Here is a 137702-nt window from a genome sequence, read left to right on the forward strand (position 1 = left end):
TTGAATCGATACTCATCCGCCGGCGGCGCGTCCCCTCTGAGTCATCCTCCCACGCGACACACCACACACGTCTGATCGCGTCTGTGTGGCTCGCAAGCGCAAAAGCCTCCCACGCTCGTCACCAGCGACGGAGCGTGGAAATTCGTACTTGGCGCGCTGAAGTGTCGCCCCACCGTCGCTGCGCGCGCACTCGCGGCAGCTCCACGCCCGAGAGAGCGCACAAGCGGCAAAAGGTGAATAACGGTGAGTCGGGCGCGGGCAGAGCCGCGCTATAGTTCCGTAGCCTCGCGAGAACAGAGCGAGTCCTGCGACTCGACAAGTGTGTGGTGTGTGTGTGCGCGAGTGTTGTGGAAAAAAAATTTGTTCAAAGGCGCGACCAGGATGGCTTGGTGACGGCTCATCCTCCTTATCCGGCAGGATTTACGAATCCACGAACGGTAAGTCCACGACTCACGAGTGCGCGCGATTTCACTAGTGTGCACTTTTGGGTTCAATGAGCGTCTCTCTCTCTCTCTCTCACTCTCTCTCTCTCTTTCTCTCTCTCTCTCTCTCTCTCTTTCGCCAGCGATCGATGGGTGGCACAGGTAAAGCGTGATACGTACGAGAGGTGATACGTTTACGGGTGTTGGCCGCGCAGCGCGCACACGCTTGCTGGCTACTCTCATTCTCTCCCCCCCCCCCCCCCCTCTCCTCTCTTTTTTTCTGATCATTGTTTGTGAGAGAGACGCTCTTCTTGGTACACCTAGAGGGCTCGTAGGTAATGATAAAAATTAAGGGTTTCCTACGTGTGCAATTCCCATTTATGACCGCAGTCTCTATTTTCGTGCGTAATAATGTCGTCGCAAATTCTCTTTTTTTTTATATTCGTCGTCGTGAAGGCCGCCCGCTTAACGATGAGGTCATCCAAACTAGTTTGGTCGATACTGAAAATTAGGTAAATAAAAAAAAAACAAGATTCCATTCCGTACCGGCTTCGATCAACGAGTGTCGTTCTGCCTTGACGTGATATTGTTTACCTGTTTCAAGTAGGGTTATTGGTTCCAGATGTATAATTGTGCATGCAAGTCTTGTGCAATTGCCGTACGCACTGGTATTTTGTGTCACCCCATACGTACATTGCGCAACGCTGAAAATTATCTTTTATTTCAATACACAAATGGTCAGTCAATGTTTTTATTCTGGAAATACTTTATCTCTTCGCGCTCTCTTGCTTTCTCTCCCTGTGACGGCCACTATATATGTCAGATTGATCGGGAGCTGCGATGCCATTTGAAAACAGTATTTTAGAAGATGACAAGTGTACTTCAATTATTAAAGAGCTTTCGAGAGAAAATGGTCTCGGACTTGGTAGAGAAAATGAGTAATAATTGAAAACTAAGGCAATGGCTTTTCTTAGAATTTTCTTTATTAATTGTTAAAAAATGATTAGTTCAATTTTTTTATCTTCTTTTTACAAGGGTAATTTTACACGAGATTAATTGAGTGGAATGTGTTTTTTGAGAATATAAAACAACATAAACTATACAATGAGACACCCCAATTAATAACTGTACAATAAGATGATTGTTTTGGAATTCATTAATCATGAATGATGACATAGGTCTAGCTCTCAAATACCTGTTAGAGTTTGGGAGATAAATTTCGTTGACCTTGATAAGTCAATTGATAAGTCTTGCGATGTGCTATAGTATCTAGCAGAGCTACACATAGTCACATATAGCAGCGATCAAAGCCCCTTTGAGTAGTGACTACAGCTGCAGTAATCAAGCTTGATAAATATAGGAGTCAAGCTTTTACAGTGGATACACTCCAAGGCAAGTTTCAATTGTTTGCTTAATTTGAATTTTTTAGGTAGAGAGTGAAACAGAACCAGCAAAAGCAGTACAAGATTAGCCAGCAAATATGAGGCTCACAATATGTATCGTGGCAACGCTTGTGCTGCACGTCGCAGCCTTAAGTGAGTATCACTGTTATTGAAATATTATTCCATCTTGATTGATTCCAAATTGGCTTCTTTCAATCTGCAAATTTTGACATGATTTTTTATTGTGCACACTTGAGAAAGAGGAATGAAGATTGATTGCCTGGTGATTGCTAGAAGCCTACGACAATCTAAAGTTCACTATACCTTTGCCTTACTTCCTCTCTCTACAATGCTACAACTTTTCCATCCGCTAGAATTTCAAATTACTCTAGAATGCTGCTTTTAGGGGGCTATTAATTTGAAAAAAATTTACTTGTAGCACAATCTCCGCCGAGGATTTCAAAGCAACCACCTACAGACGAACTTTTGTTTCAAGTGGCTCAGGTCTTTATTAATGAAAATGAGAAGCCGTTTCTCATTGAGTGTGAGGCAGAAGGCGAGCCGGCACCTACGTAAGTGTTATACATCGTTATCTCTCTCGCTCTCGTTCTTTTTTTATGAGCTCTCGTAAACGAACGGATAATCTCATTTGTAAGAAAAAAGCTGCCACGCGGTATTTGTAATTGAATAATACAGTAGCCCGTCATACAAGATATTGCAGCAATGGTTTGGGATTGAAATTGCGTGCATCGATCCATCTTAGCCAAAAGTCATTCATCCGTGCGAGAGGGACTCGGCTTTACTTCTGTACTCTCTCACTCTCCCACTGGGTTGTGTCCGGCGTGTGCATTACAAGCGAAGCCCAGAGTTGCTGCTCTTAATTACTCGGATGACCTCATAGCCGCTCGCTCGCGCTACCGCCGGCAGTTTAAACTGACTATACGACGACATGCGCGCGCGCTCGCATACGTGTACCGCGTGCGCTGCACTTGCTCAATGGGAGTGGTCATTTCTCGCCGCTCGCTCGTAACGTCTCTTTAGCTGACTTCTCCTCACTCGCTGCTGGACGCTCTGGTGAAATTGAAACCTTTGCATCGTTCCGATTGTCGGCCGGAGCGCACGCCGTCGATCGCTCATCCGAATCATCGTTCGTCGATCGGCCAGCTGTTTGGATACTCAATTAAATATACGTTCCAATGGCAAATGCAAATGCTTTCGCGCTCTTTCCGAATCGATCTCGGTAATTGTCGTTCGTAGAACACCGGCCGCGCCGCCCCATTATTCAAATGAGGCGCACAGGCACTACGCTTCTCTCCGTGCCTCGGCCGTGACAAAGCAACGTCGCAACGTAAATGTATCCCTGTACGTTTGATTCCCACATAAAATTTACATGCATTCCTGCAAACTAGAGCGCTAGCCGTAGCGTGCTTCTGTTTTCGTAGTACGTTTCCCGGGAACGGCAAAGATTTCCACTTTGAACTCGCGACAGGCGCAATTTCCCCGCAGCGGAAACGATTAACGCGCTCTCTACTCGCACGTTGCAGATACGACTGGATAAAGAACGGCAAAGAGTTCAAATGGCAGGCCTACGACGATCGCATATCGCAGCAGCCGGGCCGAGGCACGCTGGTGATCTCGAAGCCACGAGACGAGGATCTTGGACAATATCAGTGCTTCGCGAAGAACGAGTGGGGCGTCGCAACCTCCAACTCGGTCTTCGTGCGCAAAGCCGAGCTGAACTCGTTCAAGGACCAGCCACCGGAAACGATGAGAGTGAACGAGGGCGACCCCTACAAGCTCACCTGCCAGCCGCCCGACGGCTGGCCGAAACCCAATGTCTACTGGCTGATCCAGGACATGAACGGCGGAATCAAGTCCATCAACAACTCGCGCATGACCCTGGATCCCGAGGGCAACTTGTGGTTCAGCAACGTCACCAAGTGGGACGCGTCCGACAATTACTATTACGCCTGTGCCGCCACGTCGCTGTTCAGAAACGAGTACAAAGTCGGCAACCGCGTGATCCTCGAGGTGGCCACGACCGGCGCGATCGCCAGTTCTAACAAGCGCGAGCCCGTCAAGCAATACGTCAGCAGGAAGAACGAGGTCGCCTTGCGCGGCAAGAAGATCGAGCTGTTTTGCATCTACGGTGGCACTCCGCTGCCGCTCACCGTTTGGAGTAAAAACGGACAGCGGATACGGCCTAGCGACCGGGTGACCGAGGGCAACTACGGCAAGTCTCTGGTCATCAAACACGTCAATTTCGATGACAAGGGCGTCTACACGTGCGACGTGTCCAACGGCGTTGGATCTGCCCAATCGTACTCGATCAATCTAGAAGTTTTGTCCGTGCCGTATTTCACGGTCGAGCCAGAGATCGTCAACGCCGCCGAAGGCGAGACTGCCGAGTTTAGATGCGAGGCCAGTGGTGTGCCGGAACCCGAAATCAAGTGGATCCACAACGGCAAACCGATATCCGAGAGTCCACCCAATGAGAACAGATACACGAAAGCTGGCAGAATTATACTCAAGAATTTGAGGAAGCAAGATACCGGCAATTATGGTTGCAACGCCACCAATTCCCTCGGCTATGTCTACAAAGACGTGTACGTGAACGTGCTGGCTCTGCCGCCGGAAATTCTTCAACCGCCAATGGACGAGTCGACTGTCGATGGTAAAACGATTAAGATGACCTGCCGGGTATTTGGTGCACCAAAGCCAGCCGTCAAGTGGATAAGGAATGGCCAGGAATTGACCGGTGGACGTTACAGAACATTGGAGACTGGTGATCTGCAGATTCAAGACGTAACGTTCTCCGATGCTGGCGAGTACAGCTGTTACGCGACAAATAACCTCGGTAATGCAAATGCAACCGGTCATTTAGCGGTTAAAGAACACACGAAAATCACCGATGTGCCCGAAGATTATGAGGTGGCTGCTGGCGATACCGCAACGTTCAGGTGAGTTGTAGCTTTATTTGGCTGATTCAAACTTTGACGTATGAATTTTTACTAATCTTAACTGGCGTCATTTAGATGTAACGCTGTAACGGACTCAACATTGCCACTGCGAATTGACTGGTTGAGTAAAGGCGAGCCAATAGATTTCGAATCTGAACCGCGTTTCATTCTGAGTACCGACAACTCGCTAATGATAACCAAGACCACTGAGTTGGATTCCGGTACGTACACCTGTGTCGCCAGTACGGACCTGGATGAAGCTAGAGCTCAAGCCACCCTGATAGTACAAGACGTGCCGAATCCACCGACACTCCTCGGCGTGACGTGTGGTTCCAACGATGCTCACGTTACCTGGATTCCTACAAGCGACAGTCGTTCGGCCATCCTACGTTTCTCCATCCAATATAACACATCTTTTACGCCAGATACCTGGGAAATAGCCAAAGATCACGTTCCTGCCACCGATCAAAGTTACACTATTGGATTGACTCCGTGGGCTAACTACACATTCCGTGTAATTGCCTGGAATAAGATTGGACCGTCCCAACCGTCATCACACAGTACCGTATGTACAACCCTACCTGACGTGCCTTACAAGAATCCTGACAACGTCGAGGGCAAGGGTGACGATCCGCAAAATCTCGTCATTAAATGGACTGTTATGCCGCAAATCGAGCACAACGCGCCTAAGTTTATGTACCGAGTTTACTACAAGCGCGATATTCCCGGAGAAAAGTGGACTATCGAGGATATACACAATTGGAGAACGAATTACCTTAAAGTTAACAACCAACCCACCTACCAACGATACAAAATCAAGGTTGGCGCGATCAACGAAAGAGGAGAGTGTAGAGAACCGCCGCAAGAGATTATTGGCTACTCTGGGGAAGATGGTAACATGAATTTATTTTACTGAAGCAAATCGAATATATTTCGAAGTACTGTGTTATGAGTATTGCATGGCTTTTCTCCATTTCAGTGCCAAAGCAAGCTCCAGGTAACTTTACTCTTGTCGAGGTGAGATCTAGTACGACAGCTTTGTTATCGTGGACAAAGGTTCCCGACGAAACAGTGAAAGGTGAATTACGTGGCTATAAAATTGAAACTTGGACCGACAGAGATGGCGAGGAAGCTTTGCGGGAATATAATGTGGAAGGAGCCGTCAAGACTTACGCTTTGGTCAATAAATTTGTTCCTTACAGCAAAAATTACGTCAGAATTAAGGCTTACAATGGACGGTAAATGGAATTAGCATTCATTTACGTGAAAATATTTACATGTATAATTGCAACTTACTAATAGAATTGTTAATTTCAGATTCAATGGGCCACCTTCGGAAGTAATTAGTTTCGATACGCCGGAAGGAGTGCCAGGAACTGTAATGGGTATGGAAGCATACCCAGTCGGCTCCACAGCAATGATGTTACATTGGAACAAACCTGTCGAGATCAATGGTATTTTGACAGGTTACAAAATTACTTTTCAAAAGGTGAACGGATCAAAAATCGAACCAGAAATGGAAAGACATCCGCAAATCCGTGATCCAGAAGCTACTTCTGCCAAACTACCAGGTCTCAATCCGCAAACAAAGTATCGCATCATCATTCGTGCTACCACGGGCGCTGGAGAAGGACAAGCGTAAGCTGAGATATATACACGTTTAGATTGCGTGTATTGAATCGAAAGAGAAATAACTAATTATAATGAAATACGAAACAGTTATTTTGTGGAGAAAATGACGCCAGCATCGAGACCTCCAGACAAGCCAACCTTCACCTATTATGCCATTCCTAAAGAGAGTGGACTAACGAATTTGAGAATCGTCTGGCAAGTTAAATCGGATGGTTTTCCAGGAAGTCACTTTTTCGCCAAGTATCGATTGGTAGGTGAAACGATCAACACGGAGACGGACCGCGAGAAAGAGACAAACGAAATTGAAATTCGCGCGCTCGACAGCGGGCGCACCTATATTGTTTCTCTCGTCGCGGAGGATGGAGAATACTACACTGAAAGTGATCCGCAGACCGTTGACTTAGTTTACAACGAGGGACCCATCATACAAGCACAAGAGAACGTTGCTAGTACTGGCTGGTTCATCGGTGAGTCATGCGAATCTTCATTTTTTTCGCCATACACGATAACTTGAACAACGTCCAATTGCGTGCAGGAATGATGCTGGCGATTGCGTTCTTGCTGTTTATTCTTGTTATTGTGTGCGTCATCAAACGCAATCGAGGCGGCAAGTATGCCGTACACGAAAGAGAATTAGCTGCTGGCCGCGCTGACTATCCCGAGGAAGGTTTCCACGAGTATTCGCAACCGTTGGACGGCAAATCCGCAGGTGGCAGAACATCGATGGCCTCTTCGTCTCATCAGGACGGCAAACACCCCGAGTCTGACACCGACTCGATGGTCGAATTTGTCGAGGGCGACACGGGTATGAGGCAGTTTGCATTTTTTTTGCGTGCCAATTTAGTCAGCCCCATTTAGTCAGTTTTACAGCCATTATAAACGTGTTATGTTTGCCATTCACGATACATGAGCTTGATGTGAGAATGCCACGAGTCACTCGCTCGATTTATTTACATATTTATTTTGATCTTGACTAGTTTTGTAATAATTCCTTGACTTGAAAATGCCCTAATTTCATCAGTCCTGCCCATTTGGTTTTGTTTTTCTTTTTTTTTTTGTTGCTTGATTTATCACCTGAAAGGTATGAACGAGGATGGCTCGTTCATTGGCCAGTACGGACGACATAGGAAGCATCCTCCGAAATCTCAAGCGTTTGCCACGCTTGTCTAAGGTAAGTCTCACTTCACACCATACATCGCTCACTGTTACTCGCAAACTCAATATTTTTGTTGACTATTGTTAAGTGTCTACTTACTTCTAATTTCGCACACTTTTTCACCAAAGTTCACATCTAATGATCATTCCGGTTTTTAAAGAAAAAACAGAATTCTTTCATAAAACATACAATTTTGCGAATGTTCGAGTCCTTCGAGCTACTTCAACGATCATAAGTATATTTCAAGAATTTTTGAGCTGTTTTTAGTGTTTTTGTTTTAGTTGGAAAGAAAAACCGTCTTCTTTTTATTTTTTTTTAACTTTTGAATGAATGACTTGTTCCGATTTTTTCTTCTATTGGAAATTTTATTACCCATCCGAAGTACGCAAGCAATATCTGAATGTTAAAATTTATCTTAGGACGTTTCACGGAAGACGGATCATTCATTGGTCAATACGGGCCGAAGGGCAGACCGATGGGAGAGATTCCACCGCCTCTTCTAATGGGCACTTCGGCTACTTACGTGTAATCAACCGACCTCCAGAGAAACAAGAACAGCCCTCGCGAGTGCCCACATCCAAATGGCGCAGACTATGCAGCTTTCGCTGGGCGCAACATACATACATACACATACACACACACGCACACACACACACAGACACACACGCGCACGTCTAATCTTTAATTACTGACTGAGAAAAACAAAATTATCTATTATTGATGCACTGTAGTAATTAATCGTGATCACAGGGCCTCTAAACGTTGCTTTTTGTACGTGAAATGCGCTTTAGATGGAAGAAATCAAAAGAGGAGAACGATCTTTTTGTTCTTAAGCGTTAAACTTCCTTCTTAATATTTTTTACTACGATTATTTTTACAGAATGTTTTGTAACAAAAGCCTTCTCCCCGCCTCACTTTCATTTACTTTTCAAACGACAATGATAGTTGAAACATAGTGCTCAGCGATTACTTGATATATCAAAGAGCAAATCCAGAATATATAGACAAAATATATTATAGAAATTTATATATTCCATTTCTTTTTTTCGAGAGGCGAGATGAATCCTTGCGGTCATGAAAGTCATTATCGTACCGGGGCAGCTATATGTAAATTGTAATTTATGATAATTCTACGTAGCAATGTTGTTATTTGCTAAGCATTGCGTTCCGCGTGAATAACGACCGCTCTCTTATATTTCTATTTAACAGAACTACGCGCATCTGCGTTCGATATCGCAATCTGCGTAGGAAAAAAAACACGACAGTTTTCTAACGTTTTTAATCATTGTTTATAGTACTTTGTCGATTTTGACAATTGATAACTTGGATTTTGATTTTTATTCGTTTGCCTTTTAGTTTCACTTGTTTGTTTCCGTCGTGCTCCTCAATTTTGAATCTGTTTTTAATAATAAAAGAAAGAAATATCTTGTTATATATATTATATAAATATATATGTAAGCTAACTTCCCTTCGTTGGAAACTTCCAGTATTTTTCATACAAGTGATTAGAGATGGATTTTTAATCATTATTTTTAAATGAGACGCGTTTTTTAATCTCTTGCTCTTATTTTAATTATTTCGAACGTCCGTTTGGTTACTGTTTTCTTCTCGATAACGAGTCTTACTTCTTTTCACGCGGAATATCCTTCTACATTTCACAGTACAAAAACAAATAGAGATGAAAAGAATAATGTTAAATAGCAAAGATATCAATTATCTCCCACATTGAGATAATAGTATGAAACATATGTATAGAGAAAGTATATGAAGCTGAAAAAAGAAGGAACGAGATCAATATAAAGCCATCGACTTAGCAAAGACGCTTGAAAAATCAGAAAACTAACATGCCGAGCAAACCCTTTCCTATTTACACTGTTAAATCAAAGGTGACAAGCGAATCGATCGCCGAATGTGTCGGAACAGCTATTTTTCTCTCTAGGTTTAGTTTACGAATCTCTAAAATGGAACTTTTTGATATTATTTACAAATGAAAAAGAAAATGTTTAGTTTGTAGGTTTGATTGATCATGTGATTTATCAAGTAGCGAAATCTTGCAAACATAACAAATTAATTTTAGTGTGCTCTAGATTAAGTGTAAGGTACAAAATTATTTATTATTCGAAAGTTGACGTAAGAATCATGAAATTGATTTTTTACAAGCTTCGGCGATCGACTCTCAGCGCATCCTCGACGAATCTACGATGTGTATTGCAATTATACATAATCATTTGCCGACGTAATTGTAAGATCGTAATCATCGCGCGCATTTTCTCAAATGTACATTGTACTCCCTTGTTAGTATTAAGAAACGAATACATTGTTTCACGCTCGAGGCTCGATTACTTCGACTTTTTGTTTACATTATTGGAGAAGGAGCGATGTAGTCGAGTGCACTCGTGCGTAAGACGATAATTTTTTTACGATGTAATAACAGAAACTACAGAAACATAAAACTATTTCAAAAGGCGGACTCGATTTTTTTTTGTTATCGTGGCCGCTGTCGCTGTCCGTTGGAAGTCATTCACCGACAACTCACCCACGTACATGTATGACTGTATTGTAATTATCTTCGAGTTTAACATGCAAATGCACATGAAGAAAACGAGCCAAGCGATGAATAATCTATCAAGTTTTTTTATTGCGACGTTTGTACCTACCACCCAAATGCGTTCTAACGATTTTATTGTTAGTTTTAACTGCGAACGCGTATTAAGTTTTTTGTAATACCTCTCTCTTTAGTTCCCCGATTTTTGTAAGATTTACTCGTCGTTTTAAGTTGTGCGAATATTGTAATGGCCATCCCTTTTCACTGCCCCGCTAAAAAGAAAAAAATCGGATGGAAGTTTTTTTGTATATTAGAAGGTTCAAAGACCGGTAGATACAGCCAGTCGATTGAGAGCGTGTTCATTGAAAAAATTTTAACTGGCATAAAGCTACCCTCTGTTCATAATTAGCTTGAGATGTATAAATATAAGTATTTGAGCCTGGATCTACTGTGGCCTTTGAACATCTATCAGATTTCTTTTCTTTCATTGGAGATTGAGATAATGATAAAAGAAAATCTTTTGTTCTTAAATCACATTGTCGTATTGTTGTGTAACATCTGCATTCACTCTCACGTCAATAAAGAGGAGTTGGAAATATCTGGTATTTTCTTTTGTTACTCAACAATTTAAGTAGTCAAATATGTATTATGTCAGCCCTCAATGCAATTTTTACAATCGACATGCACTGCAACGATAGTAGACAATATAGCTTTGCCGACTGCCGAATTTTCAGATATTATGCAATTCACTCTTTATGATTTGCAAGATTACGACTTGCTCGCAAAAACAATTGAGGGACGAAAAATATTTATTCAGATTTAGTCAGTGCATGAGAGTTTGGGGGGAGTGGTAGAAAAAAATGAAATCAATAGAAGACGAAAAGACCCCCCGTGGTTTGGAGGATCAGTAGCAGCACTCGAAGCGGGTCCCATGAAAAAGAGAAGAAGCACGCACAGGGATCGGAGGTCGCGATAACGTAATTAAGCACGCGGGGTACAGGTTTTCTGCCAGCGGCACTTGTTGATATCCGCCGCGTCCGCGGGCGCACGTGAACAAGCAGAAAGGGAAGCGACGACACGCGAGCTGCTGCGACGCGTTCGAAAAGGGGCTTACGTAAAGAGCTTTGGCTCTCGAATGACGCCGCTACGGCGCCCGACTAGTCAAAGGGATATTCTCGATTGTTTGATGTTAGTTAACGTCGGTATTTTCGCAGCCCCTCTCCCCATCCTCCCGACTCGCGTATCCGCCGAAGTGCCGTTTGATTTCGTGTTTTTCATTCGCCGGGCTATTACGCAAAGTTCGATGAAGATAAGAGCGCTTCGATTCTCATAGTTAAGTATTCGTCGTCTCGCAAAAGCCGTGAGAATAAAGAAGAAAAAACCAACAACGCGTTCTTGGCTTGAGAGAGAGAGAGAGAAAGAGAGAGAGAGAGAGAGAGAGAGAGAGAGAGAGAGAGAATGAGCTGCGTCTCCTCTACAAAACGAATCAATCAAGCCATTCCCTCGCCAGACTTCACGCGTGCTGCGGGACGCGCGCGGATACTCGAGCACGCACCAGAGTTTTACGCCAGAGAACGGATAGCCATGCGAAAGAGGAGGTGGCGGTAACAAGCGCCGGATAAAGCACTCTCGTCCTCTCTCTTTCTCTCACACGCGCTCGCAGCCGTGTCTAATAATACGTGCGAGAAAAGGGACGTTTTATGGCCACCAGTCCAATTAGCGAAAGATTCTTTTCCCCTTCTCCGAGTTCCACCTTTTTCTGCTTCTCCTTCTCTGTTTTTTATTTGTTTATTTATTTATTTATTCATTATTTGGCAGTGCGAAGCCTTTTTAACTAGTTGGCCGGAAGAGAGAGGAAAGGACTTGCGCGTGATCCATTCGCGAATTAGATGTCGTCGAAGCCGAAATTGGCGTGGCCCGAATTGGCCGACAAGCCAAACGTTGAACGTATTCATCGCGCGCTTCATAAGACGAAGTCGCGCGTAAAAGCCTCTCCTTTGGTGCTCGAGAAAGTTTGCACTCAAAAGGTGGGCATGTCAACACGGGGCGTGCGATCCTCATCGAAAGAAGTCGGAGATCGTCTTTTCTCGTGTACCTGCCGTCGCGGCGCGCTGCTGAGCTATCCCACGGAAATCCGCTGGCCAGCGCGCGCAAAGCCGGCAGCTACAACGCGCACGACAATGGGTTCGTTTGTTGGGGCCCGGCGCGACGCACAATGGACGCCACTATCGGCCGCTCATCGCTGCTCCTTCGAGCCAAAAAACCTGTTGGCTCGTGCGCGCACGTACACACGCGCGCGCTCTTTCTCGCTCGGGCAACTGCGCCCGCGGACACGGCGATTGAGATATCGCGTTCGACCGCGTGCGACTTGATCCGCGCGCGTGCGGACCTATCACCGGGCGGACTAGCTCTGCCTCGAGTTCGGAGCGCGTCTGCGATTTGGCGCTGGTTGTCGGGACGCGCCGCGACGTCGACGATCTGCGAAATCGAGCGAATCGCCCGGCCTCGTTATGACACTTGTGCTTTTTCGAGTGCCGGCGTGCAGCGCGTCTGCCACGAGAGAAAAGCAACGATCGAACGCGCGAGAAGCAAGACAAAAGAAAAACAAAGATTTTCGCTGGTTCAGCAGCAGCCCGCCCTGCGACTGATGGCGAGCATACCTCGACGTGGATTATCTCGCGCGCATTGTTGTAGCCATTGCTCACGTACGCGCCTGGCCTGGCCTCGCCTCGCCTCGCCTCGCCTCGCCTCGCCTCGTCTCGCCGCGCGCGCGAGCGTTCTCCCAGCATGGCATTCCTCCTGCGATTTTTCAGCCGACGCTGCGCGAATTTCCGTGCGAGCGGTTCTTCCTGATCGCATCGACGAGGAAAGGGGCGCGCGTGTCGATTGCAGGCGAGACGCCAGGAGAGAAAAGAGACAACTCCCTACGTCTCTCGACTTTCCTAGGCGCGCTGATCTCGGCGATCGGCTCTCGCCGCAGAGATTTACGATTCGCCTCTCCTCTCTGCGCTCGACCGCGGGGAAACTTGATTTTGAGAATTCGAGCGAGATGAAAAAAGATGAGCCGCGCGAAACGACGCGTCCGCGATAATTGGCTATTACTTAAAGCCCATTACTTTGAAGCGGAGCGCTGGCGGCGCAGGTGTCCTTTATTTGCTTGCTCTCGCGCACTCGATCAGCGTTTTTGCCGGCCGCGGGCAAGATATTTTCTATTACTTAGCGTGGCGAGGCTCCTTTCTCGTGTTTTTTTCTTGTTCTTTCTTTTCCGGGCCCGCCAGCGAGATGATGAGTGACGTTAACGAGGGCACGACGCGCGCTCGCGCCTTGGACCCACATAGGATTTCGCCCCGAGCAAAAAACATTGACGGCCGTTAATTGGGAGGATGATGGCCGCGGCCGCTTCTTTGGCCGATCGCGAGGAAAACTCCGACGCGCGATCCGAATCGAATCGCGCGCGAGCTGAGCCGCCTCGGTGGCAGCCCGCGCGGCCGCCAATTACCCGGGGCGAAAAAAAGGGAACGCCGGCCAAAGTCAACAACCTCGGCCGTCGGTGGACACGGCCTGGCCGGGTTTTCGTATCTTCCAGTCGACTTCAGCGGAGAAACACTTCGCAATTAACTTCAGTGGAAAATCGCCGCGTAATTAGGGCTCCGCGCCGCCGCCCGACAGCGCCGAATGATATACGAGCGCGCCTCGTCGCGATAACACTCCTTGTACGGGTCCCTCGGCCGCTCTCCTCCCTTCGGCCGCATCTTCGCGGCTTTTGCGAGCCTTCTTCGATGATTTCGCTAAACTTCGCCAATCTTGCCCTCGTTCGCTATTCCACATTTTACAGTGTGCGTCTTACTCCAGACTGCAGACGACAAGGCTTCTTACGTAAGCTTCAATTTTGCCCGCGAATCGTTACGGTTTTTACGGCATTTTGTGAATAACATAACGCTCTATAATGAAGAATGCTCGTCGATCTGCTCGTTTATTTTGTGCTTGTCTCGGGAGGATTGAGGATTTTATGCAAATTCGCCGCGGCTCACCAACGTCAATTTTACTTCTCTTACGTTATTTGGATCGAGCCATGTAGCGTCCACTCGTAGTTCCCGATTAATCAGATTTACCATTCGTTTTCTTCGATATGAGTATCGAACTACCGTCGGCTATGAAAATTCAGCTGGTATCGTAATTGGATATCAACGAGGTACGTCGTAAACAGGCGTATTTAATTAACCGTTTTCCAAGGCAAAGGAATTGTGCCTTGGTACGGATGAGCTACATATACGATTTTAAGGCTTCGAAGCATCGCTCAATTCAAAATAATACATTATTGAAAAATTAAGTTTTTTTTTGCAAAATTACATCCAAGTACATATTCTTATTAATAAATTATTAAATAACTAATTTTGTGATATAAATAAATCCTTTAACGACCATCAAAATATTTTAAAGCTCATTTTTTTTGCAAAGTAAATGCTAGAATTGGATTCTACGGGAAAAATACGTTTGTAATAGTAGTTTTACTCGTTCAAATATATCTTGTTGTTAACAAATTATTATCTGTAAAAAATCAATTCTATAGAGTTCTAGAATAGTTAAGATACAAAACAGCAAGTTTTACTTTAGATGAAATTTTTGGTATATAAATATCTCAGGTGACTGAATTCCAACTATATTTTATTAGTAAAATGTGCTGATTTATATCATAATAGAACTATAAATTACGGACGTTTTATGATTTTTTGGAAACTATCGTTTCAATATGGCAACAAGAAATCATTTATAGTATTACAGTGACATTCATTAAAATAATCAATTGAGCTTGTGAATAAGCATCTTATCCAAAATATTCTGATAAAAATGTGATTCAAATAATGGTAATTCAAATGAATACATTTTGAATATTGAACATGACTTTATACGTTTTTTAATTGTATAAATGTACATTCTGTTGATAAAAATAAAGTTGAAATGTCCTTTTTCTTTAAAATGTTTGCAAAAGAATTAAAAAGCTGGAAATTGTTAACTAAGAATATTGTGGATGGCGTAGGCCGATTTGATCAGTTAAGAGAAAAATGTGATTGGGTTATAAAATAGTGGGATCCAATGTACTATTACATGGATATGGCTGTCGTTAATTCTTATATTATAAATGCTACGAAAATATCAACTATCAAGATCAGTTTGCTGTTGAATTATAATTAACTAAATAATTAATTAATAATTTCAACGGAAGAAAGGGATCTATAGTGATATCGCTAACGGATATCTTGGTAACCTGCTATAGAAAAATTAATACTAATTAGAAGGAAAGGTACAAAAATAAGAATAAAATAAATAAAGAAAAAAAGAGCACTTCAAAGTCCAAACTTCAACCATCAGGTGGTGTAGCGTGTAAGTAAGCAAATATATTGTTGAAACTAATGAATATTAAGGCTCCTTTATTTAGTATCTGTTCTCTATATTAAGAATTTGATACAACAAAATAAAATTTAAGCAGAACAGGTAAGGTTACTATTCTAGACGTATTTTTTTCCATAGAATCCGATTCCGGCATTTATTTTGCAAAAATCTCAGTTTTAACCGATTATTTAAAGAAATTAATCGTGCCAAACCAATGGAAAATTTGAATTCTGGTAAATTGATTATTTAATAATTTATTAAGAAGAGTATGTGTTTCGACAATAAAAAATACTATGTGAGACGTATTTTGTTCTGTAAAATCCGATTCTGGCAGTAAGTTTCCAAAAAAGCTTGATGCTGCGAGAAATGTGTTTGAACAAATGTATGTTACAAAACTAATGGCAAATTTGAATTGAGCGATGCCTCGAAGCTCTCAAATCATTCAGAATTGATATACACCGTGGGCCAATTGTTTCGGCCTAGAAAAGGGTGAAAAACAAATGTGAACGCAACCGACGCAAGTTTGCGTGTAAAAAGGCTTTTGTAACACGAGCTTTCGTCCGTGCGTGTTTCATCGCTGCACCAATTTTAGAAATCGGGAATTTCGGCATAATCATCGCGAGAGCATCGCCACTGGCGGGGCACCGAATAAATAATCGAACGCAGATCGCCGGAGGGGAGAGAAGGAAGAAGAAAGAGAGATCTTTGGGCGTGCTCGGCCGATCCCAAAAAAGTGCGCGCGCGGACCAAAGAAAAAGACAATCAGCTCCCACGATCCAATTTATAAATCACGTTTGCAGCGCGTGAAAGACGACGGGAGAGAGAGAGAGAGAGAGAGAGAGAGAGAGAGAAAAAGTGGCAAGGCAAGGAAGAGGGACAATGCGCTAACGAGGTGTAAAAAGGGCCTCGTCCGCGTCGACTCGCAATAACCGGTTACCGAAAAACCGATTGCGCGCGGAGCGGTGAGCGAAGGAGAGAACAGCAGCGCGCGCTCGAGAGATGCATCGCACGGGAGCCGGGAAGAGAGCGAGCGACAGAGAGAGGGGTAGTAAGCTAGGCTGCGGCCTTCCTTTGCCTTCAGTCTCGCTCCGTTCGCCGCCGAGTCGCCTGCTCTCCCGCGCGCTGCCAGGATCGCGGCCGATTATGTGCGCCCGTGGCCGATCGCTAACGACGACGGTCGCGCGCGGCTGACTCCTCTCGGTCGTTGCTGCGTTGCTCTGCTCGGCGAGGACAATAGCGAGCCGCGCGACATGAAGCGCCGCTCTGGCTCCGCGACGCTCATCTTCCTGCTGCTGCTGCTACTGCTCCTGATCGAGGCGCGCCATCATCATCGTCGCGGCGGCGGCGGTGGCCACAAGCCCGACGGCGACATGACTCTCTGGATTGATCGCCAGCAAATCAAGATGTTTAGCGGTGAGTGCGCCTCGTGCTGTCGGTGGCGGATTCGCGCGCGCAAGGAGGAGCGTCGACGCGACGAGGCGCTTCACAGCGCGTCGGACTTGCGATCGGCGGCTGGGGCCCGCGCTGCTCGCTCGACCGATCCGCGCGTTGCCGTGGCAGCATTAGCGGAACTGCGCAGCGAGCGTCTGATCGCACGATCGTCTCTGTTGGCCAGGTGTCGAGATGGAAATCTACGCGATCGACGAGGGTCGTGTGGTGCCATACCTGCTGGATCCCGACTTCGAGACCAAGCTGCCGATCATACCCAACGAGGTGTCGTACGTGAATTTTACCTGGAAGTCCGGCGCCAAGAGGTACTTCTACAACTTCTTCCTGCTCAAGTCCTTCAACGAGTCCATATTGAAAACGCCCTCGATCACCATCAAGAAGAAGGGCCGTGTGCCCAAACGACAGAAAGGTAATTTTCGGCAAGTAGGCGTGCACTTGTGTGTGTGTGTGTGTGTCTGTTCGGTGGAAAGGCGCGCAAAAGCACCGAGCGCGACTCACCAAGCGCTCGCGAGATAAGCGCGGAAGTTTACCACGCGCGACGTCGATTTACCAACTTGAGTTTTAGCGGCTCGTTGGACATTCCTCGCGATTGATCGTCGCTTACGCCTACCTCTCGCAGACACGTGAATCGCGGCAACTCGTTAAATCACAGTTGGCCTCAAATTCAATGCGAGAGCTTTCCGAAAGGAACTGCATGTCGACGCTTTGATGGTTATGCTAAATGTCTAATCGATTAGTACACTTTAAAAAACTAATGATCATGGATGTGTTGCAGAGTTCAGCGTGCTACTACCGTGCTCGGGTAACAATTCGGGAGTGGCGTCGTTCGGGATCGGTCTGATGATCGAGACGCGCAAGAACAAGCCACTGAACGGGACACCCCTGCGGCTGAGCCTGAGAAAAGAATGCGCCGTGCGCGGTGAGTGCGTCAATCGCGCCCACGATCACCACCACCTGTCCACCACTCGCACATACAGTTCTGTATCACCAGTGTATCGATCAATCCCCCCCTCTCCCCGCCACACCCTCATCACTTCTTGCTGCCCTCGCCAGTTCGAGTGTCTCTCTGCTTTATTACTCGTGAAGCCACGCAGGACTTCCGCCGCGTTAATTGCGCTCGTGGAGAGAACCGCAATTGGTCGAAATGAGGATTAATCGAGCGAATTATGAAAAACGTCGACGGCGTAGATGAACGCCTTTTCATTCGAATCTAAAGTGAAGGGAGCTTTGACCCTCGCGCTGAAACGAAAATCTTCGAGTTGCATTTTCGTCTTCCCGCGCACAATTTCCGGGGAAATGTGCGCAAATCTCGGTGGAAATCATTGCGGAGTCTGATTTACCTTTTGCGGCTCTGCTCCGCGAACAGCGAGGGATGATCGCCGCTCGGCTTGCGTTTCCAATCACGGTCCGCTAATACTTGCGTCTTTCGGTCGAGAAATTTTCTTTGCCTTTTCTGTCCTATTAAATTTAATAAATCTATGCCCCCTTAACATCCATCTACGAAATGCCGAAAGGAAGTATTTCGTTTGATATGCAAACGCTCTACATCGTTCGAAAAAAGATTGCGAACGTCATTTTATCTCTGTAATTTTTAGAACCTAATCCGGGGCCCTGTCCTTACGGATACATGGGACCACCTCACTGCAAAAAAGCTCTGTGTTATCCGAACTGTATGAACGGGGGTAACTGCACAGCTCCAGGAGTTTGTTCTTGTCCACCGGGATTTCAAGGACCTTACTGCGAAGGAGGTTTGTATAATATCTCATAAATTGTTTTTATCGAAAACGTTCTTTTATTTATTTATCTTTATATAACAAGATGTAATTTAACCCGCCAATTCTTTATAACATAACATATTTGTAAAATCTTAGAAAATCAATATCTAATTGCTAACACTACTAGATAACCTTGGATATTGCTATAGCTGTCTTACATCCAACCTCGATAACATTTGTTATTGCCTGATAAAAAGGCGCCTGTTTTGCTCCATGCTCCAATCCCGTATCGTGATGATCCTGTTCTTCATCTCTGAACTGTTTTATCGCATCCATTATCTCTTTGTCGCTCTCGTCGCTGATATCCATGAGCGATCTCAATTGGTCATTGTAATGCTCAACAATGACTTTTTCCACGGCTACCGTACATGCCATCGCCGCTTTTTGACCTAACAATGCGGTGCCAGCACCTAACAGAAATCCTGCTACATTCCAAACTGGTAAGAAGATGGTTGGTCTAACCCCGTGCTTTTTGATAAGCTCCTCAAATTTTTGTCTGTGAATCTTCTCTTGATCCCACATGTGTTGAATCGTTGGACCAGATGCTGTGTTCCCTGCAGATGAAGATTTAATAGATTAATATTTAATACAAACTTGACAAATAGATATTGAAATAATACATTATACGTCTAGGGAGGTAACGTATTAGTAAGCCTTTAGTTACTGTAAATTGACACCAGAGACGAAACCGAAGGTGATTAACATGAGCTGTGAGCTTGCATTTTACGTCACGTAGCGTGTGTACTATTTTGTCTACCCGTTCACGCGGGCGGCAGTTCGGCTTCCCGGCCTTCTTGGTACAAAAACTATTTTATTTACCTAATACAGCCATCTGCCCGGCATAAATTCTGTCTGCTCCCAATTCACCAGCATGGTCAACTCTTATTATTGACTCCATTAGTCTTCCTTTTTTTGTCCTCAGTGGAGCCGCAGAGTTTGTGGAAATCAAACGAGCTGCTTGACTTCTTACACCCAACATTTTTTTTGTTAATTCTATAACAAGATGTGATTAATGATATTATAATTTTAGGTATTTGCGCAGAAAAATGTTTAAATGGTGGTAAGTGTGTTCAAAAAGACACATGTGAATGTCCTAAAGGCTTTTTTGGACTGAGATGTGAATTTTGTAAGTATCCTGATTGAATGATAGTTGAGAAATATGATTTGCAAAGTTATAATTACTTTTATTAATTTATTGCAGCAAAATGTGTGATTCCTTGCGTAAATGGTGGAAAGTGCAAAGGCAATAACATATGTCGTTGCCCAACTGGCTTCAAAGGCAATCATTGTGAAATTGGCAGAAGGTCACCTCAACGCTCAGCTTGTACAAAGCCCTGTAGGAATGGTACATGCCAACCAGACAACAAGTGTCTTTGTGAACCAGGATGGTTTGGGAAATTGTGCAATAAGAATAAACCTTGGGCTTGAAAGGCTAATCAATGCCATGTTGCGGTATATTACTTATCTCTCAGTGATAAATGCTTCTTATATCAAAGAATGATCCATTGAGTTGTAGTAAACAAAAGATGAATTCAGTATTATTTTTGAAAAAAAACTGTTTTTTTAACTAATGTGATATGTACATTTCTATGTTTGAATGGAAGAAATTAACGTTAGATGTAGTTTTGAATGCAAATTATACATTGTTTTTGATACCGCAACAAGGAAATGACAAACTCGTATGGTTAACTGTGGAACGTACCCCACCAGAGATGTGATATGTAAAGCTGCTTTACACCATTTTTTAATTTTAATTATATTATTTTTTTATTTTAAATATCATTTAATTTTGTTAGATGTATTGTAATGATTGTTTAGAAACAATACAACTATTTTTATTACACATAGTAATGTTTATTTTACTTCAGCTTTTCTTATATATAAAATATATCAATGTTTATATGCAAAAGTGATAGATGTAAAAGATATTACAATTTTTATAAGACAAATAAATATTCAATGTTTATTGTGAATTTTCAGTGATATTTCAATTTTTGAATTAGAGTAAAATTGTGAAATAATATATACATATATAGACTTGGGAGTGTAGTATGTACATACCTATATAGTAAAACAATGAAAAAAAGCTATTGCTTCAAATTACGCTACATTAAAGACTTACTTGAATGAAAGATAGTAAAAATACCACGATATTAAATTGTACAAATCAGAAATTAATGAAAATTTTAACGAAAATTCCTAAACATAAAAGTAAATATAAACACAATCCCGAAATAAATTGAAGCCGGGCGAGGTTAGGTAATTCTAACCATTTAAATGTTATTTCTTTTTGGCAAGTTGACTCTGCCATGAAAACAACATATCGCCGTTAATTATAAAAACAATTCTAATTTCTTAGAATATTAATTAACGAACCTTCAGATCATCGATTCCACTGTCAATAACATCAAGCACATCGCGCAAATGGCCAAACACACGCGTTTAGGCTACACTCACGGGATGTATATAATAAACATTAATTAACATCGCCAAACCAACTTTCATCTTTCTTGTCTGTTTTTATAAGCAGTCAACTGTTACCCACCTGTAGATAAGATCAGTAAATCAGTTAAAATAATTTGAGAAACCAACTAAAGGAAAAGAATCGCATCGGAGTTTCGATATAAAAATATTTTTTCGGAAAAAAAAGTTGACGACTCGAATGATATTGCGTTATCCGTAAAAACTAAAACAGCAAAATGAGCAAGATAATTTTAAAGAATGAATGGTGCTACACTGAAATTTAAATGTTAGAGCGTCCGATTGTTACTGTATCACGTGATGCTAGTGTCGGCCAATAAGGTATCGCGTCTCGGCATCGCGGCGCCTTGAGGCTCGACCAATGAGCACACGCGTTATCGCTGGTGTGGAGTTCTTGTTAGTTCTCTACCGCCGCGTGTCGCACGTATAATGCCCTAAAAATCGCAGTGTATATAGTCCGTTGCGTAGCCGCGAGGTCGGATCACGCTTCATACTAACACTAAAATCCAGAGAGAGTGAGACAGAGAAAGCAATAGACTGTTCAGAGCAGCGAGCTAAAGGCAGCAGTTCCGCTCGGCAGCGCTCGTGCAGGCGAAGGCATAGAGCTCTCTGGCAGCAGCTCTGCTACTCGCGGTACTATACGATCAGTGCGCAACGTCGGCGGCGGCGAGACACTTGGTGCGCGCGGACCTAGTGCGCAGATACGGACGGAGAAAGGAGGAGGTAAGTGGCGACCGCATATACCTGACGCTGCAGCATCGTCTGCTGGGCCTGAACGCCAAAGCGCAGGCTTCAACATGGCTGTGCGCGGCGCGCGCCCACACCGTCCATCGCGACACAGCTTCGCGCCCTCACGCCTCTACGAGTCCAACTGTCCGAGATCGCGAACGGGTCCAGCGAGTAGCGCAGCCCACGAGCGAGTCGGCCCGAGGTCCAACATCGCGCGGCTAGGTTAGCTTAGCACGCCTCGGCGATGGGGCCCTTTCAAAAGGCGCGCATCCAAGATGGCCGGCCCACGATGTTTCTCTCTCTCTCACTCGCGGGGGCCGCGAGAGAAGTCTCAGCCTGCGCAATGGGCCGCATCAGCCTGCACGCGTGCGTCGCGCGTAAGAGCCGCGATTATGAATGTCGTGAGTAGCCGGCTGCGCGCGAGAATCGGCGCCAAAACAACAGGAGCGCGTGCCGTGCCTCGACGATGGTCGTTACCGTCGCGACGCATTCTCGCTCTTTCCCCGTGGTTCGCTGCGCGTGTACACGCAAGGGCCTTCGACGTGTGTGTACGAGCGGAGGGTCAATCGATAATTCACACAGCCACATAACGGGGGGCAGAGAAAGACGGAGCGAGTCGGGTCTTCGGCTGGCTGCTGGCGCGGCCTAGCCTGCTGGTGCCGCTGCTGGACGATCGATAAACACGACGCTCGTGCATAGCGGGCAGATACGGCGTGTAGTGGCGGTGCCGCAGACTAGTCGCAGACCGAGTAGAGTAGTCGCGGAGGCAAGGCAGGCAGGCAGCAGCGAGGGGCGCCGCTGAGTGCGCGCGACGACGACGACGAGCCATGACGGCGGCCTTCGTCATCGACAACCTCGACTCGGTGGTCGAGGTCGAGGAGCAGGCCCGTCCGATTCGACAGCAGCAGGCTGGACGCTGCTGGCGGTGAGTGTCTCGCGAGGACGTTCGTCGGACGCGCGCGCGCGCGCTCCCTAACCTCGAGCGCGCGCAGAAGAGTGAGTGCCGCGCGCGCGAGAGTGTGCAAGAGAGAGACAGAGCGAGAGTGCCACAGTGAGTGACACACGCGCGCGCGTACGCACGGCCGGTCGGCGCGGGCGGGAAAAAGGGCTTAGCACGAGGTGCGCACACGGCCAAGAGGAAGACGCGCCTGTGCGGACTGCGCGCGCGGATTGGGGCGTGTCGAGCCGGTTCTCCGAGCACGCCGCACCTGGGGCTTCGCGGATTCGCGGCCGCGCGCGCGTGTTTACGCTTTCGCGCGATCCGCCGAAAAACGCGAAAATCGGGCGATATTATCGATTGCCACAGGCGCGTAGTGGCGGAGCGAGTGCACGCTTGCCCCCTCGCCGCCCCGCGCGCGCCGATGTTTTATTCAGCTCAGCTATAGACACTCGAGTTTATCTGGCTCGCTGCGAAGCGAAAGCCAGATCGATATTTCGGAGCAATGATAATGAGCGAAGGGGGTTGATGCTGCCGTCGGAGTCTCGCGTGCAGCATTACGGGCAATTAGCTTGATTTGTCTGCGGCGTGCGTGCGGCCGTTTGGTTCTTGCGGGGGGGCCCGATTGATTTCCGATCGCGGCTTCCTATACGTCTGCGCGCGCGGGCAAGGGGGCTGCGCCGTTCGCGCCTCACAGACATTGTGGCTTTTAGAAATTGATTGCGTGCCCGCTGTTGGGATGAACGACTCGTGCTTTCGACGGCTTCGCGAGTCAGCAACAGAATTCGGTCACTTGGTATTCGAGCTTTCGCGCAGTTTCGCCCGCGCGGCCCAAACGCGTTGCGTCCTGTTGCACTTTCCGAGCGCTCTTGTGTTTTGTCGATCTTCACACGTGATCTATTATTATTTTCGAACCACACGTTCTCGAAGCCTGTAAATGATTTTCTCAGACGCCGAAACTCTTCCCCTTTACTGACTTACCGATGACTCTGGAAGCTTCAATGTATAATCAACGTTGACAAGAAAATAATGATTCAGCCCGAAATCCTTGTGAAAATTCGATTCGGCGAGTTCCCATTGCCACCATTCCCCTTGCAGTCGAGCAAGAAGAAGCGCTCGGATGAAAATCTAAAACGAGAGCCTATAAATCGATCGCTACCTCTTTCCGTTTCCAGCATGCGTCGCGCAGCCCCTCGCGAATTTCCCGTGTGTTCAATTTGAATAGTAGCATCGAGCGCTCGATCCCCCTTCCCTACTCGGGTGCGAACGGACAGCTGAGCAGCCGCTGCACACGAGGAGAGGGAGAGTTGACAGGACGCGGCGAGCATGCACGCGACAAAGGGGTGTTGGTGGTGGCGGCGACGGCAACGGCGGCGGAGAGGGGGGGGTACTTTCGCTTCCGTGAGTGGTGAGTCACGGGACCTACCGACGGCGTTTAAAGGGTCTAAGCTCGCGATCGCAGGGGTCATGCTCACTTCCTTCTTCTCGCCCTTGTTGCACGCGCGGACCGACAATCAATATTTCGGCCGTCGATCTGCCTCTCTCTCCGTCTCGCGTGCGCGAGCGCCACTTTTTCCACCCTCTCGGCGCGTTCCAGCCACCGAGCTTTCGCTTTCGGGGGAAGCGAAGGGACGCGGGCGTTTATTTTCATTTTTTTTCTCTTCCTCCCTCGAGCGCGGCAGCTTGCCTTGGGAATTTGTTGCCGTGGATGCTCGAACGACGCAGCGAGGCTCGCTGCAGGGACTCCACGCGGACGAATGGATGAGATTAAATGACGCGAGTCCGTTGCTTGCGCTTTGCAGCTCGAGGTGATGTAAGATCGCGGAGATCGGAGAGGTCGTCGAGCGAAAAACCCCGAGGGAGGACGTGGAGGGAAGGATCCACGGCTTGCTGAGTGGGAGCCGTGGTGGAGGAAGAGAGCAGCTGCGCGATTAGCGGGCGGGCGGCAGACTGAAGAAGCTACGCTTGGAGACCGGCCCGAAGCTGTCTCAGACGGAGGCGGACTCGGCGGAACCTCCTCCGCCCGTCAAAGAGGAGGATCACGCCGAGGACCAGGTGACGGTGACGGAGGCGCAGCTCGTCGGCGTGACGGTCGCTGGCGCCGACGGCGACGACGTCGACGACGAAGCTGGAGTGACGGTCGCCGTCTACGAGGACACTATGACCTCGTTAAACGCCGAGTCGGATCGCACCGATCGCATGAGCGACGACGACGACGACGAGCCGTCGAGCGGCTCGGAGACCTACGAGGATGGCGACCTGCTCGCCTCCGCGATGGACGACGACGTCACGGCCCAGCTCGCCGCTGCAGGTTGGCAATACAAACACGCTAATGGTGATTTCCTGTTTTTTTGCGTCTCACCAACCATCACGCTCCTCGCCAACTTAAACTCTCGCGACTCTGCTCTTCCTTTACCTACCGTCCCTAGTCCCAGTTCCATTCCTCTTCCGTTCGAGAATCGTACCGCAGGACTTGCCGGTTACATTCTTCCACATGGTGAATTTGGGAACTACTTGATTGTGTTTTTGATTTTCTCTGTGTGTGCATCTAGCAGTGTTGCTCTGATTTTTTTTTCCTTTCTCTGTAGCGTCTTTTTTTCTCATACGTTGTCGAGCAGCTTTTCTTTCGACGAGTTTTCGCATTCAACTTGCTCGACGATCCAATTTTTCCTCTCTCTTTTCTCGAGTAATAATCTGCTTATACGCTTAATACACTTGTAGACCTAATCACGTTAACTTTGTTCTGCTTTCCTCAAGCTATCGCTTCCTGTAGCTATGTGTTTATCTTTCAAAACTTCCTTTTTCGCGCAACGCTATTTCTGACGGATTCGCAAATTCTTTGTTAAAAAAAGGCTGCGCTCTCCGTGATAATTTTGGCGATAATGGTAGCACTTAACTTGTAAAAAGAAGATTTGTTCGATCTTTTTATTTTTTCAAATAAAGTGTTGCACGTATCAATCGCCTTTGACCACTTGTTACATAAAGTTTGGTCAGTTGCGCCGATTTTTACATTGAACTTTTGCGCGTCGTATTGAGTGCACAAACAGTAAATTTTTACGCGATGGTTGTAATTTTACACCCACGCATATACATAGATACACGAACACACACACACATACACACGCGTAAGTGCACATAACTTGAAAGTATTTTGCATGTAAGTGTGAGCTCTGGGACGAATAGCTTCACTGAAACACGAATGTATTATGCATAGGACCTGTTGGCGTTGCTGCGGCCGCTGCCATCGTTTCGGCGAAAAAACGAAAACGACCGCACAGTTTCGAAACTAATCCCAGTATTCGTAAGCGACAACAAAACAGGCTCCTGAGAAAGTTAAGGGTAAGTACTGATGTTTTAGCATCGCTTATTAATCGACCACTTTTCATGTACTGCATCGATGATCCCGTTGTTTTTCACAGCAAACGATAGATGAATTTGCGACGCGAGTAGGTCAGCAGGCTGTGGTATTGGTGGCAACGCCGGGAAAACCGAACAGCAGCTACAAGGTGTTCGGTGCAAAGCCACTGGAGGATGTGGTGAAGAATCTCAAGTCGGCGATAATGGAGGACCTCGAGAATGCACTGGCACAGCAAGCGCCGCCACCGGTGCAAGACGATCCGTCGCTGTACGAATTACCGCCCCTTGTGATCGACGGCATTCCTACGCCGGTGGAGAAAATGACACAAGCGCAATTGCGCGCTTTCATACCTCTTATGCTCAAGTACTCGACCGGGAGGGGTAAACCTGGCTGGGGTAGAGAAAGTACGAGGCCGCCGTGGTGGCCCAAAGAATTACCCTGGGCTAACGTCAGAATGGATGCTAGATCCGAGGATGAAAAACAGAAGGTACGCATCGTAGTACAATTGTCCCTTTCCTGTGTTTCGTTCTTCTTTCAACCAGGGTGTCTCTTGATCATGTCGTATTATGAATATTTTTTCTTTATCGCAAGAAAAAATATCAAATGATAATGTTGATAAATGCTTGATATTTTATTGAACGTAAGTATGAATTAAAACAAGCTCAGATTCGTCATGCGTAAAAACCGGCCAATTCATTTTTTCAATGTTATATCTTCAATGGATATACGTCACTATCAAGCGAAAATTTGAACAGCCCGTCTCTCTTACGATGTACTATTTGTATACATACCCTTATCCGTAACTTTTTACACGAATACCGATTTTATTTATTTACTATACCTGCTCGTAACATTTGACCGCCCCGATCTGCATGCAAGACGAGTTTCTTTTTATTAAATGTTTACATTTGTATATTTTATTTGAACGTTCGGTAGACACCCACCGTAGTTTACTTTCCCGATTCCACGAAAAAACGTACGTTCGTCCGCATGATAAACGTACAGGCCCAAAGTAATGGAATCGAGTCCCTGGTTTTAATTTAAGTTGACCAACTGGATGTTAGATAAACCAAGCTAACTAATCTATTATCTGCGGAACTTTTAAAATTAAGCAGATCTCGTGGACGCACGCTCTGCGGCAGATAGTCATCAACTGTTACAAGTTCCATGGACGAGAAGATTTATTGCCGGCATTCAGCGAGGAGGACGACAAATCGAATATAATCGTGCATCAGCCGTCGGCGTCGTCGCAGCAGTCGACTGCGAGTCAAGGGAGCCAGTCTCAACAGACGGTGGGGGTCGTGCGCATCAGCAGCACTGGTTCTTCATCTAAGGGAAACTCCTCACCAACGCAAATCATTGCCGCGTCACCCACGGCCCTTACCACTGCCACCGCCCAGGTGACAGTGGAGGGCGCCGAAAGAGGCACATGGGCAAGTCGACCCAACAACGATCAATTGTCTTGATGCCCGATTATTGTGTCTTATCCCTAGACTGCCTCTACTTATATTTTCTTTGTTTCTTTCTCTCTCTCTCTCTCTCTCTCTCTCTCTCTCTCTCTCTCTCTCTCCTCTCTCTCTCTCTCTCTCTCTCTCTTTTCTCTCTCTCTCCTTCTCTTTCTCTCTTTCCCTCTCTTTTATTATTTTGGAATGAACTTTACTTCATATCTTGTTTCTACCAGACTTCGTCTCGATGGTGTTGCTCTTGAGCAGAAATTAATCGACTTGACCATGTTATCATTCATCGATGTCATTTCATGTCATATATATAATTTCTGTTAAGAGTTGTATCGTTATGTTAGTTATCATTATTTATTTTCAGGCGTAAGGTGTTTAGTTTCCCTTATTTGAACCTTTATTTTCTTTTTAATTTTTGGCTTATTTTCGTTTACACATTTTCATGCTTATTTCATTGAATCATGCCATATTAGAAACATGTGTAAACAGTGCCACCTATAAATCTCATATAATTCTAATAAAATTTCACTTTTTATTATCTAGCAGATATCCCAATATCCGACCGTGTTGCAAACAATAACGAATCCGGACGGAACAGTTTCCCTGATTCAAGTGGATCCAAGTAATCCAATCATCACGTTACCAGACGGCACCACTGCACAGGTACAAGGCGTTGCTACCGTAAGTTAGCAATACATTCATCGACTTTGCGATGTGATAATAACAAAAATGTTTGTTTGTAATTTCAACAGATCCACACGAGTCAAGGAGAAGTGCAAACATTAGCTGAAGTGAGTGGCGCTGACGGCAGTGTATCGGTGGATTTGAACAGTGTAACTGAAGCAACCCTTGGCCAAGATGGTCAAATCATTCTCACCGGCGAAGACGGACATGGTAAAACTGTTTTCTATAGGCTCTGCACCGTCGCCGGTCAGGAACTTCTTGAACAGTGAAAATCTCGCTTGATCTATACAATTAGTGCCTCCTGGATCACACCTCTGTTTTTTTTCTCTTATTTTGTTGCATGTCATAAGTTGTCGTTGCTAATTTTATTCAGCGACCACAGTGACCACTTGTTGTTCCATTATTTTTATTCTATACCTAGTAGAGTTTTAATTTTTTTTTAATTAGTCAACTATGAACTATCTTCAACTTTATTTTGTCGGTTCTTTTCTAATATTTTCGACACATGTACATAATCAAAGTAACTTAAGTCAAAATGATAATATAGAGAAAAAAACGATTTTTTGTAGAAAAAAAGTGAATAATGCAGGCGGACTTCTCAAAATTTTATTATGAAGGATTTAAGAATCCATGTACGGTTATTCGGTATTGTGATTGTTGAAAGCGGGCCTTCAAAAGCCCATGACGTGGCTCTAGCGTTCACTTAAAAAATATAAACAACAGAAAGAGAATAAAAATTTCTTGTGAATGTCAATAAAACGACACTGCTAAGAATCAAGCATTTATTTATATGTATATGTGTGTACATACTATTTAGAGAATAATAATAATAATGTATTGTAATCTATGTTTACACGTTATATCACGCGCATAGTACAAAATGAGCCGATCGGTCAGTATACTTCAATGATACTATTTTTTTGCCCCTCTCACGCTTTGACAAAGCAGACCTTAATTACCAACATTATTGGTAAATTGAGCGAATCATGGATTCTTAAAACTTAAATCATATTGCAGAACGTGTGAATAAAAACAGTAAAAGTACTTTGTTTTATGATTTCATACCACCATTATTATAATCTATTTTTAATAATAGCACAGTGAAATAAATTTTTGTGTAAATAGAGTATAATGTTGATGTTTTATTATCGCGTCTCATATGTATCTGTAGCGTTCAATTGTACTATTATTTCATCCTTTACAAGTAAAAACCTTGAGTAAAGTCGTGATTTGATAAAGTTGTTTTGTGACGTGTGCATTCTGCTTCATTTTTTTTCGTTTTATTTCGATACTGGTAATTTCGAGATGTGCAAGGAAAAATCAGAATAAATCGCAAGCAGTGAAAAAATATTGTATTGTGTAAAAGCAGCCATTAAAAAACTAGTAAGTATAGTCGTGATTTTCATTGCACTCTCGTCATTTGCACATTCTTGTCGTTTTATTTTCAGTTGCCACCTCTAAATCTCCTCACGTATATAAATTTGTAATAATTATCCTGATTAAACGTGCACACAGATGGAAAAAAAATTGCATGCCAACATATATATTATAATCGAAATTGTGAATTGGTAATTTAGCTGAATGTCGTCCAAGTCTCCAAATCGGAAAAAGGTAGTTGAAATTTGTTGATGTTGATAGAAGAGCATATTGCCATAGATTTGTTGCGTGCGTAAGAAGTGTGTCGCTCATTGTATAACTGGAGAAGATCGATTGAAAAAAATTTCATATACATATTAGACGGAAGATAAGGAGAGCTAGACAGAGAGAGGACGGTGTTGGCATGTTGCAGGATACCCGGTGTCGGTGTCGGGGGTGATAACAGTGCCAGTGCCGGCGAGCATGTACCAGACGATGGTGGCGAATATCCAAAATGATGGCACAATGCAGGTGGTGACGCCGACAATGGTGCAGGTGCCGAAAGTGGAGCCAGGCAACGGCGAAACCAGCATCGAAGCTGTCACCATTCAAGGACATCCAACCATGACAATGATCAACGCTGCTGGAGAGCATCAAGTGCTTCAAGTCATATCGCTCAAAGACGCCAATGTCCTTACCAAGGCCATGCAGGCTGAGATTGTCAAAGACGAAGATGCCGAACAACAGACACAGACGCAGCAAACCGTCGAATCTAGTTCCGAGTAAACTATCAGGCAGACTGTCGTAGTTTTACGCTCGAAAACCATTCCAAACTTAACGTTGTTGTTGTTCTCCAAGTGCATTTTCCAATTTTTACGTAGACAAATTTTTAGGATAACCATATCGGCGAGTAAATGCATTTACTCATAGAGGTATGCATTTAAAAAACAAAATTTAGCAATCTTCGTGCTTCAAAAGCGTCAATAATCAAGGACTTTCTTCTCTTGAATCGATCGATTTTGAAACGCAGTAGACAATGGTGGCTATGATTATTTGTTTATTAACAATGTAAGATTTAGTTGTTTTCTATGATTCTAGTACATTGATGTTTTTCAACATTAGGGTAATTTAAAGAGTTGATACTTTTTTCAAAGTCAACTTGCATTTTAAATGGTACTGTTGAGTGTACTTTAAGCCAAAGTAAGCATACTTGAAAAAATGACTTGAAATCTGCACTTTCCAAATAATGTACATAGATATGATCTTTATCTTGTAATGCAGGTGTTTATATTGCGAATTTGCAAGAAGAAAAACACAGAACTGATCAGTTTTTTCAAACTGAAGCCGAATACTTTTGTTTCCTTCGATTTTGAATAAATCTTGATACTAAGAATGATCATAAAATATTTCATCATTTTAATAAAGTAAGATTATCTAATCAAGGGAATCGTTAGTAAATAACTAGATTTGATTTTTTATAAGTTACATGAACTATTTAACTTCCACTGGAATTACATTAAATTTAATGTAATACAAAGGATAGAGGTATTGTAAGAAAAGAAAAATTTTCAACATAGTATTGTGCAAACTAATCTTTTAACTTTTTCATCTGAAAACTTTAAAGAAGAACAACTCTTCCATGGAGATGTAATATTATAAATTAATGTAGAGTGTGATAGAAGAAACGTGAATCCAAAAAAATTTTTTACAAATATAAGTAAGTTAATAAAAAATTGTAGTTAACAAAATGTACTCGTAAAAAGATATTTTTGTTTGATGGAAAGTATCAACAATTGTATATTTCAAATTTCCATTCCATTGATAGAAATCTGAAGTATTTAGGAAAGTACAAATTTGACATTTAAGGAATCAAAATTGAAATAGATACACGTTATTTGTAAGTTGTGATTTAATATAATGTTTTAAATATTTCTTTCATTGGAGTTTATTTGATATGAGGAATCAGCAGTTCTATTAATTTTAATTTAAAATCATTAAAATTAATTTTCCTATTCGTCCATCAATAGTTGTTGTAAATAAAGTGCAACAACATAAACTGTGCAATTTTTACAAATAGTTTATCATTTAGATTTCTTAGTACCACATAATTAATTAAAATTTAGATATAATTCAATTCAAATAATGTTGATATCTGGACTTGAAAGTTACTTTATCATTGATAAGTTTGTACAATTTATTGGAAAAATCCTTAAACTATTCTTAAATTTCTTGTTGGCATAACAATTTTCAAATTAATAGTTCTTTCTACTTATTAATAAGCTCAAAAAGTTGTAAATGACACATTTGTATTTAAACAGAACATTCAGAGCTGCACTAAAAAAATAAATGTATAATAATTTATTGCTGTGTACTATGTAATGTAACTTGTAAATATGTCGTCTATATATATACATATGTGTCACACTAAGCTTTGGTTATTTTTGGTGTAAAAAAAGATTTTTCTAGTTGTTCTGAATGAAAGCAAAAAAAAGAGCAAACTTAAAAGAAAAATAATTAAAGTATAGTATTATAAATTAAAACTCTGTCTATTTTAATTCCACACCTTTCGTATATTAATATAATCAATAACACAATATATTTTAAAGAAATTTTTATTCAACGATTTAATATGACAGTGTAGCTGATTTCAATAATGTACATTTTAATGTTATAGCATTTACTTGTAAAAACTAAATTGAATGCAAGGTTTGTTTCTATGAATTTAGACTAGTTTCAGAAACTGACCTTTTTCTTTTATTTTTAAATTTATCCATGAATGTCGTCTGGATTCTCTAACCATAATTCTGGTTTGTCATAGCCAAGCTCCTCGGGTGTGCTAATGCCCAGTTCTTTCAAAGTGGGATTGATTTCTTGCAAGATATAAGGATATATCTTATCAACTTGGTCACCACATTTGTCCTTAACTGATTCCAAAAATCTAGTTGTGAGGGCGTAGTCATTCAATCTTCTGCAAGCTCGCAGAGCAGCACAGATGATTTTTGGTTCAGGTACAAGATCCATACCTAGCAGAAAAAACATAGTTATGTACATATAATAGATACACTATGACTTGGATCTTCAATATATTATAATAATTATAAATTTTTAGTCAGAGAAACAAGATTGAATTTTCACAGACAAAATACCACTTGTCTGAATGAAGTTTTTATTTACTGTTTATACAGTTTGATTTTATATGCAGTGCAACAGTTATGCTTATTGCATTTACGTCATTTTTCAATTACATAAAAGTTGCATCAAAAGTTATCTTTATAATAATAACGTATAAATGTCCGTAGAAAATTGAAAACGTACTAAATAATATCGCTTAATTGCAAACACCTACTATGTGAAACGCCGGTTTTCGTGAAAAACGAAGGCCAACCACGTTGAAAAATATGAATTTTATCTTTGCAAGTACGAAAACTAACCAACGAAAACAAAAGTTGACAAATCGGGGCAGATAAAGCGTAACTCCGAAAATAATGGAGGAAGAAAAGCGGAAACTTACCAGCAAGGTCGTTCATGGCTTTACGGATCTCCCAGTGATCAATGTCGGGTCGGTTGAAGAATTTCTCGTACCTGGCGTCGAACTCCTCGTCAGTCTCGGTGTTACCATGGCTAGCTCTCGTCTGCTGAACAGCAGTAGTCGCTCTTGGCACGCAAGCCTGACGCAGGCTCGAGGTAGCACGACCCGCAACGATGCGTAACATCTTCTCAACACTCTACCTCCTGGTGAATAATGTACGTTGAGGAGCGATTTCCTTCGGGACTCGACTACGGGTGTGCTTAGTTTTGTTGCGTAAATGCCAAATTCCAAAGAAGCAAGTACGAAGAGTGGGCCTGTGAAAATTAATGATAATCAGCGCCTCTGTCGCTCGTTTCGCGGATAGATAGGTCGATAACGTAGAAATTCTGTTGGAAACGCTGAAACGGCGGGAATTCGATTCAAACACGTATAATCGCGTTCTAAACAGATATTATCAAATGTGTTTTGGTATTGTCGAAAATAGTGTATTGTGTTCTGATGATTGTTGCTTCGTATCAATTCACGATAACAATGGCACTTGAATAGCTTTGCTGAAGCTATTGAAAAACGTAGTATTTGAGAATCGGATATTAACCGAAACATAAGAAACTAACATTTGACCTATGAGTGTACCCAAGAGCGCGCTTGAACAAACATCGGATGATAAGCTGTATCAGTGTTTGTTGGAAATTATCTCACTAGACAAACGAAATGTATCCGTCTAAATTCGAATCGAAAATTGACGCCTGGCTGGGCTTGAAGCGACAAAGAAAGCATAGGAGGCGCTGTGCGTTAAATAGGAAGTGTCGCCGTTCGTCAAGCTTAAGTGCGAGCAGTCTCGTTTAATCTCCGCGGCGCGCGGAAGAAGCCGGTGAGGCCCTGTGTTTGCGCATTATTTTCCGACTGGGAAGCGAAACGATCGTCGTCGGTCAGTGTCGCTAACATGTGTATCAAGTGGCTGGTGGTCGTCTGCGCGATCGTAGTGTCGGTCGAGTGCAGACAGTCGTACGTGATTAACGGGACAGTTTGGAAGAACGAGCTGGAGAAGTGCGGCAGCGGAGGCTACGAGACCCGTAAGATCAACTTCAACATCGGTACTCTTGGATCAATGCCGGGACTCCAATACGACGACGTGTCCACCTCTACGGTCGTCGACGCTCGCGGCTACTTCGAGCTGCTCACCTCGACTGGCAGCGAAGTCGATTCGCATTTGCGCCTCGAAAACGCCGACGACGCCACCGACCACAAGAGCTTCTCGCAGAATTGGAGCCGCGCGACCAGCTCGGGCTTCGCCTCGCAGACCGCTGCGATCAGTCTCACTCTCAAGATACACAAGGAGGGCGCGATCGAATTGGTTAGCGAAATGTATGCCTACTCGATGCTGGCTGTTACATGTGCTCACGCCAATGCGTCTGTCGAAACCATCGAAATTATCGTTTAAAATATAAGTTCTGATCTCCGTTCGAAATGCTCTTGTAATTGTATCATTTTATTGTTCTTATGTAACATTCGCTTTTGTTCACATTCATTCTGAGAGAGCGTTTGAAATGAGTTTTACTTACTTTACAAAGCGTTTATGTTATGAATAAAAGACGCTCATGAACAAACAAAAAGCTCTTATTTATGCCTTGTGCGTAGCCTAACTTATACAGTTTTCATCTACCAATGTTAAAATTAATTGATTGCTGATCGCATTCAAACTCCAATGAGAACCGCTAAATAAATGCGTTTTGCTGCATGTCTTATTCATCTTGCAAATTATTCTTTCCTTTTTTATCACGTTTGTTTTGCTTCCCGAGAAAGTTCTGTTCGTATATGAATTATGCGACGATAACCGATTGAGCTCAGGGCTATTGGCATCTCTCCGCGCAGAAATTAGTTGCGAGTCAAACCTACACCCGAGGTTCGCATCGTGAACATCGTCTAACGGGTAAGCTTTCCCCCACTGTGCGTCAAAGGGGTGGCACTGCGCCCTTCTAGCAGGCGATACCACGGCCGATACAGACTTCAGAGTAAAGAACTTGGCAATATCGCATACCTATATACGCAGTAAAACAGCACGTGGCGTGTACACGGGGCACTATTCACTTTTGGACTTACTGCTGAAAGTGCAGCGTCATTTTACGGGGGTGTACTGAAAAGTGTAATATGCCGATAGTACGCTTCACTTTGCTCGGTCGGCAACATCACGCAGTGTATCCATTGTTCACTGTACTCCCTTGGTGCATAACATACGAAATTTGCCCTTTTTCAATCACTTTTCTCATTGTCCTGTTTTGTTTGTTTTAACGAAGCTTTTAACCAGTCCAAAATTGGGATTTTGAAACGACAGTTGAGACCGCTGCTAACACATCATAGCCGCGGTTTAGGTTCAAATAATACACGTGTATCAAAAGCTACTTTTATAAATTTATCGAATAAATACTTCACGCTGTATGTCCACGATGAAAATGGTTTACGAAGTGGTCATTATCATCTCTATAATAATAACGATCGAAGACAACTAAACGTATGTGATGATGAACGGGCCAAACTGGAAAAAACCCGAGGACGGACACACCTAAGATGTCAACATTGGCACTTTGCAATCGATAGAATTGAAATATGAAGACATGAGCGCATCCACGTTAGTCAATGCTCACGGCCATTTGAAGTTGCATACCAAGTAGATAGCAGAATAAAGGTTTCTTCAGTTTTGTTGGTAGTAATTATATGTCTATTTACTGCTTCAGCTAGACGTAAGTAAACAGATTTATTGATTTAATAAAAACAGCTGCAGAATCTAACTTTTCCTAGTTTTCGTCTTAACATATTTTCTTTTCCTCGTAATATAGTTATTGTGTTGATCGCACATCAACGATTAATGGTAGTCGATGAAGTTACAATAATTACGAAGGTCCTTCAACGGCTAAATAGCTTGAACGACGTACATACAACTAAAATTGCTTGGCAACTTTCTGTTCTTCATTTCTAGACGATTGACAGTCCAATATATTGAATATTGAATCTGATGAATTTAATACAAAGTTAACCTATTCAAATATATGCAAGATCGTCGAATTTAATAAGTTTGCATGTAAATAACTGATAAAACTGATGAAATATGGTCGGTTTAAGGCTCTGTTGGCGTTACCGACTAAGCAAAAGAATTTTTTACAGATTTTTTCTTAATCAAATGAACTGGTCAATTTGAAACTTTTTCAGAACATCCAGCGTATATAAATAAACAGCCGTAAAGATCTGTTTTTTTTTTATTTCTTTGAAATCGAGAAAAAAAATAAAAACTGCGAGTAGAGATACATTGTTTTTTTTAATTTCTAATGTAATAAACGAAAAGCTCTTTACGGCTGTTTGTTTATGTACGATGGATTTTCTGAAAAAGTTTTAAATTGACTAGTTCATTTTTTTATAAGAAATAACCTGTAGAAACTTTTTTTGCTCCGTCGATAATGTCAACAGAGCGTTACTACATGCATATTGTATTCAAATCTACTAAATATTATACAATTTTAATAACATGCAATCACATTTTATCGCGTTGATTTGGATAATTTTTTATCGTTTGTTTCAGACTATCATTTTATTACATGTTATGTGGGCGTAATAGATTTATCCAAAGTAATCTTTATTTTCTTTTAAAAAAAGCCTCATTTTTTCTCCCGAATTCAGAAAGAGTGCAAAAATTTACACCTAGATATGCAAAACAACCGAGGTTCAGACGACCTTTAGATGACCTAGAAAATAAACTTCAAACAAATTAAACGTCAAAGTTGAAATTACCACAAAATGTTCTCTTCAGAATTCAGGAACTTTCGTTTAAAATGTTTTTCACTAAATCATATTATTGTAGGATCGTTTGGATAGACTAAAAAAAATCATTGAAATTTGCATAACCTTGGCAATTGTTTAAACGTAAAATTTGTCGCTAATTCCAAATGTAGGATCAAAAGTATAGGGTTTTCTATTAAAAAGTTGACTTTGAAATGATCTTAAAAAATAACTGAGGTCAAAAGCAGAATCATCACTAGGTTCGTCAATAACTAAACAATAAACTTTATCTGGAACGTTTTTCCCAATAAAGCGTTCTGTTCGAGTTTTCTTAGACGGTTCCAGGATTTTTGGAACACTTTGTTTAACAGAACTATATCTTTTATATATCGTCGCTGGTATTCTGTTTAATCACGGAACATCTAGTTGTTAAATAAAAAATTGGTTATTTGACCTCGATAATACGCATGCACCTTTTTCCGATTTGCTTTTGAATATGATTATAATTTTAAGAATTTTATGTCAACGTTCAGTCGTTTAATTTCATATTTTTAATGATCACATACGTAGTCAGAGAGTAAAAATATTAATAAACGATTCTAAAAATGATCAGTTTTAGTGTTAAAAAATTTCATTTATTTTTAAATAAAATATTAAGCAAATGAAGAAGTTCATATAAAAAGTAATCAAATCGTCACATTTTAAGGCGCCTTTCCTTTCTTACTACTCTTTGTTCTTTGTCGTCGCGTTATTAGCGCATGCGCACACGAAAACAGAGTCCGAAACCTCTCTTCTGATTAAAGTATCCATTTTGATCACATGTGAGTATCCCGAGCTACTACTCGAAATTGCGGAAAATCAAACTAAAACGAGTTGCCCCGTGAAGCTGCAACTGAGCACCGAAAAAAACACAGGCTTCTGGTTTGTATAGCTATCGCGCGCGAACCCCTTCAACTCGAGGAAACTTATTGGAATCATCCTCTTTGCGTCGTCGGCACCAAATAGTCTCTTGCCGCGCGCGATAACGGATTCTCTCTCTCTGTCTCTCGTTCGCTCTTGCTCTGTCTCTTTCTCTCTCTCTCTCTCTCTCTCTCTCACTCACTCACTCACTCTCTCTCTCTCTCTCTCTCTCGCTCTTTCACTCGCTTACGGCGGCTCTCCATAAACGGATTGACTCCTGGTGCTCCGGCCCTTCTTTTCTTTTTTCCTCTCTGACTGCGCCTCTTCGACACCAGAGTAAGTGTATTTGCAACAATTATTTACTTGCCCGAGAAATTCGAAGCGTGTATCCAACACGTTGAGCCACGCGTGAATCGCTGAAAGTTCTGACCCACGGAGAGAACACGCCGCCTTGTATCCGCCGTGAATTGTTTGGTTAGTTCGTACATGCTCTGATTTTTTTCTCGTCTATTTCCTCGCTCCGCTTATTTTTCACTCTACTTAAATTTTTCGTAGTTACTTTTATATTTCTTCCTAAATATTTTTTTTCCTCGCTGCTTTTCAAAATGGTTATTGCCAGGGTGAAAATTGCAAGTTGTACAGAGGCGTGTTTCTCAAGCGTGCCACATGGTCACTTGTACACCTTCGTGTTGTTCGCGTTTTTTGCACTGTACCGACAAATTCCAATTTTGTTAATCAGTCTTGCGCTTATTTAGTCCAGTTGACTTATATGCTAAGCTTTCCAAAATTTGTTTTGAAGTTTTTCAATTTTCTGCATGAATATTAGATTCACAGACATCAATTGTATTCATATATAGATATATATTTTTCTCATTTTCAATGTTGAGAATATAATGTGATATAGTTTTCAAGCATCAAAGCTAGTAATTGTCTGTGTTTTGATTTTTATCTAGTGCAAATATACATAATATCAGTTGATTTATACATTTATGTATTCAGAACTAATGTATTGCCTTTTTTGTTTTAATAGAAATCCAAAAATTAAACATGGGTGACATTGAAGATACTCATTTCGAGACTGGTGATTCTGGTGCTTCTGTCACATACCCTATGCAATGCTCAGCCCTCCGCAAGAACGGTTTTGTCATGTTAAAATCTCGACCGTGCAAGATTGTGGAAATGTCCACTTCTAAAACTGGAAAGCATGGTCATGCCAAGGTTCATCTTGTGGGCATTGATATCTTCAACTCTAAGAAGTATGAAGATATCTGCCCATCAACACACAATATGGACGTGCCCTTTGTGAAGCGAGAGGACTACCAGGTACATTTTTTTTTTCCAAACTTTTTTTTATCATATATCTTGAAATTCAGTATAAATTGAAGAATAATTGTTTCTATTTGTGTATAGTTGACAGACATATCTGATGATGGATACTTATGTTTGATGGCTGATAATGGAGACTTACGTGAGGATCTCAAAATACCTGATGGCGACTTAGGCCAGCAACTTCGTGCAGACTATGATGCTGGAAAGGAATTACTTGTAAGTTAATTGAATTAACATTGTTATTAATCTAGCTATGCATGCATTTTCAGATATTATAAATTTACTTTTTATAATTTTAGTGCACAGTGCTAAAAGCCTGCAATGAGGAGGTAGTAATTGCTATCAAAAACAATACTGCCCTTGAAAAATAATTGTGTTCAGTTTGAACATTACACCAGCCTCAATACCTACTTAGCCAATCAACACCTTATAATTGGTAAATAAAAAAAAGGAAATAAGAGTCAACAGTTTCAGCCAGCAGTAACTCGACTATGGAGTGAAAGCATCTTTTTATCAAAGTAACAATTACTTACTTTCTTAATATTATTTAAAAAAAAAACCTGCGTTGGAAGTTTCTAAGCATTGTAAGCGGAAGCTGGGTTGCAAATAACAAATGTGCAGCCCAGTTCTAGAAACTAAACATACACACACACACACACACAAACAAACCACACACATACGTTGTTTGTTATACATAAGATATAGCGACGACTTTTCATTGAAGGGTTGAATGCAAATAAAATTGGAGAAAGTCTTTACATAACCATCTTTTTTTTCTTTTTGTTGATTCATCATGTTATGAAATAAAAACAAACTGTTGTTGGCTTTACAGTGGCAAAATTATAATTATAAAAGATTTTCAAAAGACAGATGCTTATGACGAAATAAGACCAAATAGAATAGTGTTGACTGCCAAGCGGAACAATTTTTTCATAAGTTATTGAGCAAAATGTCTTTCACACAAAGGCATGAGGCTTTTATTGTCCAGCTTATAACTTGAATACAAATCAAAGTAACTGGGCAACAAAATCTTACTTCATGCTAATTAATAACCATATTTTTTCATAACATTTTGTTTAACAATTGTATTGAACTATAAAGATTTTGTTTGGATAAATTATTTAATTTTTTTATAATGTCAAACTACCAACTAATCTTAAGAAAAATAGTGGCGCATTGGTATTGTAAACAATTGAAAATATGCCAGAGCATTCAGTTATAGAATTATTATAGAAAAATATTTTGAGTTTTATATCTTTTTATAGTCGAGTACAAGTATATAATATCTATATCTGATACTTTGGCCTATGTTTTGTAATTATTGCAATATAGCAAAGTTAAATTTCAAGGAATTCTTATTTGTTTAATATCAACGCATATATTTGTAAAAAGTGAAAAAATAAATAAAAATCGACTTGCTAGAAAAAAAAGATTGTAAGTACTTGTCTGCAAAAGAAAATGCCTTTATCATATTTGCAATTAAATAAACATTTTAATACTGTGCATAATAAGATGTGAATTAAAAAACATGATCATTCTTTACAATATTTAAAAAAATTTTGTATTATGCATTAAATAAAAGATTTTTTTATTGGTCCAAAACTTATTTTAGGCATAGTTTAAGCTAAAATATAATATTTAATTTATAATGCGTAGAGTTGGAACAAAATAAGAAGGCATTATTTTAATAGTAACAATATTACATCAATTGATTTCATTTATTATTTTTTTAAATGTTTTTAAAAGAAAAAATTGTTCCGAAAGGTAAAGTCTTTGGTGAAAAAGAAACTGTAAATGTTCTGAATAAAACAAAGATATTAAACTGAAAACCGAAGAACGGGACGAATACAACTTTTTTACAGTAGTAAATGTAGTTCAAGCTTCTATAAATCGACTAAGATTCCTTATTTTCTAACCAATGCCAAAAAGTGTATATAGATGTTTTGTTTTTAATTAAAAGTTTCAAATTTAATTTCTGTTCATAAGAAAAAAGCTCTTATTGAAAATTTTCAATATAAACTATATACAATACGAACTGGTGTCTCAAACATAATATAAACTAAATATGTAACATAAAACTACCAAATATGATTATAAAAACAACAGCGTTTATATCACGCATGTGCTATATCGAACCAAAATCTTATATTTCTTACATGCTAGTACTAGGTTTGTGACTGCATTTTGAACAAAAAGAGAAACCAATTGTGTGAGATACCATTAGAGTTGCACAACATCGTCGTGCTAACGCTTTGTTACGAGAGAGGGAGAGAAAGAGAGCATGTGTTTCTTCAAGAGAGAGAGAGAAATAAGGGAAAAAGGGAACATAAAATAATTGCAATGCTCAGTTTTGATTAAGTCAAGTTACTAAAAGAACACCGCAATTCTCATTATTTTTCCTTTTTGTAATGAATAATAAAAAGAATGAAACGTTTTACAAAAATGATTTTGGTGCTACCTCGTTTTGTCGAACAAACAATCTTAATATCTTTTTTATTTCGAGCTTCAGTGATATTTTCAACGCGCTTCGATAGAACAATTTTGTATCAGGTATATGGAAAAGTGTGATGACGTAAACGAATGACTCATATTTAAATAAAATGTACAATTTGAAAATCTGACATGTATTATTATGAATTGATTTTCATTAATTGATTTATTTTTATGTTTTGAGTAATGAAGCAAGTAAATTGTAATGTCAATTGTGATACTGGCAGGGTAAAAAGATGAGGGCCGACTTAATTTTTTATCTCACATTTTAGTTTTATGTAATCTAAAATTATTAAATAACAATGGATTATTATAAAAAAATAGTAATACTGCAGAATATTAGGAAAGTTTATTCCAATTGTAGTAGGTTCTCTAAGTTTTACAACCGTATTTCGGAAACGACTATCACTTTCAAATATAATTAAGACTGATTGCATTAAAAATTACATATTTTTTTAAATATAAGAAATTATATTGTTTGAAGATTAATGAGTTCCGATGGTATAAAGTAACTAAATTTGAAAATTGCTTGCTGTTGAAGAAAAAATTCACAACATTTTTACCTGTTTTTTTGTATCAAACATAATTTAAAATAACATGATAATATAACGACAAGAAGGTGAAGTAACGGAAAATAAAATTCACAAATTCATGAAAAATCGAATGAAAAATTATTTATTGATGAATATAAATAAAACCTAAACCTCTGATATATTCTTGAAAAAAATTACTTTTTTTATAAATCAATAATTATGATTGTAATGTTCGTATTCCTTTTTTTAAATTTACGATTATTTTTGTTATATCAAAATGAACCTCACATTGAAGTATAGTTTTACAAAATTTTATGAAAAACTGAAATCATAAATTAGTAAACATTACCATTTTACAGCCTAGGAAAAACAAGAAAATATAATAATTTATATTTAAATCATACGTCATCTTTTTTCCTAGGTAATACCTCTTGCTTCTTTAATACAATTGTGTTCAATATTTATCAAATACTTTTAAAATATTACAAAATTCAAAAACTAACAGATATTATTTTTGCATAAATATAGCTAAATGCTTTTTTACATATGTACTTCTTAATTTTACTTAAATCAAAATAAAAGCATGATTAAGTTTGTGAATAGATCAAACTCTCAAAGTATTCATTTGGATACGCATCAAATTAATACTTTGATAATTTTCTTAATTTAATATTAATTAAAAAAGAATTAAAATAAAACGAGGGGTTTTCTGGAAAGAAGCATTATTTGTTTACTTGATTAAAAAACATGATTCAACATGTTTACCATTTGCAAAAACAGAGCAAAACTCCATTGCGGAATTTTGTAACAAAATGCGTTTTATTAGTAGAAATACATCGGCTAACTACTTGACGTAACGTCGAGTTCGGTAGTTACACTTGAAGTTTTTTCAAGAAATGACCGATGTTAGAGCACCTTCAATGGCTCAATAATATACTCCATGATCTCTTTTTATCTCTACATGTAATAACAAAGTTTAGCGATTTAATGTGCAAGACGTAAGTCGTACTTTTTTTCTTATCTTTTTCTAATCACAATCGTAATCAAAGTTCTCGAGTTGATCGGGAAATCAATTATTGGCATTTCGCCTTTGTAATGCCGCGGCTAAGTCTTGTCTCAATGCTGCTTGCTGCTTCTGATCAGCAAGTGGTTGAACCGACCTTAGACCATTGACAATGTCTTTTGTTTTGCCAAAATAGATTTCATTCAAGGTATTTCGTATTTTATTTTCCATGTCCTCTACCATTCTACCAATATTTGCAATGTGAGGTGATGTATCACTAACAGGAGCATCTTGCTCAACCTAATAAATAAGAAATAAATTATATTTTATGCCAATCAAAAGTTATTTGACTCTGTTGATAAGAAGAATTACTTGTCTTGTGAGACTACCACCAAGATTCATTGTGCCAGATCCTGATTTATTGGTTTGTAACCACAACATTGCAGTGGAAGTAAGCTTATAATGTGCATGTCTGCTCATTGACTTGTGTTGCACCTCAACAACATGTATAGAATCCCAGCAACCTTTGATAAATATAAGTTATTGTATTATTGTTTTTATTATTATTGGTTTTAATATTATTATTATTCTATTATTGTTTCTATTATTACATAGCAACCTTTGATTTTTTTAGAACCATCACCAGCTTTCTTTATCAAAATAACTCCGGCAAAGCCATGGTCCAAATCCCACAAATATACAGAAGACACACCACCTTCAAAATAAAGTTCTCGATACTGATCAAATGCATGATTGGCATCAATCTCCAGCTTTCTCAACCTTTCAGAAGGCATTGAGCCATCTTCCAAAGGAGGATCGTATGTATTGCTCCATGGAGACCTAGAATGCATGATTCATTCAACTTGTTATCAATGAGTCATCAGAGACCAATAAACAAATCAATTGCTTTTTTAGTTTACCTGTAAGAGTCTCCATCTCGATTGTAGTCACATAACAGGTAATCCTTGCCAGATTCTTTGTCCTTTGCTATTTTCAGTGGCTGATCAACAGATGAGAGTAAGTCTTCGCACAGCGAGGGAACTAAATCTATGAGATCACTTAGATTTTTCTCAATCTGCTGAGGTGGCAATCTTCGCATCAAGTCCAAAGCACAGTCCATTTGTTGTTCCGTCTGGAAGATAATATAACTAGATTGTGATCGACTGAATACATGAGTTTTTTTCTAATTAACATCACAGTCCCCCTCTCGAAATTTATCATTCAGGATATACGCCATTTTGACAGATAACCGTAAACAGGTTAAGTATATAGTTTGTTGTTTTTCTTTTCCCTGACATGAAAACTAGTCAAATCTCAGAAATCAAGAAGCGAACTCTTGCAAAATACTCTAATCATCCATTAAAATCGTCCACCGACAATCTCAATTAAAACTCATCCAAATGGGAAAGGTAGCTTACCATGACACCGATAACACCGACGTCGAGACAGCGACGAAGCACAGGTTAATGAAGAGATCTGCAACTGAACGAGCTCCAATATGAATGTAATAAAATAAAGAAAATTATAATCACTCGTTGTTAGGTTGACGTGCACAGCCCGTCTGCGATCCCGCAACAATAAAATATGAACATTTAAAGGGTGTGTCGGAGAAAAACGGCAATTAGCCACCAGAACCGCTCAGGCCAGTCACCACACTACTGTGCCAGCAGAGATGCGTTGCCTTACACTTCACTGCACAGTTAAGACTATATGTTATAATCGTATAGTAGTGTGTGTCTCGTATATGTAACTTGAGTTTGACTGGTTAGTGCGCGCGCCACATATGCAGTCTCTCAGCGGTTGACTTATTTGAGATCGTGATATTTTCGGAAAGATGTTTCAGCCTCCTCGGTTTCTATTATTACAAGCAGGATATTTTCTGTTTCTTCATTTCTACATCTATCGTTGGTGTTCCATAGATATAAAAATGAAGTTGCGAAAAGTAAATTGGATATCTATTGCGGTATACTGAGTTTAATGATTCTTTTAATTATTTTTCAATAATATATGATGAATTTGTCACTAAAATAATAAGAATGCAATGAAGTATGTCGAACAACAAATTAAATTTTGCCACTTATCGTACGATTAGCGTCAACTTACTACGCATGTGCTCATCTGATTAAAAAAAATAAACAAAAAGCTTCTGCTGAATAAACGAACGAATAATAAAGAAGTTCTAGACCAATGAAAACTCAAAGTGAACACTTCAGTTAAATAACTAAAAAAGTCCGATCGTCTTATAATCCCTCGAGTTCTTTATGAACGTTAAAAACTGCTTATAAAGCTGAATCATAATAAAAATGGAAGTTATTTAATATTAATGTATTTATTAATGCGGGTTCGATGGTTATAGGTAATATCGATGGACCGTTGTACATAGATCCACATTTCTGGTGAAAGCATGCTCCATATATAATTAGGAGGACGCAGGGACGCAAGTAATTAAGTGCCCTTTTCCCCTTGAACAAGTGAAAGTGGGTACAGCGGTAATATTTGGATGTTGCAGCTTATCATTTGAGTATACGCTTAAACATGCCTAACTTTTCAATAAAGATTATACATATTTATGAAATATAAATTGTATAAAAATGTACAGCTTCATTCTTCCTCATAATAAATTTGATTGCTATCGCTATTATTTCGTTCATATAGCATTATATATTATTTATGTTCTAGAAGATTAATGATGTATTTGATCGTCGATTAATATACAAGATAATCTGAGTGAGATTTGTTTAAGATTAGGAACAAGTCGCATGTACGACGGCATTGACTCGCGAACGAGCGTTGGTATTGCCGCCGTATGAGAGCACTGTCAGTCTATATACTATATATGTACAAGTGATCTTAATTGTCAACAATGAATAACATTGTCATTTTTATTTATCATCCAAAAAAGTACGAGCAGTGGCACCGACAAGTTTTCAGTTGAAGGTGAATACAGCACTACAGCCGACGCAACTCAAACATTCAGAAATCTAGTGCCGAAATTTCATGGTCCCTGAGAGCAATTTTTCCAGTAGCAGTGCTGAAATTGGTTATTTCCACATAGCCTACTTGATATTTTTTTTATCGAGATTTCAACTCGACGATTTCTGCGCGCATGCAATCGCAATTCGGGTGCTTTTTCAATGCAGACGTAAATTGCACGCAGCAAGCGTAAAACCAAGAAATTCTGAGTGCGGCCAACTTTGAAATTCAAAATGAATTGAAAAGACAATTCCTATTGTACGTAGCCTCAAAAAATTGTAAATGTAAACATGAAGCCGATTGACGCATTGTTATAACAAAAGGGTTATATGGGATTATATGGGATGTCTCTTATGTTATAACAATTCGTCCATCCCATATTCATACAACATATCCCATATCCATATAACAATTCGTCAATCGACTTCATGTTTACATTTACAATTTTTTGAAGCTACGTATGTATGTACACCCAACGTGGATTGAATCGCGACCCCCCCAGTTAGGTTGGTATGAGACTATGAGTGCTACTTTCAGTCCGTAACGGTGGTTTTCAGATCGACCATAGTATAACGCTCGTTCTTAAATTATATAATTAAAACCTAAAATCAAATAATCATGCATCTAAATTCATTGTTCGGCAAACAATTAATTTTAAACCTAAAAACAAATTAGTAACGTTTTAGCTTTTTATCGTATCTTAAAACGAATTTTCATTTTTGAATTTTCCCGCGGTTTCTTCGTTCAATGCAACGACGGAATTCTCATACCAACCTAACTGGGGGGGCTAACTGGGGGGGGTCGCGATTCAATCCACGTTGGATGTACTACATACATACAATAGAAATTATGTCTTCATTTCATTTTGAATTTCGAAGTTGGCAGCACTCAGAATTTCTTGGTTTTACGTCTGTATTCGAGAGGCACCCTTCGTTATCGCGACATTTATGGTCTTTATTTACAACGAAATTAAAGCAAGATGACTTGTGAGATTTTATGTGGGGGGGGGGGGGGGGGGGGTTGCTGAAAAAAGCAACGACGAAGAGGCTCGCGACATGTCTTCAAACTAATTCCCATCATCCAAAAATTAAATGTTCGCTGTCATTCAATACAGAAAAGGGGTTAAAAACGGTCCCAACAAATAATTGAGTACCATAAGTTGAACGAAATTTAATAGCACGTAATATAAAAAAAGTGCTTTGAGAGATTTTTTTTTATAGGACTGCGAACGATATACTACTAAGTGATTCATTGCATCTCCAATTTCCACAGTCTACGATGTATAGTTTCCCGGTTTCAACCTGCGCCGCATTGCTACCATTATACCTATAGTTATTTCCTTGCCGAGTTAGAAGCAGGCACAAACGATGACGTGGACTTACTCTACTCATGTGTACGGTTTGATCAAAATAAATAAAGTAAATAATTGTGATTCATTTGTTTGTTCAAAACAATATTTGATCGTTGTATATAAATAATAAACGAAACAGTGCGACGTATATCGGTTTAAGATATAAAACTTCACCAATCACGGAGATTAATTACATCAATTTAATAAATGTAAGTATATTTCTTTGAGAATTGAATGTTTACAAATGTTTATAAGAAAATAATGATATATCTATTGCACATCAGAAAAATGGACAAACATCCTATATCACTTTTACAAGAGTGTATGATAAAAAGACATATAATACCAAAATATTCGCTTATTGAAAGTACTACTGGGTCTCATAGTAATTGGTTCAAAATAAGAGTGGAATGTGGTCAAAACTTTGCTGAGGGGGAAGGAAGTACCAAAAAGTGTGCAAAAGGAAATGCTGCCAAAGAAATGATAAGGTTATTGAATTTAAGTACTTCCAATGGATTTCTCTCCCCAAATAGAATAATTGACAATGCAATAGATACAAAAATAATTTCTTCAAACAACAATCCAATCAGTAAACCACAGAACTCAACAACTTTTTATACAACTGATACAAGTATCAATTACATTGGTAAACTACAGGTATTAAACTACATTCATTTATTTTTATTTAGAAATATTTATTGTCAATTTTTAAATAATTTTACAGGAAATAGCCCAAAAAACATCAATTATGCTACCTGAATATATAGATAAATTATCAGTAGGTCCCATGCACCAGCTTAAATTTACAATATCATGCAAATTCAACAACATGGAAGAAGAAGCAGTTGCATCTACAAAAAAGGAAGCAAAAATATTAGCAGCAAAACAAATGCTTGAACGCATCACTAATGATAATCTGAAAGAATGTAAACCTGAACAAGAACTAAATAGTTATTTGGAAAGCATTGATCAAAATATATCAAGTTTAAAAATATCTGAAAATAATGAATCTTCTATGGCTCAATTATCTGAAAAAGCTCTCAAATTATTTTTACCTATGAGTAAAAATAATTTTGTAAAAAAAGTAAATTTACAAAACACACGTTCATACAATAGTTATCATACATTTTTGAGAGATGCATTTTGTGACACAGTACGAGAACTTGTGATAGATAAATTGGAAGATACAATAAGAGCATGCCAAGCTTATAAAAATGCCATTGGTGCAACTGATCCAATGATATTATTGAGATTAGCCTTGAAGGAATTGAATATTGATGTTACAGAAGTAGTGCTAGCTAGTAAAGAAGAAACAGTAATTTTGGTCTTACAATTGAATACAGTTCCTATTATTAGTGAAATTGGACATGGACCTACCAAATCAATTGCTATAGTACAATGTGTTATGCAAATGGCTACGACTGTTGCAATATTGATTGCATAAACACGTTTCTTGACTACTATCACAATGGATCTGTGATATTTGTTTATGTATTTATATCCACTTGTATAATCAACAATGTTAATAAGAGATTGCAGATATCGAGTCAATAATAATTTATTGACTCTAAACTACAATCTTTTACTTTTATAATTCTCTTAACAATATTTATATTACACTGAAATAGGAAAAATGTTGACAGGTCTTCCTTCCAATGATTTGCTGATTTGCTTAATTGGAAAACAATGGAAGTTGAACTAAAATATATGTTAATCTTTAGATTTCAAATCATTAAAGCTTCCGACATAAGTATTCCCCATTTGTCTTTAACTAGAACATAATTTACTGTTTGAAAAATATTATTCTATCAAAAAAATTGTATTGTTCAACAATTGAAAAAATGAATGAATAATATCTAATTACAATTATATTGTAATAATTGACTCAAAGTAAAAGCATTACAAAATAATTTTATTAGTTGTTCAGAAAATATGAAATATTTTTCATAATAACAAAACTAATCATTAAAATATGATTTATAGTATGCTATATATTATATTGAATTTTTTAATAACTGTGTAATACATATTTTTATTTATATTTCAACGGTTAGTTGAATAAAACATATTTAATTCACTCCGTTAAAGATGTATCATTATTCCCTGCGGGACTAACCGAAACCGTCACATTAATCCGCTTCTGCGGTACACTGTTCTGATGTGCTATTGCGCACACGTTTCGTACGGAAGCCCACGGTCATGACATGAGCGAGACAGAATTACCGTGCACAAAACGAGTTGGCGTGCAAGTTGTGCACACGTCGCGTTGGTTATTGGTGCGTTTGCGAAGACTAAACCTATAACCAAAGACCATTTTGAATTTTAAATGGTACTTATCGCTAGACTCTAAGAGTAATGTCAAAAACGATTAACAATGTTAATAAAGTAATTTAATGATTTCGATTATATTTGACGACATCTTTATTTAAATTTTTTATAATAAGTATGATTAAAATTGATATTTACTTTATAGGATATTTTCCTAATAGACAGCTTTTAGTTAATCAGATTTGTACAATGGAATTAATTTCAAAAGATGTTATAAAAAAGTATTTTAATAAAGGTTATAGTTACTTAGAGATTCAACAAATTTTAGAAACGTATATGGAGTATTTATGCGTTATAGACAATTACAAAGAATTTAAAAAATTTGGAGTTAAGTAGAAAAAACAAGGAATTAATCTCAGCCACAAGGATTTGTATTTAAGACAGCTTTCACTACTTTCCAGTTTGTTTAAAAGGAATAAAGTTATATTATCTAAATTCTCTTTCTTGTTTTTTCTACTTGACTCAAAATTTTTTGAAATTCTTTGTAATTGTCTATAACATATAAATACTCCATACGTTTCTAGAATTTGTTGAATCTCTAAATAACTATAACCTTCATTAAAATACTTTTTTATAACATCTTCTTTTGAAATGAATTCCATTACTGTGATTAACTAAAAGCTTTCGATTAGAGAACATCCTGTAAAGTAAATATCAATTGTAATCATACTTAATATAAAAAATTTAAATAAAGGTGTCGTCAAATATAATCGAAATCATTAAATTACTTTCTTAATATTATTACTTTATTAACGTTGTTAATCGTTTTTCACATCACTCTTAGAGTCTAGCGATGAGTACCATTTAAAATTCAAAATGGTTTTTAGTTAGGTTTAGTCTTCACAAACGCACAATGACCAACGCGACGTGTGCAAAACTTTCACACCAACGTCGCCAACTCGTTTTGTGCATGGTAACTCTATATGTCTCACTCATGTCGTGACCGGGCCCAGGCTTCCACCCCCCTTACCCCAGCCGGCAAAGCGTAATGGACAGTGAAAATAAAAAATACTATTCAAAATATCTCTAATTGAACCCTCCAAAAATGTTCATTATTTTAATTAAACCCCTTCAGTTATTCTAAAAAAAATTAAAAACTATGATAATTTTTTCGTTTTTTGCAACTGCGATATCTTTAGTAATAGTTAATATTTTTGCAAAGAAACAAGGCAAAAAAATTGAACCCTTGCTCGTTTTAATTGCACCCCTTTTTACTTTTTCAAAATTATTAATATATATGTAAAAAACAACAATCTAATTTTATTGTATGTTCTTTCCAAATAGACTATTGGATTATTGTAAGAGGGATGCAATTAAAACGAGCAAGGGTTCAATTTTTTTGCCTTGTTTGTTTGCAAAAATATTAAGTATTACTAAAGATATCGCAGTAAAAAAAAACGAAAAAATTATCGTAGGTTTTAATTTTTTTTGGGATAACTGAAGGGGTTCAGTTAGAGATATTTCAAATGGTATTTTTTATTTTCACTGTTCATTACACTTTGCCGGCTGGGGTAAGGGGGCGGGCTTCTGTACGTTCGGTTTGAGGCTCAGCGGCTGCTGCCATCTTCGGGTCATGACCGACGACGTAAATAGCGCGCAATATTTAAACAGACTTGGGGATGAGGGCTTTGGGAAAATAATCCTTTCCCCTCTGATCGCACAAGTCCGCCTAAGACTCTTAGTCAGTAGGAGGAAACCAACGGTCCAGAACGAAGTATATATAAATACGGGTCCACTGCGCACACGACACCGTTTTGCTGCCCTTTTGAAAGGATTTCCACATGAAGCATCGTTTACGAACATCATTCTCGCGTCGACATCCGCTCTTCTCCAAACCAGGTCGCTCCTGCTTGTGACGCGCCTGGACCCGACTACCTGCTGACGCAACATCTGCTTCTGTAGGCCGGCAGCGACTGTTGTGTTAATACGCCACAATAAATTTGAAAGCATTGCTATATTAATCAAAACTGCTGCATTCTTTCTTTTATCCATTCCCTGCAATAATTTTTTCAAAAATCAAAAAACCTATCATTATTTTTTCCATATTCAATATTAGTGCACTGGCATGCAAAGAAGATCATTTTTAATTAAAAATCAGCTAGGAAACGATTAATTAAACGTAATTTGCTAAACTACCTAACGTACGCCACAATGATACGACCCCTCCCCCCGAACCTATCATTAGAGAACATCCTTAACATGATTTTAACGAGGTTGCACACTAATTTTGAAAGTTAATCAAAAGCAATCAATACTTTCATTTCATTCCTGATAGTCACAATATATACATCAAACCTTTGAAGATCTCGATTTTCAGCTTACATAATTACAGTCAAGTATGCATGTATGTATACAAACATACGTACACAGACATATCTCTTATTTAGATGATGAAATTTTTGTTATTTCAAAAGGTCGAGATTAAATAAATTTTATAACAATTACGTTAGATCATTTTGGAAAAGATAACACGGTTTAGAAATTTGTTATAATACACATATATATATACAACATATACGTCGCATAAGAGTTGCGAATTTAGACCGTTAGATGTTGCTGACATCGGGGATGGGAAGATTGGAGTAGTGTTCGATATCGATATGTAGTACTATATTGTTTATAGAGTTACGGGATTAGATCGTCTTGTGTGCCTACTACCTCGAAGTTTTCTACAACTTTGGGGTTTCATTGTCGCCTGTTCGATCATTTGAAGTGTTAAATATTAACTTACTTTCAAAATGTTCAACAAGATCTTGCAACCTATTGCACGACGTGCGGCCCTAAACCTACGAGGTAATGTTTTATCGGATTTACTTTGCAAGTTATGTAATGGAATAAAACTTGCGGCACCACTTGCTTATATGTCTATCTCGTTACTAGAAAACGATTTACGAAGCTTGTAAGATAAATGTGTACTTAACAATCTTTTCTTTTGGTTTCTTTATTACTACAAATGTACTTTTCATAAACTACTATGTTCATAAATGAAAATATAAATTGTTTTATAACTTTTAACATTAGAACTGAAATTGTCTAGTACAATAGATAAAAATAAAATAGAAGTTTGAAAAGAAAGAGAACTTATGATAATGATTAATTTACTCTCACGTTAGTGAACTAAATAAGTATTTTTGACTTTTAAACAATTTAGGTAATCAACATCGTCTCTGTCATCACGAGAACCACTTCAAATATGTGACTTTTGAAGAGGCAACTGTTCCACAAGGCTCATGGAAAGAAAACTACGAAAAAATGCAAAAGAAATATACCATGCAACTTGTTGGTGGTATAGGATCATTAGTCGCAACAATTGCTATTGTAAGATATTTATATTTGTATTTTAAAGTTTAAAATCAACTTTATTTCATTTTTCAATAAAATTATTATTTACAGGTGCTGCAGTTTGAATTAATATACTTTAACTATGGTCCACCTAAACCAAAAAATGTGTAAATAGTAATAATGCAATTAGTCATAATTTCATAGATAATGTGAAGATGCAATGTTAAAATCATAATTTTCCTATTACTACAATGTATAAATGAGCCAATGATACCAACTTCATGTATATTGTTTAATAAAATTCATTATTTGTAAAATAAACAAAGAAAGTACATTCTTTTAGTTTTATTACCATATTGTTTTTAATTTTAATTGTGATGTTTTGAAGTTAGTGTACATTCATTTAACTTATGATTTTGTTGTTTTTGTTGAAATACATGGTAATACAACTATAAGCTTGCGTATATTTTACAAAATTTTTGGTATATAGTTGTAACTAATTTCATTTGTATTTCAATTGTTAAAAAATGATTATCATTACATCAATATCGCAAATTAATTGTTTCTCAAGATATTACCTACAGTTGCTCAGAACGACATTGCTGGCATTTAAGCAAATATGTCATGCAAATGTAGCGTGTGCGCGGCTGCTAGCTGCTCCATTTTCGAAGCGATACTGTACAATTTTCTAAGCTTTACATCATACTACTTTTGATGAAAATCGTATATTTATTATACTATATAATAGGATATCAATAATAATTGGCCAAAGTAAGTTTAAATCGTATTTGTTAATATGAATCTGATGTGAATTTATTAGGGTTAGAGTATCTCAATTTTGTAAACAAATCCAACCGTGTTAGCAATTTTAAAAACAAATTTGAAATTTGTCATGCTAAAAAAATCATTCAGAAGTAAATTTATATTAGTTAGTAATATTAGTATTAATATTAAGATTTAGATTTAATTAATCTAAAGATAAGTTTGAGTTATCAAATAAATTTCTCATGTTATCTAAGGATATATTTGTTTTACCAGTTTTCACTTGGCAATTTTTATTTGACTTATAATTCGGTATTCTCGAAGTTTTATTTTTTATTACAAATTACTTTTATTACAAACGAAAATTTTCATTCCTAAATATTATGTGTAGAACACTGGAAATTTCAAGGTGTACTATTAAATTTCTTTTAGATGTCAGCTACTAAATGCAGATCGTGTGGTACAACCGAAACTGAAACAGATCCATCTCGAGGAGATACAGTCTGTGTTGGATGTGGTCTTGTAATTGCTGAAAATGCTATTGTTGGTGAAACAATATTCGAAGAGGGTGCAGGTGGAAGTATGACAGTAGCTGGACATTTTGTTTCTAATGAAAGTTCAGGTGGTGCATCAGGCTTTGGACAAAGTAAGAAAAATAGTACTGGTAACAGAATAATAAACAGATAGTTAATATTATTTTGTGTGCAGGATTCCTTAATAGTGGTAGAGAATCCAAGGAAATAACAATACAAAATGCAAGGAGAGGTATTGCACATTTGTGCAGACAACTAGAGTGAGTATGAGATTCAAATTTGAGGTATTCATAATCATACAATAAATTAACATTTTTTCTATAATTTTCAGATTAAAACCACAATTTATTGAAACCTCAGTAGGGTTCTATAAGATGGCTTTGAACCTACACTTAACTCGAGGACGTAAACAAGCTCACAATCATGCTGCTTGTGTATACATGACATGTAGGACCGAACAAACGCCTCGTAAGTACATTTTACCAATAGTTGTTGAAAGTAATTCTTCAATAATGTGTGATAATAAATATTTTCGTACTATGAATAGATATGCTCATTGACATCAGCGATGTACTACAAATCTGTGTTCATGAATTGGGAAGAACATACTTGAAGTTTATTGAGGCATTGAACATAAAAATTCCTTCCATGGGTAAGTTAATTGACCCAATAGGTGAGTTAATAATCATTCAATGTATTACTTACAGTATATTTATTTTGCTTATAAGTAATTGTAGTGTTGGGTGAAAAAAATGAAGACATTATTGAGCATTTTCAAATAATATAATTGCTCTTGATATACTTTTCGCACTTGCAGATAACTTTTATACATCTAAAAGCACTTTTTGTATAATATACATTTTAAACGTGTATATAGATCTCTACTCCAACTTTTCATTTCAAAATTTTCGGAAAAAATATTCTTTTCTAAAAAATATCGAAAGTTTTTCAAAAGTAGGCAGTTTTCAAAGTAATAAACGATTACAATATTATCAATATTAATAAATTTTACGCTTGTGAATAAAATCTAAAAAATAATACTATTACAAATAAAAGGTTAAATATATTCAAATTTATATAATAAAAAATACATAATAACGTAAAAAATCGTCGATCTATTAGTTTTCACATTTACATTTTTGGCACAAAACTTTTAAGTAGTAAAGTCATGTCCAAGTTAAACAAAAGAAAATTTGTAACTTATAAACAGCTTAACTCATTATAAAACCTGAATTTGATAATGTTTATAATACTTATTTAACGCATTAATGATGACTCACCCTACTTACTGATTGGCCAGTAAAATTTGATAAAGTTAAAAATTATTTTTTTTATGATTTTTCGTTAAGTACAGAGTAATATGATAGTAATACAAGTAATACTAATAATAAATTTTAAAGTACAATTCTAACGTGAACCTATGAAAATTTAACTTCATGCCTTACATAGTGTTGGAACTGCTATTAGAATATTATATACATGTAAAAAAGCACAGCAAGTTGTATATATAACAGTTAAATGTTACATTTCTAAGAAAAAAATAATATAAAAATTGAAAAGTAAGTCGTACTCTCAGAAATATCTTATAAAATTAAACGTATAAAATTGATTTTCTGAGTAATATATTTTTAACGTTTTTTAATATCTAAATCAGTAATTTTTATTTTATTGATTGCATTGCGTACGTTATAACTTTGTTATAAAGTAATTTATATACGAGAAAAAAATACAAATAAACATAACATCTGAATGCGTATCGTCATAAACTCATAAGATCATCGCGTAGGTTGAAATTACAGCTAGTAGAATAACAACTGTTATTATAGGCTAAATGGCCTTGTAATATTCAGTGAAATTCAAGTAATTATTGCATTAGTATATGTGTCGCTTACAACGTCGTGAAATTTTCGAAAGATCTAAAAAATTATTGAAATTCTTAAGTAACATGTAAAATCCCTGCTCTATAAGATTGCTGAGGAAATGTCACTCGAGTTCGATCAAAGTGCAGATGTTGATTTGGGCAATGACACAATAATCTGAACTTGAACCTGTCTCACCTGCCCAGGATATAATTCGATGTGGTATCTTCAACGCGCATAAATCACTTGAAAAATAGAATTTAAAAATTTCTGATCGACGCGCGTGGAAAAAAGAAGAGACTATTATCGAACTCAAGCCACGAGTTCGCTGACGAAGCTGCGTCATTCATCAGAAGGCGGCCCGTAAAATATGAGCTCGGGTATCTGTCCACCTTGAACTCCGGTGCCGTTGGTACTTTCAGAGCTGCATTGAAATTGAAAGGTGACGCTGCCGACAGTGGCCTCGGACATGCCTTCTTGACCAAAATAGCTCAATTCACCTCCATCGAGAATCGCGCTTGCGGTATAAAAGTTTTCCGGTTCGATCTGTATGGGATTTTCAAAGTAGACGTGAAACGTATTACTTGAGCCGTCGGAGAAGAATTTAGTATTATTCTCAGACAATACTCGTCCGAGTCTCTTCAGCTCGATTCGCACGTTATAATCAGCCGCGCCGGACGAACTGCCATAAAGACCAAATCCTACAACGAAGATTCGCTTATCCACACTGAACTGGATGGAGTCGCAGCGACCACGGTAGCGCCATTGATTTGACCGATAGGCGCACGATTGAAATCTATGACATACCTGCAAAGCATTAAATTTTCAAATTAAAACATGACTTTAAGTTCTACTCGGGATTGTCTATTAGATCTTACCTGAGTCTTTAACCCTTGTCGAGATTTGACAGGGAAACAGAGCTGAGGCTTTGTGCTGGCAACAAAGTAAAGAAAAATATCGATAGTTTCTGGCTGCGTAAGAATTCCGGTTTGAGCCACACTGTTGGCAAACTCTTCTAAGCTCATAGCAGGAAGACGAATCAAATTCAAAGCAGATCCTGCAATTGTAACGCAGAGCAACGTGTAAATTAAAGTTCACGCGACGCCTACTTTAAAAACGTTTCTTTGTACCGCGAAATTTTTACCTAGTAATCTCCTTTGATTACAAGGACTTGGCTCCAGATCTTGCCGGAGACATTCCGCTTGCGCCCACCGCAGAGCAGCGTTCCACAAATGAATCTCTTTGCAATTGAGAGTCTCGCGAGATAGCACCGATTCAAGTGTATGGATGTCGATTTCGACGAAGCCTTCCGATCGTAGAGCCATTTCCGCCTGTACAAGATTTATTACTTTTTAGTTGATTTACATGATTGTTTTGATTGAATTTTAAATTATCATATGAGAGATTAATTTATAACAAAGAAGATATAGAATTCGAATTAGCAATTTTATTAAAAATTAAAATTATATTCAATTAAAAATAAAATAATAACTTCACGGTTGAATTTTGCAAAAAAAATGAACATAATGTGTTATTGAACGCATTTTATAAAATAAATGATGCTTGTCCGTTCATTGATAAAGTTTCCTAGGTTTAAGAATGATACAAAAAGACGTTTCTTTAGAAAAAGTTACTGTATTTTAATATCTTTTACTTTGTAACATCTTAACAATATTTCACGTTATAATTGTATTTGCAGCATTTTGAGTAAATGAACACAGCCTTATAAATATAAATCACAAATACTTCAACTTATTTTTCAAACCAAATTGTAGTTCGACGAAATATACGTTATATACATTTCTTGGACAATGCACAATATGAAGATGTGGAATAATAAACTTATAGAATACTTAGAGCCCCTTAAATTTAACAAAGTGTTTTGTTCAGTCACAGACTTTTTGACGGGCGACCTACACGTTAAGTTTTTTTATAAAAATATTCTACGTAGATGTGTGTCAGTTGAACGATAATGTTTAGCTCTATAAATTGTGAAATCATCGTGAATTAGCTTGTGGGAACACGATTTTTCAAATTTTTATAAATCATCAATTTCAACGCTACAGCAATCATACTGATCAAAGATTTTAACGTTTACATACAATTCTCAAATGGAATATGAAGAGCGAATTGAAATAGTGCCACGAGAGTACAATTATCACTGTAGAGTTGAAAATGTCGCGAGTAAATTCTTAGTGATTGTGGTAACCGTTGAGAATTCGTGACGATCGGCAAAGCTCCTCGCAGTTGCTATCGCAGTAAGCCTCAAGATCGAAATTGTTCTCACTGTCTTTGCAATCATCCGTGAAACTATCTTTGTAAGTGATATTCTGAATGACCTCAACGTCGAGACGTCCGTCAAAAAAGTGAGGCTCGCTTCGGGTGCGACTGAGCGCGAGATGTCTTGGCGGGTTGTTAAGCTTAATGTCAAACAAGAAGCAATTGCTCTCGGACAGGCTTAGTGGATAAGAGGCGAATAGGAGCCTGCCGGAGCTGCGCAGAGTCTGAAGGTCGCTGCAGCTCGAGCCGAGCACCTCGTCGTCGATCTGCTGGCCCTGCCACCTTTGCAACTGGTTCTCGGACAACGAGTCCTCTTCAGAGTTCCAGCTCAGAGCGCGATATATACATTGATTCTCGAAGCATGCCTGACTTTGACGCTTTCCAAACGATAGTGATTTTAGAGTCGGACTTACTTGGGCGTCAATAACTTCCCAGCAGCGTTGCATCAGGTCGGGTTCTTCGAACAGTCTCGATTGACTCAACAGTAGACATGCATTTTTGGCATTCAGGCTTGTCTCTAAAAAAGTAACGCAGGCACGAGCTAAGTGCGGCACGATGTATTTCTTCGCTACGTAAAGAGTCGCCAGCACCGTGTCAGCTTCGAGCTTCACGTCATCGCAGTACATGTACCTGCACATTCCAATCAATATACCTCATTCACTTTGACATTCTTTTACATTCTCTTTGATAAATATTCATCACTAGTACAGTCTACCTTAACAAGGCCAAAAATGCAGCTGGTTCTACATCTGGTACCTCTATTTCTTTCTTATTTTCTGCTAAACCTCCATAAAACATGGCATAAAACACAGAACTGCCTGTAGCTAGGACATACTTGTGAGCAGGTATAGTTTGTGTATGTCCTGGAATCATTAAATAAGCCAATAAGTAAATTGATAGATCACTGTAGCTATGTCTCATTTTTAACTTATTGATATTCACCTGGACTTCCAACAATAAACTGAATATCAGCCATGAGAGGATTATTAAACATTGCTGCATTACGTTCCCTAATTGTGGGCTTTGTAGCCTGCCAGTTAGGATCTTGAGTACAGTCTTCCAGAGACAGTAAATTAAATGTTTGAGTTATGGGTGAGGACACCGATGATAATGGTGAGGCTGGTGTGCTAAGTGGTTGACTTATCACCCCCTCTCGTTGTAAAACAATTGAAGATATTGGACTGATAGATGGTGGGGATCCAGATATAGCACTAGGTGATTCCGCTAAAAATGTTAATAACTACTATGTTACATACATTGGTGGTCAATTTTTAGTGGCAAGTGTTGATTTTCAGATACCTCTTCAAACTATCACAGTACCATATAGTTTAGAAAAATATAAGATTTATATTTAGGATTACTCTTTTGTGTACAATTATCAATTTTGCCTTCTCCATAGTCAGTATTTTAATACTGCTCATTCGTCAGAAAAAAAGTATTCAAAAAAAAGAAAAACAATTTTGAAAGAGTCTCCTATAAAGACTGAATCAGATAAAAGGGAGAAAAAAGTCGCGACATTGCGTTAAAAAACACTTCTGTCGCTATCTCTTTCTCATTATAGGGGGTATAAGAGCAGTTTTCTTTCTTCCCCCTCCCCTTCTCTCGAGGAGGGCTGTGAACGAGAACGTGCGACGGAATAAAAAGAGAGACAAAGTAAATAGAAAGAGAGAGATGGAAAGGAGGCGCAAAGTGATTGAGCTCTGGGCGAGCAGTGAATTGCACACAAGTGGGGCCAATTACGGCAATGTAGGTTAATTCAAACGTTTATACCATCGTTGTGCGAGCGACGAGCAAGTTGGTTGCTCGTGCATTTGTCTCGTTTTCTCTCCTGCTTATCGCTCTTCTTCGTGGCCGAAGACGAGGTCGAGGGCAAATGATGGTGATACGAATCGAGGATGGGCGAGGGCGGTGGTGACGAGGAGTTACTCCTCGACATCCTCGAGTGCCTTTTCTTGCCCGTCGTGATGTAGTTGTGTCGTGATTACCCTTGGTTATTGCGCTTTATATGCTTGACTACTTGTTTCGAGCGTTCTACATTATCGCGCCAACGTTTTATTTGACGTTTTTTTAGAGCGTGACTTTTGCGTTCCTTTCTCTTGTAAATCGCGCGCGTGCTACGAGGCTGTCGTGTGTACACTGTCACTGTCGCCACTGCTGACTATCCTCACGTGCGTGTGTGCGTATGCGATGTTTCATGGACAGCGACATACATACATATACACGTAGTCATGCGCACATGTGTGCGCTTCATGAGTTCCTGGTATCTGCGCGCGCCCCCCGAGGAAAGCCAACGCTACGGAATATCGTTGTGTTTGTTTGTCTCTCCGAACTACGATGATGCAGTTTGTGCGCGCGTGCGCGATGCATTTATATACGCCCGTACCATCACTACACTCGTTGCGTATGTGTTCGTAGCGCAGCAGCACACCGATGCTCTGCGCGCCTAAAGATTTCTTTCTCGCCCCTTGCACGACGACGCGATTCCACGGTTATTCCTTCGACAATGCCTTGGTATTTCGTCGAGCTTTTTTTACAACTTTCTCAGAATAAGAGTCGTCAGCTTCGTCAACGAATTATAATGCTTCGATGCGACAGAACTAATAATCAATAAAAGCGGCTATTAATATTTAACGAAACGAAATAGACAATTAACGGTTCGGTATTGAAAAGAAGCACAAATAAGCCTTGCGGGCTTTATTGGCCAGACGTTCATGTATATTGCAGTGACTGCGTGAGCTGTTTGGGATGAACGAACTTCGCCCAGCGCGCCACCCCACTAGTGCAAGAACCCTTGACCCCGTCGCAGTTTTGCACTTGCAGCATAACGGCAAAATGCAAGATAAAGAATAGCAAAACTGGTTCTATTGTTCATCTCTCCGTAACCTCTCGAGAGCCAAAAAAAAAAGTAGTCATCCGAGCCGTCGTAGTGGAGTGAAATCTTACCGTTGACCCAGGCATTGGTTTGAGTGACGGCAATGTTGTCCTGAAAGCGCTTGACCGGCTTGGTGGCGATTTTGGAGTATAGATTTGACATGGCCATCGCCTTGGAGCCGCCGGCGTTTCCGGCAACAACAGGCGTACAGTAAGTCCTTACCGTTGCCGTCTCCGTGATTTTAGCAAAACTGACGAAAATGAATGGACAACTTTCTGTGGAAGCTCCGCCTCTGTCGCCGACTAGGCTCGTCTCGCCATTTTCAGCGTCTGTCTATGTAGCCCGCTGCTGTTGCTGCTGCTGCGGCTGCTGCTGGGTAGCCAGCCGCCGCAGAGTGCGCGCGCTGCACGGACCACCCACCGCCCCTCGCTCTCTCTCTCTCACTCTCTCCCTCTCTCTCTCTCTCTCTCTCTTACTTTGTCTAGTTCGCTCTTTCTCGTTCTTACACACGACTGTTAGCCGCTTGTCTCGCTTTGATTTTAGACATTGCTGCGTCCTTTTTGCTCGTATCTTTGGCTGTCTATTTCTAGAATCATTTATTTTTGCGAGTTAAGGCAAAGAAAGCTCAGTTGCAGAGCGTTCACCCCTTTTTCAATTTTCGCATTGAATTGATTTATCCGTATGACCGCCTTCGTCCCGAATGTTTCTTGTGAGAAAACATTGATTGGCTTTACTAGTATAAGATTGTTAGGCATGCATTCCTTTTAGATGCTTAAAAGCTCCTCTCAGTAGTTTTCTACTTTACCTAGTTACTGTTATTAGTACCAATTAACAGATTTGTATTCTTGATTGAAATATCGATTAGTGCTAAATCAATGATATAAGTATCTCCACCACTGTTTAGGTTTTACGTTCGAATTTCTTTGCTGATCTACTTTGAGCGTAATTGTGATGTTCTACCGCGTTGATGCATTGTTGTTGCTTAAATTCTTTTAATCTTTGAACACAGTTTCATAAATGTTAAAAAATATCTAAGCAATGATGAAACCATGTTTAAGTGTTAATTTTTGGTTAAATTTGAGCTCTTAAATGTTAAAAGCTCATTAAGTTTGGTTTACTCTGGAGGGCCGCACGTCCCTCTTGGTTTCTCGCACTTTTCCCTCTCATTGATGATGTGAAAGAGCCTCTCATGTGTATTTATACGCCGTCGGTCGATAGGAGACGACGGCGCGGCTTTCGCACATCGTTCGTCTAGTGTGGTATTCAGCGACAGGCATTTTGCCGAATACGTTCTATAGCGATTATTGATTAATAATCGTGAATTAATATTCAGGGAGAAAAGCACAAACGCGAGTATTTGGCTTAGATTGATAGAGAAATTAATCGAAATGTCATACCCATGTCGAATGTGAAATGGTATAGGCAAAAGCAATGGACAATTGATTGAAATACAGCCTAAGCTGATGCAAACGGAGCTTATTCATATATATACCAAGTGCCTAAGCTACGGCCATGTTCTCAGCTTAAAGTACTTTTTTAGATCTTAATCCAATTTGTGCTTTCAATGGTTTTTCCGTAACTTATTGGGTTCAACATGACACCTTCAGAGCAAATCGGCATTGATATTATTTTAACAATTTTTAATTCGACAGTTCTGACGGACGGATAAGATGTTTGTGTTAATATATTAATCGCAAAAAAAAGTATAAGTACATTTAGAAATGCAAATGACTTTGAAAAAAAAGTGTTTATGCCATTCACATGTATGAAAATCACACTGTCTAATGCATCTAGACGAACAGAAGTTTTTCCTACTTCAGTCCATTTCCAGACGCAAATCAGTTAGTAGGCGTTACAATGAATTGTAAGAAGGCTTATTATGAAAATGTCGCATTTTGCTTTCAGATCCATGTTTATATGTAATGCGTTTTGCAAGCCAACTTGAGTTTGGAGCCCAAACCAATGCCGTATCAACCACGGCTTCCCGCATCGTTCAAAGAATGAAAAAAGACAGCATACACAGCGGTCGCAGACCATCTGGCTTGTGTGGCGCAGGTATTTATTTTGCTAATATTCCTACAGCAAACGAAATATTCATATTATTCGTCACGTCGCTTGGAAAGCTTGATTTTGATAACGTTTTCGTATAGAAGCTTGCGCTAAATTAAGCTTCGCGCTCTGTGAAAAATACAGTTTAATGCCTATACGAGGGAAAGCAATTTCTTTTTCGTTCCAAGATGAATTCACGTTCACACCAAGTGGATATCACTTGTTCGCAATTTTAATATGTTAATATGTATTATTTAGCAATTCTAATGGCTGCTAGGCTGCACGAATTTAACAGATCCCCAAGCGACATCATCAAAATAGTCAAAGTCCATGAGTCGACGTTACGAAAAAGGTAGATTTTTATTTTCGAATGAAAATGTCACTAGCTTTTTAATTTTTTTTATCTTAATTTTACACATCATTTCATCAATAGGTTGATCGAGTTCGGTGACACGCCGTCGAGTCAACTAACTCTAGACGAATTCATGGCGGTCGATCTTGAGGAGGAGCAGGATCCACCAGCATTCAAAGCTGCGAGAAAAAAAGACAGAGAAAGGTTACAAAAGGTCAGTTGAAAATCTGTCGAATCAGTTGAACTTTTTAATAATGTTTTGTATGTTTAGTTGGAAAGTATGACGAACGAATTCAGTGAATTGCAGTCGGAAATCGATCGACAACTTGAAGAGCAGAAATCAATTAAAGGAAGAATACGTCATTGTAATTAGCTCTTATTTTCGAAATAAATGCAAGCTTTTTTACGACGTTAACAAATGTTTACCATTTTATAGCTAGTGCTCTTGAAGAATCAGAAGCTGAAAAATTCATTAGAGAATCCAATTTAAGCGTCATAGAGGAGTGCGTTGGCAGAGATCCTGATGATCCTGATGAATTACAAGTTCCTTCTGTGAAAGGACACGATAGTCATCTTGTCACTGGTCTAGGTAATTAATGCTTACTAAATCTATTTCGGTCAAATTTATTATTATTTTTATTTATTGAGTTCATGATAAATTCTTCGACATTGTCTTTCTTGGTCACTTCAGGGCCAGACATCAGATCTATGGGCCTCAATGCGCATTTACATAACAGAAGTAATTCTAGTATTAATGACAATGAAACTTTGTCTTTTGAAAATGTAAGTTTTTATTTGTATACAATTACCCATTAGAACTAAATGTACTCGATAGTGAAGTGGAGTATGATATTCATATCGCGCGTTTTATCTTTTAAATAAATTTATATTTTTAATTTTTCTCACCGTAAGAAAAAAATAATTGAATTTTAGAAAAATCTACATTTTGCTAGTAGTCGGCCATATGCTCAAATAGTCATTCGGGAAAAATATTTGTTGAGAATGACAAATATCCTTTTTCTGTTAATTAATCATGCATCGTCTTTATTTTTATTTATTAAATATAAAAGACATACTTTTACCCTGGTACACCAGCTTTCGGTCAGGTATATCTTCTCCTATTCCTTATGCTAATCCCTTGGTATCGTTAGTTCCATTCGCCTATACGTTATTTAGAACATCAGTCCTAATAATCATGCGGTTTCCTCAGTCTCCTCTTCCACTCGGCCTTTGTAACTATTAGCATGTTCTTCTGTAGGACTTACGCGTCTTACATTTTTCTTTAATCTCTCACACCTACGTTGATTTCGTCACTAATATGTTGTAATATGGTCAAAGTGGTAGATGTATCTGAGAAATATATTTTATAATTTTCTAATACTACAGTTGACAGGCGAAATCGATATCACTGATTTGGATGACGAAGAACTCGACAGTTATATTATGTCGGAAAAAGAAGCGAATATCAAAAGCAATCTATGGAATAAAGTCAATGAAAAATATTTGCAGGAACAAAAAGGTATGCACCAAGATAATATCTTCAAAATCTGTAAAGCGGTCAGTAAATATTTTATTTTTTACAGAAAAAGAAGAAAAGCGTCAAAAAGATATAGAAGAGGGTAAGCCCGAAAAGAAAAGGAGACGAACTACTAAGAAAAACAAAAATCAATGTCCAGCTAGTACCGCAGGTAAGTGGTTAACATACTTAAAGATTCTATATTACAAAATCATTAAAATCTTGGTTAAAAATACGAAACATGTCAATTTTATAGGCGAAGCAATAGAAAAAATGTTACAAGAGAAAAGGATATCGTCTAAAATTAATTACGAAGTATTAAAGAGTCTAAACGTTGGTATTGGTACCAATAATCAAACACAGCAAAAGAAAGCAGATGATGCATCGTTTGCTACACCAAAGCCTATAGAACCAATTAAAGAAACTGTTTCTACTCTTCCAGTGATCAATACATCGTAAGTGATTTTTTTTTATCTAATATAAAATTTACCTCCTCATTTTTTAAAGCTAAATCAACTTTTCAGACCTAGAAAAGTACCACCAAAGTTATTTGAATCAAATAGAAGAATTCCAAATTTGAATAATAAAAGAAAAGCATCTTCTTTGGATGATGAAGCTGAAGAAAATGTGGAACAGCTTGTTCATGTTCCTACGGCAATTCCAATTGACGACCACAACGATGATATGGGTTCGTTTTTTTATATTTAAAGTTATTTTATTAAATGTTATCTGAAAATTTTAAAGAAATATTTCTAATTTTGTAGACGATGCTGACGATTATTTAGACGATGAAGTAGAAGCAGAACCAGATCCATCTGAAATGTCTATGGGTCAATTACTTGGGCGTCAAGATGACGATGGTGATTATGGATATGGATACGACGATGAAGAGGATTATTAGAAAATGTATTATTTAACCGTAATCACTTACTGTTAACAAATTCTAACCCGAACATTTCAGTGAAATATGTTACACTGAAGAACAAAGACTGAAAATCCGCAATCAGAATTGCAACTATTTTAATTTATAATATTGCTTATAATATATTTCATTAATTAATTTATGCATGAAAGTTATGCTTTCTTTTAAATGTGAAGATTGAATGTAAAATATTTATATTCAGAAAAAGTAATGAGAACATATAATTTTTCCAACTAATGCAAGTATTTTTAAAATCATTTTATGTTGTTTCAATATTTATAATAATGTGTCTTATGATGATTGTTCTACACGTATTGAGTAGGAATGAATTAGTTATTAAGTTGATTTTTTAATGTAATAAACTTATTTTTTAAACGATATTTATTTTAATTCTTTGTTAAATACTTTTTTTATTTTTGTATACGGAACGCGATGTAGCGAAATTAGTATTTATTATTATAATACTTTATACAGAGTGAGATAATTGCTCAATGATCTTTTGCTGTTTTTTATTATTAAATTAAATTAAATCAAAATTTAATCTATAATTAGCAACATTATATGAAAAGACGACATTTCGACGTACCTTCCCAAAATCCTTAATTTTAATTAGAATTTTAGTAGTATTTTTAAATTCATTTTAGTGAACAATTTAATAAAAATTTATTGTAATAATTCATGCCGCAGATTGTTGCTACTGTTCTTGATTATTAATTTTATGGAGTTTTAGTGAAAATAAAAAAACACTTCATTCTAGTTTGCCCAATTTATTCATTCAAATAACAAGTTTTAGTAGCTGAATTTGAACCATTTATTATATTTTTTACATAAATAGAATAAAATTCTCAATGAAAAACATAAATGATTACAATCGCATTAAAAAATTAATTAATAAATATAGCATAAAAGAGGTGTGGTCCCAGAACTCATTCGCCAACTTTTAACGGGACAGGAAATATCTGCTTTGTTTGTCCAGTATGGAAAATTCCATAAATTTTGGACAACTTGCGAGATTTTCCAAATCGCTTCATGTAAATGGCTTAAGTTTGAAAATCGGAAAAGCTAGGATAACCATCGACCAGATTGGTCGTTGGATTCTTGGACAAGTTCGTGTACGAACTGAAGATTTTCCAATAATCATTCCAAACACGTGAAGCAGAAACTACTCTAAACAAGCTAGCAGAAATAATTTTTGAATTGCGATGTAAACCGTGAAATATTTATTTGAAATCAAGCGTTAAACTGTGATTATTAACAAAAGCGATTTCATTTATTTCCTTAATCATTTTTTTTGCTGGGCAAAACGAATAGAACAAAGTTGTGTGTGTCGCCATCTTGGAAAATTTTTTTTTTTTTTTAATACCCTCATATATTTCGAACTGAATGTGAAGAAGCCCACATAGTCGGACTGGCTGCAGTTGACCGCGCTTCTTATAGAAATTCGCGGGCAACAATGAAGGTTATCAAAAACCGTTGAAAATATAAACATCGTAAAATCGATATTAACGACAATTATATGGGGTTTGGACTTTGGAGAACTGTTCACGAATTAGGTGATATATAAGTATAAAATATTGTGCGCCTTTAAATGCCGCAATAAGATAACCCTTTTTGTGATTACCGGTCTGCTAAATAAATTTGCGCGAGTGCCAGTGGGAAAATAAAACGAATAGACTCACGTGAACGTGAAAAATATTTCTGTGAAAATTTTTTTCTCTGTAGAAAAAAAACGTTTTTTAAGTGTTTCACGACAAGAATCAAGCAGTAAGGAGAAAATACTATCGTCATTAATAAATATCCATTGGAAAAATGTCAGAAACTGAAGAGCTGGAGGTAATGGCTTTTAATTTTTTTCGCAATAATTTGTTAAAATTACTTAAAAAGGCTCGTTTTGTACTTATTGTTTGTAGCAACTGTCATTCTAACCAATTGTTCGTATATACCTATTATCGTTTCCGGGCACTTAACGGTGAACATTACATACGAACAAGTCTTAAGTTTATTCTTATTCTCCGTATCTTTCTTCGAAATGTAAAGTTGACAAATTAGAAAAGGGTGGGGGTGTGAGAGATCTCTTTTTCTAGTACGCTTCCGTTGATTTCCCGGCGCGGTGCAGTCGCAAACTCGCAAGTCGTCCATGTGACGCATACAGTTACAAATATCTAGAAAGGAATTTTCGCGTTTAGCAAGGCGTCGGACAAACAAAGAAAATTTAGTCGTTGCCCATTTGACTTTTTTTTTCGTTTTTAGTTCAATTTTTTGTTTGTGTTCCTACTACATTGTGCCTTCAAGTTAGAAAGAAACTAAAAGCAATATGGGCACGTGCATGGTGTTAAATTAGTCTGTTCGTTCATGCGCTAACCTAAAAAATCTAATATTTTATTGGATCATATTCTGTAAACTTTTACAGTTCGTGTTGTAGTTCCTACTTAAGAACTTAAGATTTGTTATAAATAAGAAATGTTTGCATTTATCATGTATTTAAAGCGAATTGCTAGAATATTGTTTCTTCTATTACTTTTAGGGTAGGTTTCGTCATAGTACTTGTTATAAATTGAGTAAAAAAATATTTTGTATATGTTAAATTAAATGATATAATTTAAACATGAACAGTACACACTCCATTATTGATTGTTTACATAGAAAAGAAAATCGTTATTATTATTTTATTATTTAAAATAAGTTTAGAGATAATTGAAGATTGTTATTGTTGTTTTGTAGAATATGGTGTTGAGTTTTCGAGTATCTGAACTGCAGATGCTCTTAGGATTCGCTGGTCGAAACAAATCTGGTAGGAAAAACGAACTCCAAACTCGTGCCTTGGAATTATTACGTCTTCGTTCACATCCTGTTGAATTAAAAATTCGGGAGCTATATAAAACAATACAGTAATTATAATTTATTATATATCTATTTTATTTCATTTTCAAGTGATCAAAATGCCACTATATCAAATTATGATCATAGGGCAGATCAACTTGCTGCTCATCAAATGTATGGCCAGACTGGCAGTGCAGCTGAGCCACAAATTGAACAAAACATGCATTCCAGAAACTATTACACAAGGTTAGTTCTCAGAGAGTTTAGGAGAAATAAAAATTTTTACCTAAAATCTCATTGTGTAGAATTAATGTGTATTATGATTCCAATTAATACGCATGTTGTGTATGAGCATATATTTATAGACATATTTTTATAATATAAATTATTAAGAGAAAATATTATTTATACTAATATTTTATGTATAGCTGAATACAATAAATTAGTTTAGTTTGAATTACAAATATAGTTGCTTTAACAAATAATATCTTATACTTAATAAACTATGGATTATGTAAAATATTTGGAAACCTAAAACTGGTATTATTCAACAGGCAAGGTCATGCTCAAGCCATGAGCCAACAACAATCGCAGCAATCAGTCTCAGCAGGTAAAGATTTACCACCTGCACATCAAGCATCCATTCCTCAATCACAAGTTGCACAAAGATCAGCATCGGTGTATCCAGCTCCAGGTTACACAAGTGTCACTCCTCAAGTAATTAGTTGAAAATAAAATAAGTTTTCTAAGTATTTAAATAAAAAATTAATGTTATTAAAATATATCTATTTCATCTACAGTCTCGATCAGCTGCTTGTCCATTTCCTACATATCCTGCTTACACACAACAAAAGATCATACCTCTAGCAACACCATTAACCCTTCAACCCAATCAGTACCCAGTTCATCCTGATGTTAAGTTCAAAAAGTTACCATTCTTTGATATGCTTGGAGAGTTGCTGAAGCCATCAAGTCTGATGCCACAAGGGACCATGAGAATTCAAGAAAATACTTTTATTTTCCATTTGACTCCACAACAAGCAACGGATATTTCTAGTTCTCGCGATTGTCGACAAGGTAGCAAAATGGATTATACTGTGCAGGTATAATTTTAATTGCCAGTATTAAACTTTACATTTGTCATTCTTTTGAAATCTTTGAAAAATATCATTTCAGGTTCAAATGCGATTTTGTTTACAAGAAACTTCGTGTGAACAAGAAGATTATTTTCCACCTAATATTAACCTCAAGGTTAATGGAAAAATGTGTCCACTGCCTGTAAGATATTAACAATATCACATTAATTCTGTTGAATCGATTATATCTCTTGAATTTTTGTTTTGATTGCTTTTAGAATCCGATTCCTACCAACAAACCTGGTGTTGAACCAAAGAGGCCACCAAGGCCAGTTAACATTAGCCCTTTAGTCAAATTGTCTCCTACAGTTGGTAACCAAGTCACAGTTTCATGGTCTGCAGATTATGGTAGAAGATATGCAGTCGCCGTTTATCTTGTCAGAAAATTATCTAGTTCAGAACTGCTTTCGAGAATGAAAAATAGAGGAGTCAAACATTCTGATTACACTAGGGGATTAAGTGAGTATATCTCTATATAATGAGAAAAATATTTGAAAATTGTCTTTGTATAAATAAACTTATTTAATTCCAGTCAAAGAAAAACTAAATGAAGATGCTGATAGTGAAATTGCAACTACGTCGTTGAGAGTGTCGTTGGCATGTCCACTAGGAAAAATGCGTATGAGCACACCATGTAGAGCTTCTACATGTTCTCATTTACAATGTTTTGACGCATCATTGTTTTTGCAAATGAATGAAAGAAAGCCAACATGGAACTGTCCAGTTTGTGACAAAGCAGCATTATATGATAATTTAACTATCGACGGTTACTTCCAAGAGGTTTTAAACTCCAATAAGTTATTACCAGATGTCAATGAAATACAATTATTACAAGATGGCTCGTGGGAAAATTTAGTTCTAAAGAAAGAGAAAGATAAGGACAAAAGCGACAAATTAGAAGTTAGTCCTTCACGGTCAAAACAAGATGCGGATGTTACTGTTGATCTTGGTATGAAACGATTTTCAAAGTTTTTTTTGCATAGAAAAAGTATGCTTTCAGTATATAAATATTTGATTATAATATTTTCTTTGACTATTTTAGATGAAAGTAATTCATTTCACACTTCTTCCACGCCATCTGCGCCGAAAGAGAAAAAGCGTGCCCTCGTTATTGACTTGATATCAGACAGCAGTGATGAAGATATTGAATCGCCTATTCATAGTTCTAGTAAAAAGCCAGCTCTTTCTACTTCATTAAAGCCACAAGCTAGTGCTATAAGCAGTACGAGCGATTCTCCAGAACTAATGATTATTGATTTAGATTAACTCTTGGATTAGTTTTTTTAAGTCGAATTTAATTTATATATAGTCGAATCATCTATTGTGCGCAGTGGAATATAATAAAAAAGTGCATAATACGATGCATATGTGTGTACAGTTGATGTAATGTACGTTTACGGCACAGAGCCGTTGTAGTAGTCCATTGCCAATGACACTAGTTTAAATATTTTACCCGTTCCTAAAGTGTTTTTTTTTTCTTCGATGCAGTCAATGATGAGAGATTAACAATCGTCGACTTATTTTCATACTGCTTAAAAATAAAATGACGAAATGTAAACCTTTTTATATTTATAAGTACAAAAAATCTATTATTTTAAATCGAAAAAATGACATTGGACAAAAACGAATGAATACACACGTTGGAGTAAATTCAAATAATTTATTGTTTATCAATATTTTGTTCAATAAGAAGATTGCATACACGAAATGGAACAATAAATTCGTTTTTGTGCGTCAAAATTCACGATGTTGAGTCGATTATTTTTTTAATCGTCGTTGAAAAAAGGCTGGGGTGGAAGCATGTAGTTACCCCTTCGAAAAGGGATACTTGACAATTGCCGATCTAGAGGCTCGCGGGTGTCGTAGAGACTTGGAGCTTGGCAAATAATTCCTGCAGTTCCTACAATACACGCCAGCGTGAAAACCCACAGAAAGAACCGATCCAATACCATCGCTACAAATTTCCAATCTTCGATGATCTGAAATTATAAAATAGAATTTTATTTTCATACATTATTCGGTTTTAAGACAAAATATAATTGAATCTTGTGATTCCTTCGGGTAAACAAAGCTTTTATATTTTTTTCTCTGTAAATAAAAAGTCTCTTTCAAGTAAATTATTGTTTTCTCTTTTTGAAAATGTATCCGCAAAAATTGCAGCTCTTGTAAAACTGACTGGACTTTATGGTTGATAAATCAAGATAAATATCTGAATAATTGAAAAAAAAGGAGTGAAAAAATTTGCCGTTGGAAGTAGATTGACGTGTTTACTTTGTAAGATATAAGCAGTAGTTGATGTATACATTTAATTGAGTACCTCGTTATCTTTGTCCGCATCTTTGATATGTTGAGCAATGAATCGGACTCCTTCTAGAGCTGTGATAATTTCGGGCGACAGATTTCTTGGCCACATATTCTCGCTGTCGGTCACTGCGCTCGAACATTTCATGCAATTGCAAACAAAATCGATAAATCGCGTCAGATAAGCGATGATCGAGCGTGCTTTTCTCGTCGACCATATTCAAGTTTCAACGAGTGGCACGCGGCAGTTGCAGTCAAATAGAACATAGTGAAGCTCACCGGAGGCGTACGGAGTGTGGCGGGAGTCCTCGTCGCGCATGTTTTTGTAGGCATTCGTGACGCTCTCGAAGCCATTTGGGCTCTCCTTCGACTCGGACGGGTAGTCGCTTATGCTGTCGCGGAAACTGCGGCAAGTCGAATGTGGGAGAAAACAATTCAGCCGGAGACAAGGTAGTAACGAGTAGCGCGTGCAGTGCGGCGAGAGAGTCGACTTGTCAATCGAGCGAATCGCCAGCGCCCAGTGTCGGCCCGAAGCGCACGCTCTTTTCTTACCTAAAGTCCATTTCGTTGGTGTAGCCACTGTCCAAGTAAGTGTCGTCGTATTCGGGCGTGGCGTACGGGGTTCGACGCATCATCAGCATCTTCGGCATCCAGTGCAAAAAGATGGATTTGACCCAGGGCGACATGTTGTGCGTTGACGGGGATCTGGAACACGAGCAAAGCGTTAACGGAGAGCGTGGAAGAAGCGCGAGCGAGAGATCGCGCCGCTCCTCACCGGAAGTAGACGTTGAGCACGCAGACGGTGATCCATATGGAAAGCGTGACGAGGAGCATGGTAAACAAAAGGTATTTGCCGAGGAGCGGCACGGCAAGCGAAGTCGGCGGGATGATCTCTGCCAATAGCAAGAAAAACACAGTCAGCGACAGAAGAATCGAGGAACACAGTGAGACCTGGCAACACACAGAGAGAACACGAGGAACGTTCGATTGTCCTAGCATGGATAGCACGGATCCGATGGTTCTGGGGTGGATTACCTTTTCGCCCGAGTCGCTCGGCAGGTAGAACACCAAAACCGTTAGGAAAGTAATACCAACGCAAGGTATTATCAGATTGACCGTATAAAACAGCGTCTTCCTCCTCATTTTAATATTAAACGTAATATCTGCAAGCGAAAGAAACGCAATGAGAGAGTCGATGAGGTCGGCTGGATCGATCCTCATTACCGGAATAAGGTTCCTTGCAGCAAGGATAATATTCTTCGTTCCTGGACGCAGGCACCTCCAGTATGTCCCACTCGACGGACAAGTAGAACTCGCTCAAATCAATTCCCCTGGCGACTAAATTGCTCCCCTGCTGTTGGTCCATGTGTTTCAAATCCACCTGCGAGCATCGAGGACAGCCTTGACGTTCGTCTCGCGTCGAGCTTCACCGGGGACAACTGACCTGTGCGCCGTTGTAGGTCCACGAGCCGAACTTCATGTTGCAAGACTGCTCGTCGAACGGGAAATATTCGACGTTGATCTCGCACGAGGACTTGTAGATTGCCGGCGGCGTCCAGAATACCTCGCCCGTGTACTTGAGCGTGGCCTTGGTCATCAGCGTCACCTCGTAGTTGCCGTCCCAGCTGCATCGCCGGAAACAGAAACAGCTTCGCTCATCGGGCCTCGGACGCCGCGTCGGGCAACACTCACTTGTTGTACATGACGATGTCGGGCAACCATATGTTTTCCGAGGGCACGTACAGCATCTCGACACCGCCGTACTCCTCCGGCTCCCAGCGCAGCTTGTAATCGAACCATTTCTGCGCGGCGCGCCATCGTTATTACTTGAATTTCGGCCGGGTTCTCGGCCGGGTTCTCGGCCGGGTTCTCGGCCGGCTCGAGTCCGCGGCGCGAGTCCACGGCGAATAAGCGCGCAAGTCGCCGGACGCGCGTCTCGGACGGGCAGAACCTGTTCGCGCGCGCCCTGCATCATTCAAAAACGAGGCCGAAAAAATACGCGCGCACCTGCGAACATGCAATTTTAACGACGGGAGCAGAGCGCGTCTTCGCTCGCGGCAATAACTTTCGCGCGTTTTGCGTCGAGCGTGACGTAAATATTGATTGTCCGCTGAACGATCGACGCGTCAGCGCGGCGGCTTACCTGCTCCACCCAAACGTTCGTTGTCATAACTTGGTTCTTCAGATTCTGGAAAAATGGAAAAATAACACGGCCAAGTGAGCGGTGCCTTTCCGGTTGACGCGTCGCTATCGATGTATGTACATATCTATTATATTTGTGCGCATATATATACATCGATAGCAATGAGAGAGCGAGCTTGGCCAATTACCATTTCAATTAGCTGAGATAATTTGAGATTCAGCCATACCGTGAGCGTTTCGGTATTGTTAACCACCGGCCGGATGAGCCTATTGTAATTGGACAATAAATCATCGTACAGCCGCTTCGCATCGGGATTCGCCTCGAAGCTTTTTATCTCCGGGTGAAAACCTGCCGATGGAACCAGCAGAGGGATGTCAATGTTACGCGTGCTTTTCATTACTACGCATTACGAATAATCGCTTCGCGTAAATCTTCCCGATCTGACCATTAATAAAATATTTCCAAAATAAATGTCCAACTTGAAACGTCGCGCGGACAATGAGCGCGTTCAAGTTGGCGCGTTTGACCGAGCAATTGAATCAATGAATATTACCAAATTAGCGCGTCAATTATCCGATTAATGATTTATTCGCTCGACGTGATTCTCGACTCCTGCAATTACAACGCCAAGGCAAGCGAGATTAGAGCACGCGTAATGATCGCCTTCGGGCGAATTCCGCGTGGGAATCGAAAAATACGGAGAGCGCAAGTCTGCGCAGACCCACCCAGCGCGAAAAAGGGCAAACACAGCAAACCGCTTAACCCGCTTTGCGGATATGGGCGTAGCGCAAACGCCACTGGCGCGAACGCGCACACACTTGACTTTTGCAATATTCACCGCAAAATTTGCATTTCGCGCAGCGCGAGGCATGTCCCACACGGTAAAGTACTCGCGCGTCCGCTCGAAAAACTCGTGAACACGAGCGAGCACGGGGATAGGCGTCGATCGCGAGCATCGAAGACTGGGGAAGCTGCGCGTTCGAAGCGGTTTTCGCAATATCGCGAGACTCACCGTCGACAAACGAGCCGAGAAGCGAGAGGAGGAGGAGCGCGAGGTCGCAGCGCATCCTCCTTGAAACTGCCGTTGCACTAGCAGCCGATGGATATCAGTTGGCGTCCACTCTTCTCAGCATCCCTGTACACTGATTTCTCTCTCTCTCTCTCTCTATCTCTGTCGCGCTCTCTGTGTCTATTCGTCAGCACCTCTCGGAGTCTCGGCACACGATCGATGCGCGACGCCAGCGCTACTGCCGCAAGCTCCACCCTACTGGTTAGCGTTAGCCCCACGACAGGCTGCAAGCATTGGACGTGCGAGGGCGCTCTCGCGATTGTTTCTGCGCCAAAACTGGCCTTTCGTATTCGATCTCGCTCGCAAAGCTCCACGGTTTCGTTGACTTTAAGCGTTGTGACGCGTTCTAAGTCTATGGAAAAGTTGGATTTCCTTGGCAACAATGTCAGCTACGGAAGCTCGCGGATTCCAAAGCTGTCGAAGAAGAAAAGAGACTATCTTATCATACGTTGGATTGCGAGACAGCGTTCTGGACATTGGCGTGCTGCGGAGAAAAATTGATCGGTCCGCAGCTCGACGACGAATTCGTACGGATATCCAGGCTTCCCGGTGGAGGAAAGAAGGCTTATCGACATTAATTATCAACAATCGGCCGATTTATCGTGGCTTTTAGGCGTAATTTAAGTGTAGCCGAGCAGTGGGGTATCGAGAAGAGCCCGGCGCGCGCATTACCGTAGTCGCAGTTGGCTGTGCTTTATGCTAATACGAGGAGTCGTCGGTGGCTCGCGTGCCAGCAGTCGCATTAGCGGCGCTCGCGCCGCGGCGACAAGTAATCGAAGCGCGTCCCACTGTTGGCAGTCGGAATTGCCGAGCTCCTTCCTCGCTCGGCCTTTCCCCGCGCGTTTCAAAAGAAGTCGAGGGCTGCGCCAGTCGAGTGTGCCTTTGCCCTCTCTCTCTCTCTCTCTCTCTCTCTCTCTCTCTCTCTCTCTCTCTCTCTCTCTCTCTCTCTCTCTCTCTCTCTCTCTCGTATTCCCTTTGTCCGAGCGAGAGAGCGAAGCGCCAAGCCCGATGGCACTAGACGCCAAGGGAAAGTGCGGATGGAGAGCGTCGACGCGAGCTCCAATTTGCAACGGAAGCGCGTACGCGTGGCGCGCGTGGCTCCCCGATGCCGTGCCTCGACAGCGCCTCGGCTCCGCCTGGGCCGCTCGGCCGGCCGTCGGCGAGGCGCGCGCGCAACGAGCCGAAACGGCGCCTGCTCGCGCGACGGGAGAAGGGCAGGAGAGTTAGGAGCAGTCGCAAACAAGCGCGACCCCCGTCGTTCGCTCTTCCGCTTGTTTCGCGCGGGAGGCACGGAAGAGCTTTTCATCTCCAAAGGCCGACAACGAGGACGGACCGATGCGCCGGCGTTGCGCGTACGCTTCCTCGGCCGTACGCAGCCGCTGCCGACGAATTGCTCCGGCGGTCGTAAGTAAACGAAGCCGACCGGTCTCCGCACCTGGGCAGGCCATTAATGGCGGGGCTCGCTCGACTGATCGATGTCCCTCGGCGCTGCGTTATTTACGCGCGCGCCCGGCCCCCTCTCGATCGCTTTGATTTTTCAGGCACTCCGCGCGGCGACGCGCCGTGGCCTGCGGACTTCTCGTCCGCATCGATCTCATTTCCGTGCTCCATCAAAGGGAAATTGCTACTTCATCAGCCGGTGCCCGCAGTACAAAGATTAATGTCGGAGAGCTGCGCCTCCCGCCTTCGCTCGCCAATCCCACGTCAGCTGCAAACTCCCGGCCTCGTTGGCCATTGTCAACTCGCGCGCCGATCGAGTTTTCCCGAGAATAATTAGCGCTACGCGGCTGGGCCGAGGGGCACCGGCGCGGAAGGCATTTCGAAATGGCCATCGCGAGCGGCTCCTCGCCCTCTCTCGGCCGCCGCCTTTGACGTTGGTCGCGCGCATCGAGGCTCTCCGGGCTCTGATCTTCGGAGGAGATTAGTCATTTAAAGCTGGCTCTCTCGCTCGACGCTCTTCTGCTCGCGCGCCGCGCTTGCCGGGTTAATTACTTGGGCGCGCGAGCTCGGCGCTGGCGCAGCGCGCGGGCTTTGCCCCCCTATTACCTCGACTAGCCGCGACTACATAATACAGAGCTGCGGCCGATCTTTGATAATCTGCTCGATGAATCCGCTATAAACAAGATGTCGCTTGGTTGCGCCGCCGTAGCTGCTCGCAAGCCCCGTTAATATACAACAAACGAGCCAGGGCGCAAATGGTGCATTCGAGGGGAGCGCAGGTCCATTAGCGGCTGCGCGCGAATCGTCCTCGTGCGCGTTCGCGTCTGCGTCGTCGTGCATCATCCATAATTTATCGCGAGCCATTTACGACATTGTCTTGCAATGCTTTATGACGTCATGAATAAACCTCTATACCGTAGACTCGGCGAGCGCAGCGGCGAAGGGCGCTCCGTATATAGTTACTTCGTGTAACATTGATTCGCGCTAAAACCCCATAAAACCGGCAGCGCGTTTACAGCTTTCCACTGGCAGGCGACCTCTCTCTCTCTCTCTCTCTCCTCGGCCTCGTTGGTGCGCTGCCCACTCGCCTTCTTTCAACGGGAAAGGGCCGCGACAAGGTACGGCGCGAGCACTCGATAATCCCGCGGCCCCGAATCATTGCCGACGCGGGTAACGCGCGCAGAGCGGAAAACTTTCCGCGTTGCGCGCAAGCTCGCGCGAGCGCACGCACGTGAATTGTTATTGTTGTTGGGAGGTGGTGCCACTCGAGTTATAGTGGCAGTAGTGCAGCGCGCAACATCGTAAAAGCCGATCGAATTGCCGATCGTTCTCGAGCAATAAAGAGACCCTATAAACCTATACTCTACTCATACGCACTCCCTCTCTCTCTCTCTCTCTCAAGTTATATTCTCGGCACAAGACGCCTTCAATTCAATACGCGCGCGACGCAGCTACTTCCCGCGCACACGTACTCTTCTGCCGAGGCATATGGGCACGCAGCACCTTTATGAATACCATTTCGCGCGCACGTACAAATTAACCGAAAGTTGGCTCATCGATTCCCGGACGAAGACAAAGCACGGCCAGTAAATGTCGAGATTTCCGTGGCGTGCGCGCCTGGTGTTTCTCGCGAGATGATGCTTTGCGAGCCGAAATGTTGCTTTCGGACCGAACGGCTGTAAGCTTTAGCTGCTGCCCGGCGAAAGTCGTTAAAAAGTTTACGATTAGAGCGCTACTTGCGTTTAGTTGATGACCGACGCTTAGCTGACGCGAAATAGTCCGTTGGTGGTAGTGTCACCGCCACGCGCGAGCGCGCTCTCACTCGCGCTCACAGGCAGACACAGCCGTTACGTAGGTGTCGCGAGTAATGGCCTCATTGCCAAAGAAGCGTTATAGTATATTATTTTACGTACGCTGTTCTTTTCACACAAGCTGCGCAACGTTCGGTCTCTCCGAAACAAGCTTTACAACAATAATAACGACGTGCGTTAATACTGTAAAGCAAATCAACGATATAAAACTGTGGTGCAACTTTACAATTTTTTTTCTACAATTAGCTCTGTGCTTTGAAAAATAATAATTTTAGCGAATGAACCGTCTACCACAAACGTCAACGGAGGCACCGGTCTAAAACCATTATTTTGCTCGTAAATTAAACAAAACATGACAATAATTTCGAAAACGTACGTTTCCTTATAACTAACGAGCAAACTAATGTACTTCGAGCGAGGAACAAATTTAATCTAAATATCATTACTATTCGAATCGCAGAGCTGCAAATCCAAAAATAACGCTGGCCAAGCGCGCGCGACTGTAGGCTAGCTTTCGCAAGAAAACGTTCGAGCGCATACGTTGTTCGCCGAGCATGCGGCAAAGTCGTACTTTCCGTACGACGCGATGAACAATAAAATAAAGGCAAGAAGAGAGAAAGGTTAAGACGCATTCGCTGCTGCTGTTGCTGCTACCGCTGCTGGGCACCGTTACCAAACAATTTATTTAGCCAGGGATCCCGTGGTGCAATAATGCCCCGCGCCACTATCAACTTGGCTGCCGCGCCACTGCAAACGTTCATTACGACTTTACGTATGTGTGTCTGTACAGAGGCTCGCTAATACGACTGGCGCGACAAAGGGGCGGACAGTTTAAAGGCCGAGTCCTCTCCTTTCCTCTTTCCTCTTCCGACACACCGCCACTTTATTCGTCTTTGCATTATGATTTAGTCGCGCATCTTTTCATCGCGAGTCGCGGCGTCTTCTTTTTCCCTTTACGAGGCGACGAGCACGTGTTTATTGCAGATTTATGTTGGTAGTTCGGTCGTTAGGCGGCTGCCGATGACGACCTGTTTATGCGCCAGATTTGCGCAGATACCTACCCAGGGACACACTGTGCGTCTGTGTGTGCACGCGCGTGTGCGTGTACGTGTACGGATGGACGGATATATATCCTTGGCCCTGGCACGCTCGAGATAAGAGGATTCCCCAGGCTGCTTTACGTCCAATTAGTAGCCAACGAGATGTTTTTATAAAGCCATCCTGCCACGAAAAGCAGAAAAGCATCGAGATGTTGTTTTCGTTCGGCCTCGAGTACTGCGCGGCACTTAGAAGCCTCGGATATGACCTTGCTCGTTCGCGGCTTATCCGCCAACGTTTGCTCTTTCTTTCCGCATTTCCCAGCAAAGAGCTTTCAAATTTCATATACTTACCCGAGAGCTCGCTAATTGAGAGTGCTTTCAATCGCGTCGAAACGTTTCCGTGTCAAGAGTCGCGTATCTTTTCCAAGGGAGGGGGCAGGCGCGGGCGAGCCCTCGTCGAGACGGGGACCGACGGGTGGTCGTCGCGCGGTCGCGGGCGCAAAAAGGAGGAGACGCGAACGAGAGTTCGAAAACAAGAAAATTATCCGGCTGTCCGATTTCGGTCCGGCCAGCGGGCGACATAACGAAGGGTCCGGCAACTCGTAACTGCCGGCCGATCCGCGCTCACCCTCGCGTCGTCGCCGCCGCCGCCTCCGCTCTCGGCCGCGCACTCATCAAAATTCACACTCGGCGAAATTCCCGCGAATATCATTTGTCGCGCGGATAAGCGCGCGGACAGCGACATATACGACTCGTTAGTCGTTATACGCCAGAGATTTTGCGGGCAGCCGAGTGTGCGCGCTCGTTTCACAACTGAAACTATGCGCGGATGGCTCGGCACTTTTCCGCGGGCTGAGCGCGTAATACACCGGCCCTCGTCATAGGGGATATCGGGCTTTAACGCACAACCGTGCGCGAGCTTCGTCCAGCGCCGTGGCTCGCAGCCGCGAGAAAGGCTGTTACACTCTGCAATCGCTTTCCCAGTTTCCCCGACGAGTATTCTCTCGGTTCGCGCGCGCCGCGCCGTCGAATAAAACAAGAGTGCACCAGTTGTCGGGCGTATAACGCTCGAGGGTGGAGAGGGGTAGTGGGGGGTAAATCTGCATGATAACGAGTGCTGATGTGACCATCAATTTCAATTCCAAACTCGTCATTCGAGCGGCAATTCATTAGGGTGCTGCTGGAGCGCGCTGCTCGATGGGCGACGAGGAGGGAGCGACAAACTATTGGCCAGTACCGCAGACTTTCCAACCAGTTGTCCAGGGCTTGAGAGCTCTCTCGCGCTCTCTCGCGCTCTCTCGCTCTCTCTCTCTCTCTCTCTCTCTCTCTCTCTCTCTCTCGCTCTCTCTCTCTCTCTCTCTCTCTCTCTCTCTCTCTCTCTCTCTCTCTCTCTCTCTCTCTCTCTCTGTCTGCGGCGAAATCAATCGCGCATTCCAGTGGATGTCGACCCACATCTGCGCGCTCCGCGGCCGCAATTAACTTCGTTAAACCCGCAGCTCGCTTGCGGTGATCGGAAGCTGACGAAAAATCCGAGCGCCTGCGGCTCGCTCGGAATTAATTAGCCATCGGCCGCGAGGATGGCGGCTGAAAAATAACGGCGCAACGCCGGCCGCGCAGTTGTACGCTGTCTCGTCGCGGACTCGCGCTGATACCGCCATTTGTCGTAGTCGTCGCGGATCAGCCGGCGGACTCGCTATCGTCGTGGCTAATTGCTCGTGGGGGGCCGCTCACGAGAGCGCGCCGGTTATTCATGCGCGCGCGTACCCGCCATCAACTACACGGCCAGCCACGCGCGCGCCTCCCAATGACGACTCGTTCTGCGCGCAAACATCCCTCTGGCTTACGAGCCGCCGTCTCCTTTCGTTTCGATCGCGCGCCTCCATCCGCGGCTTCCCTTAACATTGTTATAACTCGTGTAATCCGATTACCGGCTCGAGGAGGCATTAGTGACGAGGAAATTGCGAATTCATCCCTCGTCGTCCGAATGTCGTACGCCCAGAGCGAGAGGGGGAGAGGGAGAGTGTTTAGCATGCGATTGACTTTTCGCCGTGAATGTGATCCGCGAGCGCGAATTAACGCTCGCAGTCCGCGCGGGAGAGCTTTGTCATGGAAATTTTCGGGCGACGGAGCGTCAACCGGTCGGATTCAATTTGCGCGCAGCTTCACTGTCCACCGAGGCGCGATTCTTTGACTCCCCCGCGCGCGCGTTCGATGCCGCCCAAATTGATTTGATTTTTCGAGCGAGCGACGATCGTTCACACTGAGCTTTGAAAGCTGCGCGCTGCGGCTTGCGCGCCTCCGCAGCTCGTTTCGCTTGCTACATAATTGCGATCTAATTATCGCACCCGTGGCTCTCCCTCGGGAACGGCCTGTTCAGACGAGCTTTCCACTTTGATAAGTGAATGGTGCGTGCACTTGCTCGTTGACACTCAACTCGAAAGCTAGATGGGGACCGATACATTATTGATTTACGCTCGAGAAAGAGTGCGCGAGATAAGACGCGCGCCGCCAAAATGGAGACGAACGCGGGAGGGGCGACCGATAGAAATAAGGAGAGCGGCGCGGTAGCTGCCGGCGAACGCGTCGCTCACTTTCATATCTATTGCTCCACGAAGAAAATACTTTTGTAGCTGATCCTTTCGTTCAACTGGTTACGTGGGTTTTCGCCCTTTCGGTCGCGATGATTCTTTACGCAGTAGCTTCGGGGAAAATCAATCGGAAACTGCGACGAGCTGTATTATATGTTGTAGAAGGCAGAACTACCGATTGCGTCGCTGAGAAATATTTTATACGCCCGGTAAATATCAAAAAGTAGATGTTAGGCAAGCATTACATCGTGCAAGCCAGGCTCGGACGGACAAAACGAGATACAAATTGAGTTTGTGAAAGCGACAAACTCGAAAGAACAATAAGCCAAAATCAATGATAAACGTAAAAGAAAGGGGCGTGGATAATTTTGGAAAAAAATCCAATATAGCCAGTTTGACTTTGTCTCGTTAGTCAGCGTTGGTTAATTTTTAGCAAAGCGCATCAAAATGGGATTTGAATGTCGGTGAAGGGGGGTTTACGAGAAGAAAAGGCAAGGCGCGTTGTCGGCGCGCATTGTGCCGTCTAAGTGAAAATAATCCTCGAGGAAAACAAGTAGCCTTATGTCAAGCTCAATCTACTTTTTTATTTACGGAAAGTACGGTTGGAACGATCGGATATGGAGCCACTCCCGGCGCGCTCTCGTTCCTTTTTGCCCTCTTTCTCTTCTGCCTCCGACTGCATTTCTTCGCTCGCGCTGAAAGACATTGCCGTACTTTCCCTTCGATTTTTCCCTTTTGCCCGCAAAATTATTGCCTTCTCTTTAGACGTAAGCACCGCTGTAAGTTTAGGCTTTCGGCTGCCTTTTTGCCCTCTCCTTCTCCTGGTTTTTTGCCCCCTGTCCGCCCGTTGTCGGCCTTTTTTTAGCCTGTACGCGAGTGCCCTGGCTCGCGCGAAATTCTCCGGTTTTACGACGGAGCTAAAACTTTTCATCGCACGTTCCCGTCATTTTCAAGCGCAGGCGCACGTGCGTGTATAACTTGCATGAGCGCGCGCGCGCGCTCTCGTTGAAACTTGCACAGGGAAATTAAAAATTTCGCACAAGATTATTAGGGGCAGAAGAGGGCGAGAATGAGGGAGAGAGGCAGAGAGACATAGCGTTTTCTCGCAGCTACTCCAACTTTGCTGCATTTTCATCTGTTTCCTTTTTTTGCCCCAACTGCGTTCTCTAGCTCTCATTTTATTTTTTCCCCCTTTACTCTCTCTCTTTCTCCCGCGCCCTTAAACTGCGGACTTCATTCCTTGAGTTCGGAAATGAATTTCATTCTGAAAATTGCACCTAATGCTAATAGGAAACTTGCTCGAATTAGCTGTTTTGGCGACCTTGTTTTGATTTTCTATTCGCGGCAGAAGTGCGCCGCTATTTTTTTCGTTTCAGCAATAGGATATCGCGTGTTCCTTTTATTTAGTCCGGCGAAAAAAAAAAAAAAAAAAAAAAAAACAAAAAAATAGACAGAGAAGAAAAAAAATCGCTCTGCTTTTTCGCTCGTGCTCTCGCTAGGATTATTAAAAACTTTTTTTCGCCGATCTCTCTCTTTTTCCTTTCTCTCTCTCTCTCGCGAACTGCCGCTGTTGCTGCACGTAGGTATACGGCTTGTAAGCTCTCAATGTTCGAAAACCGTTCCGTGCATTTTTCGAATTCGAAATTTGACAAGCCAAAGCTCGATCGACCGAGCGCGGAGAGTGGTTCTTTTTTGCAAGCCGACTAGGCTGCGAAAAACAAGAAAATCGCCCCCCCCCCTCCCTCCTCTCCGTCGCGCAATCGGGAGAAAGTGAAAAATAAAATGCGTCGAGCGAAGTTTACTTTGGGAGGTTAGAGCATAACCGCGAACTAATTGAGGAAGCAACGCGGCGTCGAAGGAAAATGTGCAAAGGGAGCGGGATAGAAGAGGACCGGGGACGAGCTATTAAATTGGCGATACTCGCGTGGCGGGATAATCGGATTGGCCACGGCACGCTCGCGATATCGCGCCGTGTACACGCGTTCGGGCGCGCGACAGATCGAGTCCTCGACTTTGTTTGGGCAATTGCGCGTAGCTATCAGAGCCGCGCGGCGGATTGTCTCTCGCGAGCTCAGGCCAGCGCGCGCGTTTCCCTACCGATCGCCCCTCCCGCGTGGGTTCTTTTCACTTTTGGCTTCTGGACGACGACGACGGCCCGGACGCGCTACACTCGCCTCGACGTATCGGCATCCCCCGCGGCGCGATCTCTTTCACGACACGGCCATTTAGCCTTAATCACGCGCTTCTTCCTTTCATCTTCGTCCTCCAACGCATGTCAAAGATATTTTATCGTGGCTCGTAATCCGAGCTCACGGTAGTGAGGATCATTACGGCAGCAGCTTGTTCCGATTAACGTGGGCAAGCGCGACGCTGAAAAGCAAGGCAAAGGAGAACGCGATATTCTCTTACTTGTCCGTTCGTGTTGTTTCGAGCGCGGAGAAAAATCGGAGGGAATTACTCTTGCTTAGCCATCGTACGATGAGGCGCGACAAATGACAAATGTAAAACCCGACTGCCACTGGCGTGGGAGGCTTTTTCCATTTGCGCGCGCTTGCGTCGAGGCCATAAAAATCACAGAGAGCAAAAAGCCGGAGCGCGAAGAAAACAGTTTTACAGGGCGATAACATACGGAGCCCCCGGAATAGCAGCTTTCCTACTTTTGTTTTCCACCATTACGCTCCTCTCGGCTGCTAAAGCTGGCAGCCGCAAGCGCACCCTGGCGACACACTGTTCGTCGTAGCCGTCGCCGAGCGTCCTTCCTCTCCACGATATATAAAACTCCCGGACTCTTTTCCTTTTTTCTTCAGAGGGAGAGAGAGAGAGAGAGAGAGAATGGGTGTGCACGTACGGTCGCAACAACCCTGTTCGGATATTTATGCCGCAGGGCGACCCTGAAAATTGCCACATGACTTTTGAACGTTCGGTTGGCTCGCGGTCGGAATGCACGCTCGCGGTACTTCCGACGAATGAATATTTTCTGTTTGGAAGCTCTCCTCGTCGTTGAATCATTCAGCGCGGCGCTGGGCGAGAGGGGGGGGGGCAGGAGGGTGAAGAACGAGAAGAGACTTGCGGACAAAATAGCAAGAGAGCGCGATAAATCGTCGGGGCTGTCGGCACGTCTGTCCGCGGGAAAGCTCACTCTCCTCCAACGGAGCGATAGAGAGAGAGAGAGAGAGAGAGAGAGAGAGAGAGAGAGAGAGAGAGCTCGCAAACACGCGCATTAACGCGGCTAAATAATTCCGGTCGACGGGGTGGGCGCTCGCTCGCGACTGCTGTACTTACAAATTGGCCTCGCACACTGTCTTGCCGACGAAAATCCTATCCGGCACGGCTATGCTCGCGCACGCTTCTGATTATCTTAATAGAAAGCTCAAACACCGCGAGGCTGTCCAATAAATCATCGGCAACCCAAACCCAACCCTTCGTCAGCGCGTTGGCCTTTCGAGCTTACACCGGGAGCTTACGGGACTGGAAGAGGAAGACGAAGAAGCCGCGGGATCCACTTTTATTTGGCGAGCGCGCGCGCGCGGCTTTGGTCTGTCGGCCGCGCCGCTCTCGCGATGTTTATCGCTCGCTCTCGGCCTTTCGCGGGTAAAAAATTATGCGGCTTACGCGACTGAGAGCCGTTTTCACTTTCATATCGTTAGGAGCTTTTCGAGGGATATATATGCGCGCGCGCCCGTCCAGGACTTAGCTTCGCCTCCCGAAAGCGCTCGAGATGGCAATAAACGTGGGCGCGGAAATCGATGGGGCCGCGAGGCTCGATAATTATGTTGGCCGTAGCGGAAAAGCGGCAAATCGGGAAAATAAGAAGGGATAAAAGGAGAGAAGGCTGAGAGATATATCCGAGGGGGAAGGGGAGCGCGGCAGCGAGAGCTCGTTTCCTCTCTCAATTTCGTCCGATAATCGCCTTTCGCGCGAGCTCTTTTCGCGGCGCTGCCGTACAAGCGCTCCCGGCTCCGCTCTCGCGGCGCGCTCGCGACGCGCTCGCCCGTGCATGTAGGCGTGATTTAAGCCGCGTTTTTACGGCCGGCGCTCCTTTGGCGAGAGCGAGAGGCCAACTGGCAATCCCGGCTCGAATTCTCGGGCCGACACTATAAACCGCCGCTTTACATCGGACTTTGTCGTAAAGCTAAGCTCCTCGAGATATCTCTCGCTCTCGCTGCTCTCGGTCTCTGCTGTTGCGCGCGCGAGTCCCGTGAGGGCACACGCGAGCCGCGCCAATCGATCTTGGACGGTCGCGCGGGGCGCTGGCGTCGATGACGAGTGGCGCAACTGCCGTCGACGCCTCGCTCTCGGCCAATTTGCCGCGCTCGCGGTCCGTGGGCGAGCGCGCGACAATGGGCCGCGGGCGCAGCTTTTGTCCGCGGGCGAAAACAATCGCGCCTGTAATTCACGGGGCCCCCTCGTCGCGAGCCGCATTCAGCGCCGTTATTAATATTGCGCATCAAGACTTTCGACGCCGCGCTATAATGCGCCGTGAATGCCGGCTCGGGCCGCTCCGCCTTCCGCTAATATTGTCGCGTTATGCTAATGTCTCGTTCTGCGCGTTTATAATGGCCGGCGAGAGAATTCAGTAATCGTCCATTCAATTTGCACCGCCCGGCGACGACGAGGCGAGAAAAGAGAGGTGGCCGGCGACGACGACGACGACGACGACGGCGACGCGCTCGTCTTTGTCGCCGGCGGCGCACAATGTCGCTACGGAGAATTTCCATTTAGCTGCTTTCTCGGGCTCCGCTTGCCTGCGACGCGCGATCAAATCAACCGATTCGAATGGACGGTTCGCGAGGTACTTCCAAACGCGCGGCCTTTTTCAAAGTCATTACGTTCCGCGAAACAATTTGCGTTATCGCTCGCCTTCCCTCATTCGTCCGCGCCGGGCGCCAATTTTTATTCGCCGCGCGCCGTGCGGATTTCACTTGAAAATACTCCGCTCCGTTTTATCCGCGAATAAATGATTTCGCTCAACGAGATTACAAGTGCCGCGAAATCATAGGGCTTTTTGCGCGCGAATTCAGCCGGCGTGGAAACGCGAAAGAGAGGCGCGCAGCTGGGGAAGAAAACGCGCTTCTTGTTTAAAGAGGCAAAAAGTAGCTTCGCGCCAAGTTCAGGGCGCGTGATGGCTTACGCGGTTTCAATTTCAACATTTTTCCGCCTCTACGGAGATAAAGCAAAGAAATCGTTCGCTCGCTCGCTTTGACAAGCGCAAAAATTATTTTGCGGAAAAAAAAAAGTGAAAACTTTACAGCTGCCGCGAAAAATATTAACCTACCAAAGCCCACACGCGCACGAGAGAACCTTTGCCGTCCGTGGGGTAATTAATTGAAAATGCGAAAATTAAACGTCCCTTGATAAAAAAATTAACTGGCGCATTTCCGAGAAAGAAGCTAGCCGGCATACGTCATGATTAACTCGTTCGTCGAAGTGCGTTCGTTATTTTCGTTATACGTTAGAGCTTGCGAATCAACGGTGTAAACAGCAGAACCGAATCGAAAGAGAATTGCTACGAGTAAAATATGCTAAACCAGCTTTTTCAGCGGACAAGGGATATACGGAAGCGAGCGTAAAAAAGCTGTAGCCCAGATTTGCTCGTGTACAAGTTATAGAGCATATAAGCTGCGATCGAAGAGAACAGATAGCGCACGGGAGAAAGGTTCTTCGCGGAGGGCAGCAGCGCTGCATTGCCGATATTCCGAAATCCCGCGGATAACTTTTGCATAAACGAATCGCGCGCGGAGCTGCTCGGCAAATTTTTGGCAACAAGATTACTCGTCGACTCGTCGACATTGAACTATTTAGTCGCGGTATAAGATAGCGGAGCGGGATCGAGATCAGAGAGAGAGGTTTCGCTTGGTTTCGCCTGGTTTCGCTTGGTTCAGCAATTTCGCAAGAGTGCCCGAGATGCTGCCCGCTCGTCCCAGCCCGCAGCATACAATAATCGATTCTTGCGTTCGCGGAGCCACTGAGAGGATTGCGCCCGCCAGCGAGCATACTGCTGATTTTTCACTCGTAAAAGTGCTCCTTGCTCAGCGCGCAAGCCGAATCGTGCCCCGCTCGCAAGCGCTGATTTATGCCGTCGCCTCCATTCAATCGACCTAATTCATTAGCAAGAGAGAAAAAGGGGGCAGCCGGGCCAAGGGATTCTCGTCCGGCGCGCCTGTGGCTCCTCTTCGGCAATCGGCTAATTTCAATCGGATGCAAATTATTCGGTTCGCCAGCTAAATTTTCAATTATAGCGCGGCCGAGCGATCGTGGCGCCACGACGCGAGGGCCGAACGCGATAATCGGACCCGCGACCATTTAATAAATGCTCCGCGTCTTCCCTGCAACTGCGCTTTGCCGTGGAGTCGCGGCCCGCGCGGTTCGCATCTAGATTGATTTCGGCTGATCCCTTCGTTCGCCCGCGATCCTAGATGATTAAATAACGCCGCGCGAGCTTTCAGCGAATGCAAACTAGCTAACCGGCCCGGTTTTCGCTGATCCAGACCACTCTCGTCTCCGAACGTTTCGTTTGCTCGACTTTGCTCTCCCTCTCTTGATCGGATCATTTTGTTACGCGTCCGCACGAGAGAGGGAGGGAGAGGGCCGCTGATTAGCCGCGAGATCAATGGAGTGCGCGCTCAAAATCGGCCAGGCGCTGAGTAATCGAAAGCCAAGTTGGACAGCGAGTCAAAGAGCAAAGGCTAGGAAACAGAAGCGCGCGTCGGCTGCGATGTCCGCTGCTCCACCGAACGCAAGAGGAATGCAAGAGGGACAATTAATCATCGAGCGGTCCGCTGCCGCAGCCACCGTTTGCCTTTGTCGCGCTTGATTGAGCCTTGCGAATGCATTACTCGTGCGAGCTTATGGTCTGTCTGTCTGTGTGTGTGTGTGTGTGTGTGTGTGTGTGTCTGCATCGATTACCTTTTTCGCGCCAGCGAGAAAGAGCGCCGAGGTATTGTGTCGGTCGCAATTTCTTTTTTTCTTTGTTTTTCTCGTCGGCGGCATTGTGCTTGGCGCGACAATGCTCGCATTTAGGCGTCCTTTGATTTGCGGTGGACCGCTGCAGTTGTCGCGCTCGCGGCCCTCGACGAATGAGGCAGGAGAGCTTATGTTGATTCGGTCGATTGTAAATCGCGATCGGTTTTTTTTTCCTCTCCCGGCTCTACTGGCAGTTCTGCCGAGCGTCGCCGGTCACAAGGGCTTTGTTTATCGACGGCCAGCGATTGTCCGCGAGCGCGCGACAATGGGGCTCGCGGTAATCCGAATGATTGCCGGCTCGCGCGCAAGTTCATAGAGCGTGATTGTCCGTCGCGTGTGCCCTTGTTTATCGGCGGTGCCTTTTCCCGATGCCGGCCGTTTTTCTCCGCCGCTGACTGATGCCGTTTGCCAAGCGCGGGTCACTCCCACGCGCTCGCGCGAGCGGACCTCGGTACAATGCAGCCGACGAGAGACGCGAGGCATGTTATTGAATCATTAGCAAGGCGCGCGCTCGGATCGACGCGAGATACGCGCGGCGCGTCTGCACCGGAACAACTCGATCGAAGCCCCGGCCGAACGTAGGCGTGTACGACAAGACAAAAACCGTGTCCCGCTGACGAGGCGAAGCTCTGTTACAGAGCCGTGTTGGACGTATGCGCAGCACGAGCCAGCGGAAAGATTAGAAGCGCCGTGTTTCACGACTCTCTTAAAAGTAAATTGATGTATTTATAAGTGCGCCCTATAAGTAGGTTAGAGGTGTAGCGGCTCGGCCGGGCTACGGGGGGTCGTCCCCTTCCCGACAAGAATAATCGCCGGTCGTAAAACTGCAGCTCGTAAAATCGGCGCGCTCGCTCCCAGAAAAACAGCGGCTCTCTCCGTACCTCCGTACGGCGAGGCATCTCTGTTCCCCGAGACAAGTGCGTGTCGCAATGCCGGACACGAACGCTTATCGATGCTCTGGGCAGACGCCAATCAAGCTCGCTCGATAACCCGCGTATCGGCGCACAAAAGAGCGCGACTCGGGCTTTCTTTCTATTTTTCGGGCCTGCTCTCCCTTGCCCCCGCCGGGGGCGAAACTTTGCGCCGCTGTCCGCTCCTCTTTTTGCCGGACGCTCGCGCGTTCGAAGCGCTCTATACTCTCTCTCTCTCTCTCTCTCTCTCTCTCTCTCTCTCTTTCCCTTCACGCGTGAATGGGGGCTCGATTGCACGTGCAATTTATGCGCTTTCTTTTTGAATGCTTTATCCTCCGAGCTTCGGCAACCGCGCCGAACTTTCCTCTGTTCTCCGCCCACTTTGGCTTCTCTCTCTCCCTCTCCCTCTCGCCGTTTTTTGTTTTGTTTTGCTTTTTTATCGTTGGTAGTATTCGAGAGCTTTTTATTATTTTCTTTCGACCAAGCGACGACTACGCTGCCGCAGCGCGTTTGTACTTGGAGATTCGATGAATTTCGCGGTTTTCTGCATCGCGGAGCTTCAATGCATAGACTCAGTGCACGGGAGAGAGAGCTTTCGCAAGTGTCGCTGGGCTAGCACCTCTATATACCGAGAGGAGAGCGAGACTTTGTTTGCCTTTGGATGCTCTCTCGCCAGCGGAGTGTATGTCTAAAACTACTTTATTTTCGCGCTCGAACAAACTTTGGCCGCGCGGCCCGCGCGCTCGAATCAGCGGCCCGAGATGAGACTATATACCACGATATTCCACGCACAGCGGCCCTCGCGCGCGTAATTGTTGGGTGCTCGCGTGCGTCCCGAGCCGAAAGGGAAAGAGGCGCAGGGCCCGACATAAGCAAAACAAAACGACCAGAAGTTCGGGCGAGACTGCCTACTGCCTGCTGCTGCTGCCGCTGCCGCCGCCGCCGCCGCTGCTTGCCTGCAATCTCCGGCGGCGTTTAGCGCTGCGCGGACATTCCGAAGGCAGGCAGCGCAGCCAACTTTAATCCCGTCGAAAGTTCGCCGGTCCGTCGATGCTGCTGCCGCCGGTGCCGCTTGAAAAAACGCCGACAAACAAAAGGATAGCTCTTTTTCTGTAGCGAGCGACGGGCACGGCGGCCAGGCGCAGCGGCGGGAAAAAAAAGAGGCGAAAGCGAGCGGAGGAAATCCAATGAAAAACCGAAAAGCCAGAAAAAGAGAGAGAGGGGGGGGGGGATAGGGCCTAGAGAATCGACGGCGTATAAAGGTTGCTTTGTTATATCGATCGGAGACGTGCTCTCGGCGTCTCGTTTTTCTGGAATCGCGGTCGGTCTGCCGCCGCTGCTGTATCCTACTGTACGATTCACCGACTGGCGGACAGCGCCTTACCTAGGCGTCTCCTGCGTTTTCTCGCCTTCGCCTCCTTTCCTTCCTGCCAATTCTTCTCTTCCTCGGCTTTCTCGCCGCGCTCCACACCTGCGCGCCGTCTTCCGGCTCGCACTCCAGACTCCCCGTCGAAGCGAACTCGCCCGAGATCTTTCTCCGTGTCTCTCGGCAGCCCTCGAGCTGCCCCGCGCCATTATCCGCCATTATGCACACACGGAATTTCAGAAGGGCTTCGCAATCAGCGCACCTCGAACTCAGTCGCGTTTATTACATTTTTAAGGTTATATATGTGTGTGTGGGTGTGTGTGTGTTTAGCCGCTCTCTTCCGCAGTTGTTTTCGCGCTTTTATTTCTCTCTCTCTCTCTCTCTCTCTCTCTTCCTCTCTCTGTCGCGCGCGCGCTTTCTCTTCAACGGACAACAGCCGTCCTCTGGCTCTTTCGTATTTTAACCGTGAAAAGAAACGTCGAGCCGCGAAAAAAAAAATCCTGCCGCTCGCTCTCGACAACAAATTGTTATCTCGCGAGCGACCTTGTTTATTCGGCCCTAGCGTATAAATAACTGCTCTCGAGATAAGTGCGCGCCAACGATTATTGTTATGTTTTTATTAAAATGAAAAAATAGAGAGAGAGAGAGAGAGAGAGAGAGAGAGAGAGAGAAATGAAAAAGGACCAAAGCCCGTCCGCCGTTCATCGATTTTTCTGCCAATCTCCCTGAAAGCCCACTTTAGATTCCGCGCCTATAAACGAGCTTTTGTGTTGATACAGCCGCGCCGGCGAACAATAGTTACGCGCTCAAGTCGCGCTGTCGCCGGCGAAAAATTGATCGAGCAAACGTCATTCGGTTTTTCGTTCTTTCTTCGCCGCGTATTTTCTTTCGTTAGGCTGGGGCCGAGGCCATTGACGCGAGCCGCTCCGTGAGTGCACGCACCGGCGGCAACTCGAGCGTTGCACCAGTAGTGGCTGCGCATAATTGGAACGGAGGGACTCGCTGCGAGACTGCGTAACCCGCCCTCCCTCGGCCTTTATCCCCGCTCATTTTCCAGCCTAAACGCGAACGAGAGCTCAAGTCCCGGCTCCTTTAATGCGCGAACCGTGTCATAATTTTCGTCGAATGTATCTTCACTGTGCGTGCGTCGCGCGGCTGTTCGCTGCTACTGTTTGCGCGCCTGATTACGCTCGCTAATTCTCGCCCTCTTTACGCGGCTCACGTCAAGCTCGTTTAATTTTCGCTCTCTCTCTCTCTCTCCCCTCTCGGGCTAATTGTGTATGTGCGCGCACAAATTTGGCCGATATCGAGCGCTATTCGCCGTTCTCCCTCGCTTGATGAAATTTTTCCTCTGCGTTTCTCTTTTCTGCGCTTCATTTTTCGCTGCTTCGTTAACGTTTTGCCCGATGCGATTGCGTTCGAGGGAGCTAATTTTCTCTCCAATCGAATACAACAAGCTCTCCGCATGCCGTGATGCTGCATACACACAGCAGCAAGATATATTTGTATTCCTACTGAAGAGAGCGCGCAGCAGTGTAAGCGCACGAGTGATTATTAAGTGGTCAAAGTGCAGTTCAATTTATCGAGTTTTTTTTTTCTTGGGGGCAAGCGAAATTGTCAAAATCCGGGATCAATTCGTACGAAGGACTCTGATTGCCAATAATTCGCAGGTGTGTGCATGGCCATTCAATTATATGGAGGCTCTCTTAAAAAGAGAGATAGAGAGAGAGAAAAAAAGTTTTTAAGCCAACGAGTTGACTGAATGGTTGTTCGGCCGCGAGACTCGATATAATTTAGCGGCAGTGGTATTGAGTGGAAAACAGGCCGGCGCACGTATATGGTCGGCGAGGTGGCGGAATCCGCAGTTGCCGAGAGAGGAAATTTTGAATTCGCGACCCGAGTTCAAGTCTCTCTGTCTCTCTCTCTCTCTCTCTCTCTCTCTCGGTTTCGCACAGCTATAATATCGCAGAAAATGGAATTAGAAGTTTATGCTGCTGCTGCGCTTCCAAGCGTGGCATTTCATATATATGTAAAACAGAGAGAGAGAGAGAGAGAGAGAGAGAGATCATTATGTAGGGTTGAAAAGTGTGCACGCGCCTTCTCGGAGCGCAACAGAACTGAGCCTACTTATACGCACGATATTCGGTATTATAAGGACGTTTCAGCACGCGATAATAAATGTGTTGGTACGCGAGGGTGACGGCAGGTGTAAGCAGCGCAGCCTGGCGGAGGGGAGGGGTTATAATCTGCGTCAAGTGCGGAGACCCGGGCTGATCGCAGTAGCGCGCGAACCGCATAATCCGAGAGAGCGAGCGAGACAATGTATGTAGCTGCTCGGCGGCAGGGCGTCGCGCTACGTAAGCCGAGCACGTTCGTTAAGCTCGATAACCGATGAGCATGAAGCAAAGGAGCAAGAGGAGACGACTTGCATCGATCTTCCCATTTCTTTCCCTCTCTCATCTCTCTCTCTCTCTTCCCATTGCAATTTGTCGGCAGCTAAATACGCTGACCGCGCAAAGGTCGCGACGAATATATACATATATTTGTATAGATCAGCGCGCGTGTGCGTGGCCAAACAAGTAGCTTAGAGCAGCAGCGATTGGCGGATTATCAGTGCGTATCCTGCGTGGCCCATATCCGCTCTCGGCTTAAGCGAGGCCACTGTGCGCGCGCGTGTGCGGGCTGCATTAGCCCGTCCGCAAATATTCGCTCCACTCGCAATCTCGGGGGTACAATGTCTTGCTTCAATGCAGATTATAACGACCGACCGGTCCCCATTACGCGGCTTGTTATCTTAAAGTTTGATGGCCTATGCTTATGACCGGCCAGCCCGACTCTCTCGTCCGCCTCTGCGCCGCGGCAAACCTGTACCGAGGGCCGCTTGACGTTTCTCCGACGAGTACCAACGCTCGCGCCAAGCGTATACGTCTCCTTGTTTGCTTTGCTTCTCTCGCGCGGCGGCGAGAACTATGTTCGGCTAACCTTCGGTCTGCGGCTTCTTTCGTGCGCGTCGATTCAAATGGGACGCCGCAAGTCCATTCTCATTCGAGAAATCGACGATGCGACGGCGCCAACAAAAAAGAAATAATAACAATAATAATAATAGAAGAAGAGCTTTGAAAAGAAAACATTGTGTGTATCCCCGGATTCTTTGTGCGCGCGCGTACGTACGCCGCTCCGCAATAGATCGCAGGCAACTGATAAAAACCACCAGCACGCGCGCGACAATGAAGCTTTGGCATCGATATCCCGCGCTCGCGCGCCACCCTCGAGAATCATAAGCTTTTTTTCGTCGTCTTGTTTTTATTGTTGAACGTATGACAGAAAGGGAAATGCGTCAACACAGAGGGGTGCGAGAGTTGAATGGTCGGGGGGGAGAGAAAGAGAGAGAGAGAGAGAGAAGCTCGTATTGTCAATTCTCTTGGCTAGCGAGGAAAACTGTCCGCGCGCGAGGAGAACTACGCTCTGGCTGTTTTTTCACTCTCTCTCTCTCTCTCCCTCGGTTGCGATCGAAAGGGCGGATTGCGCTCGCCCGTGTGGCCGCGCGTGTGTTTGCACCTTCGATCGACTGTGGCCTGAATAAGCAAAGCGTTACGGCTCTTTCTCTCGTATCGAGACGGAAGCGGAGCCTCCCTCGTCCGCCTGTAAATGATAAGCTGAACAAGTGTGCAGACGCGTGCGCCTGTGAAAAAAAAGGCCTGGAATGCAGCCTATAAAAATAAGGGATAACGCGTGTATGCCCGAATAAAGGGGACTGGCTGCGCGCGGCTTTTCAATCGGAATTCAATTTGGGCTATCGAATACGTACGTCAACTCTTATATGTATACGCGTGTGGGATATATCATTTTGGTGCTTTGTGCTTTCCTATTTTTTTTTTTCCTCTTTGTGTGAAATTTATACCGCGTACGATGGTAGACATAACGGATACTCTGCTTCAGAGATTATTTCGTGAAATTCTAGTTGTGCAAGGAAGATAGGGCTTTCTATTCACATCAACGCAGCTTTAATGAAATGTTTCTTTTACTAAAAAATCAGATTTCGCGAAAGCTCAACAAGCTCGAGTAATTTATTCGAAACGAGCTGAGTCGAGCGGTAAAGCGACATAGTCATTTCATAAGTTGGATTTTCATAGACAGGGTAGAAATCAAATCAGTTAACATCGAGTCAAGGAAAATCAGACCAGTCACAATTGATCAATGATGTGATCATTATAAGATCAACGTTTTTCCAATAGATCGCAACTTTCACTCCGCGGACACAAACATTTTCGCGATTTACTTTTTGACGTATTCTTGCTTTATTGGCCGTGTGCAGTGGCCAATAATAAATTTATTTGATGGATATTTAAAAGTGTACGCGCGTAAAGAATTTCAAGCTATCGATCATAATTTTCAATTCAACCGAATCACGAAGCGCCCAAGTGTGCTTCAAAATATTATTGAACTATTATGGGATTGCAATCCCAGAATACTCGTAAAGTTATTTATGCATAGTTAAAAGTATGTTCGCATTAATGTTGGAAACTCGCGTTAACAAGTTTTCAGATAGACCTCGAAAACTCAGACCAGCCAGGAGCTATGAAAACTGCGTAAAGCTTTATAAAAATCTTACGCAAACAAAAAATATTAATGTACAAACCCAGTCGAGCTTATTCAAGTCACTGCAGAAAGTCGCGCTGCTCCGCTGAATATTCAATTTGCTAAGCTGAATAGAAGATAAATCGATGTAGACGTTGATGGATCGCGCATCACATTAGGCAAGTTCACATGATTATGTAAGGAACGACTAGACGGTGTTAGGCCCGTGCAAGCTCGATGTAATTGAAATTGATATACTGTGATAGATTATCGCTGAGGCAAACGGAATAGCGAAAAAGTACAGAACTGGATAGAAAAAAGAAATTCTGCCCGACTAGCACTGTAAATTGTCGTTTCCTCTTTTACAAGTAAGTTCGCCAACGATATTAACGTCGGTTCTGAATGTCGGATTGCGACTAATTGGCTCAGAGCATATTACTGCGCTTCTCAATCTTCTTTTCATAGCGTCTCGTAGTCTTATATTAGCATCAATCGCAAACGGGCTTGCGTTGATATCGATGGACCTTCTATATGCACGTGAGTTCGTTAAAAAAGCTTTAACTAGCTAAGTTGCAAAGTAGGCAAACTTATAATAATGTATACAACAGCGTGAAACTTGATAGATCCTATTGGAGGTAAACGAGTCTCGAGATTTTTACCGTCGGCAGCTCAAAGTACTCGGTATAACTGAAAGGCAAAAGGGACTAATTAGCAGAAGTGTTAGTTTGAAGCTGTAAGCTGCTTGCGCTTGGCCGTTCCGCGCTAACGTCTAGCTCTCCCGGCAAGTCGTCGCGCGCGGTGTCGAACGCGTACTCGTACGTAATCGGAATCGCACGACACCGCGCGCGGACCGACACGGCTGCGCGCAAAGCCTGATTATCCGATGTTCAGCTTGAAAAATGCCCCGCCGCTCGTCGGCAAGACCGAGCGCGCGACGACGCTCAGCGAGATTTGACAAACGCTGCGCGGACGGAGCCTTTATTTCGCTTTTTGCGCGCGAATTTCCAGGCACGGAAGCTCGAGGACTCGGCGGCCTCGGCGGCCTCGGCGGCCTCGGCGGCCTCGGGAAACGCTTGGAGGATTTAAAAGCGGCGAAAGGGGGATTACGCGGAGGGGAGGGGACGGCGAGGATTTCGCGTCTTCGTTAAATGCCCCAGTTAATTCGCCGGAGCTATTTATAAAAAGCGGAAAATGGACGGGCTGGAGAGAGCGGGCCAACTTAATAGCGACGGGGCTGCCGCCGGCGCGCGCCCGAGGAAATTAAATTACGCGTAAAGCTAACCGCAGCATCATACTTCGGGCTCTCTTTCTCGCTCTTTGTCCCGCGTCGCCTTTTTCTTTTTCCCCTTTTTCCTCTTTTACCCCTCTCTCGCTTTCGTTATTTACCGCGGGCGCTCGCGAGGTCCATTCTACCTCTGCCGCGCCGCTGCTTGGTCTTGACAGTCCGATCGCTGGCGCACTAATAAGCTTAGTTACGAGCGAGCGGGTCGGCTAGTAAAATTAGCAACGCAAGTTGGTCGCGCTCTCGCCTGGTGTGGCACAAGCGGTAGACGCGATAAAGCAAAATATCAACTAATCGACCTATAGCGCGCTTGCGAAATCTATCGCGAGCGCAACAAACTGCTCGCGGCCTCTCTGCCTCGCTTATCCGCTTAATGAACGCGTCAAAAGCAAACAAGCCGATGATTATACGCGGCGCGCCTAATTGCTGCCGCTGCTGAGCCCGCGCAACTGCCAGCGCCGCGTCGCAACGTTATAATCCCAAAGAGGCTGCGCGAATCACGCGGGGGGACGCGATCGTTCGCCTACTTATCGCTGGGGAAATAATAATAAGCGCACAGAGGAGAGGCGCATGCTGCCCCCGAGCAGCAAGAGGACAACGTTCGATCGGGCCAAAGCAAAGCGAACGGAAAGAGGCCCGCGGTTTTACTAAGCCAGCGAGTGGCGCTGGGGCGGGCGCGTTATGCGGACCGACGGGATTTTTCGGCTGCGAAGATAAGCCACGCGACGCTCCCAGCGGCACGCGCGCGCGTCCGATTGCCTTTTCGCCTAGTTGCGAGCGGCCAACGGGGAGGCGCCCTCGTGTCCGCGGTGCGCGAGCGAACCGACAAACAGCCAAAGAAGAGCCGACAGCGGCGCGTATTTTGCGTTTCCCTTTTTTCGGGCTCGCGTAATCGGAGCGCAAGCAATCTCGACGTTGCTATCGCGAGCGGGGAGCACAGAGGAGGACGAGAGAGATATTTTTTCTCTATCGCCGGCGAAGGGGTTAATGAGCGAGCTGGTTTTTTAGTATCGACACGCGATGGCTAACGAACCGGGCCGCGTAGCTTCGAGCCAGCCGCTTGATTGATCGCAGCGGCTGGCTTTTCATGCTGACGCGAGCAAGATGCCGTTGTGCTCGCGCGACGCACGTTGCAGATAAGCGGGCCGCTGCGCGCCTCCTCGTCTTCTTTTCCCGCTTGCCCGCTTGCCCGCACTGCCCCCGCCCTCTTTTTTCCTTTTCGATTGATTACGTCCGATGCCGCGCTAATTGGACGCCCGCGCCAGCGAAAAATCCTTTTAATTGCTCTAATTGTCCGACAAGAGGTTCTGCCTGAATTTCATTGGAAGCGAGCGACGTCAGCCGTTACAGTGGCTTCCTTTCGCAAAACTGGCCACTCCGCAACTGCCTTACGCGTATAATAACTCTGGGCTTGACGCGCCCTGAAACCGTGCGTGCGGCAAGGGAGGCAAAAAGGCGAAATAATAGCGCGTTATTTCCGGAGCGCGCTAATGGTCAACGAGATTCTCTCTAGCCATTTGCAAGCCTTTGATCTCGCGGGCGGATGTGCCGTGCAGACTAGCAAGGACCTCGGCTCGCCCCGACAAAACCGACTGCTACTGGCGCACGGCTAATCGGTCGATTAACGCATAAATCACTCCGCGGCTATAGGTGCGCGTTTTTTTTTTTTTTTTTTACAACTTCGGACCTGCCAGCGCACTCGTCCGTTCCGTGTGGAGACCGGGCGGGTGCGCTTTACGAGGCGCGAACGAGGGCTCGTCGCTTCGCCGGGAGGATCGTCCACCGAGGCACTCGAGAACATCGAGCGCCAATTTAAAGTGGCTCGCGGTTTCGCGGGAAAAAGGCAGGCTAGGCGAAAAGCCCGCAGGCCAGATATAGCACAGTCCGGAATACATCAGAGAGGGAGAAGCACGTGCACGTAATAGAGATAACGAGAGACGTAGAAACTGAAAATTGCCGAGAGTGGAGAGCGAGCGCGTGCTAGATAAAAGGTCTGCGAGGCTTTCCAGCCGTAGAGTGAGAGATGGAAAGGGTGGAGGTGGGGAGGGGGGGGGGGCGTACAGCCGCGGGCGCTATAAACCAAAGCGGCACGGCGTCTTCATTAAACGCTGGGCCGTTAACTCAGCGACATCCGCGAATAAATGTTTATCATTGCAGCTGCGCTCACGCACGAGTAATGAGATATCGCGCGAGAGACACTGCTACCGGTTATGTGCGAATCCCTCCGTTCTTTGCCCTTTTATTGCGCGCCTCGAATCACGCGGTTCGCTACCTCCAGCGATGCATTCGATACCTATATTCCCAGTCATTTCTCAGCGTTACTGTCGTCTTAACCTTAGCCACGTTTCGCTGCTTCTTCTTCCTCTACTCCTCTCAACGCCGCTGGCTTTCCTTTTACGAGCGTGTGTTGTTTTTTAATCGCGCGACGCGGTTAAAATCGACTATACGTATATGTCATCTCGTTTTTTTACGGTATCTCGCGGACTAAGTCTATCGCGTATTACTTCGCCAAAGTAGAAAAGCCCGTTTTGTATTTGCAAACGCTTTTATTTTAGTCGTGATGGCTCGCAGGAATATAAGGTGGAAAAGGAGAGTACAGTAATTAGAAGGAAAGCTTATCAAAGAATTAAATGCGGACGTGCCAGGGTAAGTAGCGGCAGAAGCCAAAGCAAACTGGGAGCAGCTTTTAATTTTCTGCTCGGAAAAAAAAGGTTATTTGAAAGGTAGAACAAAAATTTTTTTCATCGCTAATTTACAACTGTCGTGAATTGGACTCGTTTATAACGAGTGATATTCGCAGGTAACGGTCTCGCGCTCGGAATGGCCAAAAGCGCCAGCTGAAATATTTATGAAAACAATTACACGCAAAACTGAGATTCACGCTGAATATCTCGGCATTGCGAGCCGACTCTCGTCCGTTGAATCAGATCGCCGGAGCGTGCGAGCGAGCGTCGGAGGGCGCGGGCAAAGAAAACACACAACGAACGGAAAGGTAAGCCGAGCGATCCAACGAACGCGATTCGCGCGCCCAAATCGTATCGCGTTGGGGTAGTCGGGATAAGACAAGGAGATCAGGCGTATAAATGATCGTCATTGCTTTATTGGCAAGGAAACAGATATAGAAATGATGTAGTGTCAATAAATGCCGGGAATCGAAGATGAATGAGAGAGGCCGAGCGCGCGGAACACATATGTGTTCTTATTTTATTTGTCCCTCGGGGCTCTCGCGGGGATCCTTTCATTTTCCTTGAATGACTCTAATGCTACGGCCGACATATAAGTATTAGAGGTCTGCCCTTTTGGGAGTATTTTGTTCTTCGGTGTTGCGAAATAACGAGGACTGGAAGTGAATGATCGAGGTCGCCGGCTCTCTCGCTCTCGCCTTTCCCTTTTCAATCTGGCGCGCGATATTACGAATTGGCGCCAGTGAAAAAGTGCGGCTCGCCTGTTGTATCTCAAAACGCGAGCGATACACGCTTGCGCGATAGCACTGCCGAGATAAGTGGGCGAAGAACAATGCGAGATGTGTGTGTGCATAGGGTAAACAGAGTGCTCAGAGCCGAGAGAGCGAAAAAAAGAAGGAGCAGTACAGTCAGATTGAGAGAGATATATAAGGGGGACAAAAAGGCAATAAATTTGTTTGGGTGTTGGGAACGCGCCTTGTTTTTATTTGGCTGGAAGCGAGCGAGCGACTAAAGTGTCAGAGCGAACTGAGAGAGAAGAAAGCTCAGATATATAGAGAGTGAGCGCGCACATGGCACAGCCATAGCTGTAGGTACGCGCAGCGAGAGAGAGAGAGAGAGAAAACAAACGACAGTTGAATGAAGTAGTCCTCGGGGGCAGCCAGTTCGAGTGCTCCCCGGGCACTGTCCGCGTACACTGCTTTCTATTCCTTTTTTTCCACCCTTTCTTCTTTTTTCGGACAGCTCGTCTTTGATGCAGCTCGTCCAATTTCTCGTTGCTCTCTTTAGAATAGCCGGCGTTGCTCTCCTCTTTGCCGCGGATGAAATCAAGAGGCGCCTCTTTTTCAAGCCCGCTCTCCAGTCATTATGGCAACACGAGCAGCGAGCTACCTCGCTTCGCTCAGCCTACTCTTTTGCGCGCAGCCGATCAAATCCAATTATTCCTCGCCTCGGGCGCACTCTACGTATGCATATGGATCAGCGAGGCCGAAGGAGAGAGAGAGAGAGAGAGAGAGAGAAAGGAGTAGCGCGCTCTTGCCCGGAGAGCAATCTTCGTGTTTCGGTGTACAATCGCGACGAGATGGATCGCTTATGCGGCCATCTCTCGTTAGTCTCTCTCGGGCGAACTATGCTAGTTAGAGCAGAATCTGTCGCGCAGCGTGGAGCTTGCTGTCGATGACACTCAGCGAAAAGGCTGTCTCTCGTGAAATCAAAGTCCATGCCGCGGGCCGGCTATAAGCCTTGCCGCCTGAAAACCGGCCAGCAGTGTCCACGACTCCGGCTGGCTCTCTTTCGCAATCGCATCCAGCTTCCGTCGAGCGCGCACGACCTTTTCTTCGTTAGTCCGATCAACTCTAGACGCTGCGTCGCTCTATACATCTAACTGTCTATCCATTTTGCGGCGCATTGTGTCTCTGGCAAAGCGGAGAGACGCGCCGAGGCGAAGTAACTAACTGCGAGCCCACGCTATATAGCTTTGGGCGTTTCAGTCTATCGGATCGTGTACGGAGATATAGACAACGAGACAGCCGCACCGATGCCGATTTCGCGGAGAGAAATGGCTTTTGGCCTCCGAGAAGTTCATCGAAAATTCGGCGCTCATCGGCGCAGCGCCGCCAGACAGACGCTAAGCTGCATATCCCGCGATTAGTTGGCGATCGCCCGCATCTCCGACGCGTCGAAAGAAGGCCCGTAATTAAACGGCCACGTGCGCGCGTAGGCTTTTCGGTTAATGAGTCGTCCGTCCGCAATGGAAACTGGGTCGCGAGTACCTGCCGCGCGGCGCCGCGGCGCGCACGCGGATCAATTATGGAGAGTATTGGCGGCTCACTCGAGGGGTGCGTGGGTTTATCTTGCGAGACAGGTCATCGGGGACGAGAATCAGTGATGTCTCGCTTTTGCGTCGAAAGGTCCCGCTGCAACCACGCGCTAATGAGATGTCCACGACGACCGACAAAAGTCCACGAGCTCGCGGCCATTGCAATCAATCGTAATAATAGCGGAGCCAGCTACTAGACATTTATAGGCCGAGTCTTGGTAGAATTAGCTCGAATTAGCCAGTGCTCTTCGCAGACATTCCACTCCACTTCCGTCTTCGCTGATTCTCTTTCTTTTCCACCTTTCTTTCTCAACCACGCCCTCAACTTTCTCCATTACTCCCTTGAGTATTGACTTGTCGGCCTATAAACGGATAAAAGGGACCCTCTTATATATTAAGGGAACAGCTTGCTTCCTTCCTTCTACTACTACTTACTTCTTCTTTTCTCTCTCCCTCGTCAAATTATATAACTTTCCTACACTGCTCTCGTCCATCTCTTTTTTTTCTCGCTCGCTCGCCAATTACGCCGAACGTAAAAGACACTTTCGCGCCTAAATCAGGTTTTGCGCGGAATATCCCGCCGCCAAAGTATACGCAAAGAGCGAGCCAAATTATACAGGCAGAGAGTCGGTTCGACACGCATACCAGTGCGAAAGGCTCGCCATTCAAAAGCTCGCTGCGCCTTCGGCCAATTTGGGCGGGGGTGCAAGAGTTAAGGGCGGGGGGGGGGGGGGGGGGAGATCTATGCATATTTGTGTTCGCGTATGTAGACACGACAGAACGACTGTCGTTCGCAGGTCCGCTGCTCTAGGTAAATAGCTCGGGCGAGCCGCGCGCGCGCACTCGTTTGTCATAGGCAGTCCATGAATATGCTAAGCGAGCCCAGGCGGAGAGGAGCAGCCCACTGATTAAACCTTATTATCTTACCGATCATCAATTTGCCTAATTAGCCGGTGTCCGAGCGCTATCCTCTCTACGGCCGACGTGCACGCGCCCATACCGATAATGAGGCTAGCGGGCCTACATCGATCGCTAATCCTCCAAATTAATCGTCGCCGTCCTCCTTTTTCCGTCGCGCCTGTACAGTTCCAAGTCGACGATGCCCCGTTGTTCATTTACTCGTGCGAGGTTCAGGCACTTTGATTATATGCCCAAGCCTCTTGCTAAGAAGACTCACGGTTCGGATTAAAAAGTCGTCGAAGCTTTACTTCAATTGTCATTCTATACGCGATTGTCTTGCATCAGTTAATATTAACACGATGTCGCATTCAACCAGTAAATAGTGCCGTTACTTTTCACATTTGAAAACAGCGCGTGCATGGCAAATGGCGAGACGGGAAGAAATTCACTGACCATCGGCCGCCATAAGTCGTAGCCAACGTAGAACGAAGCTTTCGCCGTCGAGGGAGAGGGTAAAAAAAAGGAAGAGAGCGAGATCGATGAGCGGATGGTCTAAGTGGTGCTCGCTTGCTTGCACAAACAATCGGTCAAGAGTTATAAGCTTCCGAATGGATCTGACCTCCTTTCTCTCATTTTTCAACTACACTCAGTGCAGCATTGCCAACCTACACTCTCACCCTGGTCCTCCGTGCTTTCGCAAAAGTGGGAGGACACTATTGACGCACGCACACGCGCTTGCCGCTGCTGGTTCAAGCGCCACCACTACCGCTCGGCAAATCTTGTGTTTGCTTTCCAAACTCGCAGCAGCCCAGCCCAGCCGATATCTCTACCTACTTCTCCTTTTTCGCCTCCTCGCTTGCCTCCTCCGTCCCCTGTATCCACTCATGCTCTCGCTCTCTCCCAATGGCTTGGCTATAAATTTCCAAGGGAATTCCATCACGGCGTTGTGTCCACCTCGGGCTATAAATAAAAACAATTCCCAGCGAAGACAGAAAAGAAAAAAAAAATTCGACTTTCGGCCTGAAACTTTCTACGAGAGAGAGAGAGAGAGTGAGAGAACGAGATTTTGACAAAGGCATTCTATCAGCTTGTTCATACCTACAACGGCAAAGCTTCAATCTTTTGACAATAAGATCGTTCTCGAGAAATATTCGACCTGGTTTTTTTTCTATCCCTTCATACGGTTGATGGACAGTTCAATACACGTCGGCTGAAAAATTAAAAACATAACGCACACAAGCACGGAGCTTTACACCCATCTTTGACGCGCTCTATGCTTTGATCTATCGGTCTTTTCAGTATAACTGTTACGTCCATTATCCACGAACCTCATTCCATTCGGGACATGGATTTACACCTACTTATCGTCGTTTATTTTCACACTGTGCGTAAAAGGTGTGTGATTAAGAGAGCGCGTTTGACGTGACAAAAAAAAATTTGATTTATCTAGGCCATGAAACCCTCACTTGAATGTACTCAGCTCGAGCGTTAATTTTCGTTGCAATAACTTGCTCTCTCTTTCTCTCTCTTTCAGTCGAAATTTTTCACCAGGATATCGCATTTTAAAAAGGACTTTAGGCTTTAATCTTCTTTCAAGTGTAATTTACATTTAATAATGTAGGGGTTGTGAGTTAGTATTTTCATATTTTTTACTTTCGCCAAACTAAGAGCGAGATTAATTGATTGTTTGGTTGATTGTAACTTTTCATATATCAATTACAGAAATAATAACAATATTAATGTGTACACAGTTGACTAAGTGATAACATCGGAAAGTTGCAAAGTATTAAAAGAATCGAGAGTTCATTTTATAAAGTTGGTTTTATTTAACAGTGGTAAAAGTATAACAACTGTATGTATAACATGTACGTATAAAGAATAGCAGATTTGATAAAATTAATTTTGGTAAACAGCTGTTTGCAGTTTATCAGGTAACAAAAGTTAATTAACTAATATTAGTAGTTTAGGCAATAAAGACCTATCACAGATAGTTTCGAGAGAAAATTGATCCTAGGCACAAAAATAAAATTTGGCTGCCCTATGCAGTAATTCGATTAAAACTGAGAGAGAGAGAGAGAGAGAGAAAGAGAGAGATAGTCGAGTCTCTGAATTTAATGTTATGAGCGATATAGCTTTCGCGTAAAAAAACATTCGCATTTTGTTTAATGTAAATAAAAAATGAAGAATTAATTATTGCACAGCTCCTCCATATCAAAAGTTGAATCAAGTTAGAGAGATAATACGGACCAGCCACTAAAAATGGAGGAAGATAATAGTACATGATGTTGGTGGTAACAAACAACGTCGAGCACGTAGAGGAGAACGAGAAAGAGAGAAAGAGAGAGAAATAGAGAGAGCCCTCGGCGAGCGGTCGAAGCCGCGTGTGCGAGAGTATAAAAGAGGTCCGAATCAGGGGGGCTGCGCGTAACGCGATACACGATAATCTCATTTCCGCGCGTGCACGCGCATTCAATCGCTCGTGCGTAATCCCATTCCGCGCTACCGAGCTGTACGCGGGCGGAAAGAATCTCCGCGCAAATGCGTTCGGTTTACGTGCGACATGCACAAAAGCGACGTGGATTCTCCACGGTGCTTCTCTTCTGACGGATCCAGCGGTCGTCCCGTTTGCAGAGTGCGTCCGAGCCGATAGGATCGTTCCTTTGGGAAAGCACGGAAAAATATTCGACGACGAATTGGCGCGACGCGTTCCGTGCCGTTCGGCAGGGGCCTTGTACGTGTCCCTTCTCCTCTGCCGCTTGCTAATCGCTCGACGATACGGTCAATACGTTCCGAGATAAATTACGTCGTCCGCATGCTGGCATTACTGCGAAACAAGAGAACGAGACGCAAGCTAGACACGACACAATACCCAAGCGAACTTGATGAGCCATTCGTTGCCTGATCCGAGACACTCGTCCGAGTTCCGGCCATAGTTTTCAGTCGAAAGTCGAATATCAGTTCTGCTTTTGGCGTTCGTTTGTTTGCCTTTTTTCGAATGAAAATCGACGGGATCGGTCGACTGAATATCTGACTTGGCAGCGTTTGCACCGCAGCCACCGTCGCCGCCGCTGCCGGGCAATCAATTATTTGAATGCTTTCCGAATCAGCAGTATTGATTTACGCATCGGAAAAATATGGGTCAGCGGACAGAGCAAACAATGCTCGGCGTTAATTTCAATGCGAGTCATTAATAAAACGCGCGCGCGGGCAGTCAAGGTATGTGTGCGACGCGCACACAAAAGGCCTGTATACAGCTAGAGTAGTCGGCTGCCGTACTAGAGGCGAGAGGTGTAAATAAGGGAATAGCGAGGGGTTTGATCGGATTATCGGATTGAACTTGAGGCGTGCATCCTGTAAATGGGAGTTACATACATATAGCGAATGGCAGCAGTAGCGCCAGGAGGCGAAATGGAGTCAAACATTGTTGCGGAACTGAAGTGCGTCAGAGAGAGAGAGAGAGAGAGAGAGAGAGAGAGAGTGTTCGGTGCTCGAGATCTGTACAACGGTATTCTGATTCTACCTCTCGCGCGCCTCGCCTCAACAGCTTTGATTTCGCGCGCCGCGCGCAAGCCGAAAGCGGACAGATTATGAACGCGCTTTTGAAAATCGGCGCTGCATCGAGGCGCGCCATCGCCGTAATGAACGGCGCGTCAGGTCCAGGCGACTGTTACTGCTGCCGCGTCGATGCGCGTGCATTAATGCCATTTCCACCATCGCTCCGATGATTTGATGACGCGGACAAGCGTCGCGATGCCTGATTAATTCGAGTCGGTCGATTGGAAGCAGCGCGTACGCGTGAGTCGAACGTGACGTTGGCGTCCAAAGAAAATGCCCCTCGAATTAGATGCATTCCACTGAGTTGCGGAATGCCGTCGCATACGTAAAAACAATCGGGTCTTGGCTTTGTGTGTGCCACGGGACAGCGCTGGCATTCCGAAGCCCCCTCCACCTCACCGTGTCGTTTATTGGAATTTATTCGGGGTGTCGACGCGCGTCGATTTCGCAAAATTCGCCTCTCTCGACGTCGCGCACAAGCTGGCAGCCTCTGTCTTTTTCTCTCTCTCTCTCTCTCTCTCTCTCTCTACCCTCCCCTCCCTTTATCATCTCGCTGAGTGCTTTTTGATGAAAAGCCAGACAAGCGTTATTTGTATTTGTCTTTGCTCATTTTCCCCGATTGCGAGCGCGACCGAAAATTAATCATTCACCCTAACAATTTACGGACCACGCTCTCCGGAAATTGGTCCGCGCGCGGCCCATTTTATTTCGCGTCGCGCTAATTGCCAACTATTATCTATTCGTTAGCGCTTTACATAGAAATACAGTCTCGTGGCAATGGATCGTAGTCGCGAATCGGCTAGCGAAAGGTTGGACGGGGCCACGGTAGCGAGGCGTATCGGTTATTGTCGCGGCTAAAAAGGTCGTGTGCCTATCGCCGAGCAATATCCCTGCAGGCCGACCAAAGCTGGTAGCAGAATTATAGGAGTGTCGGTGCGGTTATCTGAATTATCGATCACGCGATCGGTAGCCGCACAGCCACCACCGCCGCCGCCGCCGCCGCCGCCGCCGCCGCCGCCGCCGCCGCCGCCGCCGCCGCCGGTCCCCAAAGTGAAACCGATAAAGCCGATACTCCCGTGCTGGCGCTGTCGCTGCTGCCGGGCATGCAAGGGGGATTAAAGCCTTTAGCCGCGTACGCTTTTAACGTTGTGGATTTCTCGCGGCCAGCAGGCAGTGAGAAACCCTTTATTAGGCTCCTTTCCAACCTGCAATTATCCCGCGGCCGATGTATCGCCTGCGCTCAGCCCGATGCGAGCTTTCAGATATCGCAGTACTTGCCAGCCTACAACGATCTCGTCGCGTGCGAATGCGCGCGCGGCAACGCTTGCTGTCTCGTTAATTAGCAAACACCACGGCTGATCGCTTTGTCCGCGCTCGACGCTTTTACGTGACGCATGGCTGCTTATCATCCTGGGGAGAAAGCCAAAGAAATACGGCAGCCGTCGGCCATCATTCATCCTCGCCCTCTTCCTTTCTCTCCGTTTTTCTTTATTTTTCTTATGATGCGGGACATTTTCAACTCGCGCGCTTACTATCTCTCTCGCTCGCTTCGACTGCAGCGGCGTGCGCTTTGACAAGCGAGAATAATGGAAATGAAGAGCGAGAGGCGTTGCAGCGACCGCGGCAGCTCTGCTTTTACCTCGGTCAAACGTCAAGTTCAACGGATGTTTTCGCAATTAGCAATCAGCTTTATTGCTGCGCGGCATTTCCCCGCCCCGCAAGCAGATTTGCGCTTCGACCTTCGAAATAATTGGCTGATACGAAGAAACCGAAAGGTGAAATACGGCCGGGAGTAATCACGCCTGAGTTGTAATTGGCTTTCCTTTTGAACCAGTGACAGTTGGGAAAGATGTTGCTGAAATCGTTTGACGGACCTTATACAGCTTGTCACGATATCGTAACGAGTATATTAATCTTTTTGCTGCATTACCATCTGTCGCTCACGATTAAAACCATTTTTTTAATCGACCGACTCCGGTCAATTAGAAAGTGTCAAACACTTTGGGTTCGTTTTTCATCACGGTGTAAATATTCATTTACGACATTGGAACGTCGAGCGACCGAGGTTCGTTTCGTAAAAATCTAATAGCCATTCCACGCCAAATTCAAATTTTGTTTATTTAACATAATGCTGTTTTGTTCTTTCTACCGAACAATTAAAATAACGACAAATTGATTATTCTTTCAATAATTTTTCAATCATGGACAGAATCTTAAAACATATAATTCATTGATATACTCCTAAAGTTTATTTCTAAGTACATTGAATCGATAATTTAGCAATCGAGTTTTCTGTAGAAAGTTGACTGCTATGTGTTCTATTTTATACTTTCTGTTCAATGAAAAATGTATTGTGTGAAACAACGAACATTTCAAAATTCGCGTAGAATCAAATGGCGCAGAGTCGTTATCCATAGGAATATTTCAAACGAGTTGAAATATTTTACGTTTTAATTTTGTTAAAAGGTTCAAGCCTCACTCGTCGGTTGTATTATTTCACTTTGTATATAATATTATCGCGGAAGTCGTAACGTATTTTCTAAAACTGTAAGCAAACTGCAGCATTCGAAAGCCACTGAATGTATCTGGACCTTTCGAAAAAGTTACAGACTCCTTTGCGAGTGAAAAAGTTGAAAGAGGGAATCGGGGAAAATGCGTGGTTACTCGATGAAAATTTATCGTGCAGATATACATTGAACACTGAGGCATACATAAAGAGCTTTCAATATCATGAACTAAGTCCTAGTTCTGGTTTCCGCGAAAAAAGCTGTGTTCGCTGCATTCCGATTTGGTGTAGAGTTCGTATAGCTCGTCCGGCGCGATGAAGGGAAAGAAAATGCTGGGGGCTATCGGCGGCCGCGTTATAATTGAATGCATAATAGGCGGCAGGCTACAGATAGTAAAAATGAAATGCCGACATCCGCGGCAGAACTGCGGGGAAGCAGAGAGAAAAAAGAGAAAGAAAAAAAAATGCCGAGCATGCGTAGGTAATAGAGAAGAATAATGAAATTGCGCGGAGCCTTGGGCCATCGGCGCAGCTGAAAAAGGAGAGGGAGAGAACGAAGCAGCGGAGCGGCTTCGAGATTCGATTCGGAATCGGCGGCGCGGCGCGCACCTCACCCTATCATTGCCGCATCTGACGGAGATACCGCGGCTTCGAGATTCCTTAATTAAACGACCTGACAGCTACATCACTAAAGTCCCCCGCTATCTCGGGCGCTGATCTGCCAGTAGCGGCTAGGAAGAGCGGAGGGACATAGAGCGACAAATAAAAGAGGACTGGAGATTAAGGGGACGAGCGCGCGAGCGGCGCAAGGTGCAGCCCGTTCGCCGCGAGAAGCCGATTCTCGTTGCTTGGCCCAATTAAACGCTCGCGCTCGCGCTTGGGAATTCGATTTATCGCGCGATCCTTGATCAGCGGACTCCCCTTTCTCCGCTGCCTCGCGATGGGAACGCCAATCGAGGGCGGCACAGTGCGGCGAGCGCGATTTTGAAAGTCAGCCCCGCCGATCGCGTAAGCTTGTAATCGCGCGGGATTCAATTAAGAAGTATCAAGGAGTCAAGACACAATTTCGGGGATTAGAGCCGTGGGATCAACGGAAGGGACAAAAAGCCCGTCGCGGCAGACGGAGCTCTTATCTGGGCTCGCGTTGCCGCGCGCAAACATCTCTTGGGGGCCAGCTACGTTGCAGCTCTCCCGTAAGCCACTCCTCAAGGCCACCGCCGCTCGCCGCGCTCTTTCTCCGCTCCCTTTCTCGCGGTGCACCGATCGACGCTCCAACGGCCAGCTCCTTCGCGCTAACTCCGCGATAACGTGCATCTCGCTTGCAGCCCTGCTCGGGGAGCTGCTGCTAGCCCCTGTAGCCGAGTGGATCGGGCGCCGAACCTTGGAATCGATATGCTACGGCGAAACGAACGGGGAAACGAAGGGCCGCTCGCTTGGCCTCCGGTGTATACGCGCGTCTTGCCCCAAAATCCCTCTTGTCGTTTGTTCTTTCAATCTGCTGGCCTCTTCTCGCGAGAATATCCCTCTCGCTCGTGCGCCGCTTTTATCCTCCAGCTGCTCCCCCTCCCCCTCTCTCGTTGATATTTACTCTGTGAATACAGCCGCGTGCTTTTCCCTCGGATGGTATCGCTTTTCCGACGCTGTATCAAGAAATAGACTGCAGAGCGAAAGTCCTGGATGAAGAAAAAAAAGGAGAGGATACGGCGAGCCGGGTACAAAAGTGTCTCCTTTCCTTTGCAGTGCTAATGCGCTCGTCATCTCCGTAACAACATGCCAGAGCTTTGACTTCGCGTCCAATTATAAAATTAAAAAGAACAAGCTGGCGTCTGGGGTAATTATATACAAGAGCTGGTAATTCCGGGATAATACGTATTCTCCGTTTAGCTTGGGAAAGAATTGTTCGAGGCGTTGATAATCGGGTATTTTTTCCGGCTGAGAGAGAGCTAGAGAGAGTTTTTAATGGTCACGGTTTCTCGCCTCTTCCATCTCGATATCTGATGGAGATGCATCTAAATCCGTTAGGAAGCAAACGGCACGGTAATAATGTAATCTCGGCCGCATGCTTCTCTCTCTTTCGAAAAGCGGGACGCGAGCGCGCGCACTCTCGCGCTCGATAAATAACCAACTCGAGACCATAAAGCATCCGCACGAAATTTCAATTTCCCCCCTCGCTTCGTGACTCTTCTTTTCTTGCAGCGAGGCATGCGCGCGAACGGCTTATAATTTCCAATGGAAAGCAGCCGAGCGCGGCCTCGACGACGCAACGAGCAACAACAAGTGTATGCACTTCGATGTTCGTGCTCCCACCGGTTTTGCTCTGCTCCTTCTCTTCGCTGGTCTCCGAAAAAATAATTAAATCCTCGTATAGGCGCTCATCGAAGAGACAGGGGACACGGCCATCCAAAGATCGAACTGCTGATTCCATTACTCGTGCAGCTTGCATTTTTCTTCGGCTGCCAGATTTTCGGCTTATCTTGCAGCTTGTTACTCGGATATTTACTTAATGAAAGATCCGCTTAAGGCCGCGAAGATTGACTTTTTAAATAGCTTTAATTATGGCTTGCCGATAAAGTTTTAATCAATAGAGATCCTTCAGAAGTTCGCCGAGAATTTATTATAGTTTTCGAAAAAAATTCATGCTCTACAGCATCGGTAATCGAGATAATGAATTATTAATCGGTTGTACATTAGTGCCCGTGAATATTTAATAACGCCCGACGTCATTGAAACCAGCGCAGCTCTTTGTCTACAGGCAGCTCAATGAATACTTTATTAAGTTGCTTCTTGAAATCTCTTTCCCTTAATTAGCGCCAATACTGCGAATGATAAGAAATCGATTTGGAAGCTGCCAATCGAACCGTCATTCGAGTGCATCGTTCAAACAAAACGAGAACCCAATGTTATTTGGTTAATGCTAATGAACGCGAATGGCCTGCAGAACTTGGCTCTGTTGAATGTCGGCACAGGAAATTGCTCTCATTATACGCCTATAAAATATATTTATCTTCGACTTAAATACATTGTTGGCAAGAAATTCAGTTTCATCACGCTCGTATCGATGCACGTCCGCTGTTATTTTTAACGAAGGCATTGCGCGAACCGCAACACAGCCGTTGGATTTTGCGAGATGGAAATCAATCATTTGGAGTATTACGACGATGACGATGATCGCGAAGGATGAAATGCCGACCAAGACGTATATCGAATATGCAGCGGTTGTCGGTTCGATTAGCGCGGCAGGCATACGGCACGTCGAGCGCGGCGGCCCCTCGTCGCGCAAAGCTGATGAAACTCGACGTACGAGGGGGCGGCGAAGGCTGGGCGGAGGGATCGATAACGATAACCTTGATCGCTACAAATTAGTTGTGATTTGTAAGTGGCGCATGCGCGGCTTATAACGCAGCCGCGCGATAGGGACTTTGGCGCCGATAATGAATACCTCGACGTTTATTTTGCGCTTGTAGGTGTGAGCGCAGGTGAAATGTCCGAGCAACCGGAGATAATTGTTGTGCTCGACGCAGGTAGTTTTAGCGATAGCTCGGGGGCATGCTGTGTGCGCGCGCGTGTACGTGCCGGCGCGCAAGCGCGTACTCGTGTGTGCAGCGAGCAAGCAAGGCAATTCCTTTATACCCTGAACTGTGTATATCGCGGCCACGTATCTATCCGGCCGAGCGGAGATTGTGATTTATCATGGTAGCCGCGGCAGCGAAAAGGCAGAGGGGATATCGTTGCGCGCAGCGCTCAACAAGTGACTCGCTCTCTCTCTCGCTATTGATTTTTCCCTATATAACGTATATAGAAACCTGCCTCTCTCCTTCTCCCTTTCCTTTACTTTTGTTCGTTTTTGCACCTGATGGATGCTTATCGATCGTCCGTCCGGTCAGCGTACAGAGCGGATACTGCCTCTATAGGATTTACGTACCTGCAATTCCTTTTTACTTACAGTTGCTTTCCTCGCTCAAACCTGCAAGCTCTGTCTTACGGCGGGGGAGGGCTGTGTGTGTGTGTGTATGTGTGTGTGCTTTCGCCGCGGGTAAAACGCCGCAACTTTGCAGCGGCATCAGCCTCGAATTGATGGGAGTTTGTTGAAAAAGTCTTCTTTTCGGCTTTGTTTATGGCCGCGACGACAACTCGATAGTTTTCATTCGGTCGCAGTGGAGCGCGCCGCTGGTAGTCCGATGGATTTAGACGCGAGAAATATGTTTTATTCGGGTGGCGGGCCGCACACGTACACCGACGCGCGCACCGTGGAAAGGGCTTTTACCGCATACTGCGCGAGCGCAGGAGCGAACTACGATAAATTGTCAAGCCAAGCGAGCCCCGAGCTCCGCGGCGCTATTCCGACCGATATATAGAATATCGCAACAAAACTTGCCGCCCCGTTTTACACGATTTTACAATCCGAGTGGTTGTACAATCGACTCGATTTTCCCGCTTTTCGAGCCTTTGAGCTAGAGACGTGACCGGTGGTAATTCGACCGATCAGCCGCACGGCTGAACGCATCAAAGTTTCTAATTAAACAAACTAATCAAACTAATTAGCGAGTTGTCAGTTAATGGGTTATATCGTGGCGTGGCCTCGTTGCCAGCAAATTAGTGCGAGTCGAGGAAACACGCTGGCCGAGGCTCGGCAATTGCGCTCGATTCCGAGCCGACGGCAAGAAAAACGAACGGGGAGAGAACGAATATCTCGCGCGTGACGCTCTTCGGAAACGGCGCCGTCACTCCGCAAGAAAGCCAATACAAACACTTTGATTTTCATTCGATCATCGCGCGCCGCGGAAATTGAATGTCGGTCGATCGCGAGGCAGATGGATGATCGCTCGCTCCAAAGTATGCGCGTGCACGCGCGCACGGCGCTAACCGGGCGCCACCGGGCCCCGTATCCCGGTGCTGCAGCTCGCGCCCGCGGGGGACGAGCGTCGATTTCTGCGCGCGGAGCGACGACTATAGTGCAAACGCAGCGCAGCCGACAGCGAGCAAACAGGCGCGACGCTAAGGTGTCGAGGCACCGACGTCGTTTGCTCTGTTTGCCTATTTGCTCGGCATCCAGTCCTCGCAACGCGAGAATAAACATTCGCGCCGCCCCCCTGGCCAACTCATCTCGACGAATTGCGTCGTAAAACGCTCGCCGGCAAAAAGAAGAAAAAACGAAGAAGCAAGATCGACGGAAAAGTGCGAATGTTGCGATCTAAAGTTCCATCTCTGATAATGAAAGCCTCGGAGGTTTGCATTATTTACTAAATACCGAGCGACGGGAAAAGCAGAGATACATAAAGAGGGAGAGAGAGAGGAAGGCGAAAGAGCTTTCTGGGAAGGAAAATGAAGAGAGTTTGGCAGATTACGGCCACTCGAAGGTCCTCAGCAGAAGCAAATTAGATTAGGATGGGACTTCTCTTTCAGACTTGACTTATCGGCTGGCTCTTGGCTGAGAAAAAGCGTACATTACGTGGGTCTCTGCTCATAATTACGGCGCTGCGGCCTGGCACTGTCGAGTACCTACTGCTCGACATATACAGCCGGCCGAGCACTCGGGCTGCCGAGCGAGAGCAGCAGCACAGGCCCACCCGCACCGCGGGATCGACGCTTATAAATAATGGCTTACATCAAGTCGAGTGTATTCTTATCGCGATTAATTTGGCCGCGGCAAGAGAGCCTTGTTTTATTCAGCAGCCAGTTACGTCCCGAAGTCTCTCCACGATTTCTCGGAATCAGAACAAAACCGCGGCCGCAATTTCGAACAGGAGATTTTTTTTCTCTCTCGTTTTTTTTTTTTTTTCCTTTGCCCCTTAATTCCTCGGCGAGCGAACTGTACGCAGCGAGTTTAGCTGCTATATTGAAGTAGAGAAACAAATAACTGGCGACGCTGGCGACTCGCCTGCCACTGCTGTTCTAGTCGCGCGGAGTAAGTTTCTCGTACAATATTAAACTGCTGGCGGCGTATGCAGATACGTATTTGCTTTATCCCCAGCTGCAAGTGCGCGGCGTTTCTCTCTCTCTCTCTCTCTCTCTCTCTCTCTCTCTCTCTTTCGCCCTTTCTCTTTGTTCGCGTTAGCGTCTCTCTTTCTCTCGCGGACGCTTCGGTTAACAGTTGCCGTTCCTTCTTTTTTCCATCTGAAGGGGCGCGTGATTTCAGCCTCCCTTGATCGCTGGCGCGCGGCGGAGCTGTCACGGAAACGTGCAAACGCGCCAGAGAGCTGCGGAGCCACTTAGCCGTGCGAGCATAAAGCCAAGAGAGAGAGAGAGAGAGAGAGAGAGAGCCGCGGGCGCAGCGTAAAGCGCTTATTTCTCTGCGAAAAATGCGGCGGCACACTGGCTTTGCTCGCGCGCAACTACTCGGCCTTCCGGCTCTTCGGCTATAATTTCACCTGTTTGCGAGCGAACGTCGCGGCGTCTGCGGCTCTTAGTTCCCGTCGCCCACGCTGAGAGTGGATTTTTCCCTGTTCCCGCGCGACAGTGCGCGCGCGTCGAATGGAGCACATAAATAGCCGGCGCGGCGGAGGACCGCATAGATTCCTCTCGGCGAGGTTTCTCGCGTGGAAGTTGGCCCGACGCGCAGCCACTTTCCCGGAGAGCCATTACGTGAATTACGAGTGACTCTTTAAGTAGTCCTCGCCGCCGATATGTCATCTTGCCCGTGCGCGAGCAAGGGAGAGCTTCGCAAGACGCGCCACCGCCGCATAAGCGCGCTTTCTCCCGCCTTCCGGCTTGCCTGCCAGACGTATGTCTACGGCTTTTTAAAGACTCGCCGATCGATACGTTGACTCGCGCGATGCTTCCATTGGTCCCCCGAGGAAAAGCGCTCGCGCACTCTTCGCCCGCGCCGTATTTTTCTGCTTTCGCGCTCGCGGCATCGAATTATTTTACGCTTTTACCACGCCAAAGTCCAGGCCGGATGTATCGTTCGATTTTTCGTTTTCTTATTTACTCGGACGCGAAAGGCGTTGGCGGGGGCAGGGGGAGGTCGTCACGTGTGGCACGTAAAATATTTCACGATTCTCTCTCGGCTGAAAAAGTCACACGCACACGCACGCAAAAAGCTCTCTTCCATTTTTTTTTATTCAGGGTACACACAAGAACAAAAAAGAAAAAATTGCGCCGTAAAAGTCTTCTCGATTCGCCAAATTTTCGCGACGGCAAGATTACGTGTTTAATATCTTTTTCCGACGACGCGAGTAAATCATGGTAAAAACTTGAAGATTCGCGCTCACGGGAAATTTCACATATTGTATCCGTAACTATGATAGTTATCGATCGGTAGAGCGAAAAGGTTGACGCAATATTTGTCTCTCGCTATAAAAAAAATTGTAGTGACAGAAGGAGAATCGACTTGAAAGTTTGGGAAGGGTAGAGTAGTAACAAACGTATGTGGCACATTATGCACAAGCGAATGTGTTTGGAAAAAATACATGGTGCTAGGAAGTTGAAAACTTGGGATAGAGAAAGTAGAAGAGAGAGAGAGAGAGAGAGAGAGAGAGAGAGAGAGAGAGAGAGAGAGAGAGAGAGAGAGAGAGAGAGAGAGAGAGAGAGAGAGATAGGAAAGAGGTAAAGTGCGCGCAGGAAGACACGAACCGGAACGTACAAAGTTCCAAGAGTTTTAGAAAAATTGTTTAGACGGACTGCAGCTACGTGATTTCTACGATCGCGCGAGACCGTCGACTGCATGCAAATAGCGCGTGATCAATTTTTCGATTGCCAGCTAAATCACTGCTCGTTGGGCAGGCGGCGTTTCTGGATGACAATAATAATCAACTTGAAAAATCGATACTTCTTCGCATAGCAAATATATACTTATAAATTGAAGATATGCAGTGAAATACAAAGGCAGGTGCAGTTGAAAAGGAATTGTACTATCTTCTCCTCTATCGAGCAATTAAAAGCACTAGGAAAAGGGCAAAAGTGATAAAAGCTAATGTATTTACGGCGTAGTGAGCGGAGCTCGAGGGTGGAGAGCAGCAGCATAGTGGCCGCGGGAAAAGTCGAGGCAAGGGAGAAAAATGCGGTTGGAAAAGAAGGAAGGGAGAAAAAGTAAAAAAAAGGGAGGCGAGCGCGAGGAAACGAAGAGGCGCGTAGACAGCGCGAGAATGAGAGAAAGAGAGAGGGAGAGAGAGAGAGAGAGAGAAGTGGCGAGAGAGGTCTTTCGCGGGTTACGAGTGCGAGCGTCGGACGAATGAAAATGTATACGCTGGAGGTGCGGTAAACAGGCGGAAAGCTTGAGCTAGACCACGCGTGTAATAAATGCGCGTGTGCCGCTGCTCTACACTCGTATAAGTGACAAAACGTTATTTCTCTGGACGCATGGACTCTTGTTTTACTTGTAATCTGTTGATCCGCCCTAATCACAAGTGGATGCTGTTCAGCTTCGTTCTCTCTCTCTCTCTCTCTCTCTGTCTCTGATTGACAAATTTTTCGCGCTGTTTGGCTGCGGACCAGTAGGCACACGACATCGATCGAGTTTACATTGACCGCTTGATTAACCTCCACAACTCCCACGCGTTCACTCGCGTGTGTGTGTGTGCCATATTCCGAACTACGATTCTGTTATTCACAAGCGCCCCAGCGTAATCAGCAAGAAAGTCTACGCTAATAAGCTGTCAGATTGCAAGCAAAACAAGTAGCCCTTCGGAACGTATCTCACGCACATTAAATTTTCAAGAATTTGATTTCGCGGAATGCCCAAGGAATATTTAATTTTCCTTTTTTATGAAATTCCCTGCAAAAGTTATCTACAACGTCGAAATTCAATTATTACAAGATACTTACAAGAAGTCAACACATTAACGAGCTGGCTAAATAGCGACACGTATTGAATACAACTAAAAAGTTACGTTGTTACGCGTCTGTCAATAAATTGCTCAAGCGTGAATAATTTTGAACGTGTACCGAGGCCCGTCGCAAGAGATGGCGAAATGTACATGAATGCACTTTCGGAAGCCGTGTAAAACTGGAGCCGCGACCAGTCAAAACGAGCACTCGGAGAGAGGAAAAAACAAGCAAGTGGCAGCGCTATTTATTTGAAAGAGCGACGCGGCGGCAGAAGGGGGGGGGGATCTCGCTAATGAAGCGGAAAGGGAAGGAAGGAAAAAGTCTTGGTATAGGCGCGGCGGTCAGGGGCTGCAGACACTCGTGCAAGCGTGCCGGTCGTTGCGGACGCGAGGCCGGGGATTCTCGAGAGGTCGTTTGCCAGCGAGCGTCGTTTGCACGCCGGCGTATCTACCGGCAGTCCCGCTTCTTTTTGCGCCGCCTAGGCCTCATGAAAGCGCGCGCGGGTAGAAGCGAGCGCTTTACGCGTGTTTTCGCTGAAAAGACCAGCGAACGCCAGTGAGCGAGTGCATTAGCGTAATTGAATCGTGTTTTTGCCCACACTCCCGCCCCTCTCGTATTCCACTTGCGGACACACACTTTCTCTCACCGGCTGTAGCTGACAGCTTAGCTTCTTGGCTGAACTGTCAATCAGGCGCTGCTCTCCGCTTCTCTCACCTCTAATTTCAGCCGCTGCCGCTGTTGCAACGTTTGCTCGCGGAAAGTGAGAGAGAGAGAGAGAGAGAGAGAGAGCCTTCGCTAACCGAAGCTCGCTTGTCGTTCTTTTCTTCTGCCTCGCGCGCTTTGCGGTGTTATTACGACTCTCTTCTACTCCGCGCTGCGCGCGCCTCTGTGTTTGCGTTAGCTTTAGCCGAGTTCTGCGCGAGAGCTTTTGTTTGGCGGCTAATACCGTTGTGGCCAGGCATCAAAATTGCACGGGAAGTTGAATGAACGCCCGCCTGCCCCTGCCTCCCGACCCCCGTCTGCCAACTTGCTGCGTTTATAGAGCGCAACCACCCTCCTGCTCCTCATTTTCCTCCCTTTTTACCTCTCTACTTGCAGCAGGTATACGTTTGCAAGGAACATCGCTCTCGTCCTCCTCTCCCCCCGCCCCCCGATTTACTAATAAAATTTGCCGCTCTCTGTAACATCCGCGCGCTGCTGATTTGCGTTATTAATCAGCCCGCCGCGGCAGATAAGACCAGATTATTTCGACATTGAAGAGCTTTGCCTGCAACTATCCAGCAGGTGTCTTCACAGCGAGTGTGGCGTGTACGAAATGCACTCGCCGCTGAATCTTCAAGGTCGTAAAGTACTACGAGCCTGTTACCTTCGTACGAAGGCAGCCCGGCAGCCAGGCAGGCAAGCGCCGGCCAGTCTCTTACTTTCATGCCTCGTCCTTTTGAAATTTACGAGTCGACGTAAGCTCAACTCGTACTGCTTTGCAATTTTACTAGAGAGCTCCTGAAACAGTTAATTCGGTGTAACAGCACCGTGACAAACTATTGGATTATGCATTCCTATCGGATAACAGGTATCGGGTGATTTATTCGTTGCTCTGGCTAAAATATTGCAATATAATAGTGGCGTTACACACTCGAGTTCGTTGTGGAGTTGTCGAAATTCCCTTTGCTAGCTGGTGCTGTTCTGCACAGCTACGCGATGCAATGCGACGCTTGGGAGCAGCGAAAAAATCCTAAGCGAAAGGTGAATTCTCGCCGAGAGCTGATTACATAGAAAATGGTTACTTCGCTATAATTGGCACGGCGAACTTATAGTCTCATTTGTGTTCCCGAAAAAAGAAAAGTAAAGAGAAAAGAAAAGGAATTGTCATTCCATTTATAAGTTGCACAAGTCTCGCGGCGTTTAAACCGAATACTCCCGACTCTGGGCAATGTTTCAAAGTTCCGAGGCAGGCATTGAATTATTAATACACGAGCTGCGCGTATACCTTGCGCAAAGATCTAATTCTCGCCGAACACGGTAGAATAGATGTATAATTAGAGCACGACAACGTTAACCACTCTTCCGCGCACACGGTCCGCGCTCGTTGGATCAACGTAGTTGGTAGCCGCAATTTTTTTTTTTTTTCTCTCTGTCTTGCGCGCCCTCGTTCACACAACTTGAAACTGATTTACCAGCGTTTTCCACGCGGCGGTAGATAGGCTAAGTTCACGCCGCTATACCTTCTTGTTTATAGACTAGCCTGCCTGGGTACGGCGAGTTTCGCTCTCGTGGTTTCTCTTTTCGCGAGTACGTATTTCGGTAGTGTGATATTGCTGCGCAACGAGAGTGGCGAAGCAACGGAACAATTCCACGCTCGGAACATTCAATTCCGTAGAAATTTAGCGTGGCTTGCGCATTTTGTCCCGCATTTGTAGCTGCATTACAAATGAAACGTCGAGACAGGTAGCGACTGTATAATTAATTGAAAAATCGGTCGTCGAAGGTCTAAGAAAAGTTGGGTAATTAAGCGGAGCGGGCATTGCATTTTGGTGAGCGATGTTGCACCAAATTTCCAGGTCGGGCGTTACTGCAGCAAGAGGGGAAGCAGAGTAGTAGGTAACAAATGGATTTCCCGAGCAATCTCCATGCTGCGCCCCTACGAGCCGCGGCCGTTCTATTGGTCTATTATTTTACGAATAATTTCTCATCCCGCACTGACGTTTATTTGAAACGCGATTACCTCTCTTTATCGTTTTTTCCGTCGATCCCAGAAGCATTAAAAAACAAAAAAAAAATATTAATAGACTATCGGTAGTAGACGCGACTGGGTATTTGAAAGGGTGGGGTGGGTCGCATGCGTATAGAGGAACACGCTGATAAATCGAGAATCAGAGTGAAACACTTTGTGCGCGCAGTGGCGGCGTTGCTATCGTAAAAATCATAAATATTCCGGAGGAATGCTGCAGCAGCAGAGCGCGGTTGAAGTTGGCTCGTTTAGGAACGACAGAGATTTTTTAAAAAATTGCAGGGGGCAATCTCGGTGGCACGATCTCGCGCCGAAAAAGTTTGCCGCTTGTTTACGCGAGAGAGCGAGCGAACCAGCCCGGAGGTTAAAGAGACGCGCGGGAGACGCGCCGGAGTCGCGCGCGGCAGAGACAAGGATCGACGCGCGCGTGTGCGCGAGGGTGCGAAAAAAAGGGCTCCGTGACAAGTCGAGCGAGCAAAAGTATGGAAGTGGATCGCGCGCAGTGCTCTGCTGCAGGATTGCAAGTACCACCGGGGAGCATTAAAGTTTGAAATGCAATGCTCGTATTCCCTCGGTCCCTTTGCCTCGCGGAAAAGAAGCCCCGGAGAAAGTGCGAGACAGAACGGAAAAAGGGGTAGCTCGAGAGCGGCGAACCGCGGAGCGCCAGAAGAATAAGCGTCTCAGACAAAACTTATATTTGCCCATGATAAATCTTTAATTTGTCGCTGCGCTATTGCCCGCGGAATAAGGTGCGAGCTCCGAATCTCTCTTTTTCTCCTCGCTTCTACGTACGTATACGCGCGGTGCAATGCGGTGGTCACGTTCCGTTCAGCCTCCGCGCCGGCGCGCCCGCGTGCTCGCGAGCGAGCGGAGCCGCGCCATTTCGCGCCCAGACATTGATATTATTCCGCACGCATTGCATACGAATGCACGCGCCCCTTGCCACGGGGGGGAGAAAGAAGCAAGCCGCTCGTAACCGAGACAGCGAGCGCGAGAGAGAGAGAGAGATATTACCGGCTCCGAAAACAGAGTAAGACCTCATCGCCTTTCCACACCTCGCGCGTCATGCCGCCCTCGCTCCATCTTCGGCTGGCGCTGCTTCGGTTTTCCTTTTTCTTCTCCATATTTTCCTTTCATTTCGCGGCTTTGTTTCTTCTCGCTCTGCCGTGCCGCGCTGAGCTCTCGTATTTCGACGTTCCTCTCGTCGCCCTCTGCCGACCGCGATGAGTCTGGAATATCGAGCCGATGGATATATTCAATTATCCTTGGGGATTCGGGAAAGAAGCGACGACCGACAGCACGCCGGAATTACTGGATTTATGCAAATGCGGCCGCTCCGCGCGCGGAATGTTATTGATGTGACAAGATTATTAGTTTCCGCAGCTGCAGCTGTACTCGGTGTGCGAATTTATGCTTCTCTCTCTCCCTCTCGTCAGAGCCTCCGTTGGCTCGCTGATTGTCGGTCGCGCGAGCTTCGAAAAAGGGCGACGCGTTCTCGGGCTCGCCGGCATGGGTTCCGCGCTGCACGCCAGGCGCCGTAATATCCAATGAAGCCAATATCCAGGATCTATTCGTACATTAATACGAGTCCGCGGCTCGCTCTCGGGATCTTTGGCAGCCAAGACGCGAGCGAATATTAGTGGGCGGTGAGAATCGTCGTCGGCGTCTCTCCGCTCCAGGTCCCCCGGCGCCAGCGCTCGGCCATGCAGCCGCGGGGCGGAAGAGGGGGGGGGGGGGGAGTCCGGCGCGGGCGGCCGGTGCGTGCCAACGACGAATCTCGCGCTCGTGTCAGACGGCGGCGTTCGAGCGTGGCGATGTCGCGACGCATTAGAGGGCCGAGGCCACGACTGCGCAGGAAGGTCGCTTGCGAGAAAGGCGCTAGGGAGATAAACTTCCCTATCCGTGGCGCTCGCAAACACGCCAACGCTGCCGGCACCTTGATTTTCGATTAGATTTGGCACAGCCGATAATGCGACTCGGGTGTCGAGTCGTCCGTCGTGTCGTCCTCGTGTGCTGTGCAAATCGATTAGGCCAGGATTGACTTGGGGAAGGCGTGGCGCTAATTAGACTGCAGCCGCTCCGCCACAAGCGAACTCGCAAAGCCCTCGCTGCGCTGCCTTATCGCCACGTCCCCGCGCGTACGTGCCAGCCAACTCGGCTAAGTCGCTGGCGGCCCGCTGTCTGCTTCCCTTATTCATCTTTTCGCTTCTGGTGCTCGCCCCCCCCCCCCCTCCGGCCCAAGTTGCCGTTTAGCCTCGGCCCCTCCACCGCGAGTTTATTAAGATAAGGGCTCTCGCACGCCCGTCCCTTTCTCGAACGCATCCGCGTCGGCTTGGACCGCGACCGCGTGTATGGCTTACGGATAGCGTGCGCTTATCGCCGGCGCAGCTAATAAAAGTACACATCCCCCGTGAGCTCTGATTTCCCGCGGGCGAAAGTCGCGCGCTTTGACGCGTCCCTATAATCAATCACTCGACGTTGCGTGCAAAAATCTTCCCTTTTCCCGGTTAATTAGCCTGCCAATAAATCAATTGGCGCGCGCGCGCGAGAAAAAAAAGCGCGAGACACGCGCGCAAACAAGCGCCGGGCGCCGGGGCTTAATGTATCATAATTATTGGCTTTTCGCAAAAGTTACATCTAATTATCCTTTCGGAGTTAACTCCATTGTTAAGAGCTCGGGCAGGGGGAGAGAAGGCAAGTTTACGCGAAACTTTTGCGTAAAGACCTTCATTATTTTCCCTTTGTGTTGCTCTTAATGGAGCTTTCTTCGTGCTTTTTTTCCTCACACGTCACTGTCGAGGCGCGAACAATGGATCGCGTTTTCTCCATTTTTTTTTTTTTTTTTTTTTCACCAGCGGCACGCGATATATACAATCCGAGGGCAATAAATTGCTCAACTTAAGGATCGCAAGCCACGTGTTACGAATTCAAAGCTTAATTTTGTCGGGATGGCCGAGGGAAGAGGAACCCGTGGTGGTAGCCGGTAAATCTCGGCAATCTGCGCGACGGGCCTCCCGCCGTAGCAGTGGCGCCGGCGTCGTCCGTCGACGTCGTTGGTTGGCCCCCCCGCGCCGACGTCGTCGTACGTCACACGACTATACGTTACATGTGTACTCGGGCGTCGGAAAGCACCGGTTATACCCAGCCAGCCCGACGAGAATTGCAGCTCCCATCTCGCACCGCTGTATGCTCTCTGGCGTTATTCGTCTTATTTACCAGTCGGAATAATTGGCAGCGCTCATTCGCTCGTTAGCGCTAGCCGTCGATATCGATTGGGCTGGTCGGAAGCCAAAGAGGACGGAAGAAAGACACGCGTCGGATTTTCTGGTTCTCGAGCGGGGCGGGAGTAAATTTTGGCGGGCACGAGGGATATAGAGTTGGCTCCTCTACGAAATTGAAGAGATTACGGGGGCGGGAGGGGGGCGGGAGAGCTGAATCTCTCTGGCGCGCGAGTCCTTTGATCTCGTGCATTCTCCATCTAGCTGTCGTCTATCGTTTGCGGTCCCTCTCTCTTTCCGCCTCTTATCTTCGTCAAGCTCCGCGCTCGCTCTCTTATCAGGCCGCAGCGAGACTCGCAGCACGTGAGCGGATAATCCGAAGCCGTGAAGGCGATCCGTCGATATCTTCAGCGGCGCTGAACAATATCTCGGCTTTCTCCCTTCCGCTTGCACTCGGTTTTTCTGCAGCGGCATTACGGCTCTTTCACTTTGTCGACCAAAATGGACGCCGCTCGGACAGCCAGCGGCCGATAGGACAACCGAGCTTAAATGAGAGTGTTGGAGGATTCCGGCTCCGAGAGATTAATGGTTGGCGGCCCGCTCGCCTTATAGGCTCTTCTTCTTGTCGGCCACGTCCACGATTAATAACGAAACTAAGCGATCATCTCGATCGCCTCGCCAAATCAATCAGAGTCGACAACATCTCGTTCGCACCGCGATCAGTCTCGGCCGATTGATCTATCGTCGCGCCGAGCTCCGCGGACGCGAGGCGGCTTCGTTTCCGCGGACTGTCGATTTCCGCCGAGGCTAATGATAATAGCCAATATTGCGAGCGCTATAGCCGGATTGCTCGTACTTTGTTTACACCCTCGGCATAAGCGGCCTCGTTCGCGCTCGAAATGTCGCGGACATCGTGGATAAATATCACGATATTCACGATATTTTTCGTTGAAAATCGATAGCGCGATCTTTGCGGATTACTCGACGAGGAGAAAGGAAGAAGGTAAAGACAAGCGCTGAAACTAGTTTCTAATTAATTTCAAGAGAGCGAATCCTCCAACTTGTATTAACTCTCGGATCCCCATTAAAAAATTTATCGATTTAACGTCTGACGGCATTCCCATTCGATGTCCAAGCTCTTGCGCACTCTCTCTGCATCCTATTCAACTCTTCAGTTTCTATTAGATTTTGGAATAGCCCAATATCATTGGATAGCTTTTACGCTCTCGCGACGAATATACGCCCGCCAATTCCTAACGTACTATCAGGCGCTGATTCAATCCAAACGCTGCTCTCTTCTATCTCGCTGCTCCCCGTGCCTGCCAAATCAGCTCGCAATTTTTTTTCCTTCCACTCGCGCGGACGCGTTACGCCAAACCCGATTAGCTTTTTTCTTTCTTCTCGAGGATATATGCTTCATGGTCGTGCCGCTGCAGGACAGGACACATCTGATTGGATTTGTTGTGCTGGAATTGGGAGATGTTCCAGCTTTCCACTCTTGTTCTTCTTGTTCTTCTTCTTCTTCTTCTTCTTCTTCTTCTTCTTCTTCTTCTTCTTCTTCTTAGCTACTTCTATCATTGCGCCTTGCCTTGACTTTTCCGCCGGTCCGTAATAAGGAGAATGCGTGATCTATGCCAACCACGTGAAAGTTTATCATATCAGTTCGAACGGGACGCTAAGCTACTCCCGTAAAAACACTGCTGATGCCTTGGCAATATTGAATTGGACCAATGCCAATATACACTGGGCTGCCTTGCGGATTCGAGAAACTATGGAAATTCGTTCTCTGCCTCTCTCGAATAAACCTAACAACAAAATCGGACGCTCCGTAGCTGACACGTTGATCGCGCGGCTGCCAATTACCGTTGCAAGAACGATAAGCTGCGCGAAACTGCATCAATTTGCGAGAGCTTTCCCGCCGAAAATTTGTAAAAAACGCTCTCGTTTCTTCCCGACGAGCCTCGCAAATAACGCGAACTTTTATCGCGCCCGGTAAAACACGCGACTTTCAATTTTCGGGCTCGTGCGCCCGCGAAGAGCGCGAGCGGCGCGGCGAGGGTCGTGCCGTCGCGGGATACACCTGGCGGCGCGAGCGCGCTCGGTTTCTCTTTCTCGAGCGCTAAACTATTCGGATTATTTGGAATTGCGTGCGCCTCTCCCTGTCCCGCCCGCGAGGAATCTCGCCAATGCACCGCTGCTACCGTCGCTGCTCGCTCGCTGTTCATCCAACAAGTGATTGCCCGCGAGGCGTGAGCGCTGACTAAATTTCGACTTTCCGCGGCCGGAAAGACACAGCCGCGGCGTCTCGAGCGCAAAACAAGCAGGCGGCGCAATTACAACGGCTGACGGGCAGCGCGAGCTCGCGATTTTTATTCTAAAATAGACTGTTTGCGTTGCGTGATGTCCCGCGTGTGTGCGTCCGCGAAAAGAGGATAATTACTGCAGTGCATTATGGTTCATGGAATATATACGCACGCACTCGCGTGAAATGGGAGCAACGGTAAGAAGGGCGAGGGAGTAGTAGTAATGTGCAAAGCGAAGGAAGAGGTGAGTCGGCGGAGGTTTAGGCGACACTACTAGGCTTTCCCCCGAGTCTTTTTCTGCTACTGCCGTCTCTCTGTGCCCGCGCCTTCTCTTTTTTCCTCTTCCCAACAACGAGTGGCTGACGCTTACGCTCGGCGCCACCGCCGCGGTTACTCTCATTTCCATTTCAAATGCGAGCACGCGCGTAAGCTTTAAAATTGAATATTGCGGCTGGTGCGGATCTGCTCTCTTTCTGGCGCTCCTCGTCCTGGCGCGCGGCTCATTCCATTAGAAAAGCGTGTCTCGCATCCGCTTAAAAAACAAGGCGCTCCTTGCCGCGAGGCTTGCTGCGCGTAGCCGCCTATTATGCGTGTGCACGCGCTAATGGCCTCAGCGCGCCGGCGTCGTTGGGCGATTTCGCGCGCGAGCGCGTCGACTGCAGCCTCGCCGATACTTTATGGGGCTTCCAAGCGCGCCGCCGCGCCGCGTTTTTCGCCTGCCTGCTGCTGCACTCGCGCGTGTGTGCTCCTCTTGTCAATATTAATTTACGAGCCTTCCCGCGCCGCTCATATTAATTTACTCCGCAAGCGGGCCGCCGCCGCGCCATGAAAAGCTACTTGATGGCCCGCGCGGCTTTTCATTTTCTGCGGCTTTTCATTTTCTTTCTGTTTTTTCTTTTTTTTTTATTCCGTTCGCGTGCACAACTTTTACGCCACGCGTGTCAAGGTTGCTTTTTCTTTCGCGGGATACCCTCTGCCGAACGATATAAATATTTACGTGCTCTTAATTTGATGTTTGAAATGCCGAGCTGCACAGGTGTGACGAGGGTAAAAAAAAAGTACGCCGTCGCTATCCGGGCGCGTAAAACGGGACAAAAGCAAATAAAAGCAAATAAAGAAAAAAAAGTCTGAAATTGAAAAAAAGAACAAATATGCACTGGATTCGCGAAACGTAAAGACAAAAAGGCATTTCAATTAGCCGACATGCCGATCGTATAATCTGCAAGGATCAAGCCGTAACTGTGCATCACGCACTGAATGTTTGATCAGGCCGCGGCGTTGCGCGAGCGGAAGAGAAAAAAGGAAAACGTCACCGAGGATTCCCGCGCGTGCGCGCACGGACGAGTAATAGCTCAGGACTGATGTAAAGGCGTAGCTCGTTAGACGCCAGGCAAAATAATAATGACGAGGAGGGGTCCTCCCGCATAATACGCAGAGGCGAGCCGAAACGTACGCGACGTAGCCCGCGAGATAAAGGGACACTTGCAGCCCCGTTATAATTTATGCCTTTTATCGCCACCTACTAATCTCACGCGGTGGCGCATCCCCCCCCCCCCCTGTCCCTCCTCCGACCCACCGGCCTTCTCGAGAACTCGGACTTGCTTTCTCAAAGCGCCGCCGCGTGCGAGCGCTCTTTCGCTCTTCCCTTGCTTCGCGCACGACTGTACTAACTCGGGTAGCTGTCTTGCTCCTTCTCGGCTCGCTTCCTTACACACCCATTTCTTTTTATTTCATTTTTCTTTTCCTTCTCTACTTCGCCTTCGGTGCGTGCTGCTCGTTGTGGCAATATACTTTCAGACTTTCCCTCCCCTCGGATTCCGACTTTTTTCTCCTCTCCACGCCGTGATTAGCTCGACTTCTCTCTCTTTTTTACGAGTTGTATTTTGATGAAGTGGAGTGGTTTTAATGGTCGTTCGGCAAGATTGTAAAGAGAATCTTTCGACATCGGGCCTCGAGATATGAAGCCATCAAATTTTCTAGAATGATCGTTCTGAGGCAATCGATGTTGTTGCCTTCGTGATTAGTTCAGCGGCGGCTCTCCTTCTCTCTATTCCTTCACAGTAGGAAAACCAATTGATCTATGGCCAATGCTATCTCGTTCCGTAAATATGTTTTCGTTACGATTATTGGAATGGATTGTCGTTAATTAATTATTCACAAGCTCGAGTCGAGTCGACACTATTGCCAGCACCATCCGCGCCGCTTTGTTAGGCCATCTTCCTTGCGTAATCATCGCTGTCGGCGCATTTATCGCGGCAAATTAATTTTATCGCCACGAACGAAATCGGCAGTTTGTCGTCGCGAGGCAAGTGGTTCTGTTTTGCGGAAAGCAATGAGCGCGAGCCCGCATTGCGAGCGAGCAGAGCGAACGAAAGGAATTAATCGAGTCGCAGCGGCTGCGGCGCGTTTTTTCCGCTATCTGTCCCAATTCCGAAGCGCCCTTGCAGGCATCCTCGTCAAACGAGGCGGAGAGCGCCTCGGGCCTTTTTAATAAAGCGTGCCTCAAGTGAGCAACGGGGGACGGCGCTGCTGCTCGACAGGGGGCTCGCGAGCCGACCAATAGCCCAAATAGGAGAAAATGAGAGAAAGAGAGCGACTAGGCAGAGAGAGAGAGAGAGAGAGAGAGAGAGAGAGAGAGAGAGAGAAGGCTACTATAGCGCGCTGCAGCAGTAGGAACCTGCGGGCCGCTAAAACTTTATTAATTACCGACGGCGCTGCCCCGTAACGCGTAATTGCCCAGGTCAACTAATGGCCCGGCAAGTGTGCGAGCTACGCGTATACGAGTACGTGGCTCGCTCGCGCCGACAACTATCTCTTCGCGTATTTACAAGCCGAGTAAAAACTTGCCCTCGCGACGCCCAACTGTTTGTACTTTTTCAGTTCGAAACCGAAACTTCGGCTCGAAAACCAGAGAGGCTCTGCTTTGATGTCACCACTCGTTATAGAGCCCAATTAAGCTCTCTTTCTCCTGCGCTTTATTGCCGTATAACGCAATTATTGTCCCGGCAAACTTTCTTACCGTCGCTTTTCTTTCTTTCTCTTTTTCGTTTGCGACCACGATGTAGCGCGAATTATGAAGATTTTTGGGCGAACGGATCGTTTGAGCGGAAAAACTCAACGGGCAAATTCACGGCGAGACTGTTGCATCACTGGCGAGATAAAAAGGCGGAGAGAACGAAGGATCATTTCCAGATGCAAATTAATAGCGAGTGAAATGCGCGACATTCGCGCGCGCTCGCAGCTCCCGTTGCCATAATTTAGCGAGCCCTCGTTCTATTAAAGCTGGTAGCAATGAGCCGCGTTGCGTTGTATTTTTGGGGGCCGGAGGGCGAGAGGAGCGCTCTATTAGCCTCCTTCGCTGCGCCTGGCACTGCCGCGACGCTCGGATTTCGCTTTTCTCCTCTTCTTTTCTTCCTTTCTGCCTGTCTCGTCGGCTTCGCTACCCGCTTACCCGTAGCCACGTTTTTTGCCAGTGCGCGCGCGCGCACGAGAGAGAGAGAGAGAGAGAGAGACAAGTGTCAGGCGCAACGATCTTAATTGAATTTTTGAGACGCTTTCGTTTTGTTTCGGAGAGACTATCAATATCCTCGAGAGCGAGCTGCTGTCATTAATTGGATGGCTTCTTCGACGGTGTTTTTTTGCTGCGACGACGCGGTGGCATGCGATCGACCTGCTGCTGCTCTCACCAGCAAGAAAATTAGAAGGATGTTCATACGCTGCGCGCAGCCCGAGGGCCGTCGGAAATAACAGCGACGACGACGACGACGACGACCGATAAAAAACATTGTCAAATGTTTATCCTTCTTATCGTCATGCGAGCATCTTGCTACTGTTAGTGTTCCGCTACTGGCACAGCCAGATCATAACATTCTCTCCATCGATCCACTTCTTTGTCCTTTTCCTTATCAACGAGATTATTAAAAGATCTGCGTGTATAGCTATACTATTGCGTATAGGTACAACCGTTTTGTGCTTTCTATTGTGTGTTACGACTAGCGAAGATGTCCATAAAGAAGGATTTCTTGATCAACGGGCGCCGATCGGATTTCAACCAAAGAAACTGTTCTTTATTTCTCCAAAAGGCCGCGCGTAGCAAATCGTAAACACGGTTTTTTACGAGGCACTATAACGATTGTTCCGCGGTCAGTTTTGTGGCCTTCGTACCGTGATCCAAAGACGCGCGCCTCCGATCTGCTCGCCGCCCATACACAAATATTCGAAACGGGACGACGTGTAGGCCGGCCGTTCGTTGCCCGCGAAAGAAGACAGGAAGAAACGAGGTGTAGGTTCGCGGCCACGATCACCTCGAGGCCGAAGATGAAAAGTAAATGCGCCGTGCAAGTACGGAATGAAGAGATCGAGCGAAGCGGCCAAAGAAATACGAAACTCATTAAACTAATCGCGCAATCTTATCAGGGCGCATTTTTGAACAAGGAGCGCGGCGGTTTGAAGTGCGCTTGAAAGATTCCCGGAAGAGCTCGGGGCGCACATAGTTTAACAGTAAGCGCGCGCGAGGCGCTCACTCGAGCGCCGCCAACCGGAGTTAAAGTTTTTAAAGTTTACTTGCGCGCGTTAATATCAGGCGAACATGCGATTCTCATATTTGCTGGTAAATTGCCCCGGCATGCCCCCGACGTTAAGGGCTTCAAGTTTCGTTCGCTCACTTTCCTTCCTTCGTTTTTTCTTTTTCCTTTTTCCTTCTTCCTTTTTTTTCATCGGCTGCTTCTTTTCGGCCGACGAAAACGCGAGAGCGGGACCGAGTTAGAGCGCACTTGATCCGAAGTGCGTTTATTAAATACGAAAGTTGCTGCTCTCTCGCTCTATCTCTAGCTCTCTCGGGGGAGAAAAGCACGGAAGTCGCGCCCAGATAAGACCTTGGCCCACGTGCAGCGGCAGACTTTGACGACGACGAAAGGCAGATCGAGATACACGGCCGCGGCGCTCGGGCGAATCAATCGATGGGTCGCCTGCACCGCACAGCTCGGCAGATCGCGCGCGCGCGCGGACCAGCCAGCCAGTGTGTATACGTGTACGCGAGACACATGTCACCTGGTTGAGCGTCTTCATCCTGCCAGGCACGCCTGTCCCGTGTCCATTATCCGGCCTGCGCGTTCCCTTTGTCGGATGATGGCCTCTGCCGTATAGAACTGCGGTTTGGGCTCTGCTCGCCGCCACCCTTCGCGACACTGCGCTTGCATCTTCGTCTCTCTCACCCCGATGGCCTTGCGCACGAGCAGATACGCGAATTAGCACCCGCGCTTCCGCTGCGGCTCGTATTATGCCGCCATGTCACTGCAGGCCGCACTCGGCGTACTTTCTCTACTTGTCCTCCCGAAGATCGCTCTTTGTTCTGCTCGCTCGCTACTTCCTACTCTGCAACCTTTCGGCTACGTAGCGCTACCTTGTATTAATGCCCGACGCTCCGCTATTCTCAAGAGCGATCCATCAAAGAGCCGAGGACTTGCGCCAGCACAAAAAGCTCCCACTCGAAAATCGAGCGCAAGGGGCGCGTAAACCGCGCGCGTTCTCTCGGAGATCGCTCGTAAATTTAATTTCTATCGGGAAACCGCAGCGGCGGCAGCGGCCTGCGTACTCGTCCGCCGTCGCATTATGAAAGCATCGACGCGCCATCAAAGAAACTACACGGAATATAGCCGCGCGCCTGCTGACTATTCGCGGCCACCGGGCGCCACCGCCACGCGCGACGCCAGGACAAAGCGAGTTCGTTGCCCGTCGAGCTGAGATTGTTCGCTAGCAGCGAGCGGCCGCTGTCGATCGAATTTGAAAATGGCTGGCCATTTGCGTGATTCGCGCGCACGCAGCCGGTCTCTCGTTCGTTCGAGGAGCAAGAAACGCGGCAGGCAGCGAGCGAACGGCGACGAGCCGAGACTCGGCCGAAACCGGCTGCGAACGAGCTCCTCTCCTCGGGAGAGAGGGACCCCGGCACGAAAAAACGAGCAACGGCCGCGCGCCGAGGTGCAGCGAGCCAGCGGCGGCGCGCGCGCGCGGATCGGCCGGCAAAAGGAAGATCGCGGAGCAGCGGCAATTTCGCGTCATCCCCACTGCCGCGACTACCTACTTTGCCGCGACGGGAGGCTCGGGGCGCGCGCCGCGCGCGGCTCGCCTCGCTCTCGCGCCGGTCGGGAGCGACTCGGCTCGGCTCGGCAGCTGCTCGGGCGCGCGACCACCTCGGACACGCCGCCAGCAGGCGCGCAGGCCGCCCGTCTCCGCCGCCTCAGTGCTCAGCGCGCAGTCGGCGATCACGGTTCTGGTTGCGCGCGCTCGCCGCCACCTCTTCGTTCCCGCCTGGCGCCGAGCTCGGCGCCCGCCTCTCTCACGTGTTGCCGCCGCGCCGGTTGTGCGCGCTTCGCCCTGGCTGGCGTCCCAGGCGTGATCGGGTGGCAGCTCGACCAGTAACGGCCGCCGTCGGCGGCACGCGACGCTCGAAACTAGTCCGTGCCGAGCGACCCGTCGGCTGACGGATCAGCCGTCAATTGCATCGTCCCAACGGGCTGCGGATGTGCGCGATCTAGCGCAGTCCCGGCAGATCACCGCCGTCCATCGGAGGAGGCTCGCGACTGCCGGATAGTCGGCCGAGTGTCGGCGTATCGCAGTGTTTATCGTGTGCTACTCGTGTGCTCCTGCGGCTGCTCGCGGCTGTGCGCCCCGAAGATTTGGCCGGGCGAATCCTTCGCGGATCTGCGGGCGTCGGCTTCGTCGTCGTCAGGCGAGTACCCATGGCTTACTTTCTCCCGCGCGCTGGAAGAGTGCTGCGCCGAGTGGCCCCGTCCGCGGAATGATTAATTGGCGCGCAGCTGTGTATTAATGTTTATACCGCGCTTTGCCAGCGCCAGAATGGAGAGCTAGATTATTAGAGGCGAAATTGGCGGAGGGATATATATGTGCGAGCGACGAGCGACCCTGCACGAGAGCAGCTTAATACGCATTTACATGACTAATATTATGTTCGCCGTGCTCCCTCGCAACTTTATTAAGCTTTGCCTCTGTAGCACGCGCTCGCGCGAATTATTGCGATTAAAATGCCAGCGGCACGGTGCTCCTACAATTACATATAATATTTGCCCTTTGTCTCTCTCGCTCTCTATCGCCCGTTTATTTTGTTTTTCCGAGTGAATTGTTGTCGGGCCACGCGCGCGACAAGCATTCCGGGCGCGCTTGCACGGCCAGCGCTCCGATTGATCGATAATGCGGAAAAGTGCAGCGCTGATCGAACAATAACTGCGTTACAGATCGCTGTAATCGCGACCGCCGTGCGGCACCAACGACGATCGAATGAGCACGTGCAACAGAACAATAGAGCGAGCGCGCGTTATACATCAAGGGAAAGACAAAACGAGAAAGTTCATTCCCGAGCGAAAAAGAGGAATGGTTATTGGCGTACATGAGCGAGGGAGGCGGGTGCGTATCGGCCGATGAAAAACGCGTCGAGTTCCGCGCGCGCGTACGTCAATGGTCGAGTAAATTAGCCATCGTTCGATCGATTAGTCCGCCCGCGCCAATGGGAAATCTGTCGATACGCGTCGGGAAGTTAACAACGCGGCTCGCGGCTGTATAATAATAAAGCGCGCACGAAAACAGAAGGAGTGCTCCTCGAGCCTCGCTAATTAGCAAAGTTATTTTCGGCACGTCCAATAAATTGCATCGATCTCAGGGAACAGTCGGCCGGGCAGAGGTACTCCTCGATCGATACACCTCCCGATCGCCCGGGAACAATCCCGATCCGCCGAGGTTCGCCGATGGCGACGAGGCTGATTAACGAGCGCGGCCGCCGCGAGACGCGCGGCCCGTTTCCTTTTCGCCTCGTTCCTCGTGCTTCCGGCTCTCGCGCGCGGAAGGGCCGCGCGATCCATCTCGCGCGCCAACCAGCCGGCCGCAGCCGAGAGATGGCTCGTCGCAGCCTCGGCACGCGCGCGCACGGCCGAGGTGTCGCTGGTCGAGCGCCAGTGCCGCGACGACGTCGGACTGCCGTCGGGTGCTCGTCAACGTCTGACGCATTCGTACGCGCGAGCCTTCGACTTTCCCTCGACGGGCGCTTCCTCCGAGGCGGACGATTCATTAATTTTTCGAGCCGCTCGTCGCCTCTCGGGCGTCATCAAAGAGAGATCGCCTCTCGACCCGTCGAACCGCGTTATTACGGGCGATCGCGCGCGCGCGCGCTCGAAAATTCTGGTCGCTGATTTGCTTTGTGACTCGGCAGTATTGGCAACCGATCGACGCCGTCCGGTCGCAAAAACACCCGTTGCGCCGGGGCTGTGCGGTGCGAGAGGCGAGACGATTACGTGCGCGCATCCGAAATCATCGACTTTGCCCCTTTTCCGTCTCGTTCATCCGGCTTCCGAGATACGGGGCCTCTTCTCTCCGCTCGCTCCGCAGCCGGCTTCGATAATTGATTTTCCCTGGTTCGTCCGACTTGCTCCTCTCGTTCCTCTTGTTTTTCGCCCTCTTTACATCCTGTTCCGCGCTCGCGCATGCCTATCGCGTGAGAGAGGACAGAGGCAGAGTTGTCGCCTGGAATTTAATCAGGGGATGAGATTTTCCACGGTAATCCTCTCTCTCGCTCTCTCGTTGACTGTCGGGATTAAAACCCGCGGATTACCGTCCATTAGATGAAAACGCGAGCGAGTTAGGTGTCAGATCGCGCTAATTGATGATTCACTGTCGACATCAAATACCATTGGCGCGCAACGTGGAAAAAATTTCCCGTGTAAATCCACTCGCACGGCATGGTGTGACGTCGCGCGAACACAAATCTATAGCGACAATGTGTCGCGCCAATAGGAACGAGAGCGCAAGCGAGTCGAAGCGCTCTGCGGCATTGTCGGCGAGTTTCTAATTACCGAAGCGACGATAGACCCTCCATTAACAGCGTGCGTCTGCTTCCACGCCGACATTTTTTTCACTGCAGCCAGTCGACGCGGGGACAGCGATTCGTTGTTTGTTTTGTTGTCCTGCATTCCGAATGCGTGCTCGCGCTCAACATTCCTATTAGCGCCACGCGCTATGTCGTCGATCGAGCGCACTCCTGCGCGTAAAACGATAATTGACAATGGACATTTTTTTTTCTTCCCGATCGCGTATCCGAATAACCCAACTTTTGATTGAAAATCTTCGCTCGTACGATAGAATTCATTAAAAATAATGCGTATTTCGTCATTCAGTTCATCGAACGCGGTCCCGCATAATCCTCGCGGTACGAACGATAAATTGAAACGTGGAACAGCTACTGAATAAAAAATCAAGGGCTCTGAGAGAACAAGAAAACAAGGAAATGGGGGGGGGGGGGGGGGGGGCAATAAAAAAAAGTCTGAAAAGAAAAACCAAATTATTAACTCGTTAATTTGTACCGAATGTTGCTGACCTAATGTTACTGACATCAATTATAAATTGCCTGTCGAGCGTGTAGCTGTGCAAATACAAAACCACTAGTGGAAATAATGATTATAATAACTCGCAGGAATCTAATGCAATTACTAATGAAAACAAAAAAAAAGTGGATTACCGTTACATGGTTGAAAGGAAAATGAGGTTGCAGAGATTTGAAGACGAGGTCATTAAATGGGCAAGTAAGTTTGAGAAAAGATCGTTGAAGAAATTGGCTTGGTCGTTAAGAGACTAAAAATGCAATTGCACGCGCGCGCCAGCCACTATGGCCAAATGTAGGTCGTCGTTTGGCATTTTTTTTTCTCCCTCTGCGAGGATGTACGAAACGGCACGATGCACAGTCAAGCGTGAGAAGTGCTCGCTATGATTTTAGGATTTCCTCGGTTGTCGTTAACATGCCGGCCGGTAACGAAGTTACGAGCGAGCAAAAGTAGTTGCTGATGAAATGAAGCTATAGCGACTGGCCTGGAAGTTGGAACAAGGCTCGTTTAGTTCTGTGTTTATTTAAATGCAGCCTCTAAACTTTTATTATTTCGAGGCAGAGAGAGAGAGAGAGAGAGAGAGAGAGAGAGAGAGAGAGTCGCGCGCGTCCAGCATTTCCTTGGCTTCTCTCGTTACAATGCAAACTCCCCCTTCCCTCCTCCATGTTTCTTTGCGAGCGTCTACATCTAGCTTCCTCGCCTTCCGCTGGGCCGCCTTTATATTTCTCTTTTTCTTTGGTCCATAGTGTCATCCGCTTCCTCTTCTAGCACTCTGTTTTATTTTGCTTTTGGCTCAGCCACATTTTTTTTCGTCTTCTTTTCTCTGTCCCTTTGTCCTACGGAAGGGAGAGACAGTGTACGCTTACACATACACACACACACACATACACTCAAAGTAGGTAGTGTCAAGCGCTAGTTTCACGCTAGTTTTGCCTTTTTCAAAGTGAAAATCTCGAGGGTTAGACCCCGCATTGCAAGTTTTATTTTCATGGGCAGTGCGATACTTTTTACGAGCGCGTCAGCGTGCAGTTACCTTCTATGCGGGCGCTCTCTGGTTCTCGCTCTCTCTCTCTCTCTCTCTCAGCCTCGAACACAATAATTACTTCTCCCTCACTACACACTACAGCGTTACTACAGATATAAAGTGTCGATGTAAACCTTACTGTTCGTATGCACCCGATCTCTCTCACTCTCTCACGCATGATTTCTCGACGGATAAGATAACGCCTGCGCATTCTCTTCTCTCTCCCCCGCTCTCTCTCTCTCTATATATAAACTACTATGCAGCACTTTCGCACTATTTAAATGCCCACATTTTATTCCGCTTTATTCTCGAGCGTGTATATAAACAGCACTTGCTTTGTGTATTTTTATATTCTAAACGTCGCCCGTACTTTTTTTATTATGCTTTAACCGCGACCGTTCTTCGTGCGCCCATCGAAAAATTCTTTCACGCGAATGAAATTGATGTTTGAAATGTGTCACCGAATTGAATCAGCTCTATACGTGTCCCTTTTTATTTTGAGCTTTCTATTTGCGAGTGCAAGGG

The 137702-nt window shown here is 44.9% G+C and overlaps 14 protein-coding genes across 29 annotated transcripts; 9 read left to right on the forward strand and 5 right to left on the reverse strand.

Annotated features, from left to right (window-relative positions):
* Positions 1–262: 262 nt before the first annotated feature.
* LOC131670560 (neuroglian) lies at positions 263–10683 on the forward strand. 2 transcript variants are annotated; one of them, XM_058946250.1, is made up of 11 exons: positions 263–437; positions 1852–1957; positions 2244–2376; positions 3349–4764; positions 4840–5657; positions 5744–6002; positions 6082–6402; positions 6484–6863; positions 6932–7201; positions 7478–7567; positions 7972–10683. In XM_058946250.1, the coding sequence occupies exons 2-10, from the start codon at positions 1903–1905 to the stop codon at positions 7564–7566; spliced, it is 3741 nt and encodes a 1246-aa protein (XP_058802233.1). In that variant the 5' UTR covers positions 263–437; positions 1852–1902; the 3' UTR covers position 7567; positions 7972–10683. The 2 variants fall into 2 exon arrangements, with proteins under 2 accessions (XP_058802233.1, XP_058802232.1); XM_058946249.1 differs by lacking the exon at positions 7478–7567.
* Positions 10684–16588: 5905 nt separating this feature from the next.
* On the forward strand, positions 16589–20445 carry LOC131670487 (protein shifted-like). Of its 2 annotated transcripts, none has more exons than XM_058946122.1 (6): positions 16589–16901; positions 17104–17346; positions 17713–17913; positions 18533–18685; positions 19743–19838; positions 19914–20445. In XM_058946122.1, exons 1-6 carry the CDS (start codon positions 16739–16741, stop codon positions 20138–20140), a joined length of 1083 nt encoding a protein of 360 aa, XP_058802105.1. In that variant the 5' UTR covers positions 16589–16738; the 3' UTR covers positions 20141–20445. The 2 variants fall into 2 exon arrangements, with proteins under 2 accessions (XP_058802105.1, XP_058802106.1); XM_058946123.1 differs by having other exon boundaries at positions 17713–17856.
* LOC131670488 (5-demethoxyubiquinone hydroxylase, mitochondrial) lies at positions 18723–21915 on the reverse strand. Of its 4 annotated transcripts, XM_058946125.1 has the most exons (5): positions 21692–21915; positions 21089–21257; positions 19895–20046; positions 19532–19705; positions 18723–19266 (listed from the first exon to the last, which is right to left on the reverse strand). In XM_058946125.1, the coding sequence occupies exons 4-5, from the start codon at positions 19689–19691 to the stop codon at positions 18836–18838; spliced, it is 591 nt and encodes a 196-aa protein (XP_058802108.1). In that variant the 5' UTR covers positions 19692–19705; positions 19895–20046; positions 21089–21257; positions 21692–21915; the 3' UTR covers positions 18723–18835. The 4 variants fall into 4 exon arrangements, with proteins under 4 accessions (XP_058802108.1, XP_058802107.1, XP_058802110.1 ...); XM_058946124.1 differs by lacking the exon at positions 19895–20046; XM_058946127.1 differs by lacking the exons at positions 19895–20046; positions 21089–21257.
* A 461-nt stretch (positions 21916–22376) lies between these two features.
* On the forward strand, positions 22377–32223 carry LOC131670486 (DNA-binding protein P3A2). Of its 6 annotated transcripts, none has more exons than XM_058946117.1 (8): positions 22377–22847; positions 24662–25170; positions 26074–26198; positions 26279–26704; positions 27333–27518; positions 28218–28355; positions 28427–28568; positions 30148–32223. In XM_058946117.1, the coding sequence occupies exons 2-8, from the start codon at positions 25020–25022 to the stop codon at positions 30498–30500; spliced, it is 1521 nt and encodes a 506-aa protein (XP_058802100.1). In that variant the 5' UTR covers positions 22377–22847; positions 24662–25019; the 3' UTR covers positions 30501–32223. The 6 variants fall into 6 exon arrangements, with proteins under 6 accessions (XP_058802100.1, XP_058802099.1, XP_058802102.1 ...); XM_058946116.1 differs by having other exon boundaries at positions 22381–22847; positions 27330–27518; XM_058946119.1 differs by having other exon boundaries at positions 22382–22847; positions 27330–27518; positions 28218–28337.
* A 110-nt stretch (positions 32224–32333) lies between these two features.
* Positions 32334–33554, reverse strand: LOC131670516 (cytochrome c oxidase subunit 5A, mitochondrial). Its single transcript, XM_058946176.1, has 2 exons — positions 33226–33554; positions 32334–32737 (listed from the first exon to the last, which is right to left on the reverse strand). Exons 1-2 carry the CDS (start codon positions 33425–33427, stop codon positions 32481–32483), a joined length of 459 nt encoding a protein of 152 aa, XP_058802159.1. The 5' UTR covers positions 33428–33554; the 3' UTR covers positions 32334–32480.
* A 512-nt stretch (positions 33555–34066) lies between these two features.
* LOC131670515 (uncharacterized) lies at positions 34067–34981 on the forward strand. The gene has a single exon (XM_058946175.1). The coding sequence runs from the start codon at positions 34187–34189 to the stop codon at positions 34682–34684; it is 498 nt and encodes a 165-aa protein (XP_058802158.1). The 5' UTR covers positions 34067–34186; the 3' UTR covers positions 34685–34981.
* Positions 34982–37788: 2807 nt separating this feature from the next.
* On the forward strand, positions 37789–40625 carry LOC131670527 (eukaryotic translation initiation factor 5A). 4 transcript variants are annotated; one of them, XM_058946194.1, is made up of 4 exons: positions 37789–37832; positions 38942–39234; positions 39322–39456; positions 39540–40625. In XM_058946194.1, the coding sequence occupies exons 2-4, from the start codon at positions 38959–38961 to the stop codon at positions 39609–39611; spliced, it is 483 nt and encodes a 160-aa protein (XP_058802177.1). In that variant the 5' UTR covers positions 37789–37832; positions 38942–38958; the 3' UTR covers positions 39612–40625. The 4 variants fall into 4 exon arrangements, with proteins under 4 accessions (XP_058802177.1, XP_058802176.1, XP_058802175.1 ...); XM_058946193.1 differs by having other exon boundaries at positions 37803–37932; positions 39540–40562; XM_058946192.1 differs by lacking the exon at positions 37789–37832 and adding an exon at positions 38125–38247 and having other exon boundaries at positions 39540–40533.
* Positions 39812–44938, reverse strand: LOC131670526 (F-actin-capping protein subunit beta). Its single transcript, XM_058946191.1, has 5 exons — positions 44685–44938; positions 44187–44398; positions 43886–44106; positions 43639–43790; positions 39812–43566 (listed from the first exon to the last, which is right to left on the reverse strand). The coding sequence occupies exons 1-5, from the start codon at positions 44685–44687 to the stop codon at positions 43333–43335; spliced, it is 822 nt and encodes a 273-aa protein (XP_058802174.1). The 5' UTR covers positions 44688–44938; the 3' UTR covers positions 39812–43332.
* Positions 44939–47324: 2386 nt separating this feature from the next.
* On the forward strand, positions 47325–49633 carry LOC131670543 (interferon-inducible double-stranded RNA-dependent protein kinase activator A homolog). Its single transcript, XM_058946218.1, has 3 exons — positions 47325–47799; positions 47875–48247; positions 48315–49633. The coding sequence occupies exons 2-3, from the start codon at positions 47879–47881 to the stop codon at positions 49032–49034; spliced, it is 1089 nt and encodes a 362-aa protein (XP_058802201.1). The 5' UTR covers positions 47325–47799; positions 47875–47878; the 3' UTR covers positions 49035–49633.
* Positions 49634–52522: 2889 nt separating this feature from the next.
* LOC131670559 (uncharacterized) lies at positions 52523–53509 on the forward strand. The gene is made up of 3 exons (XM_058946248.1): positions 52523–52711; positions 53070–53236; positions 53312–53509. Exons 1-3 carry the CDS (start codon positions 52657–52659, stop codon positions 53369–53371), a joined length of 282 nt encoding a protein of 93 aa, XP_058802231.1. The 5' UTR covers positions 52523–52656; the 3' UTR covers positions 53372–53509.
* A 330-nt stretch (positions 53510–53839) lies between these two features.
* Positions 53840–66663, forward strand: LOC131670528 (transcription factor IIIB 90 kDa subunit). Its single transcript, XM_058946197.1, has 16 exons — positions 53840–53971; positions 54395–54608; positions 54671–54755; positions 54827–54963; positions 55043–55147; positions 63412–63561; positions 63814–63907; positions 63989–64121; positions 64179–64272; positions 64344–64496; positions 64599–64690; positions 65294–65426; positions 65491–65595; positions 65680–65878; positions 65948–66111; positions 66188–66663. Exons 2-16 carry the CDS (start codon positions 54395–54397, stop codon positions 66322–66324), a joined length of 1995 nt encoding a protein of 664 aa, XP_058802180.1. The 5' UTR covers positions 53840–53971; the 3' UTR covers positions 66325–66663.
* Positions 54833–61853, reverse strand: LOC131670529 (BTB/POZ domain-containing protein 6-B). 2 transcript variants are annotated; one of them, XM_058946199.1, is made up of 7 exons: positions 61578–61853; positions 59577–59858; positions 59350–59497; positions 59048–59264; positions 57499–57685; positions 57233–57411; positions 54833–57161 (listed from the first exon to the last, which is right to left on the reverse strand). In XM_058946199.1, the coding sequence occupies exons 1-7, from the start codon at positions 61672–61674 to the stop codon at positions 56697–56699; spliced, it is 1575 nt and encodes a 524-aa protein (XP_058802182.1). In that variant the 5' UTR covers positions 61675–61853; the 3' UTR covers positions 54833–56696. The 2 variants fall into 2 exon arrangements, with proteins under 2 accessions (XP_058802182.1, XP_058802181.1); XM_058946198.1 differs by lacking the exon at positions 61578–61853 and adding an exon at positions 60405–61534.
* A 1075-nt stretch (positions 66664–67738) lies between the features above and the next one.
* LOC131670533 (E3 SUMO-protein ligase PIAS3) lies at positions 67739–71567 on the forward strand. Of its 2 annotated transcripts, none has more exons than XM_058946205.1 (9): positions 67739–68178; positions 69067–69233; positions 69313–69411; positions 69720–69882; positions 69966–70268; positions 70342–70443; positions 70520–70760; positions 70834–71250; positions 71344–71567. In XM_058946205.1, exons 1-9 carry the CDS (start codon positions 68155–68157, stop codon positions 71565–71567), a joined length of 1740 nt encoding a protein of 579 aa, XP_058802188.1. In that variant the 5' UTR covers positions 67739–68154. The 2 variants fall into 2 exon arrangements, with proteins under 2 accessions (XP_058802188.1, XP_058802189.1); XM_058946206.1 differs by lacking the exon at positions 67739–68178 and adding an exon at positions 68464–68870.
* A 500-nt stretch (positions 71568–72067) lies between these two features.
* On the reverse strand, positions 72068–75974 carry LOC131670534 (acetylcholine receptor subunit beta-like 2). The gene is made up of 12 exons (XM_058946207.1): positions 75758–75974; positions 74933–75093; positions 74746–74790; positions 74295–74404; positions 74047–74227; positions 73827–73983; positions 73638–73765; positions 73378–73553; positions 73155–73307; positions 72882–73006; positions 72619–72731; positions 72068–72280 (listed from the first exon to the last, which is right to left on the reverse strand). The coding sequence occupies exons 1-12, from the start codon at positions 75810–75812 to the stop codon at positions 72068–72070; spliced, it is 1617 nt and encodes a 538-aa protein (XP_058802190.1). The 5' UTR covers positions 75813–75974.
* Between the last annotated feature and the right edge of the window lie 61728 nt (positions 75975–137702).

This window comes from Phymastichus coffea, unplaced genomic scaffold (genome assembly GCF_024137745.1).
Source record: "Phymastichus coffea isolate CEN01 unplaced genomic scaffold, Cenicafe_Pcof_1.1 PCOF00111, whole genome shotgun sequence".
Classification (NCBI taxonomy): domain Eukaryota; kingdom Metazoa; phylum Arthropoda; class Insecta; order Hymenoptera; family Eulophidae; genus Phymastichus; species Phymastichus coffea.

What these genes read in the sequence shown, in the direction of transcription:
- LOC131670560 (XM_058946249.1), top strand. Translation starts at nt 1,903, where the DNA reads ATGAGGCTCACAATATGTATCGTGGCAACGCTTGTGCTGCACGTCGCA. An exon ending in ATTAAGGCTTACAATGGACG is followed by an intron (nt 6,003 to 6,081) that starts GTAAATGGAATT and finishes TGTTAATTTCAG; the next exon opens with ATTCAATGGGCCACCTTCGG. An exon ending in ATTTGTCGAGGGCGACACGG is followed by an intron (nt 7,202 to 7,971) that starts GTATGAGGCAGT and finishes AATTTATCTTAG; the next exon opens with GACGTTTCACGGAAGACGGA.
- LOC131670488 (XM_058946127.1), bottom strand. Translation starts at nt 19,691, where the DNA reads ATGTTGGGTGTAAGAAGTCAAGCAGCTCGTTTGATTTCCACAAACTCT. An exon ending in CGGGCAGATGGCTGTATTAG is followed by an intron (nt 19,267 to 19,531) that starts GTAAATAAAATA and finishes CTTCATCTGCAG; the next exon opens with GGAACACAGCATCTGGTCCA.
- LOC131670529 (XM_058946198.1), bottom strand. Translation starts at nt 60,570, where the DNA reads ATGTCGAGGAGTAACTCCTCGTCACCACCGCCCTCGCCCATCCTCGAT. An exon ending in GTTTATTGTTGGAAGTCCAG is followed by an intron (nt 59,498 to 59,576) that starts GTGAATATCAAT and finishes TAATGATTCCAG; the next exon opens with GACATACACAAACTATACCT. An exon ending in GGGAAGTTATTGACGCCCAA is followed by an intron (nt 57,686 to 59,047) that starts GTAAGTCCGACT and finishes AATCTTGTACAG; the next exon opens with GCGGAAATGGCTCTACGATC.
- LOC131670559 (XM_058946248.1), top strand. Translation starts at nt 52,657, where the DNA reads ATGTTCAACAAGATCTTGCAACCTATTGCACGACGTGCGGCCCTAAAC. An exon ending in TGCGGCCCTAAACCTACGAG is followed by an intron (nt 52,712 to 53,069) that starts GTAATGTTTTAT and finishes TAAACAATTTAG; the next exon opens with GTAATCAACATCGTCTCTGT. An exon ending in TAGTCGCAACAATTGCTATT is followed by an intron (nt 53,237 to 53,311) that starts GTAAGATATTTA and finishes TATTATTTACAG; the next exon opens with GTGCTGCAGTTTGAATTAAT.
- LOC131670527 (XM_058946194.1), top strand. Translation starts at nt 38,959, where the DNA reads ATGGGTGACATTGAAGATACTCATTTCGAGACTGGTGATTCTGGTGCT. An exon ending in TGAAGCGAGAGGACTACCAG is followed by an intron (nt 39,235 to 39,321) that starts GTACATTTTTTT and finishes ATTTGTGTATAG; the next exon opens with TTGACAGACATATCTGATGA. An exon ending in ATGCTGGAAAGGAATTACTT is followed by an intron (nt 39,457 to 39,539) that starts GTAAGTTAATTG and finishes TTATAATTTTAG; the next exon opens with TGCACAGTGCTAAAAGCCTG.
- LOC131670486 (XM_058946116.1), top strand. Translation starts at nt 25,020, where the DNA reads ATGACCTCGTTAAACGCCGAGTCGGATCGCACCGATCGCATGAGCGAC. An exon ending in GGCTCCTGAGAAAGTTAAGG is followed by an intron (nt 26,199 to 26,278) that starts GTAAGTACTGAT and finishes TGTTTTTCACAG; the next exon opens with CAAACGATAGATGAATTTGC. An exon ending in CACCGGCGAAGACGGACATG is followed by an intron (nt 28,569 to 30,147) that starts GTAAAACTGTTT and finishes GGCATGTTGCAG; the next exon opens with GATACCCGGTGTCGGTGTCG.
- LOC131670526 (XM_058946191.1), bottom strand. An exon ending in CGAGATGGAGACTCTTACAG is followed by an intron (nt 44,107 to 44,186) that starts GTAAACTAAAAA and finishes CATGCATTCTAG; the next exon opens with GTCTCCATGGAGCAATACAT. An exon ending in GTGGTAGTCTCACAAGACAA is followed by an intron (nt 43,567 to 43,638) that starts GTAATTCTTCTT and finishes CTTATTTATTAG; the next exon opens with GTTGAGCAAGATGCTCCTGT.
- LOC131670533 (XM_058946205.1), top strand. Translation starts at nt 68,155, where the DNA reads ATGTCAGAAACTGAAGAGCTGGAG. An exon ending in TCCAGAAACTATTACACAAG is followed by an intron (nt 69,412 to 69,719) that starts GTTAGTTCTCAG and finishes ATTATTCAACAG; the next exon opens with GCAAGGTCATGCTCAAGCCA. An exon ending in AAATGGATTATACTGTGCAG is followed by an intron (nt 70,269 to 70,341) that starts GTATAATTTTAA and finishes ATATCATTTCAG; the next exon opens with GTTCAAATGCGATTTTGTTT.
- LOC131670543 (XM_058946218.1), top strand. Translation starts at nt 47,879, where the DNA reads ATGGACAAACATCCTATATCACTTTTACAAGAGTGTATGATAAAAAGA. An exon ending in ATTACATTGGTAAACTACAG is followed by an intron (nt 48,248 to 48,314) that starts GTATTAAACTAC and finishes ATAATTTTACAG; the next exon opens with GAAATAGCCCAAAAAACATC.
- LOC131670487 (XM_058946122.1), top strand. Translation starts at nt 16,739, where the DNA reads ATGAAGCGCCGCTCTGGCTCCGCGACGCTCATCTTCCTGCTGCTGCTG. An exon ending in GTCCACCACTCGCACATACA is followed by an intron (nt 17,914 to 18,532) that starts GTTCTGTATCAC and finishes TGTAATTTTTAG; the next exon opens with AACCTAATCCGGGGCCCTGT. An exon ending in AGGACCTTACTGCGAAGGAG is followed by an intron (nt 18,686 to 19,742) that starts GTTTGTATAATA and finishes TTATAATTTTAG; the next exon opens with GTATTTGCGCAGAAAAATGT.
- LOC131670516 (XM_058946176.1), bottom strand. Translation starts at nt 33,427, where the DNA reads ATGTTACGCATCGTTGCGGGTCGTGCTACCTCGAGCCTGCGTCAGGCT. An exon ending in AGCCATGAACGACCTTGCTG is followed by an intron (nt 32,738 to 33,225) that starts GTAAGTTTCCGC and finishes TTTTTCTGCTAG; the next exon opens with GTATGGATCTTGTACCTGAA.
- LOC131670534 (XM_058946207.1), bottom strand. Translation starts at nt 75,812, where the DNA reads ATGCGCTGCGACCTCGCGCTCCTCCTCCTCTCGCTTCTCGGCTCGTTT. An exon ending in CGAGCGACTCGGGCGAAAAG is followed by an intron (nt 73,554 to 73,637) that starts GTAATCCACCCC and finishes GTGTGTTGCCAG; the next exon opens with GTCTCACTGTGTTCCTCGAT. An exon ending in ACCAACGAAATGGACTTTAG is followed by an intron (nt 73,007 to 73,154) that starts GTAAGAAAAGAG and finishes GACTTGCCGCAG; the next exon opens with TTTCCGCGACAGCATAAGCG.
- LOC131670528 (XM_058946197.1), top strand. Translation starts at nt 54,395, where the DNA reads ATGTCAGCTACTAAATGCAGATCGTGTGGTACAACCGAAACTGAAACA. An exon ending in TCATCTTGTCACTGGTCTAG is followed by an intron (nt 64,497 to 64,598) that starts GTAATTAATGCT and finishes TGGTCACTTCAG; the next exon opens with GGCCAGACATCAGATCTATG. An exon ending in ATGTCCAGCTAGTACCGCAG is followed by an intron (nt 65,596 to 65,679) that starts GTAAGTGGTTAA and finishes TCAATTTTATAG; the next exon opens with GCGAAGCAATAGAAAAAATG.
- LOC131670515 (XM_058946175.1), top strand. Translation starts at nt 34,187, where the DNA reads ATGTGTATCAAGTGGCTGGTGGTCGTCTGCGCGATCGTAGTGTCGGTC.